Consider the following 144,179-nt stretch of genomic DNA (forward strand, 5'->3'; position numbering starts at 1 on the left):
GCTCTTTTTGGATATTTCCCCCAAACGGTGCTTACGTGGTGTCTCTTCTGTGAATGTGGAAATTCCCACTTGACGTCTGGCTTCCTCCGTAGGCCCAACCTGGACCCGTCAGCCACAGGGGGGTCTTCAAGAAAGTGTGGCTATTTTGTTCACCTTTAAAATAGATTACCAATGTTTATTGATATTTGATACTTCAACTGCTACATGGTTTGCAGCAACATAATTTCAGCGCTAAAATATCTGGCAAAGAGACTTTGATAGTAGATCTAAGTGACCTTGCTCAGTGTAGCTTCATGTAACTGGGGTTTGTCAGTCTCAAGTTAGAAGTTGTGTGTCCTCTGTTGCTTCGAAGGCTTCCCTCCTCTCCAATTTTCTGTAGGGAGCCTGCTTACTCAATAAAGCCCAAGGGGGAGGATCCCAGACTTACAGTGATGCTTGACAGCCCTCAAATCTTAATTTAGGGTTCTATCAGGGTGCAAAAATCCCCGTAAGTCACAGCATGTATTGCCCAAGTGGCCGAGGGGGTTCCTTTATTTTTAATTCCCACCTCAAAAACAAACAAGTAAAACTTCACTTGGAAAAACGCTGACTGTTGGAAGTACCTTAAGTTTGAAAACACTGCGATTTCATTGCAGGGGTCTGGCGGGCGATTCCTGGCCAGGGTTATAAAGTCAGACTGGAGCTTCCCCCAGAAACAACGTTTGCCTTGGGGGACACCAACGCTCAAGGTCTCCAACCATTCCACCGCAGCGAGGTCTCACCAACCCCCAGCCGCCCCCCCCTGGACCCAATTTGTGGCTGTCAGAAGCCACTTCTCCCTAATAGGTGGCAACTTGTGGGGGTCCCAGGGCCAAGCTCCGCTTCCTTAGACTGGATTTTATTTTATTTAGATCACAGTTTGCGTAATAAAAGCAAGACGATCCCATTACTCCCATTCTCCCTAAGCACTGCCCTGTAAGGTCTTTCAAACTGTGGTCTGAGCGCCCACAGCGGCCTTCGGAAGTCAAATTAGCACTGCTTTTCTAAGGCAAAGAAAAATGGAAAGAGACAAAAAAAAAAAAAAAAAAAAAAAAGGCAAAGGGAGAAGGAGAAAAGGTAAAAGGAGTAAGGTGGAGAAAAAAGCTGGGAGATTGGGGACAGAAGAGGACAAGAAAGAGGGAGAGAGGGGTGCCGGACAGCGAAGAGGTGAACGCTGCTGAGTCACCCTAACAGGTCACGGGGTACACAGGAGCCAGAGGGTGCAGCCCAGGAAAAACAGGGTGCAAATCCCCCCCACCTTCCAGGCCTCCTTCCCGCTCCGCGGTAGGAGCGCAGACTTGGAGCTCGGCGCCGCCCGCCCGCCTTTGTCACCGGCTCCGTGCGCGGCCGCGGGCTCCCGCGGTGGGCTTTGTTCTGGAGGAGCAGGGCAGGACCCCTTCGCACTGCCGCGTCCCCGCCCTCCCCGAGTTGGGGACGGTGGGGGTGGGGACAGGGCGTAAGGGAAGGGGACCAGAGGAGCATCAGCGGGCGCCTCCGAGCCTGGGATTTCTTTCCTTCGCTTCTTTTCGTAATTGAGCTGTTGTTCTCCCTTCGGAGGGGGGCCAGGGCTGCGCGGGAGGAGGGAGAGCGGGAAGGGGGGCGCGCGTTCTCAACCCGAAGCAAGGGCGAGGTGCAGCCCTCCTTGCCTGCGTCGGAAGATTTGTATTGTATGCATGTATGCATGGATGGATAGACGCATGCATGTATGCATGAGGAGAACCGTTTAATTTGGTCCCACGTTCTAGGTTTATAGCCGAGGTTTTGGCAGCTGCAGGGCACCACAGATCGGTGCCTGGTTATCTCCTAAGATCTGTTCTTGAGGTGCTTTGGGGCCGCGGGTGGGCGCTGTAGACGCGCCCTGGGTCCGGGGACTGCCCACGGAGAGCGCGCAGATCCCTGTGGCGGAGGCCTGTGGCTGGGGACAAAGAGGCAGACACTGGGAGCAAGCAGAGGGCAGGCGCGCACATGCACCCACGCGCGCACCCCATCTGAAGTCCCTCCCTGAGAGCTCCCCGAGCCTCGGAGCCCAGGGCTAAGTCTGGAAAGTTCGCTCCTTACAGAGCTCGCTCCTTTCTCTTACCATTACATTTAGCAAACGGCGTTTGAACGTGTGTCACCCTCTCCCCAGCCACCCCCAAAGGTGTGGGCAGATTGTAAGAGTTACTGCTCTGTTATTGTTTGTCAAACAGGCCCTTTCTCTTGGGAGAGGGGCGAGGGGCATGTGGCGGATCCCGGGCCAGGATTACATTAATCAAAGCATTATTTCCCCAGAGAAGTGGAGCACAAATGAGAGTAAATCCTAATAAAATTGGATCGCGGAGAAACGGTACGCTTTAAGTAATCTGTACTGCCTGATAAAAATCTCACATTTATAAGATGTGGGTCTTAAAAAAAAAAAAAAATCCGCACACCTCTGGCCTTTGCTTGGTTGCTGGGTCCTGATCGGGACGGGGGACAGTCACTACCCAAAGCTCAGATGAACTTCTGCAATGAGAAAGGGACGTGGACACCCCAGGGTTCAAGGTTTCACAAAGTCAGGTCTACTCCAAAGTCACTTTTGGCCCTGGGCGCCCCCGTTGCGGTATGTGTAGAGTCCCTGGGACGGATCAAGTCCCCCTCGGTGGCCAACTCTAACTCTGTTCCTCTGGGAGCGTGGCCCCCACTCTCCGCCTCCAGCGATGCTGTGGGGTGGGCAAGTCCCCGGAGGTGGGGGGAAGGCTTGCGCGACCCGCGAGCTGGGTAGGGGCGGGCGCAGCGCCGGCAGCAGATTCCCGGGTCTCCCGATTCCCCCAGCCCAGGACTCGCCGAATCCGCCCTCGGCCGGGGAAGGGGCAAGCGTTTGAGGGTGACTGCTGGGGATGCCGAGGGCTCAGCTCGCCGGCCTGACTTCTGGTACTTTCGGGTCGTCCCAACCAGGAAGCGAGGCTCGAACTCGATCCGCCTTCGTCCCCCGAGTGGTAGGAAACTTTGCGACGCTTTGCGCGGCTGTGCGCGGAGAGAAAAGAAAGGCTCCCCCTCCTACCCCCAGAGTAAGGATGAAGTCAAACCAAGCCAACCGGCCAGGTGGCAAACTCCCCCTGCCAGCTCGAGGCCTCCTCCAGCCTGCGAGACCGGAGAGCGGGCTGCGACGCCCCGCGGCCTCTCCTTGGTGATCAGCGTGCAAACCCTGACCCAGTCCGGCGGCGGGTGTGCCCGGGCCTCAGGACTCCGCCCGACCCTTATCGGCGAGGCGCGGGGGAAACCCGCTACAAGTCGGGGTCCGCCGGGTCCCTCCTCCGCGTCGGGAGACTGGCGGCTGGGCCCCCCGCGCCCCCCCAACCCCCCGGGCACCAACGCGCGGCGCCCCCTGCAGGCTAGCGCCGGGAGGAGCCAGCGCGCCGCTCGCGGGGGCGCCGGGGCCGCGTGGGTTCCCCCGCGCTACCCACGGCCACGCCCACCCGCGCGCGCACACCCACACGCGGCGCCAACGCCTCCTTCGAACGCCGGCTCCGGCGGGGCGGGGCGGGAGGAGGTAGCGAGGGCACGCAGGGAGGCGCGGGGAGGGAGGGAGCCGGCGTCACCCCCTCCCCGTCCTGCTCCCGCCCCCTTCTCTGGTCCGTGCCGGGCAGCCCCCTCTCTCGCCCGCGGCCGCGCGCCTCGTTCCCGGCCCGGCGGGCTCTGGAGCCCCGAGAGCCGGGCGGTGAGCTCGCGGGGGCTGTGCCGCCTCACCTCCGGCGAGCGCGCCTCGGAGGGGCTGCCTCCTCTGCAGTGTGGCGAGCGGAGCGGCTGGGATCGGTGTGCGTGTGCGAGGGTGTGCGTGTGTGAGGGTGTGCGTGTGAGTTGCGGTGCGCGCGCAGGGCAGGGCAGGAGGCGGTACGGGATGCTCCGGTGCAAGCGTAACCTTTTCAGCCTTGAGATCTAAATCTGCAAGCCTGGAGCTCATCCGTCCCCACCCCCCATCCCCCCACTTCTCTACACGTGCGTCTCCTACTTTTGCCTTCGTCCCCGTCTGATTCCCAAAGAGATCCCTCTTGTGGTCTGGGGATATTCATGGACACCCTGACTCACGTGAGCGAGGGTAAGGCTGAAAGGGACAATGTTCGCTGAGTAATGCCACCGGGAGCATTTCCTTCATCCAGCCTGCTCTTTAAACTGGATTTCACCCACCGGGAACCCACGGTTCAGCGGCTTGTGTATCTGCTTCCTCTCTGTCTTGGCCTTAAAAATTGCTTGGAGGTTGTTTTTATTTTTGGACGCTTAGGTAGGAGGTAGCAATCCATTGAAAATCACTTTCTGGCTGTCTGTTTAGCTGAATAGCTGTGCTCCTGTTGTGTGCCACTGTCCTCAGCCCCTTTCCAGTTTACTGGCTCCTTTCCAGTGATGGGCAATTTTGGGGGGAAGTGAAGACACCCACACCTTTTCAGTTCTGAAATAATGACTCCAGTCTGTGATTTCCATAATTTCATACAAAACAGGGCTGGCTGTCACTTATCTCTCATTTGAGAAGAGAAAAGCAGACTAGCAGAAGAAAACTTGGGCCAGATGTAGAACCTTCTTCCTAAAACATTAACCGGTCCCATCCAGATTGTTCAACTCTCAAAGGGAAGGCAGGGCAGAGAGAATTCAGAAAAAGGCTGAATATTCACGCCATTACTGAGAATATGAACCCAAATGCCAAACTGTATTTTTAGTGACGTGAGAGTCAGAGGACCCTAAAAAGAAACTTTATAAATACTTTCAGTTGTCCTCTTTTTGTCCTCATCTTTGCATCTGAGGCTTTTCAGTAATTTGGAGCTACCAGAGGTACATATTTTTTTTTATTTCTTGGATTTATTAATATTAGATGTTTTTACTATTAGCCACAATTCTTTATAAGACCTCCTGTCCTGGAGAAAGGCTGTAAGTGAAATTTACACACGTTCACCCAAGAGACTGAACCAGCTAGTATCTTGATATAATTTCAGTTACTCCTTTTCATAGGATAATTTATAGGCAGCTAAATTTTAATAAAGAATGCTAATGGTGAGATGTTAATGTTCAACGCGATGAGTTTTTGTTTTTGGAAGACCGAATTTAGCTTTTCTTTGAATTATTTATCAAGCTGCTTGCCCATAGGCTTTCCTAAGAGGAGAGGAAGGTGCAGGGGAGGGTATCACTAATTTACTTAAAGCTTATGTTGACATACGATTATACAACTAGCCTTTTGGAAAACAGTAAATAACTAAACCATGTCTATAAACACCCACCTTTGGGACTGTGAAAAAAAAAAAAAGGAAAACCTAATTACTTCCATAGAAAACAGCACTCAGTTAACAGTTAACTAAAATATTGTTTGGCAATCCTTAGAAGCTCCTCCTCCTCCTTCAGTATAGTACCCTTTGGTAATATACACATATTTATACATGATGTAAATATACATATGCACATGGGTAGATGTTTATGTACATAACATAACAACATATATACATACCCCAACTGAATACATTTGCATATAACATGTCCATGTGTAATATAGCAAACTTCTACGATTAACAATACATTCTACAACAGATAGTCTTAAAATAGCTGGGAGAGTGAGTAAAGCATATTCCTATTGAAAAAAAGTTCAAAATTTATTTTGAAATCTGAATTGTGCTAACTGTAGATGACACCACAGAAATCAGTAAATAATACATGCGTAGTATTAATATTTTAAGCACACACCCGGTTTAAAAGTACTATGAACTTCAATAACTTGTTTTACATAAAATAAAAAGGGCATCATACTTTAGAATGCACATGTAAAATATAAATATTCTCTCTAATTCGGGTATTTTTCCCCCCGCAAATTAAATACTGTTATTTTAGAACAGAAATTAAATTCAATATGCAATGAAAAAGAGCATTAATGTTATTTTCCATTCTACCGTAAAGAAAACACTTTTAAATAATTTTAATTTTATGGGCCTTTATACCATTAAAAGACTTTCAGTTGTCTACTGACAATTCAGAGTATAAACAGGAAATTTGAAGCATAAATTTATACTTGAAATGATTTGTATAACATGTTACCTATTTGCCTCTTGTTAGATAGTATTCTGAATCTTGGCATTTTCAAAGGCTTTTTTTTTTTTTTTTTTTGGTTAAGATAAGAATTACAGTTAGAATGAGTACACTGGCAAGAATCCAAATACACTTTTTTGCCGAGCAAACGTAAAGAAATGTCATACCCAGATGTTATACTTTAAAAGCTGTTTGTCCCAGTCGATAAAGGAATCAAAATGATAAAGTTTTAAAACTTTCTTGAAGACTATGGTAGGAAGAACTTTCTCACATAATGAGAGTTGCTTCTACTGACATTATAAAATATTATTTTGGCTTCTCTGTATAAATGCATATTTTTTTTACTGAAAAACATAAAAATATTTATGGTGGTATTTCCACATGTAATTTATCACTTATTGATTTCAGAGAGACTATTTCAAAGACTGGTAACTCATTGGTGGTCTCTAAATATTAGTGGTGAACCTGTGAAAACAAAAATCAGTTTAGCAAACTGCTTTTTCAGGTTTGTTTCTTAATCTCTTGAAAAGTTTGACGTTAAAATGATGGAAATACCAAATACCACAAGTGAAAATTTTAAAAGAGGAATATTGCTCGGAAAGAGGTAAAAACATTTTACTCTCGATGGGGTTTTGAAATCGACTGCAAAAATAAATTAGCCTTTTATTTTAGAAAGTTTTCTATGGGATGGCGTGGTGAGATATAAGTAGGCACAGGCTACGTAATGATTTTAAAATGCACAACGTTCATTCAGAAATTTGGACCAAGAGTCATTCACTACCAAAATGTAAAAGAATCTTTTCTGTCGATGTAATTAATGAAGTGGGTGAAGGACTATTTTAGTAGGCTCAAGTTACACATATAGGAAGATTTGTAAGAATAAATACTTTGGCATTCTGTGGCCTAACAGCAGACAGAACTGTAATATAGCAAATGAAACTCCCCAGAATACAGGCATCCAAGATTCAATTTTTCAAACCATTTTTCATAGTGAATTACCTTTTCAATACCCTCACATTTAAACACCGACTTCATAGCCTAACCATTTTCTCTCTGCCTCCCTCCTTTCCTTCTCTCTTTCTCCTTTATCAAGTCTGTAAGCAAGCAGTTGGGTGAGGCTAATTTCGTGAAGGTTCAGAGAGGGATTTCAGGTAGCCAGCCCCAGTGTTTAGCCACTACCAATGACACACATCGAGGGGAGATGTATCTGTGCTCTCTCAAAACATTTATTTTCTTTCCTCACCCAACTACCAGCGTCTTTTAAAGAGAGAACCAGGCGAGGTCTACTGAAGGCAAAATAAATCAGAGAATTGAATTAATTATCTGGAGAATTCAGGCTGCTCTCCCTTCTGCCTAGCTATTAAGGAAAAAAAAAAAAAAGAAGGAGAGAAGACATAGCGAAATTTCAACAGTCTACAGTCTAGATTGGCTCTCTGTAGTGACTAAATTTGTAAGATCGCAACTAATTCTATGAGATACTGCTTGTGCCTTCAGTCTACCAATGTAATGAGAGAGAGCACACACACACCTGAATGGGCACCCCTCTGGTTGAGGTATTTACCAGATTTAAATAAAAAGTGTTGAGGGGCCTGACTTGCCAGGTTTGGCTGAGTACATTGATTGGATAATTGTTCACCTTTCTACTGAGCCCCATGAGAGGAGACACACACACATATTATAAAATATTTTAAATTAACATTAAATAGTCCAACTGGGATCGCTCAAGTTATTTACATCTAGCAATGGATTAAAATGTTAGCACTATACATTTAATGAACTAGAATCTTAGTCTCCTTGTCTGCTCTGACTTGGAAACATTTGCTGAACACATTTTCGAGGGTCTTTTGGGGAGGGCGATTTTCTCAGTGTAATTTGAAAGGGGATCTCCTTTTACTTTCTTCCTTTACTTTCTTGGAGGGTGGAGGGGAACAAAAATCGAGAAAATACGAGAGGGCAGTGTCATGTATTGTAGGTGGTAATCAGGCCCACAGTCTATTTTAAAGTAGTCTTTGGTACAGTGGGCTGAGATAGAGCTTGATTTGGGTTTAATCTAAAGAACATTAATAAACATTAATTACTGGTAATTTAAAAAAATATTATTTTAAAAATAGCAAATAAGGATCTCTATGAATAAGCTTTGCTTTCTCAAAAATTTCTGGAAAATTATGTCACTACATTTTGCATTCGTGTAATTAAACACGCTGAAGTATTGTTCTCACACATAAAGCATGAAGACTCCAAGAACAAATAAAAATGTAGACTGGATAAAAGGAAAATATTGCTGATTTCATATTTGCATTACCTCGGGGAGGGAGTGGCCAGGTGAAAATTAGGAGCCAGTAATGCTTTGTATTTATTTATAAAGTTGTATTACCCTGAAACGATATCCTTTGTCTTAATCTTAGGAAAGTGAGATCATCTTCTGAAATTTTTAATGATTCCTATTTCTAAATGCCCCTAAAGGTAGGGGCTCGCTCAATAGCTTTCGTGTTCACTTGCACAGAAATTAAACCTATAGAAAGATTCAGTGAGTAAATGAATGACGTTTCATAGCTGGGCCGTTGGACCTCAGATTGTACTTTAGTTGTTTATAGCCCTGAGTCGTCCGACCCTATTTTGTTCCCTTGAGCCTCCAAGAACTTATATCATGTGAAATTATTGCAGAATCACTAATTATTCCTCACCTCAGACCCTTTTGCAAAAAGTGATGCTATCCACCAAAGATTTATGGCCAAGCAGAATAATGAACTTATTCTTAGGGAGCTCTCCTGTCATGAGAATTTACAAGATTTTTTGGGACCAGCACCTCTAGGGCCATTTCCTTGGCTGCTTTCCTCTCCCATTTTGGAGCTGGGGCCCAGTTCTCCATGTTGGCCGTGGATCACGGTGGAGGTTGTTGTGAGGTAGCCATGTAATTTCTTTATCTTTCACCTGCAAATTACACACATTATTTTGCAGCTCAGAATAAGCATTCCCAATGAGTTGCATTCAGTAAATGTCTTTCACAGCATTAGTACAGAACTGAGGTACAAAAGAATATTAATCTAATACATTCCAAAATTCAAATACTTGTGATTAATAAGCATTATTATCTATAAATAAGGCCCTAATGATACTTTGGCAGTGTTGTAAACACAAGAATCAGAGGCAATTATTGTCATTATTGTTCAGCAAGTACTTCCCATGAATACCAAATGGGTTTTGCTGTCCAGCTACTTGGCAAGAAAGGTTCCTATAAAGAAACAGATGTTGGCCAATCAGGACTGGCTACTATTAACGGCCCTTAGCCCCAAATGCAGAGTCCTTAAATAAGGAGAAAAAAAAAAAACAAACCAAAAAACAAAAACCCAAAAAACCTCAAGACATCCAAACAGTTTTGTCATGATTTTTTCTAAATGCCCTTTTATAATGAATATAAACGCATCTCGAAAATAATGCTGTTTTTCCAATACCGACTCTGGTGAATGGGGTGCATTAGCAACCATTGTGTTAGCCGGAAGTAAAGGTCTCATTTGTGCGGCTCTAGACCCCGCGTGATGAGGTGCCCTTGAAGTAAAATCAGTGGCCAACAAAAAATGAATTGCAGCGGCACGAACAAGCCATCAAAGCGCACAGGCATAGCCATGTTTCTCTTTTTTCCCTTCCTCAGGTTACACAGAGCTCGTTCCCTCACTCTTCTGTGTTAAATGGGACCAGCGCACCAGGCCTAGCTCCAGCACTCTGCTCTGTGTGTGTGTGTGTGTGTGTGTGTGTGTGTGTTGGGTGGGGGTGGGGGGGAGCTGCAGCAGTACAAGTGAAAGCAAATTTCTCACGCTCACAGAAAACTCCACACAGGCCCCTTGCCATACATTCATTCTGCACTCTGGGTCCTAGAAGCCCATGCTAGGACCAGCTTTAGCTGTGCCAACAAGCTGATTTCAGCTTGCCGTCTTACTAAATCCAATGACACTGGGTAACAGCTAAATTGGTTTTTGGGGAGAAGGGAAAAAAAAGTGCCACATACACTTTCCGAAGGGGTAGGTGCATTAAGGATTGAATACAGATTTATTGTCTATTTTTAAGTGTTCCTGTGCCATGCCCTGTGCTTTAAAGATGCCATAGGTCTGTACAGCAGGGGTTGAGAAAGCACTGAACTGGTTTCCCACGGTACTGGAGAAACTTTGAGGAGAGTGGAGTGGCTGTGGGGCGGGTGATGTTGTGAAGAAGCAACATGTTTGGCCGCCATTGCTGTTGGCCGCCATTGCTGTGAGCATGTTGTTTATTGAGACTGTATAGTGGGATGGGGCGCTAACCGGCTGGAGGTGAGTGAGATTGTTTTGTATGGACTCTCCTCTCCCCCAACCTCCCAACAGACACTTCTTTATCATATCATCACTTCCTGTTTGGTGGGATTTTCCCCTCTTGGCCTCAGGAAACTGAAGGGATTCCTCTGTCCTTACAATAAACTGGCTGGGGGAACCAGGGAGAGTGTCAACCTATGAGATTTTCCTCTGCCTCCTACTGAGAATGCTCTTGCCAACCTTAGCCTCCTGGACTTTTGTTGTGGGAGCAAAGTCGCCACGCTCAGGGATGCAATGAGCTATACTCCAAAGCTGACAGGAGGGGCTGGGCACCGTGTCCTCTCTCTTCTATCTTCAGCTCCTCTAAAGGGGCTGGAGGGCGAATGGTCCACAAGAATTCAGCAGCCTGTGCTCAATCTCCGAGTAAAGGGAGATGAGAAAAGATGAGCTCCTCCAAGCAAATTTGTTCTCATTTCCAAGCATAATGACTCAAAAGAGATTTTTTTTTTAATTTTTTTTTCAACGTTTATTTATTTTTGGGACAGAGAGAGACAGAGCATGAATGGGGGAGGGGCAGAGAGAGAGGGAGACACAGAATCGGAAACAGGCTCCAGGCTCTGAGCCATCAGCCCAGAGCCCGACGCGGGGCTCGAACCCACGGACCGCGAGATCGTGACCTAGCTGAAGTCGGACGCTTAACCGACTGCGCCACCCAGACGCCCCTCAAAAGAGATTTTCCACAGCAACAACAACAGTGACAGCAATAATAATAACGAGCACATTTTACTAAGGACTTAACGCTCACCGAAGGTGCATTGTTCCATTTAAGGCTCTAAAGGCCCTTTGAAATACTGCTTGTATTCGGGGTTTGACAGATGAGCTCGCAGAGGCACCTAGGGGCTGAATCACCTGCCCAAAGTCAAGTGCTGGTGGTACCTGGTTTTGGTCCTATCTCTCAGAGACAATGTGTTTTTAACAGCAGTGCTTTACTGCTTTCCAAATTCTGGGGAGACCCTGCTGCTTTCTCCCCTTCTCGGAGTTCCCCAGATGTCCCCGCTGGCAAAGCAGTCCTGTGACATTTGTGAATGCAGCCCCTCCTCCCCCCCCCCCCCCCCCCCCCCCACAGCAGGCTCATGTTAAAACAAGGCTGGTGAAGCCTCCAGGGCCTCCTTCCACAGCACTGCGACCGGTCTCCCAGCCCTGCGTGGTATGGGCCCAGAATACGGCTCAGGATATTAACCTGGAATGATTATCACAATTTGGTTTGGATGGTCCATTTACACTGCAGTACAGCAAGTCGTAAGGATCTCAGAAAGTGCATGTGTGTGCATCTGTAAATTCCTGAGCTAGATAACACATAGAGCAACGTGTCAGTTTCTCTGTGTGTGAGCACCCCGGGGAAGAAAAGAACCCATTGATGGGAAGCCCTGTACCCAAACACGATGTTGACTAAGACTTTGGAGATTACCCCTGCTTCCAGGCTGATGGAAGAGCCCATGGGGCTGTTTGGGCTGGTCTTTTTCTCATTGTGCACAGCTCACGAACACCTTCGCAGGGACCGAGTGGATGCCTCGAAGCCACAGGCAGAGCTTCTGTGTTAAGCCTGCTCACTACCCTTGGCATCGTTTGGGAGACAGTGGAGCTGTTTCAGGGAGCCCCGGATAAATCAGTGAGACTGGACTCCGTGGCCCCCCAAGGGAGAGCTGTGAATCTGGGCACTGCTCCTCATTACGCTGACTAGGGATCAGAGTGTGCAAATGCCTGTTCCTGGCTGGAGGGAAACGAATGCTTTCATTCGGGGTCTAAGAGGAAATACAGTTAGCTGCGGAACTTTGAGAAACACCGGTGCTCTACTCACAGTAACAGTGACATAAAGGTTGAAAAAAACCCCTCAATAATAATTGCATTCTAAATGAAATCTTCATTTCTGCCACTGGCCCCTCAAAGGGTAAAATGCTATTTGTAAAGGTCAAAGTGAAAAGGTTACTTGGCTTCTGGAAAATGACTTTCACCAATTAATTAATTAGCTATTAATTAGTTAATATTCTACCTCATTCCAAGAAGGAATTTGATGCGATTCATAAAAACACGTGACAGGAGGGAACTAAAGTTGGAAGAATGAGCCAGGGGAAAGTCAGCATAAACTAATGTATACCCTCAAATGCTGTGCTCTGCTTAGAGATGCTAGAAAAGTCACATAAAATGACACGAGATAGGGTTTACTTTTTCCATAGCGCAAAAAAAAAAAAAAAACCCGAAAAATGAAAAAAAGTTTTACAATAAGCTATCAATCTATGTTAACTTTTATTTGAAGAGACACTGCTTTCAAGATGAACTATCAATTACATATGACCAGAATATATTTCCTAAACAACTTTGATATATTTCACCTCAAAGAAAACGTTCCGAAAGGAATTTACTACGATAGCTTTTGTATTCAAAACAAAAAAAGCACATCTTGAGTCCATTCAAAATTTATATTGAAGAAATAGCACTGTGGTACTCTTTGGCAATTTTTAACGTTGGCAATTGGCATTTTACTTCTATATTTACTTCCCAGAAGATAATTTGACAGTTTCCAAAATATAGATCATATCAGCTTCTTTCCAGTGAGTCTCAGGAAATCAATAAATGATAATATGTTTTACAGTTTTTTCTGTTTTTTTTTTTTGTTGTTGTTGTTGCTGTTTGTTTAGATAGTCAAGAGGCAGACAGTATAAAGAGCTCAATGAAGTTCCTTAGATTTAGGGGTATATAAATTCATGCACTAAGCCACAACTGGTTTAGAGATTTGGTTGCCTCATGTAACTCTTCTGCTTTCTGATTTTTCATCTGTTAAACTAGGGTGAGGGATTTAGTTGGTCTTTGGCTGCCTTCTCGTCATAAAATTCTGTTGTTTTGAATTTTTTGTCATCTAGAGAATCCATTAATGTAAGCATGATTTTTTAAATATCGAGTTATATTTCAATTGCTATAGAACTTGCATGTCAAGAAGAATACAGGACATTCTATTATGCGGTGTAAATCAATAAAATGAAAATGTATCCATTGACAACGTTTGTATTTTCACCTGTTACAGAGCTGTGCCGTCTTTGAATACAATACACTTTTATGCCCCATTAAAGCATGCTTGACATAGCTTTCAACTACTTGCAAATGCTGAGAAGTTGAAAAACATAACATTTACAAAAGATACATCTGGTGCATATTTATATGACTTGGAATAAGGAATCATTTAAATACTGCTGAGCTATCTCCATATTAGGAGAAAAGATATTCCGTCCATATGTGAAATCAGTAGTAAAATACATATAGGTTTAAATTTCTCTTACGCATTTTTTTTTTTTTTTTTACTTGACGCATGCTAAAAATAGGGAAATACTGATTAGGGCTTAATTCATCTATTTGAATTGTTGGAACTGCATTTCCCTTGAATATTGTAGACCACATCATTAAATCTAGTTTACATTCTAGAGGAGATAAGTATTGAAAGGGGTTAAAAGTAGCACTTTTTACTTAGAAAAGTTGCTTCCTCTGGCACCAGAGTTCCTAATCTGGGGATCATGGACAAGTTCAACATCCAAAGATCAACTTCAAAGGCTCTCTGAAACTCCCCAGTTTATACACAAACATTTGTGTGTGTGTATATGCACGTGACTTTTTTTTTTCCTGGTAAAAGCCTAACTTACCACAGTATCTCAAAGAGCTTTATGACTGTGGTGTAGTGGAAAGACTTTAAATGATAAAAAATACTTGGGGTTACTGCCTACTACTGGTTTAACCTACCTTCTGTAGCCACTTGTCTGCTACAGGTCTTATCTGTGAAATAAAAGGGTCGTGCTGGATCATCTCAGATGCCCTTTTCAGCAACCACATTCCGTAGTTCCAGGTGGGAAACTCACCTCCGTTCACCTAAATACTCAGGCCACCAGTGCCGTCAGCATTTGCCGTATCCTGTGCATTTATTTTTAGGTTGTTACTGTGCAGTTTCTGAGTGGAGTAAAGGTGAGTTATGCTGAATAGCGTGCAGGGCTGCATGCATATTGAGTTGGGAAAAAAGAACACCTAAATTGTACAGCTTTTCTAGAGTGCCATGTGGTACAGCATATGAAATATAACTTGTACCCTGCAGCTCACACACACTTTAATTAATGTTATGGGCTGTGCTTTAAACGGAGAGAAGTGAGAAAATCAAGGTTAAGGACGCTCTGTTCTTTACTATGTAGAAGGGAAAAAGAGACAGCTATGTAAATTAAGGATTTCGTATCTCCTTGTCAATTTCTTATCTGTTGTCAGTTTGAATGATTTCTAAATCAGAAGAATGCTGAAGATCTGTTTTCCCATCAGTTTTGAGCCTAAGGAATTTGGAGCTGGAGTACTGAGCCAGGAAACAGTCCTGTTTTGAATTCAGAGGCTCTACTGCTGAGCACAGATGCCAGGCTGATGATACATTCCAAAAGGTTCGGCTTGATATTTCAACCCCAGAGGTCAGAGAGAATTCGTGGAGTGGGCCGGTGAAGAGTAGCAAATGTGGCTGGGAATCTGCTGTTGGCGCCCTTGGGAGAAGAGCGCCTCAGCAGGCTCTCTACATTTTCACATATTTGACTCAGTGGACCTCCAACATCTAGAAGGCTTTCTAAAATTTTCACTTCACAGTTAGTTTTTCTGGTGTTTGACAGACCAAACCTCCAAAGCGGATCTGATCTGTTACGCAGAATTTCTTAATTTGAGAGGTATTCACTGGACAGATTGTCCCACATTATTATTATTACTACTTTTTTTTGAGCCCATAAGATCAATCATGTCAGTGTGGCAGCTGGGTGTAGGGGCTAACTCCACGCAAGCTACAAACCAGATTCCAACCTCAGGCAAGCGCTTGCTCCCACCTTTCCTTCTCTCTTTCCCCAGATATTTTTCTCTGTCGTAGATCTATTAAAACTCTTCCACTAGAGTAAGAAGTGGTAACTTTTTCTGAGTTCAAAGCCCCACGGAGACTATTTTTCCGTGAGGATGGCTTTGAAAGGGTCCAGTAGAGCTGAGATGGATGCTGTCGTGAAGTTCATAGGAAGTCTGACTTGGCTCATATACGATACATGATGATGTGTCCTGATGACACTAGGAAACCTGAGATTTATTTATTGTTAATTCATATTTCTAATGGGTGACAGAACTTTTCACGACCAACTGGAATGACAAAAAAGGGCACAATTAAGGATTGAAATATCACAGACCAAATTTTGGTGGGGAAGGAAACGAAAATATGCTTTTTTCCCAAAAGACCATAACTCTAATGCCCCGAAACTTGTCAAAACCAGAAATACATCCTGCACCGAATGTTTCCTTAAGCAGTTAAGTCATTGATCTACCTCTTACGGTTATTTATTTACCTTTGTGGAAAGATGCGTTGATTCCATCTGAGCACTAGGCCACCCCAGGAGGTGGGAAGGAGGTCAGAGTAAATTTGGCTAATGATGTGGCATTTTCATCTTTGGGATGAAGGGAAATAAAAGACCGATGCTTACTATCGATGCCATTTTGTCTCTACTGGAAGAGATCTGAGTGACCGAAGCTGTCCTGTGAGAACTCTGTGTTCTGTCCGCTCTGCTTTTCCTGAGTCCTCCCCTGCCCCACCCACCCCTAGCCCCGTGCAGCAATTCTGCACTTTGACCCGTGAGCTTTCTACCTAGGAATGTTCTCCCGGGAACCTCTTTGAGCATATTGGTAAAGCTACCACAATAAGATTGAATGCCATGCCATTGGTAACATTAGCTGTTTTAGGTTTAACTGTAGCCCATTCAGTCAACAATGTATGTGTTTATTCCCCTGCATATACACGGGGTAAATGGTATTTTACTTCGTAAAGGACCTCGGAAGATGAAATAAAGTGTGTCAGAAGTACCTAAGGAAAAAAGATGCCTTACAGGTCGAAAGTACTGTTACCTTCACCGTGATTCAGTGTTGCTGTGCAGCGGGAGGTCATAAGACATCCCATGAAATGGAAAGTGACAGAGAAACAAACAAAAAAAGAGAAGTCTGGCACTCTTTTGCCACGGACTCTTTCAAGTCCCTTCCCTGAGGTCCCAGTATTCCTGCTGTAATTAACATACATTATTTTGATTTGGAAACACGATTGGTTTATCATGATAATTTCTTTTTCAGTTGGATAGCATTTTCAGGGGGATGGAATTTCATCTTGGAGAGCTTATGGTTTGCAGAGGTGAGAATTGAAATCCTTCAACTCAGATTTCTTAGACTGGTGTCTACCTAGAGAATATTTTCTTTTTTTTTTTTTTTTTTAAATTTTTTTTTTTCAACGTTTATTTATTTTTGGGACAGAGAGAGACAGAGCATGAACGGGGGAGGGGCAGAGAGAGAGGGAGACACAGAATCGGAAACAGGCTCCAGGCTCTGAGCCATCAGCCCAGAGCCCGACGCGGGGCTCGAACTCCCGGACCGCGAGATCGTGACCTGGCTGAAGTCGGACGCTTAACCGACTGCGCCACCCAGGCGCCCCGAGAATATTTTCTTATGTCTTTTGAATTTTTATATTCATGTAATTATTTATTTATGTGAATCACAGGACAGTGTTTTTCTTCTCCCCTCCTCCTTGGTTTTATTAAGAAATAATTGACATGCATCCTTCTCTAAGTTTAAGGCATATAGCATGATGGTTTGATTTACGTATATTATAAAATGATTACCACATAGGTTCAGCTAACATCCGTCTTATCATATAGATACAGTAAAAAGAAAAGAAAGAAGAGAGAAAAGGAAAAAAAATATGTTTTTTCCTCCGTGCAATGAGAACTCTTAGGATCTACTCCCTTAACAACCTTTTTTTTTTTTTAAGTTTATTTATTTTTGAGAGAGCATGAGAGTGTGAGCAGGGGAGAGGCAGAGAGAGTGAGAGAGAGAGAGAGAGAGAGAGATTCTAAAGTAGGCTCTGCACTGTCAGCGGAGAGCCCGATGAGGGGGTTCAGTCTCACGAACTCTGAGATCATGACCTGAGCTGATACCGAGTGGAATGCTTAATCGACTGAGCCACCCAGGCACCCCAACAACTTTTTTTATACATCATACAGTTATCATGTTGTGCATTGGACCCCCGGTGAAAGTTTGTGCCCTTTAACCATCTTCCTGCAATTCTCCCTTCCCGTGGTCCCCACCTCCAGTAACCACAAGTCCGATCTCTTTTTCTATGAGGGCTTTTTTTTCTTTTCCTTTTAGATTTCACACTTAATTGAGACCTTACAGTATTTGTCTTTCTCTGACCTACTTCACTTAGCATAATGCCCCCAGGGTCCATCCTTGTTGTCACAAGTGGTAGGATTTCCTCGATTTTTATGGCTGAATAATATTCCATTGCTATATATATCCCAGGACTTCTTTATCCATTCATCCCTCAATGGACCTAGGTTGTGTCCGTGTCTTGACTATTGTAAATAATGCTGCTGTGAACATGGCGGTGCAGGTATCTTTTAGAGTTAGTGTTTTTGTTTACTTTGGATATATTCTGGGAAGTGAAATTGCTGGATCATAGGGTAGTTCTGTGTTTAACTTTTTGAGGATGCTCCATACTGTCTTCCGTAGTGGCTGCACCAATTTATAATCACACCAGCAGTGCACAGGGGTTTCCTTTTTTCCACATCAATGCTAGCATTTGTCATCTTGTGTCTTTTAGGTGATGGCCATTCTGTGAGTATGAGGTGGTATCTCATTGTGGTTTTAATTTGCATTTCTGTCATGACTAGTGATATTGAACATTTTTAATGTACTTGTTGGGCTTTTATGTATCTTCTTGGGAGAAGATCTGAAAATAGTCCTTTGCCCGTTTTAATAATTGTTTTTGTTTTTGTTTTTCTTTTTTTGCTATTGAGTTGTATGAGTTCTTTACATATTGTGGATATTAATCTTTTATCAGATATATGGTTTATCAATATTTTTTCCCATTCCATAATTTGTCTTTTTGCTTTGTTATAGTTTCTTTTGCTGTGCAGAGGCTTTTTAGTTTGATGTAGTCCCACTTGTTTATTTTTGATTTTTTGCCTGTGCTTTTGGTGTTTTATCCCCTAAATCATTACCAAGACCCACGTCAAGGAGCTTTATTCCTATGTTTTCTCTTAGGAATTTCAGGACTTAAATTTATGTTTTTAACCCATTTTGAGTAAATTTTTGTGGGTGGTGTAAAATATGGGTCCAGTTTCATTAAACATTCACTTCACTGGCCCCATTTCTTGAAGAGACTGTCTTTTTTTGTTCCCATTGAGCATTCTTGGCTTGCTTGTCAAATTTTAGTTGACTGTATATGCTTGGGCTTATTTCTGGGCTCTCGATTCTCTTCTATTGGTCTATTTGGTTTTATGCCAGTATCATACTGTTTTGATGACTATAGCTCTATAGTATAGCTTGAAATTAGGAAGTGTTATGCCTCCTGCTTTGTTTTTCTTTCTCAGAATTTTATTTGCTATCTGGGATCATTCATGGTTCCATATAGATTTTAGGAGTATTTTTTCTACTTCTGTAAAAATGCCATTAGTATCTTGATAGAGATTGCATTGAATTCATAGATGGCTTTTGATATTACTGACATTTTAACAATATTAATTCTTCCAATCCATGAATATAAGATATGCTTTTTATTTGGGGCGCCTGAGTGGCTCAGTCGGTTAAGCGTCCGACTTTGGCTCAGGTCATGATCTCACAGCTCGTGAGTTTGAGCCCCGTGTCGGGCTTTGTGCTGACAGCTCAGAGCCTGAAGCCTGCTTCGGATTCTGTGTCTCCCTCTCTCTTCCCCTCCACTGCTAGCACTCTGTCTCTTTGCATTGTCTCAAAAATAAATGAACATTAAAAAAATTAAAAAAAAAGATACGCTTTTTATTTATTTGTGTCTTTGATTTCTTTCCTCAATGTCTTTAGAGTTTTCAGAGTAGAAATATTTCACCTTGTCCGTTAAATTTACTCTGAAGTATTTTGTTGTTTTCAATGTTAATGTAAATGGGATTGGTTTCTTTATTTCTCTTTGAGAAAATTCATTGCTAGTGTATAGAAACACTACAGATTTTTGTATGTTAATTTTATACCCGGCAACTTTACTGAATTCATTGATTCACCCTAACAGTTTTTTGCCTGACTCTAGGATTTTCTCTCTATAAAATTATGTCATCTGTAAATACAGGCAAGTTTACTTCTTCCTTTACGATTACGATATACCTTTTATTTCTTTTTCTTGCATAAGTGCTCTAGGCACTTGAATAGGAGTGGAGGGAGTGGGCATTCTTGTGTTGTTTCTTATCTTAGAGGAACAGCTTTCAATGTCTCACCATTGAGTATGATATTAGCTGTGGGCTTGCCATATATGGCCTTTGGTACTTGAGAGATGTTTCTTTCATACTGAATTTGTTAAGAGGGTTTTTTTTTTTTATCATGAATGGATGTTGAATTTCGTCAACTGTTTTTTTTTTTTGCACCTATTCAGATGAGGATATGATTCTTTTCTTTCATTTTATTAATGCGATGGGTTGCATTAATTGATTTGTGGATGTTGAGCTATCCTTGCACCCAAGGGATAAATTCTACTTGATCATAGTGAATGTGCTGGTGAATTCTGTTTCCTAGTATTTTACCGAGAATTTTGCATTTATATGCATCAGGAATATTGACCACTAATTTTCTTTTGTAGTAGTGTCCTTTTCTGGTTTTGGAATTAGGATCATACTGGCCTATAAAATGACTTTGGGAGTGTTCCTTCCTTTTTGATTTTTTTTGGGAAAAGACTGAGAAATATTGGTGTTAATTCTTCTTTAAATGTTTGGTGAAATTCACCAGTGAAGCTCCGACCTGGTCCTGGTCCTGGGATATTTTTGATTACTGATTCAATCTCATTACTAGTAATGGGTCTATTCAGATTTCCTATTTCTTTTGATTCAATCTTGGTAAGCTATGTGTTTCTAAGACCTTTTCCATTTCTTCTATGTTGTCAAGTTTGTTGGCATATAATTGTTCATAGCAAGCTTTTATGATCCTTTGAATTTCTGTGGTATCAGTTGTGTTGTCTCCTTTTTCATTTATGATTTTGTTGATTTGGGTCTTTTCTCTCTCGTTCTTTTTTGGTTAATTTAGCTAAGGACTTGCCAATTTTGCTTATCTTTTCAAAGAACAAAGTCTTAGTTTGGTTAATCTTTTCTATTATTTTCCCATTCTCTATGTTATTTATTTCTGCTATAATCTTTATTATTTCCTGTCTTCTGCTAGCTTTGGTTTCACTTTGTTTTTCTTTTTCTAGTTCCTTAAGGCATAGAGTTAGGTTACGTATTTGGGGTTTTTCTTGTTTCTCACTGTAGGCGTTTATTGCTATGAATTTCCCTCTTAGAATTGCTTTTGCTGCATCCCTGTTCTGATATGTTGCGATTCCATTTTCATTTGCCTCAAGCAGCTTTTTTATTTCCCCTTTAATTCTTTTTTTGATCCATGGGCCTATCAAGGGGTGTTGTTTAATGTCCATCTGTTCATGTATTTTCTAGTTCATCTCTTGTTCTTGGTTTCTAGTTTCACGCCATTGTGGTCAGAGGAGATACTTCGTATGATTTCAGTCTTCACACATTTACCAAGACTTGTTTTGTGGCCTAACACATGGTCTATTCTAGAAAATGTTTCACGTGAGGTTGAGAAAAATGGGTATTGTGCTGTTGTTGTTGGATAGAATATTCTGTACGTTTGTTAGGTCCATCTGGTCTATAGCATTGTTCAAATCCTCTGTTTCCTTATTGATTCTCTGTCTAGATGTTCTATCTATTGTTGAGAATGGGGTATGAAAGTCCCCAACTATTATTGTATTACTGTTTATCTTTACCTTTATTTCTGTTCATTTTTGCTCCCATGTTGGGTGCATAAAATCTACATGTTTTTTCATATCATATAGCAATAATGGATTATTGTAGTTACAGTAACTTTTACTACATTCTTTTTTCTTTTTTAACTTTTAAACTGCAGTTGGAAGTGAATGTGTAAGTGAATAATGACCATTATTACCATATTGCAGAATCTATAACTATATATATATATATATGTATATATATATATATATATATATATATCCCATTACCATGATATTTACAATACCGTTTTACGATTTTATGTTGTTAATTAGTGTTCTTTTACTTCCACCCAAAGAACTCCCTTTAGTATTTATTTTAAGGGAGGTTTGGCGGTGATGAATCCCTTCAGCTTTTGTTTGTTTGGAAAAGGCTTATTCTCTCTTTTGCTTTGACGGCTTTGCCTGGCATAGAATTCTTGGTTGGCAATTACTTTATTTCAGTATGTTGGATATGTCATCCCATTCTGTCCTGGTCCAAAAAATTTCTGGTGAGAAACTACTGGGGGTTTCCTTGTATGTAACCTCTCTCTCTCTCTCTTCTTTATTGTTCTTAAAACTCATTGTTCATCTTTGATTTTGACAATTTACTTATAATGTGTCTTGGTGTAATCCTATTTAGGTTCAACCTACTTGGGATTCTTTGGGCCTCATGGATCTGGATGTCCATTTCTTTGCCGAGGTTTAGGCAGTTTTTAACCATTATTGGCTACATTATTCATTCTTTCCCTTTCTCTTTCACTAATCCTTCTGGAATTCCCATAATGGGAATATTGTTTGTTTGTTTGTTTGTTTGTTTGTTTGTTTCATTGTGTTCCATAGTTCATGTAGGCTTTCTTCATTCTTTTTTTATTCTTTTATCTTTTTTCTCTCTCATGGATGCTACCCAATGTTCTATCCTCCAGATCACTGATTCTTTCTTCTGCAAAGGCAGATCTACTTTTGAAACTCTATTAAATTCTTTAGTTCAGTTATTATTTCTTTCAACTCTAGGATTTCTTTCTCTCTCTCACTCCCTTTTTATAGTTGCCTTTTCCTTAACTACTTATTTTGTTCATGCTTTGTGTTCCTAACTTATTTTAACTATATGTCTGTGGTTTATTGTGGTCCACTAAACTTCTTTAAGAGGATTATTCTGAATTCTTTGTCTGGTGGTTCGTAGATCTCCATTTCTTTAGGGTCCGTTCTTGGAACTTTATTAGTTTTCTTTGGTGGGATTATTTATGTGATTCCTCATAGTCCTTGATTCCTTATGTTGGTATTTTCACATTTGAGTAATTGTGCTCTTCTTTCGGAGTTTACAGGTTTTGGCACAGAAGGTTCTTCACCAATCAGCTCAGGTTGGCTTTTTGGGTGTGTGTGCTTGTAATGTCCTTGGGAAGGTGGGGCATGCTAATTATGGTCTGTTTTTGGGTGAGGCAACTGTTGAGGCTGATTCATAGCCCTGCACTGGCAGGGAAGCAGGACCAGACCCAGAGCCTGTCGAATTCATTGATTGGGCATCCAAAGCAGGTTAGAGTGTTCTCTGGATTCCCTGGGAAGATGAGGCCACCAGTTTTGCTCTGCTGAGAGGGGAGGCCAAGACTGTGCTTTCTGTTCAAGTGATACTTTTGGTAGCGGGGTTGCACGGGCTCTGAGGCTTCCGGTTGGTTCTGGTTAGGCTCCTTGGTTGGAGGCTGTATTCAGTGATGAGTGGGGCCACAAATTGGATTCTCTTCCCCAGGGCAGCAGGAGCAGCACCCTAACGCCTTTAAAGCTCATTATTGTTTCAACTCAAGCCAGCCTGCACCCCAAGTTTCCTGACCGAACAGGGTCACTGCAAACAGTTGGCTTTGCCAGGGCCATTTTACTAAGTAAATATGAAATAGGCATCTGAGTGAAAAAAAAAAAAAAGCAGCACACTGATAGATGTCCTGTTCTCCCAGTGAAAGCACAGAAACCAGAAATCTAAATGATTCTTTCATAGACGTTATGTAGAAAATATGACCATGACATTGCAGAAATGACCCAGGACAGTTTTGTAAACTATATTTTTATGCTCTAGGCTGGAAAGCATTATCATTTTAAGTATAGAAGCGTTTTCTTTTTTACTATTTGTTTTAAGAATACTATACAGTGTCTTAACTTTCCCCTCACTCTTATATTGTCAACCAGGAAGATTTTTCTGATGGAAAAGATTGCTAAAAGAGATCAGGAAATGTGCTTTTTCGAGGTATAATTCTCCATAAGAAAAGGCATAGACTACTAAATTATCCAAATAAAGTAGCATGGGCTATTAAATTATCCCTTCAATGTTAGGAATTTATGAGTGAACACTCACTATGCAATACTGAATGTTTATATTGTAGATCCAGAATTGTTTAAAAAGCCATTTTGCAAATAATCTGCTGTGAGGAAGCAGTGTAAATTCATTAAAATTGAGGAAAGCACATCATGTGTCTATATCCTTAAATGGCTGGCCTGTTTAGACTGAAATGAGTGATAATTTCGCTATAAATTCCAGTTAAGTTGGTGAACCAGTTAACTCAGTAAACAAATTAAGTGGGCTAAATTAAAAAAAAATAGATTGGATGATTAAAATAGATAGATCAAAATTAGAGAATACCATAAAGGAATATTCTCATTTCCCCCAAAATGAGAAATTTCTTGTGCTACCACTCCCAAAGAAATGAAGCAAGAGATTACGTATTTTTAAATTATTGGAGATGAATGTGTAACTTTTTGGGTATGTAAAGTAGGAAAATAAGTGGAGAAAAGTACTTGAATAAAAATCTGGAGGTTTACAATAACAAAAAAATATACTTTTTAATGTTTATTTTTGAAGGAGAGAGACAGAGCGTGAGCAGGGGAGGGGCAGAGAGAGAGGGAGACACAGAATCTGAAGCAGGCTCCAGGCTCTGAGCTGTCAGCCCAGAGCCCGACGCAGGCCTTGAACCCACGAGCTATGAGATCATGACTGGAGCTGAAGTTGGACGCCCAACCGACTGAGCCACCCAGGCACCACCCCTTCGTATATTTTTTTTTAATTAAGATGCTTTTGTTTACTTTTTAAAAATCTGCCTATGTTTTGAGTATTACAAGATTTTCCTTTCTCTTATTTTTGTTATGCCTTCTCAAATAGCTAATGGATTTATCAGCATTCTTTTTGTTTTTAATGTTTTTTAAAGTTTATTTATTTTGAGAAAGAGAGAGAGAGAGCACAAGAAGGGGTGGGTCAGAGAGAAGTAGAGACAGAATCCCAAGCAGGCTCTGCACCATCAGTGCGGAGCCCAATGCGGGGCTCGAACCCACAAACTGTGTGATCATGACCTGAGTGGAGATCAAGAGTTGGACACTTGGGGCGCCTGGGTGGCTCAGCTGGTTGAGCGTCCGACTCTGGCTCAGGTCATGATCTCACAGTCTGTGAGTTTCATCCCCGCGACTGGCTCTGTGCTGACAGCTCAGAGCCTGGAGCCTGCTTCTGATTCTGTGTCTCCTTCTCTCTCTGCCCTTCCCCTGCTCACACTCTGTCTATCTCTCTAAACAAATAAACATTAAAAAAAAAAAGAGTTGGACACTTCACCGACTATGCCACCCACTCACCCCAGATTAATCGGCATTCTTAACCTGGATCGGATGATTTGGCCCCCTGGTGATTTTTCTAGTGCCTCTGATACCTTTTTCAGCTTGTTTTCTAAGGAGACAGTATGTATTCACTTTTTGCAGAAATAAATTTGGAGCCTTTCAAACTCCTGAGTTTTAGTATTTTTCATTTTGTTTCTTGGATTTTCTTCTCTTTTGCTTCCCCCACCCCTCTTAAAGTTTAAAATTAGTCTCCCAGGGGCACCTGGGTGGCTCAGTTGCTTGTGTCCAGGTTCCGTTCAGGTCATGATTTCATAGGTTTGTGAGTTCAAGCCCCGCATCAGGCTCTGCACTGACGTCTCAGAGCCTGGAGCCTGCTTCGGGTTCTGTGTCTCCCTCGCTCTCTGACCCTCCCCCGCTTACCCTCTGACTCTCTCTCAAAAATAAATCAACATTAAAAAAATAAAAAAAAAATAAAATTAGTCTCCTGTTCTCACATTTGTTTTTGTTTTTGTTTTGCTTCCCGCTGTGGGTCACTTCTCTCCCAGTGATATTGCTGGGATTTCTTCTCTGTCCCACCATCGAGTTTCAATTTTCTTTTATGCATCTATTGACACTTCTTTAGCTATAGTATCCTTATCTTTCCCTTTTTTGTTTTCTTTTATAGAGATAGCCATGCTGTCTCCTTTCTATGGGGATTTGCCAAGCTAGTGGAAATTTCAAACCAATATATGTTGATGGACAACTAATTTTTCATGCAGTTTTCATTGAATTTCTAATCGACCTTCCTCCCTAATTTCCTTTTTTAAATGTTTATTTATTTATGTTTGGGAGACAGAGACAGAGAGAGAGAGAGAGAGAGGAGAGGGCATGCACAAGCTGGGGAAGGTGGAGGGGCAGAGAGAGAGGGAGACAGGGAGAGAATCCCAAGCAGGCTCAGCGCCCTGCGCAGAGCCCCATACGAGGCTCAAACTCACGAACCGTGAGATCAGGACCTGAGTGGAAATCAAGAGTCAGATGCTTAACTGACTGAGCCACCTAGGCGCCCCTCTAATTTCTTGTCCACAGTCGCTCAGCCTTGCCCTCTGTCTTCGTAATGGGCGCAAACCCTGTCTTTTTTACTTGTATGTTTGGACCCTCCTATGTCTGGCCGGCTTTGGTTGCATCTAAGAAACTTTAGGCTGAGAATTCTGCCTAGCCAACTTAACATGGGTATTTTATTTTATTTTAGTTTTTAGATCACTCTTTTGTTTTAAGTTTTTGTTTTAATTCCAAGTTAACATAGAATGTTATATTAGTTTCAGGTGTACAATAAGCAGGCGTTTTATGCATTCTTCTCATCAGCTATCCAGGTGGCACTTCCACACCCATCCTTTCGGGAAGAGACTTGTCTTGAAGGAAAAAGACCCCTTAGATGGGAGGCGGCACCGTGTGCATGTTGAGTCAACCGACAGACAGACAGGGTTCTGACAGGCGCTCTCTGCTTACACTGTGTGTGTTCCCCTGCGTCAGCCGCTGAGTTCTGTGCACCCTTCTGCATTCTTGGAGACAATAACACCCAACTCGCAGGGTTTCGGTGTGCATTTTGTACGTGGAGCATTTCCAGCAGGTTTCAATTCCCTCTGTACTTACCTGTGGTCGAGACGTCAGAAAACTTACAACAGTTAAGACACAGCAGACACGGTGGACGTGAAGCTGGGGGTGGTAGAAATAATGCCCTCACCATGGCACTTTGAACATTTCAGAGCAGTCGTGTTGTCCATTTCACTTAATCTTTACAATGACCCTGAGGTCCGGTGATGACCCCTGGCCCCTCAGCAGGGAAGTGGAGCGTCTCTTTAGGGCACTGCCGCCGTGTGATTAATTTGGGAAGGAAGAAATGCCCCCGAAAAAGCCACGTGGATATCAGGAAGGTAATGGCCAGTAAGAGATCATCCTGGGGGTGGAAAATTGGAGCCATTCAGCCTTGTAGAAAAGAGGAGTTTTATGTTTCATTCCCAAGTTCAGAGAAAAGAAAACCTTTCCTTTTCTTTTCCTCTTTGTTGTTGCTGGCAAGACTCTGTAAGACTGCAACTCACATATAAGACACGCTGGGCCAACTTTTCAAAGAGCCTCTATACTTTGCATGTGTGAGATTTTTCATGCATAGCTACAGCTCTGGGTGGTGGTAGAACTTGTGGGGTGGAGGGGAGGGTGGGCACAGATGGGTTTTTCACATTTGCCACCTCACTTTGAATGTGTAAATGTACTAATTTTGTGAGATTTGGTTTTCTTAAAAGTAAGCGCTCTTGAAGCAGGCTTCTATCTGGAGCAGTGTAGTCTTTAAATGAACAGTTCCGAAAATGATCAGGAATCCGCGCCTGTCTGCCCGGACAGCGGTAAGAAGGTGGTGCGTTGTTTGAAACAGAACTCAGTCGGTCGGATGAGAGCTCCAAATTATGTTGCAATTTGTGTGGACGAGACTGGTGACTTTCGGTTGCTTACAGGGCATGTCATGCCTTTTTTCCTAGCACTTTCTGTCTCAATTGGATCTTCACTAGGGAACGATTGAATGTCTCCGAGTTAGTGATTCAATAACAGAAAACCTGGAGGGTTTGGTTGATTCTCAGAAAGACCTACATTCCTTCTTTCTGATGTGACCACCAGTAACTTTAACCTCTCCAGGTTTGGCTATTTGCCATCGATGTTGGTTAGGATAGCGAAGGTTACCTGATAGTAGAAAATACCCATCAAAACCTCAGTGGCTTAAAACTACAAGCGTGTATTTCTTCTTTTTTTTTCTTTTTTAAGTTTTTTTTTAAAGTTTATTTATTTATTTTGAGAGAGGGTGAGCATGGGCAGTGTAGGGGTGTAGACAGAGAGGGAGAGACAGAATCCCAAGTGGGCTCCCTGTGCTGTCAGTATGGAGCCTGATGAGGGGCTCAATCTCATGAACTGCAGTTCAGTTCTCATGAACTCACAGTTTCAGGTGTACAATATAGTGATCCGACACTTCTATACATTACTTGGTGCTCATCGCAAGTACTCTTTTTAAAAAATTTATTTATATACTTTTTTAATTGAGAGAGAGAGAGAATATCTTAAGCAGGCTCCACACTCAATGTGGAGCCCGAGGCGGGGCTTGATCCCATGACTCTGGGATCATGACCTGAGCTGAGGTCAAGAGTCAGAAGCTCAGCTTGTCTGGGCCACCCAGGTAGCCCATACACCCCTTAACCCCCATTACCTACTTCACCCATCCCCCCACCTGCCTGGAAGTTTACTTCTTGATCCCATTGAGTGTCCAGCATGGGTCAAGGAGAGGTGTCCACCAGCTGTAGACAAATAAGGTCTCAGAATGATGGCAGCTCCTCTCTGCACCTGTTTCTGCACTCCACCGCAGCAGGAGGAAGGGGACATGGGGAAGATCGCCCTAGCTGGAGCTTCAGCCCGAGGTGACACCTGCCATTTCTCACGTGTTATGGGTCAAAAAAGTCACATGACCATACCAAACTTCAAAGCCCTGGAAGGGACGTCCAACCCTACTCTGAGCCTAGGAAGAGGAGAGAACTTAACAAACTGCCTATGACCACCTCATCATCCACTGAGCGTAATCACACAGGGAAGGAATTCGTCTGTGTTTCTGGTAATTAGCACTGCCAGGGCTAATTTCTCCGCCCCAGACATTTCTGAGCATTGGTAAAAAAGTGTCGTCGCGTATGTTCCACAACAGTCCCCAGGAAGCGAATGTTCTGCATCCTTGGGAGCTTATAGCGCAGCAGCTTCAAGGACTATTGATACCTTGAAACGCTTTCAGTGACAATGATTATGATGAAAATAATAGTGAAGAATGGAAACGTACCCACAGAGAGAACTGCACCCCTTAAGCTGTGCTTTAGCTCTCCTTCTTCCCATTGAAAGTGCCTCACAAGGGGCGCCTGGGTGGCGCAGTGGGTTAGGCGTCCGACTTCAGCCAGGTCACGATCTCGCGGTCCATGAGTTCGAGCCCCGTGTCAGGCTCTGGGCTGATGGCTCGGAGCCTGGAGCCTGTTTCCGATTCTGTGTCTTCCTCTCTCTCTGCCCCTCCCCTGTTCATGCTCTGTCTCTCTCTGTCCCAAATATAAATAAACGTTGAAAAAAAAATTTTAAAAAGAAAGTGCCTCGCAAGTCGTAATCAAAAGACAACATCTTCATGATCAACTTAATCAACATTTGATGGGGAGGGAAGATAAGGCTCCGAGAAGACAGAGGAGACTTTTCAGAATTAGGTAAGATTTTGAGCAATTGAGGTTTTTTTTTTTTTTTTTTTCTATACATCTCACAATCTAGGGATTAAAAAAAGGTCACGTAAGAGAATTAGAGACTCAGAACTGCCTTGGGGGCCGGGTTTGGACTAAACTTATCTTTCCTCCCCTTCAGTTGGTCTTTTTTTTGGTTTGTTTCCCTTTCAATTTTCCTCCTGGGGTACTTTGTCTCCTCCTTTAAACTTAAAAGAGAACCGGCGCTAAAAAATTCCATACTCCCTGACTTTCAGGTTCCAGAAAGGGGTGGTGTCTTATTGTAGCATTGACTTGAACTCTTTTATCACATACACCACTTAGGTATAGCCCTTTGAAGAATGCAGATGTGGCCACGATTTCCAAAGTTGGGGCTACGTTTTTCCTGTCAAAGTCTGCTTAGACACCAGCACCGGGAAACCGGAAGCACCAGTCCGAAGTGAGGTGGGACAATTGCCCAGTGAATCAGGGGGATCTGGCAGAATCAATCGGCAGGTCTCACTTCTCGAATTCACCTGTCTGCTCTGATCTGAATGTGATGCTCCAGGCCCGTGCGGATGGTGTCCAGAGTGGACTTTTTTTTGGAGGTGATTCCCATTGACCCCTGGACTGTGGAGATCAAGGTTCCGTCTTCCCCCTTGCAGGAAAGGATGGCATCTTGGACCCTTGCCTGTGGCCTGGGTAGTGTTACAACCTTCTGTGAGGCCTCTGGGCATTTGTGTCTGTAAATGCTCTTGCTGGCTGAACTAATGATGGAGAGTAGAGATTCTGGCCCAAAGCTAACACCCTAGAGCTTTACTCCTCCCTCACTCACCCACCCCCCAATATTAACAAAACAAGGACGTTATCACATTACCAATCCTGGGTGCAATTGAATGTTTGCCAAGAATTCCACGCTTCCCCCTCCCATAATACGTTTTATTTTTCTTTTGGGGATTTGTTTTCTGAGTCAGTTTACTTCTTCGAGGTCCAATAATCACCAAATGGAATTCTCTCCATCTTTCATCCTTCATCATTAGGGGGAAAAATACGGTATCATTTTCTGGTGAGGAATAAATATCTCAAAATGAAAGACAATATTTAGTGACCAAAAAAAAAAAAATCCCTCAAGAGCACTATTTTTTCTGATGAATCGGAGCTGGAAGTGATTAAGGGCTCGGAGCATTAAAACAATGAGCACTCACGTCCATTCCTTCATTTTCGTAAGAAAATCAAACCTCCTCTTTTAAGGAAGTGGGGAGTTGCTTAACAAATCTTCCAAGTGAGCCATAGATAAGTGCATTGGCGTGGTTTGAGGAAATGCATAGAGGAAATTAAAAATATTTATTTTATTGAACTAATATTCCCAGCTGGAGATTAAAGTAGCAAATGGAGCCCACAACTGTAAGGTGGATGCTATTCGGCCATTTAGTTTCTATTTACTTAGTTCCTAGCTGTCAACTTGAACTCGAGTGGAAGTTTTCAACTGTAAACATCTTAAGTGCTTATAGGAGTGTTCCTTGTATATAAAATGGGGTCATCTCCGATTATATTTTCGGATAAAAATATGTGGAGTTTGATTTTCTTTGAGCTGGTGAATTTTTTTTTTTTTAATACACACAGAATTTGAAATGCCTGGGACTCTAAGGTTGACTAAAATTTTGCTGTGGCGTAGAGAATTACGATTTCATGATCGTGCTAGTCGGGAAAGTTTCTGATGCCATTTTATAATGGCTTTCAAAGGAAAACATTTTTGAAGGCGTTATTTAGGAATCGGGGCTCGCTACGTTCATTTCGGGCTGCTCCCTCTTAGCTATTGGATCTGAGCGTATGCTATTCAAGCTTCGTTGTGGTCGTTTCAGTCATCAGTGTCTTCTTCACGGATGGACAGCCGTAGTACTTTTTACTTTGGATTTATAAGGGAAGGGGTCTCTGGAATGCAGACATATCACACTGAGATAGTCATGTTTGCTCAGGAGGCAAGATAGTAGCCGCAATAGGTAAGCTCCCATCAGTAGTTACTGTGTTCCAGGCAATAGACTAAAGAATTTTATGTCCCTTATTTCTTGTGGAGACAGTTACCGTTTGGTAGTAACCATAATTATCGTCATTTTACAGGTGAGGAAATTGACCTCTCAGAGCGGGATACCTAACTTTCCCACCAGCCCCTAGCTGGCATGAGGCAGAGCTGGGGTTCTCCTGGTACGTGCCGGCTTGCTTTCTCCACCAGACGTTGTGGGGCTTGTCTTACAATGACAGAGACCTGGGTGTTTCAAGATGGTCCTAAAGCTCCTGGGGCAAGAGGTGATAAATGCAAAAGCGGGGCTGCGTTTTTCCCATCCCCTTCCAGTTCATAGAAATTCTCCTGCAAAACAACCATGCATTTGCAAGCAGGCTTTTCCATGGAAAAGCTAGCGTGGGCACACATTCAATTCAATTCCCACTGTGCTTTCTCACAGAGGTTCTTCCACAAGATTACAAAGACTGGGAACCTAGCCTATTATTATTAATAATTTTTAAAAGTTATTCTGGCTTCTTTCAGGGCCATATCAGTTTCAAAGATCGCTGTCAGGGTGGGAGCAGCTGAAGTTGAAATGGCCTGAATGCTAAATGTAGCCTGAGAGCGGAAACTTTGTTCTTCAGAGTTGAAAAGTCGGTGGAATATTCATAGAAATGTAATATGAGCACAGGATACCGAGTCAGTGTCAAAACTTTGTTCCAAACCGTATTTGCTATTTGTAAAACTGCGTCCTCAGGGAGGAGGCTGGGGGATGAGAGGGCAAAATGGGGTGGATTACAGCATGCCTTGAGAGAGGGCTGTGGGTTGGGGGCTCTCTTCCCCACAGAGGGAGGGTCTTTTCTCCACAGGAATTAGAGTTCTAGGGGGGCAAAGGTAGTGGGGTCCAGCCTTTCCAGGAGGACCGTCTCTGCCTCGGATATATGGAAACCTTTCCTTCATGTTTCCACCTAACATTTGGGCCTGAGTTTGAAAAAGGAACAATGGGGGCGCCTGGGTGGCGCAGTCGGTTGAGCGTCCGACTTCAGCCAGGTCACGATCTCGAGGTCCGGGAGTTCGAGCCCCGCGTGGGGCTCTGGGCTGATGGCTCGGAGCCTGGAGCCTGTTTCCGATTCTGTGTCTCCCTCTCTCTCTCTGCCCCTCCCCCGTTCATGCTCTGTCTCTCTCTGTCCCAAAAATAAATAAACGTTGAAAAAAAAAAAGAAAAGAAAAAGGAACAATGGAGAGATCTATGTGGAAATCGTTGTGTGCGTTTTTTTGCAAGTGCAGAAGTGACTCCATTTGCTTTTTCCTTGAAGTTCTCCTGATCAAGATATTGATAAAAAAAAAAAAATCATGGCGGTGTAGATCCCAATGAGTATCATCTTCTGACGTTGGGATTGTATCTTAAAACTAACCAAAGGAATCATTTACTGATGACCCAAATTTCCTTTCACGAATTAACAAATTCTCTCTCATTTTTCCCCCCGTGGAACTCTACTCATCTGTAGTTAATCTAAGAATTAACATTTAGCAAATTAATGCCTTCAATGAGGTATGTGCCTAGTGGCTCGGTTGATTAGAACCCTGTGCTAATGAGATCACGAGTTTAGTCCTCAGGAGGGCTGGTTCCCTTCACCATGGTCCCCCTCTGAACCCCAGCCAGGTCTCTAAATGAACACTGCTTACAAGTGGCCTTCTGGGGAAGAATCAACACAGATTTTTCATCATTTGTGGGAAAAACAACAACTCAAAGCAGATGCCTTGAGTATGACAGTGATCCCATGGGGTAACAAAATGGCACCCTAGAGGCTGCAAAGACTTTTTGCAGACTATGGAAGGCTTTCGGGCTGGGAAACAGGTTTGGTATGTGTAGGTGGCTCCAATCCTACTAAGTTAAAGGGGGAGTGTCATCTAGGAAGAGTAGGAAGCTGGATGCCAGGGGGCGTCTGTGAGGACAGAGTGAGAGGAGCAGACTTCGAGGGACACTTGAGGGGAATTTTGTTGAGTTTTCACTAATCCTTTCTTTAAAAGACGGATCATTCTGGGCCTCCCCATTAAGGTCTGTAGTCATGCAACCCATGGGACCATTTCTTCCACAGCCAGGCCACTCTAGCCTTTTGTCTCAGGCTGGCAGGAGACACAGTGGCTAAGAGCTTGAAGAGCAGGGGTGGCTCTCACTCTCTTGCTTTCTCTCCATTTTCCACTCCCAGAAACCACTGTTTCAGATCCAGGTCCATTTCCAAGGCTAAATCTCTCCCAAGCCTGACTGGGTGCATTGATATCCTCCGAGGCCATTTCTTGGGTTTAGGGAAGAATAATGCATAATGAGCTCCAGCTGTGCCTGGTGGCATTCTCCCCCCCCCCCCCCCCCCCCCCCCCCCCCGTTGAAACCAGCAGGCTTTACTAGCTTTCTCCCATCTTCCAAGAATATGCTTCTCTAGGCAAGGGACCACCTCCTTTTTTTTTTTTAATTAAAAAAATTTTTTAACCACTGCACCCTTATCACTTAGCAGATTGCTTTGTATTTAGAAGTTCAATAAGTATTTGTTGAATATTCAGTTATGCAATGGGTTCCACTTGAACAGGGGCAGTTTCTTAAATGTTATCCTTTTATTTTTCTCTTTACAAAATTATACGTGCTGATGGGAAAGAAATTAGAAAACAGAGAATAAATATCAGTAGCCTTTCTTGACATTTTGGGGTGCATGATATTTACATCTGTATGCGTATCTGTCATCTATAAGGGACTCAGACAATACGTATTATTGTGTAATCTTGTTTTTACTCCTATAAAAATCTTTGCATGATATTATATATTGATATCATACACTCTTCCGCTTGTTATCTTTAATTTTTTTTGGAGCACTTTATTGCATGACTGGACTTCAGCTTAATCAGTCACATATTAAAATCTCCTTGTCGCTTAAACTTTCTACACAGTTTTGTTTATTTCCTTGGGACGAATTCCTACAGGAGGAATTGCATGGTTCCGTGGTTTTCTAATTCACTATGTGGTGGCAAGTTATGGGTCAGAGAGGTAGCACCGATATGAACTCCCGCCTGCAACAATCTAGCGAACAGCCACTTTGCTCCCTTGAACTTGAACGGTATTATCTCTCTTTTATGTATTTTGCTGATTCACAGGCAAAAGATATCCATGTTCGTATAAAGTATAAAGGCATCTCCTTTATTAGTAGTGGAACCGAGTATTTTTTCGTGTGGCCATTTTAATGCCTGCTTTGCAAGTTGACTGTTGACATCTTTGAAGAGCTATGTGTTTTGGGGGCCAGTAGACTTACTGCTCTCTGTTTCACAGGGTTATTGTAAGAATTAGTTGAAGCAATCTATTCGAATAAGCTTAAAACCTACAAAGCGATACAGAGATATGTTGATCAGGTTGGTGACCCGGAAGGGTGAGGGTCAGAGGGAATGGTACCTGCCGACAAATGGGCTGAGTAAATGGGTACCAATGAAGACCTGCGTGAGCTCTGCCAGAGGAGAGGGCAGGGAGGGACACCTGTGAAGAAAGGGAAAGAAGACCTGGCCTGAAGATCTGTTACCCTGAGAAGGTCACTGGGAATAGACAAGGTCGGATAAAAGACAGGGACCGGCAGCTCCGCATAGGAGCCAATTGGAAACAAAAGGGAGCAAGATGGGCCCGGGAGCTATAGGAGACGATAGAGATCGTGCCCCGGGGGTGCTCCGCGGTCTCCCTGGGGGCTGGGGTGCAGGCATCTCCTCAGATGTCCCTAAACCAGCCACGGAAGAGAGAAAACATCAGCAGTGCCACTTTTCTGAAGGCTCATCTCCAGTCCAGCGTGACCAGGCCAGGTGTGTTTAGAACACAAAGGGCAGCCGGTGCCACTGCCCACAGGTGTCATCTTCTGGCGGGTGTACACCTGTGCTTTCCTGTAAGTCCCTGGAGTAACCACATCTGGGAAAGGGAACAACAGACAGAAATAAGTGGTAATTAGTTAAAGGTAAAATACTGCACTAAAATTGCCCAGCATGTATATTTCCCCAGTTATGTAAAATAATATATATAAATATATGTCCTATGGGGCGCCTGGGTGGCTCAGTCGGTTGGGCGACCGACGTCTGCTCAGGTCATGATCTCACCGTTTGTGAGTTCCAGCCCCGCGTCGGACTCTGTGCTGACAGCTCGGAGCCTGGAGCCTGCTTCGGATTCTGTGTCCTGCTCTCTCTCTGCCCCTCCCTCGCTCGTGCTCTGTCTCTCTCTCTCTCTCTCAAGAATAAATAAAACACTAAACAATAAATTAATTAAAATAAATATGTCATATATATAATTATAAATATGGTAATATGTTACATACCTGGTATATATAACTATATATAGTGTGTATGTGTATAGAGTAATATGCAATACATATACTATACATATAGTATGCATATTACTATATATATGATATATATATATTTTACCGCATATATAAAATACATAGTTATAGGCATATACATGCATGCCCACGGTCATCTCCAGAGAGTGGTAATGAGGGGAGACAGGGAGGATGAATTATTTTTGCTTTTATTCACGTTTTTAGGTGTTGCTTCACTTGTTCCAACAAATACGTATTAATTCTCTAATCTGTAAATGATCGAGTAAAGAAAAAAAAATTGTTGAGACTAAAAAGACGTCTGCTGTGCGTGCGGCCTGGCCCTGTCACTGCAGCATGGGTGGGGATTTGTTAGGCAGCGGAGCGGGCTGTCACCGGAGTCCCTGCTAACTCGGACAGAGGAACCCCTGGAAGTCCCTGACCGTCACACCTGGGCCCCGCAGAGTGCTGGGCTCATTGGCACGTCACACTTAGATGACAGGGGTAGCCGTGCCTTCTTGGCAGGCAGGACTCTAGCCAACAGGTAAGACCTTTCCAGGCTGGGAGTAAACATAGGCCGCCCTTCCAGATCAGGTGAGCATCGCCACCTGGCAGGGAGGAGGCACGGATTCGTTGCAGGAGAAAGAACTTGAGCTTGGGGCAGGAGGAAAAATGAGAACTTGAGTTCAAGGGCTGCCACTGCCGCCATGAAATGAAGTATCTGACTGGGACTTTTTGTTTTTACATCAGGGAATGCTGCTTTAAGGCAATCCTGTTTCCTATGTCTTTCATGTTCCACTGTCCTGTGATCCGGGGACAGAGTAGGGGAACAAGATTGAGCTGATCTTTGACTTTCTGGAGCTACACTGGAGTTGGGGAGATGGACGGATGGTACACCACGGACCGAGCAGAGAGAAAGATGGCTCCGAAGGAAACCGAAAAGGGTGGGAAGATCAGGACTGGCCTGTTTTGGATCCGGAGATAATGGGACGTCTTCCTGAGGAGAGGATGCTTTAAACCGAGTCAGGAATGAAGAGAAGGGGCCCGCAGGTGAGTAGTAGCTGGCAGAAGGGGGATCCAGGAGGTGGGACTCGAGCTCAGCCTGTTGGCTGTGTGTCTGGAGAGCAGCAAGTGTGGGGAGCTGGTCAGGATGAGGTTTGAGAGGCCAGTAGGTATCAGGTCGCGCCTGGTCCTGTATGTGGGCCATATCTGGATGTTTGATTTTTTCAATGTTTATTTATTTTTGGGACAGAGAGAGACAGAGCATGAACGGGGGAGGGGCAGAGAGAGAGGGAGACACAGAATCCGAAACAGGCTCCAGGCTCTGAGCCATCAGCCCAGAGCCTGACGCGGGGCTCGAACTCCCGGACCGCGAGATCGTGACCTGGCTGAAGTCAGACGCTCAACCGACTGCGCCACCCAGGCGCCCCTGGATGTTTGATTTTATCCTCAGTACAAAGGCAAGGTCAAGCGTGCTTAGAAATCTGACATAATAATGCAACATTAAGTTTTGACTCGGCATGTGTAAAGATTTGCTGAGTGACTGCAAAATAAATAAACGGATTGATGCTCCAGGGTCAGAAAATGTCTTTTATTTTATTTTATTTTATTTTATTTTATTTTATTTTATTTTATTTTATTTTATTTTATTTTATTTTATTTTATTTTTTATTTTATCTATTCTATTCTATTCTATTTTATATTCTATTTTTTTCTATTTTATTTTATTTTTAAGCTATGGTTTTGACTTCTGTTACATGAAAAATCACTCCCATTTAGATTTATTTCCTCCAGATGAGGAAACCATCCCAGCGAAGTGACAAAAGACGGGGCCATATCCCTGTGAAACCAGCAGGCACCCGGGAGCTAGCAGGAGGGAGAGAACAAACACGGGCTTTGAGGTCAGGTAGATCTGGTTTCCAGACCAGCTCTGCACTTACCTATGTGGGGCTTTGGAACAGACACCCTGTAGGTTCTCTGTGAGGCCATTTTCCGTCTTTAAAATGGACGTAATACCATTTACCTCCTAATATATCCGTGTGGACTCAAAGGGGAGAATTTAAACATCTGGCACACAAAAGACACTCAAGAAATACTGGTTTCTATGTTCCTTCATCCCCCCACATTTGACCAAGCCTTCCCCAAATAGAACATCCTGTAGAGTCTTACCCATTTTTTGTTGTCGTTGATGGGACATCCGAAAGGATGTGAGGGTTTTTTTTTTTTTTTTTCTTGTTTGTTTGTTTGGTTTGTGGTAAGCTGACTTTGCACTTTAAAAGGGAAAAGAAGGAAATCTGTAGTACCTCCAACAATGAGCCTTTTTAAAGCCTGCATTGGACTCCAATTTCAAAGAATATTCTTATTAACATACTTTCTTATAAATGGAGCGCTGCTCATCAAATATTTATAAGTAGTAGCCCGAGAAGCCAGCACAGTGCTTGGCAAGCCTGGGGACATTTCCCACGTGCGCTGTGGGATGGCGTAGGCAGGGGAGATCCTTTAATTTTGTGACATGGTTTGGGGGCTCCAGCGTGAGCTAGTCTTGGCAAGGTTTCTCCCTGCTCTTGGCCTGTTCTGGAGCCTTTCAGGACTCCCACGTAGACCGTCCTTGCAGGCAACTCCCTTTGAAGTCCCCGGGAGCTCTTTGAATGGAAAACATACACAACGGGGTGTTGATGCAAGGAAGCATCAGACCTGATATACGTGGAGAATAAAGGTGCTTCTCACCCCAAATATTAGCTCTTTAGCCCAGAAACTACGGTTTGATCATTAAATAAAAAGGCCACCCCCTCCCCCCCAAAACCCACAATCTACCACCAAAGCACCACCATCCACTCACTCAGGAAACGATAAACCTGCTAATTACCAGAGAGTTTTAATTAAGCAACAGATATAGACAGTGCAGGGCTCTGTTTTTACTTTAGGCATATCAATAAAATAAAATTCCCAATTCCAGGGAAACTTGCTAAATGAAAAAAAAAAAATAAACATTACTGTCTTTTGAGCTATCACTCATCGAGTGCGATAATTTAGAAAAATATCTCTATTAGAGATAGAGATATTTTTTGGTTGCAAATGCAGTCGCCGGTACAGCACCAAGCTGCAATTCGCAGACAGGTTAAGTAAATTAAATCACTCACTGTCTTTTTTTTTCCAATGGCTTTAAAAGTTAAAGGTAATTTGCAAAGAAAATGCTCCGTTTGAATTGGTTTGTAATATCTGTTAATGATCTTTAAAAAAATCCACTTATTCACAATCCTGTCCCTGAGGGAATTCCAACGTGCTATCAGAAAAATTTCTTAAGTCTGAAATGTCATTAGCTAGTGATTTCTTTGAAGTAAAAAGCCCTGAAAAAATAAATTATATAAGGTATACAAGTGCGCAGGACAATCACTTTGATGAATAATATCTGTGTTTTTCGTACCTAAAAATGCAACAATTGAAATCCAAGCTGCTAAATTATAGAGCTGTCTCCTGAATTACCTCGGTGTAGGTGTGCCTGTTCTGTTTATTTCACACGTATATTGAGTTCTTCCATATATTTATAGATTGTTGATGTGAAAACAGTAGTGTTGGGCCAATTTTGATTACGTTCATTGTGTTTACCTTTTGGAAACGCAAGGTGTTGCCGAAATACAGCTCTACAGGTGTTGCCATCCAGAATTAAAACAATAGGCTGTTTCCATGCAGTATCGTGGATCCCAGGGCCAGGCGCCCCGAACAGGGGTGCGAATACCTTCGCAGGCCCGCGAATTGTCCAATAGTCGATAACAGAGCTGTGAAATACTACACCAAAGGGGAAATTTTCTTCCTGACCCCAGCTGGCTATCGGTTTTTGCCTGGAAGCAGGGGAGTCTTTGTAATACAATATTAGGCAGTGTAACTGCGGATGCTGGTGTGGCTGCTATAAATAGCTAATCTTTGTGTTTTTTTCTTTTCTTTTTTTTTTGAAGGAGGAGTCGGATTTTCTTAAAACCATTGGCTGCAGGTTAATTACACATTTCATAAGAACACATTTCCTTGTAGCCAGCCTAAATTTGTTACCTTTTAATCCCGCTTTATATAAGGCTAGAATTGTATGAGCCTCCAGGAGCACCTTCATTAAGTCTTTATTTTCTACGTTGGACCTTTAACTTTTTTTTTTTCTTCTTCTTCTTACACATCACTTACCTCTTAGCTAAACTGCGAAGGGACCCAGTTTTATTCATTTTCCCTCAAGGAGAAGGCATTCTCTCCTTCCTAGTCCAGCTAGGTGTGATTCTTATTTTCTGCTCTGTAACTGACATCTGGAGAATACACTGACCATAGGTGAGAACAAGCCACTGATTGATTTTAATAAAGAAGTTCGATAATATTTAGTGCTTCCATTTACTTCACCGAAGGAATGGAAATCAATATTTGAAATGTTTTGGGGAAGTTTTCTTGGGGTGCCATGTATGGAAGATTACACAGAGCAGGAACATGGGACCCAATATGCTATCCTGGAGGGAACACATCCCGTAATCACCTTGCAGGACAAGAAAGAGAATATACAGCCACCGTGTCCGATGGCCCCTAGGATGGGACTCCCCTTTCCTCCTTAAAGATAACCGCTCTTCTGATGTCTGACACCACAGATCTGTGTTTTGTTTTTGTTTTTCAACTTCAGGTGTATTTATGGGCTGTATCTGTGTTGCTGGGTGCAATCCTATTTTCTTTGTTTCATTTCCTTCGATTGTATCAATACCCATTTCAGCCTTGATGATCATTTTGGTGGTTTTCCGTTTTTGGCTCCCTCAGAGAGTGCTACTGTAAGCTTCTTCATGCACGTCTTTGATGGGTGTGCGTGTGTTTTCTTTGGGTAGGTAGACTAAGGGGGAAGTTACTAAGTAGTAGGGCATGACTGTGCTCAGCTTTAATGATGTCCGTTTGCCAAAGAGGTTGTATCAGTTTCCACTCCCACCAGCAGTGGGCGAGAGATCCGCTGCTCTAATCCTTATTAACATTTGGTATTCTTCCTCTTTTTGATTTTGGTCATTCTGGTGGTATGTACTTGAATCTCATTATGGTTTTAATTTGATTTCCCAGATTATTAATAAGTTGAGTATCTTTTCATGTACACTGGCCATTTGGATATTTTGTGAATGGGCTTTTCAAGGGTCTTGGTGATTTTTTCCATTGCAATGTTCATCTTTTCTTTTTTTTTTTCAGTGTTTATTTTTGAGAGAGAGACACAGAGTGTGAGTTGTGGTGGGGGGGGGTGCAGGGAGAGAGGGAAACACAGAATCTGAAGCAGGCTCCGACTCCAAGCTGTCAGCACAGAGCCAGAGACGCTGGGCTAGAACTCATGAACCAAAAGATAATAACCTGAGCCAAAGTCAGACACTTAACTGACTGAGCCACCCAGGTGTCCTGTGTTTTTCATCTTTTCTTACTGTTTTGTAGGAGATACTTATATATTCTGGATGTGATCCTTTTTTATTCATATATATTGCAAATATCTTATACCACCCTGAGTTTGATTTTTCACTCTTTTTATGGTATCTTTGGATGGATAATTTTAATGTAGTTTAATTTTTGCAATATTTTCCTTTATAGTTAGTGCTTTCTATGTCTTATTTAAGAGAGCTTTGTTTTTTATTTTATTTTATTTTATTTTATTTTATTTATTTATTAAAAAAAATTTTTTTTTTCAACGTTTATTTATTTTTGGGACAGAGAGAGACAGAGCATGAACGGGGGAGGGGCAGAGAGAGAGGAAGACACAGAATCGGAAACAGGCTCCAGGCTCTGAGCCATCAGCCCAGAGCCTGACGTGGGGCTTGAACTCACGGACCGCAAGATCGTGACCTGGCTGAAGTCGGACGCTTAACCGACTGCGCCACCCAGGCGCCCCAAGAGAGCTTTGTTTATCTGAAGGCCATGAAAATATCCTTTTATACTGTCTTCTGGAAGCTTTATTGTTTTACCTTCCACGTTTAGATTTATAATCCACATGGCATTGATTTTTGCCTATGGTGTGAGGTTGGGATCAAATTTGTTTTTTCCTCCATGATATCTACTTACTCTGTACCATTAATGAAAAAGACTTCGTTGCCCAGTGCTCTGAAGCGATCTGTTTGTCATAAATTAAGTGCTCACTTATTTATAGAATGATCATATGATTTCCTCCTCCCCCCTTTATTCTTTTAGAATGTGAATTATTTAATAAATTTTTGAATGTTAATCCCATTTTGCATTTCTGGACTAAACCCAATGTACTTATGATATATTATTTATTTGAAGTATTTCAGCGTGTTTTGATAATTTTTCCAACAATGAGTATGCCTGAAATTTACCTGTAATTTTCCTTTACCATAATACCCTTGTCAGGTGCATTATTGAGGTTTAGCTGGTTCATAAAACGAGTTGGAGAGGCGTCCTCTGTATATTCTTTAAAAAAAATTAAAACATAAATAAGTCTAATCTAATATAGTTATTTAAAATATATGTAGTTTGTCTTAAGTATATCATTAGGTTCTCCAGAGAAACAGAGCCTGTGTGTGTGTGTGTGTGTGTGTGTGTGTGTGTGTGCGTGTGTTTATTATAGGAATTGACAGCACAGTTACAGAGGCCAAGAAGTCCCACAATCTACTGTCTGCAAGCTGGAGAACCAGGAAAGCTGATCATGTAACTCAGCCCAAGTCTGAAGGCCTGAGAATCACAGGGATGTGTGTGGAGGGCAATTGTGTAAGTTCTCATTGATTCTGAAGGCTTAGGAACCAGAAGCTCTGATGCCCAAGGGCAGGAGAAGGTGGATGTCCCAGCTGAGGCAAGGAGAAAATTCACCCTGCCTTTCTGTTCTATTCAGGCCCTCAGTGGATTGGATGATGCCTACTGGTGAGGGTGACCTTCTTTACTCATCTACTGGTTGAAACGCTAGTCTCTTCCAGAAACATCCTCACAGACACATCCAGAAGTAATGTTTTACCAGGTATCTGGGCATCTCTTAGCCATGTCAAGTTGATGCATAAAAATAACCAGCACAGTAAGTATTCACCACAATGTTCTTTCATTTCAGGCTTCTGTAGATGTTAACTTAGACTTGCGGCAGGAGACTGGTTTTGTGTGAGTTTGCCTGGGGAAGAAAATGGAGGTTCCACTATCTTCTGGGAGTTTTCCGTGGGCACTGACAGCCTGCTCGTGTGCCCAGGGCCGAGATCTGTTATTCCATCTCAATCCTGGAACCCACGATCACAGCTCATCCTGGGTTTAAAGGAGGGCCTATGAGATGAGAAGCTTTTTGGACATATGACCAACATTCAGATAAAACACCTGCTCCCACCGAGAACCTTCAAAGCCAATTTCATCTGCTTTTGGCCCCTTCAGGTACTGTTCCATGGAGGTTTTTTTTTTTTTTTTTAAATTTTAATCTCCTTCAAAACTGTACACCTCATACCTGACCCCATCTCTCCATTCCTACTTGCTATTGTCCAAGTTCAAGGCCTTATCACCTCTTGCTTGGACTATGGCACTTGTGGGGCACCTAGTGTCCATTTCATCCCCTTTCCAGCCGTCCAAGTGCTCACTCTAAAATGGGCAGCTGGCCTGTAAGTCCATGTTGAAAACTGCTCCGTGGCTCTCCATTGCTCTATGAGGGGAAGTCCAGGCTCATGAACATGGCACATGACTTCTCCAATGACCTGGCTCTTGCTTGCCTCTCCAGCAGCTCTCTTCTCCTCTTCAGTCTTTGCCTCACACTCCGGCAGTTCTGTCTGCTGCAGTTCCCAGTGTTCCCCCAGGGTTCTTTGTGTCCCAGCTTTTGTGTATGCTGATCTTGCCCCAGGGGATGGACTGTCCGTGTCTCTTGCCCGGGCAGTCCATTCTTTAACAATCAGCCCAGGCCAGAGACCCTTGATCCCACCCAGCTGGAGCTGCATGGTCTCCTTTTCATCCATGCCTCTGTCTCTGATTAGACTCTGAACTTCCTGAAGGCTGGGTCCAGATTTTAGTTATTCCTACATCTATAACTCACTATGTGTTGGATCATAGCAGGTGTTCAATAAACACATATAGACTTAAACAGAAGGAACAGCACTTACTAGTTGACTGGTTTGAGTTTCATTCCGTCTTTTTTTTGGAAGCCCCAGATGGAATGAAATGGTCCAAATGCCATGACTAGAAGGGAGGCAGGAAGGCAAAGGTTGTGGAAAATCTGCAGATATCAATCTCTTCCTGAATGACTGATTGCGGTTCATCTGATTAAGACTCTTATGATGGAACTCGCTTTTTCTAGAATGGATTAGTAACCAGGATTTCCTATAAAGATAGATTTTTGCAGAGAAACAAATTTGAACACTTTCCTCCAAGAATTTAAATGAAAAAAAAATAATCCTCCTTGAAAGGCAAATTGACCAATGTCCTTCCCCTTTTCTCTTATTAATAAAAGAGTTTACACAGAAACTCTATAAGAAATTGTGTAAGAGATTCACAAGGATCATTAAAGTCTCTACTAGACGTTCACTTTCACTTTGCAAAATTGGCTATACCCTCAAAATGGTATCACGTAAAAATGGACTTTCTGGGGCTCTTATATATGAATGGGTTTTAGTTGCACAGTGGGGCCATTCATTTTATTTGGCCCATTTATTGCAAGTACATTCTAAATTTGGCCTTAATTATTTTTCCTTTCACAAAAATATTTTGTGGGATCTTTTTGAACCCTGACTACTTCCTTCTTGCCCCTTAAAACAGAATCCAGGAGTGTTATTTTTGTTCTCTTCTAATTAAAATAATTGCTTGGTTCCTTTTAACTAGATTCATGCAGTTATTAGCCTAATACATGGATGGGTGCCATGGGGTGCTTGAGAAACAAAATGAAAAGTGATCATGTAGCTTCACATGAAAAAGATTCTGTGGTGCCAAGGAGTATTATTCCTTTCAGCCGGCATCTTATAAGGGCCTTTAGTAAACCTTGTCCCCCACCCCCCAGACCCTTACTAAAAGACTATTAAGTGAAAGAATGCTTCTATTTTCTCTATTAGGTAGACAGTGAACTCGGTACAATTTGAAGAGGGGCACTTGATATGCCGGGTATGGCACAAAGACTGGGGGTCTGGTTTTAATCTCTGCCCCTGCTTTGTCTTACAGAGTAGCTGCAATTGAAGGATAAATGCTCCATGCCAGTTGGTGTTTGTTCAGAGGACACTGGAAGAAGAGGGACAAAGGTGGCCTGGATGTATGTGTTCAGCAAGGGTTGGCAGGACCCCGTTTCTAAAAGGAGGTTTTAAAATAACGTTTTTGACATCGAGATGGTTCTGGAAGTTGATGTCGTCCAACGGTTTGGCAAACGAAGGAAAGAGGCCTGCGGGCTAAAGCTGACGTGTTGCCTGTCTTTTGTAAATAAAGATTTATTGAAACACAGGCACGCCCATTTGTTGACGGATTGCCTGCTGCTGCTTTTGCACTAGAACACGGAGTAGTAGCGACAGTGACCACATGGCCTACAGAACTGAAAGGATTGACTGTGGTTCTTTACAGAAAAAGGGTGCTGGCTCTTGATGTAGTCTATCCAATTCGCTGAGTATCTTCTAAATAGCTACTCCCTGCTGACAAATGTATTCATAGGCATTCGGATAGCAGCTCTCATCTGATGAAATGCTGAGGCCCTTTGGGAATGTGCTGATGTAACGGGTGTTCGGTACTGGGCGTATGGACAGCAGGAAGTGACGCAGATTTGGGGCCGGAAGTCATGGTTGAGAAAAGACTCTGTCATTATTGTCTCAGTGGCAAGTCACTGATCACAGCTGGGATCTTCCTTTGTCTGCTACATGGAGGAGAAGGTGCTGAAACTTCTGGCTTGGAGTTCACTTTTATTAACTACTTCAAGACCTTATGGAGGTCAACATTATGGAGGTCTGCCTCCAGGCCAAAAGTTGGGCACCCTTTGCCACTAATGGGTCATTGAGTGGGTCAAGTGAGAGAATGTGAGTCTCTAAACCGTAAGATGCTGTATTTGTGACATATGAAAACATCAGGGTGAGTGTTATTTCTGTTTGGCTTGTGAAGACGCAAGACAGATAGCCTACCCCAGGTCAAGTGCTAAGCCATTAGAGGAGCTGGAAGCTAGGTTTCCTGATTTAAGTCACCATTCTTTACAGCATACCATATGCTGTTTTAAAAATTTTACTTTATTTGAGAGACAGAGAAAGTGCAAGTCGGGGAGGGGCGGAGAGAGAGGGAGAGAGAGAGAGAACCCCAGGCAGGTTCCTCAAATCAGTGCGGAGCCCAACTCAGAGCTTGAACCCACGAACCGTGAGATCATGACCTGAGCCGAAGTTGGACGCTTAACTGACTGAGCCTCCCAGACGCCCCCACCATATGCTTCTTTACAGCATGTTTCTTTCCATGGCTTCAGAAAGGCTCAGTTCTTTTGTTCATTCATTCATTCATTCATTCACTCACTCACTACTGAATATTATTTAAAAGCCTGCTATGAATGGAAAAGGAGCTGAATTTTTCAGGGAGAGTGAGGACTATGTAAAGAAAAGTTGGAAGACTCTTAGAATGATTTTGTTCTTAAATCGTTGTGATGAGACTCCTCCAGAAGGATACAGATTCTTCTCTCGATTTCCTCTGTCCTGCCCAACGGGCTGGCCCTTAGTTGTGATATGGAGAACAAAAAGAGTAGATGGGTTGGAAAAGGGAGAGCAATCCTGTCATTCAACAGCCTGACATGTTCTTTTATGGTGTGTGTGCGTGTGTGCGTGTGTGTGTACTATTTATGTGTGTGTATATACCATGAAAGCAAAGAGAGAGATGCTGAAATGTTGATAGCAGATTGTACCAGCAACTAACGGTTGCAGACCATCTAGGTTTGGAAGATTTGCAAGTTAAGATTTTGTATATAAAGTCCAAGGGCCTCCAGATCAGAGGAATTTTCAAATACGAATTGTCCAATTAAGTGACATAAATTAAACATGCCAGATGTGGACTTATTTTACCACACTGTTTAAATACAGCCTTCATTCAGATTGTATTCATTCAATGATGTGTCCTGTAATTTTTGAAATGATGATTATCAAATGTGCCCAGAGGAAGCAGCTTCCACCAAAATACTAAGTTTGCCTTGTCATGGTCAGAGAAGTGAAATTCTTGAAAGTTTCTGTTTTTGATACTTGCTATTTTAACAGGGAAATTTGCCAATATTTTCTTAATATCCAGTGTTGTGGGCTACTTGTAGTTTGTTTTTTTTTCCAGGTTGATCCGTGAGCCTAAGTCTATGGTTCTCTGAAGCAAAGGTGCCAGTGAAGTTGCTTCATAAAAAAACAAAACAAAACAAACCTTCCAGAATCTTCCATTGGAGAATTGTCACCTGCAAAGACCTCTGAGAGGTACAGTAGAAAATTCTGCCTTATTCTCCTCCCCCTCCCATCCCATAAGTCAGTCACAGCCCTGACAACTGAATTTGGGGGGGGGTGGTATTTGCTTCTGTAATTCATTAACGAAACCATGTTACTTCTCAGATGGTCCCAGGACCCAGGCTGCTGCTATTTTAAGAAACGTAATTTGGTTCAGCACACACAAAAAACATATTCATAGCAGGTCTTAGTAGTGATACAGGTAACACTTTTCAGATAACTGTGAGAAATTTGTAAGCATTAACTAATTTATTTAACTTCCCTGTAATTGAGTGAATTTTCTTCCATTTGCGGCGGGAAAGCCGTTCCGTTTCTAATTCTAATCTTTTAGCAGGTGTTCTCCTGAATAATTGTCATTAGGGTGGAAATGTTTTGTAGAGGGGAAATAAATCTTTCAACACAGTGTAAAATCCCACCAGAATAGATGACCTCCATTTCCTCAGTGTATAGCCTATTTTTAAGTGATTAAACAATGCTCTGGAAAAAAGTCACATTTCCTTGAAAACCATAGGAACCGTTCTCATATTACTATAGCCGCTGTCACTACCACTAATGTGTGCCATGTTCCTGATGGTTTACACGTATTACTTTGAGTTCCCCAGGAAGGAGAACTTGAGGAAGAATTTCATGTGCTGTCTCTTTAGTGGAGAGGTCAGTCCCAGAATGGGACGGGTTTGGGAGAATGGTGGTGAGGCTGAGACGAAAGGGGCAAATACAAGGGTGTGTTATTGATGTGGTCCCAACTTGGTGTGTGGCGTAACTGATTGCTCAGTCCTTGGGAAGGAGGTAGGCTAAATATTGGCCTCCAGAGAAATGTCTTGTATCCTAATTCCTAGAACCTGTGAATGTTACCGACTGTGCCAAAGGCTTTGCAGATGTGACTAAGGGTCCTGAGGTGGAGCGATCACCTTGGGTTATCTGGGGAGGTCCTAAATCCGATTGTAAATGTCTTTATAAGATGGCGGCACAGGCCGAGGTAGATCTGACACATGGAGGAGAGGGCAGTGTGATCAGGGAGGCAGGAGTTAGAGTGATGGGGTCACAAACGATCGCATGTGGGCGGTCACTGGAAGCTGGAATCCATGAGGAAGGGACCCTCCGGTAGGGCCTCTGGAAGTGGCACAGCCTCTACTGGCCCCTCGGCAGTACTGACCGCAGACTTCTGCAATAATCCACGTCTGTTGTTCTGAGCCATCACATTTGTGGCAATTTGTTATAGCAGCCACGGGGACCCAATACAGGCACTGTCCTCCCAGAGCATAAACCATGAGGTCTCAGGATGGACTCATAGAAGGAAGATGGCAAAAGAATTTGTTGGCTAGTGCCAACCACCGATTGGTGAACGGTTTTCCTCGTGGGACATTAACACCCCCTTATTTCCTCGTCTTACCTCTGGGCTGAGCATGGCTGGGAGCGGAGTTTCGCTGGAGTTGTCTCATGCTTCACGGGTGATAGGGAAGCTCCGGGAAGGGAGGGCAGAGGCCAGCCAAGGGGACAGAAGAAGAGGCTCCATTGGGTTGCACATGACGAAGTCTGTGGAGTGGAGGCAGGGGGAAGCAAATAGCTGACAGTCCAGAGCAGTGTGGCCAAGTCGCCACCTGAAAGGTGGCACACAAGGGGATTTGAAGCAGTGTTCTCCTTGGCCCTCCTCACAGGCGCACGAGGCACGGGTGGTATGATCTCGTCAGCATGCACTCACTCTCCGGTCGTGAATAGCATTAGCTTCTGGAGCTCACTGTCACTCAGGGCTGCACGTGTCACCTTCAGATGCGGTCACGGAAGTCCTTTCCGTCAGTTGGGTCAAAAGCCGCCTTCGCGGACTACTCCACGAGTGGCTCTAGGTTTACTTCTTGATGCACATTAAAATAAGGCTCATTCTTGGCACGTGATGGCTCTCTGCAAATATTTGAAGACAGTTTTTATCCTTTTCCCCCCTACCACGCAGGGCTCCTCCCACTTCTTCAACTCGGGCCTAGGGGAGGAGCTTTCTCTTTGTGGCTGGTGGCCACGCCCACCCCTCCTCGGGCCAGGTTTCAGTTTGTGCCCCCGTAGGGAAGCTCACAGAATGCCCCAGAACTTCAGGTATGGTCTTCTCGGGCATATGGGGTTCTTCCCTCCTTGGTTCTTTACGTCGTTTAATGTAGCCAGAGATTCTTGTTATTTCATTTTTTGCCAAGCACGACGTTTGTTTTTGGTTGTACTGAGCATAGTGTTGATCACAGCGCTTCTGACACTTGTTTGTGTACGGATGACCCTGGAAGTGTAGGTTAGTACCAAAGGTGCCCCAAGGGCTCCAAAGAATGAATCACTTTGCAAGTGGTGTTACTGTATGATCAGATCGTGGAGATCAGAGTGCCACCCCACGTCAAGGCACATAAACAGGCACAGTTTTGTGCAGCATTGAGGTCAGTTGGGGATCCCTACAGGTCAGCACCAACTGGCCACGTGAGCTTGAAGGGCTCTCTCAGCCAACCTGCCCTGTTACCGGCCTCCCTCCTCAGAACAAGGAGCCAACCAACCAAATCCAGTTCTGGAGACGGAGGAAATCTACCCTGATAGAGCAGGCAGCATTCTACTCGTGGTCCAATCCAAGACCCCAGCACCTTCTTGCAGGAAGATTACCATGGACTAAGAAAGCCAGTGGACAGGTGTTCCACATCCATTATCTGCCATGTTCACAGTAACCCTGCAAGGTAGATATTGCAGTCTTCCGGTTACAGATAGAGAAATTAAGGCTCAGTTCAAAGGAAATTTCCCAAGGTTTGAGCATAGCAGACCTAGGGTTGAGATTCAGGTGGGTCAGTCTTTCTGCTACACCGTGTGGTGGCTAAAGTGATTTTGAAGCTGTAGGAGAGGGAAGGGTGGGGGGTCTTTGGATCTCTGTAGGTGCACTGAGCCTTGAGCTGACCCTTCCAGGCCTCCCCAAAGGAGCTGGGTAGAACACGGTTGGCATTAAATGGCTAGTCTTTGTAAGTTCTCCCTCAGTGACTGGGTCTTCTAGTGTCATACACGTTAGGAAACATCTCCGCCACATTCTGGCCCAACCTCCACCGTTCACAAATTCGGGACTTTCTTTGGCCCAACACCCATTCGCTAAGTGCCTTCTGGGTCTTTTGTACCAAGCCAAGATAGGGACGGAAGAACAGGGGCCCTTGGTTTAGGTCATGCAGGCTGAGAGTGCAGGAGTTTGGATGAAGGTCTCAACGGTCTAGGTCATTGATCCCAATCCTGCAGAGAAGCCAGTAACATTAGAACTTCCTCTGGGCGTCTACCCAGACCGAGGTGTTCTTGAACCCATGAGGTTGGATAATATTGTGTGAAGCATTATCCAACCTTTTACCTCTATCTAGTTTTTTCTTTTCACTTTTACCTCATTCAAGCAACTAGGCCAGTGCCTATTTTTTTTTTCAGGGAGGGAAGTGACAGTGAAAAATACGTCTTCCCTGGTGGTGGCAGATTCTTTAGGTTGACACTCTCAATCCCCTCCCTACAGGCTATTTCCTGTAACAGAGGCTAGAAAACCAACAGCTCACCTTCCCACCCCCCTTCAGATTGGAGTAGGTGGATGCCTCCAGTGCTGGCGGGAAACGTAGGCCATGGTCCATCGTAGCCACTTCCTTCCCAGCCAGCTTTGTCCTGCTCACATGATATGGGATGCCCAGGGGACAGCTGCCGTTGTTAAACAGCACTAAACAGGCTGGAAGCTAGGAAGAGCCTGGTTCTTTGACTGCGTCTTTGTTTCGCCCTGTGCCCGATTTTTTAAAAAAGTTTTATTTTATTTATTTTTGAGAGTGGGGGGCAGGGAGAGAGGGAAAGAGCGAGAATCCCAAGCAGGTTCCGTGCTGTCAGCGCAGAGCCCAACACGGGGCTTGAACCCACGAACCGTGAGATCATGACCTGAGCCGAAACCAAGAGTCGGACGCTTAACTGACTGAGCCACCCAGGTGCCCCTGTGCCCGACTTTTTTGTGTCTCACATTAAATTTCTATTTGGTCAAGCCTCTGTTGTTGGGTTTCTGTGATATCCTTCCAGACGCAAGCCTTACTGTTTTGCTACATTCTTGGGGGAACAGAAAGCCTTTAGGGCCCAGCTAAAGAGTGGAGATTACAAAGTCTGTGGGTACATTTCACAGTCTTGATGGTGGGGGAAACGGCAGGGAGAAGGAGATCTATCCTTGGTCTCTTGACATCTGGTAGGAGCTGTAATTGTGGAGCACGAGGCTGTCCAGAAGCTTGGGCAGAAGGCTTGTGAGGACCAAGGAGGGGGGGGGGGAGGACTGAGTGACATATCAAAGGTTGCCTGAATAGACACATGACATCAAACACTGATGGCCTCTCCCTTACCATGTCTTAGAACTAAAGAATCCCCAGAACTTGGCCATGGCTTAGGCACAAGGGAGGCCCCAATTCTGATATATTTCTCTCTCTATGTATAAAATATTTATTTTGAGAGACAGAGAGAGGGAGCATGAGTGAACCCAGGGGAGGGGCTGAGGGAGAGGTAGAGAGAGAATCCCAAGCAGGCTCCATGCTGAGCATGGGCTCAATTTCATGACCGTGAGATCATGACCTGAGTTGAAATCAAGAGTCGGATGCTTAACCGACTGAGCCACTCAGGCGCCCCCAGAACTTACGTATTTTTAATGCCTGAGCTGAGGACTGAGATTAGCACCGGCTCTGTATTAGAATGGGCAGAACACGTAGAAACCCTCTTCGCAAGGTCGAAATGGATGAGTCACACTGGATGAACCCAGGGGTCTGCCTGCCTCCACTCCTGCGTGGGGGGGGGGCGACACTTTACCCCTGAGCGGTGGCACGGGGCTGCTGGGGTTCCGAGTGTTTTGGGGGTCTCGAGCTGACCTCTGTGACGGGCTCCTTGTTCTCTCTTGCGATCCCTGAGGTGCTCCTCAGTGTCAGGACTTGTTTCCGTTCAGTGGGTAAATTCAGGACGGAGGTTCAGGGAGGGTGGGCCGAGAGAGGATGTTTGTCTCTCTGTCCTCACAGAAACGTTGCTCAAGACTGCTGAGGTGAAAGGGGGGGGAGAATTCAGCAAATTGGTTTTGATTTTGGAGATGATTATAATTAAGCCAAATCGTTTCCTGCCCTCTTTCAAGGCTACCACTTTTCCAACTTTCCGTTCAGTTCGGTTCAGCCGCAGCACTGGGGTTATTTGGTCCTCTCAGAGTTGGCTGTCTGGCTGTGGGCGCTTTTCCAGCCCCTGGTAACCGTGTGACCTGGGGCAAGTCACTTTCGTGTGTCGCCGTGTCATCTGTAAAACGGAGTGGACGACTGGACCCCCTCACAGGGTTGGGTGAGGGGTAAAGCCCTGGGAACGGGACTGACACGCAGCACACAGAGCATGCCGTGGGCTACTCATCGGGCTCAGGCTCCCTGACCTGCAGCCCCATCATTCCCTAGGCGACAGGCGGCACTGGCATCACTATGAAAAAGCTACATCATCCGGTGCAAGTCTAATGCTTGCCTTCCGACAAGAGCGGCGAGCTACAAGTTCACGTTTATAGCTTTGCCTAGGTGTCTACTGAGTAGCATTGCTTTTTGCGTTTTGTTGGAGAGGAGGTCATTGGCTTCAATTCGCTCCCTTGTGCTTCCTGGAAAGGTGGTGGCTTGATCACCGAAGGGACCCTTCTGCTCCACCCCCGTAGGGGCTTCCGAAGATTGCCCGGTTCTATCGCGGGGTTGAACTTCCCATCAGGAAGTCAAGTATGGTCGGAATAAATCTTTTAAAATGAAATCCCTGCTTGCATCATTTATGGTTACATCTTCTTTCCTTTGCTCGATCCTAATGGTTGCTCGAGTTTGGATGACGATCCCTGATTCCTCATCGCAGGAGCAACCCTCCCCGCCCCCACCGGGGGAGAGGGTTCTCCATGAAAGTTGGTTTCACTCTGTTGCTCAGAAGGGCTGTATTCCAATGAGCTCCTTCCCTTCATTCGTTATGCTGAAATCATATTTCTAGAGGACAGAGATGAATGCCGTGTACTTATCTGATGAAAATGCCTGTTGTTCTAAATCTATTCTCACAGACTTTTCCCCTCTGATAGACATTCAGCGACACAACACATTAAAAATTATATCTGTATCAGTGGTTTCCTCTGTTGTCGTGACTGTGGCCTGTGCGCATGTGCTTGGACCGAAGCGAGCGGCGCTAACCCAGGGGTCCCCTGTTCCGAGCGGAATGTATCAGACAATTCTGAAACAGTTGCCGCTTTGCAAAAAGCAAGATTGGGTTATATTTTTTATTGATTGGCTAGAAAAATCGCACAGTTGTGTAAACACCAAATGCGAAAATTACATTACAATGAAAAAGTACAAGGAAACACTATTTACCAAAGGCTTTTTACCCAAGTGGCAGTAATGGAGTGACCCATTGTTACGGGCAATTCGGCAGGTCTCTCTTCGAGGCCATTTTCCAAATGTTTTTGCTGTTCAGCAGGGCCTGGGGATCAGGACTGAGTATAGTTTAGTCCTTGCCCACCGGCGTCATCAAAACCTCCGTTCATCTTTGAGTTCTGTGCCCCCCACTTTACCAAAAGAATAACGCCTCCCCCAGAATTACGCAAAAATCGTCGGCAAAGTTAATTGAAATCCGGATCTCTTAATGTTTTTCTCTTTCTTAAGTGATGGCTTGCCTTCTGAAAAGTGAGGTTTAAGTCAAAAGACGGCTTTAATTGAAGATGAGTGAATTGGTAGGAGAGAGAAAGTGGAGGTAGAAAATTTTCCAAGAGACTGAAAGATAGTGTTTGCCTTTAGGATTTCCTTTCCTTTCAAGTTTTACACTGGGGCTTAAGGAATGTTACCAGATGCGAAGAATGACCACGGCCGCTGCTCCGTTGTCTCCTTCAAGGGCTGGAAATGCTTTGAAGGAGACCGGCCTCTTCCCTTTCCTCCCACGGGGCCAGAGAGAGCATGAGGGGCAAAAGAGAGCAGTGGAGGACTTCCTACCACCAGAAGGAGGTCAGCTTCTTTATTCTAAAGATTCTCCACCTTTCTGATGAGTGAGGTATTCATATCCTAGGGATTCAGGCCTGTGATTTGGCTTAATGCCAGCAATACGTGTTATATTTAAAGCAGCTGATAATCTGCAAAGTAAACTCCTTCGCTGGATTCGCATGCCCATTTGGGGAGGCAAACGCAACTGGTATTTTATTTATTTATTTATTTAAAAAAAATTTTTTTTTCAACGTTTATTTATTTTTGGGACAGAGAGAGACAGAGCATGAACGGGGGAGGGGCAGAGAGAGAGGGAGACACAGAATCGGAAACAGGCTCCAGGCTCTGAGCCATCAGCCCAGAGCCCCACGCGGGGCTCGAACTCACGGACCGCGAGATCGTGACCTGGTTGAAGTCGGACGCTTAACCGACTGCGCCACCCAGGCGCCCCCGCAACTGGTATTTTAATCTCTACTTTGTGGGGGAAGACACTGAGACTCCAGTGGATTGGAACTTGTCCAAGATGACCCAGCCAGCGAGGGGGAATCAGGTCTTTCGGCTTTAAGGGGAAGAGGTAGGGGGTCAAGGCCCAGGCACTTACCTTGATGGAGCTCCCGATGCCGGGGTAGACAAGGCTCATCGTCAGCCACTAGGGACCCACACGGTGTCCCTATAGTGCCCTCGCTTAGTGCCAGTCCTGCCACTGGGCTTTGCAATTCAGAATGCTGTTCTGACTCTCTTTGGTATCTTCCAAAATATTCAGACAAAGAACTCCAAAAGGCATCTGGTCAAGCTTTGCGAGGGGAGAAAACTTATCCTCCGATTCCCGAAGCCCTGAAGTCAGGGATTTGATTATGCTTATCATGATCTCAGCTTCCACCACTCCAAATGTGATTAGTTTTGTAATTAGTTAATGTCATTACCTGTCATCAAATCCAGACAATGTTGGTCTCTCAAACCTCCCGTGGCACACAAACCCACAACCTGACATCTTTTCACTATTTAACACTGAGTTGCTTGAAGAATCCTGGCAACTGTCCCCTCTTTCCTAGACCACAGGTCTGAGAGTTAGGGGAAAGATGTATTTCTTGTGTTTCTTTAAGGCGATTTAAAATTCTTCGGTCCGCTTCCCAAAACTTTTCTTCACTCCAAGCAAAGCATAAATATAATCTTTTCAGCAAATCTTATACCCCACCGTATTTTCCTTCTTATGTATGTTGGCTATATTTTGCTTTGGGTGGAATGGCCAAAATGAGACCCAGTTTACCGTAGGGAAACACCCTGTTAAGAACTATTTTTACCTTATAGAAAATGCTGCTTGTCTTATTACTTACTTGCTACTAAATACTGGGCAAATGGTTTTCTTCTTTGCTTCGGTTCTCTGATATTCTCCAACTGATATTCTCTGCATGCCTGTTGGGTGCAGGTACTTGGAATACAGCGGAGAACAGACTGGTGAACTCCCTGTCCTCTGGGAGCTAATGTTCCAGTGGAGAAAGGCAGAGAATAGGAACTGAGTGTTTAAAAGTACAGGACACAGTACGTGGGCTGGACATGTTCCGTTTGTCCCTCCAGACCCCCCTCTTTCCCCTTTTCCACCCTGCTCTGTGGAGAATCCTGGGAAAGTAGGTCCCTAGGGGTGACATCAATGGCTTCTTTGCCAATAGGGTCGGGCTGGATCAGGAGCTGGAAACTGAGGCACAGGAGAGTGAGGTCAGGGTGCTGCTGACGGGTTAGTCCCTCCCGCCGGCCCTAGGGGGACACAATTGCTTTTCTGTGTGGCGGGAGTCACCCCCTCCCCAGTGCTGCTTCAAGCCTAGGGGTGATATCTGGTCGCCACAGTTTTGGTTTTCTTAACCCCAGTGACGCCTCTGTAAACAGACCCTTTGCTGGCCTCTCCTGAGTCACCCATTTGAATGAGCCCTCTGTTTCTCACCGGGACCCTGACTGGCACAGTAGGTTAAAAGGCAATGCCATGGAACAATGCCATTTCTTCCAGGCATTTCCCCCCCCGCCACCCCCCCGGGTCGTCGGCTACATCGCTTGCTGTCCTGTGCACACTTTTGGACTAAATGTCATCCGACTTCAGGCTGCGGTGCTCCCCTAGGACTCAGTTGCTCGTCGATGGAGGCCACGTGATTCGTCCTCATTATACTTCGCAAAACAAGGGCACCTCCTCTACATGCTCTGAAGACGGCGATTGTGTGCTGCGACCCTTGGCCAGCCCTCAGCACCTCGTGAAGTGTGAGGGGGCCACACAGACTTGCTCATTCCTAGACGGGTTCAGCAAGCCCCCGCTAACCAACAGGAAAGTGCGGGTGCCTGAGATGTGGGCTTCGAGACCCTTCCTGGCCTTGCTTCCTGTCCCCACAGCCCTACCCCCTGCTCTGTGCCTGTGGGGGCAACTCGTGCATTTCTAGCTCACCATGTACTTTTATTCCTCTGTGATAAAGACCCGATTCAGGAGTCCTCTTAGAAGACTTTGCTGGTTTCATCATTTTACGGAAAGGGAGGTGATAGATAGGTTAGACAGATAGATGATAGATAGATAGATAGATATTTGAAAGTTGTAATTTAATTAAATTTCCTAATTATGAAAAAGTTTCATGATGACCATAGAGAACATAAAATACAAGTTAGAAAAAATCATCTTCCTATCACGTGTAGGTACCACAGACATTTTGGATATATTCAAGAGGCTTCAACTCTAGCTTTGAGGGGAACACACTTATCCATTGCCAGGCCATCCCTGTTGACCGACGCCTTCTTGTTTTCTAAAAACTTTTATAGATTCTTGGACTCTTTCGCCTGCCCGGTTCACGCTGGCCTGAACTGCCCACTTAAGCCAAACTAAGTATTTTCCTTGTCTGCATTGAAGCTTATTGCTTAGGTTTGGGGAGCGGATCCAGGCTCTGTGCTTGGTAGTTCATGGCATCCCCTTCTTCTTCAAAACAGGGTCCAAGGTTTCAGATGGCCTGGAGCGCTCCCCATGCTTGTGGGTGGTTTATATACTTATCACCTTCCTTCTGGAAACCCCTGAAGGATGCTGTCCGGTCAAGGAGCTTTTTTGCTCCTCTGTAACCTCCCCCCGGCTAGAGACTTCAGCGTGTGTTAAGGCCACATTAGGGCTTCCTGTGCAAAACGCCCTTGAAACCTGAAGTTCCCCATTTCCCTTGATAAAAGTGAGGTGGAAAGACGAAACGCGTAACAGCTTTGTCACCTGATGGCACTTATTAGTTATCTTTCCTCAGAAGCAGTACTGACGGACTTCACGCGGATTTAAAAGTTATACTCTGGGGGAATTTGTCAACTCAAGCCACTGACTGAATGCCATTCATATGTTCCGTTTTTGTCTTGTTTTGTTTTGTTTTTAGTCTGAAATAGGATAGTGCGCTCAAGAATCATTCAATATAAGTTTTAGTTTAAAATTCCCAGTTTCCAGCAGCCTATTCAATACACACACACACACACACACACGCACGCAGCAGTCTGGCTAAAAAATATCCTCAGGAAACCAGCCTGGAAGAACAGAGGGTGAAACATGAATGAGCTATTTAGCTTTTCTTGGAAAATGGCAGAATTCTCAGAGGGACCAAAGCCCAAGCATTCCCCAGATTTTTGTCAGGCACATGTACCAGTCCACAAAATGCTGGAACCCTAAACACAGAATCTGGATTCATTTCAATTTCAGTAATTCAGGTGTTTGTGGCATAGAATAAACACCACCCAGAAGGCAGCAATCCTGAGTTACCAGAAGTTCCAGCGTGCAATATAATTTTAGGCAACATTTTCAGCTGTTTCTACAGAGGGGATAGTTAAGTTAGTCATTCAGTTCGCAGAAGCAGAATGTTTTACTATTTGAAAAAGACATCCCGAATCAACCAGCGTTTGGGACTAGTATGGCTGAATTAATTTATTTTTCTAAGGTCATGTAGATCGAGCTTCAATCTGCTGGTGTCTTTACTTGGGCAAGTCGGTGGAGTGTCCGTTGAGTGGATGGGACAAAGTCCTGTTGTGTTAGACGTTGTGAGCTGGGACTTGACGTGATATCTGCTGCTTCTGGGGGAGCTTGCAATCCAGCCGGCGAGACCAGACAATTCTTATGAAACAATCAGTGGGGAGCGCAAGGCATTAAATAAAAAGTGTGAACAAGTATGGGACAGGAATCGAGAGGAGAGAGGGAGACAGAGTGGACTAGACTGTCGCCGCAAGGCTGGAGGCCACGGGGGATAGGCTGGAGGGGTTTGTATAGGTTGAGGGGGAGAGATGGTTTATCGGGCTGGGATTTAGCAAGAGAAAAGCCACTGCTTGCAAGAAAAATAAATTGAACATCCACATGCCAGGTATTTCTTAAAAAGAACTAAGATCTAGGGGCGCCTGGGTGGCTCAGTCGGTTAAGTGTCCGACTTCAGCTCAGGTCACGATCTCACGGTCCGTGAGTTCGAGCCCCGCGTCGGGCTCTGGGCTGACGGCCCAGAGCCTGGAGCCTGCTTCCGGTTCTGTGTCTCCCTCTCTCTCTGCCCCTCCCCCGTTCATGCTCTGTCTCTCTCTGTCTCAAAAATAAATAAACGTTAAAAAAAAAAAGAACTAAGATCTTTACGTTCACGAGCTAATTCTAATAATAACCGCAAGACAAGGTATTTTAGCCCCGATTTTGGGCATGAGCAGGATGACTTTTAAAGATACTAAAAAATTTGCTCAAGATCACCTTGAAGGAAGCTGCTAACCTAGGATTGTCTTGGGTACAGCAAAGAGGTCTGCCTGTTTATTTCCCTGGCTTCAGATTAGAGCAGGAGGCACTCTGGTCAATTGCGTTTTGCACGTCCTGGCACAACGAGTGAAGACACGGATGGGAAAACTTAGGGGTGAAAACAAAACACATCTGGATGTTTGCTGAGCTTCGGAGCCCAAGAAGAAGGGGGAGGATCGCGCATGCTGGAGGTAGCTGCAGTGATGGCCACCCTGGACATCATGCGACACCCCCACCCCCAACAGCTCCCATGTAGCGGGGGAGCTGGGGGTGGGGAGGAGGGAGGTCTTCTTCCTCCACTCAAAGACAGAGTCTGCACATAGGTTCTGCTGCCCTGGGACAGGCCTCAGAAAGTTTTCTACTCGGAAAGGAGTTGAAAAACATGTGGCAGATGGCAAATTTTCCCTAAATCTGTCCTCCTTTTCTCCCTGGACGTGAAGTCATTCAGCTAGAGACCCTACTTCCCACCCTCCCTTTCTGGACGTCAGACGAAGTTGTTGCCTATGAAATGTGAACAGAAGTGATGTGTGCAACTTCTGTTTTCAGCTCCTAATTGGAACTCATTCTTCCTAGGCTTCCTTTCTTCCTCCCTTCCGGTGGGCTGGAACCCGGATGCGCTGGCCGCCCCATTAAACCAAGCACAGTGCCCTGCAGGATGGGGGGCAACAAGAGGGAAGGATCTGGATCTCTCCATCACTGTGTGAAACAGAACATTCTGCCAGCCTGCACTGTCCAACTCGAGAGCGTGAAAGAGAAAGCAATTCGATCCTGGGAGCCACTGTGTTTTGTTGTCTGTTTCACAGAAGAGCTGAGGTTTTTACCCTGAATAATGCAGAACATTTCTGGGCTGGGAAGCAGAGAATTGATTTCAGGTCATTATCTTGTCTTCCCTCATTTTTTTCCTTCTTTCCTTCATTCCAAAAATATTACCGAGCACCAACTCTGTACCAGCCATGCTAAAGTAACAAAAGAGTCATGCTCCTATCCTGCCGGCGCCTCCCTTCTAGCAGGGAAGAGAGACACAGCAGGTAGACAGACATAAAATTGAAGCACCTGCCGACTGGAGTATGTGTTGCGAAGAACATAAACGTCCAGATGCATGGGTGAGAGAAAGCCACTGTAGCCAGCATCGTCAGAGGAAGCCTCCACGAGGAGGTGATGTTTCAGCCGAGCCCTAAAGGAAGACAAGAAATAGGTGTGCAGAAAGTGGGGACACGCGGACGAGAGCGTGTGCCGAGGCCCCACACGAGGAAGAACTTATTGAGCACAGGGAACTGGAGACAGGAATGAAGAGTGGAGACAGACACATTCCAATTGGCAATATGGCTGGGGGCTGGTATACCAGTGGCTTTTGAAGGGTTTCAACAAGGGTGTGTTGCGGGAGACAGAGAGAGAGTGCACTCACTCCGTTATTAAGATCGCTTTTACTGGGGCGCCTGGGTGGTGCAGTCGGTTAAGCGTCCGACTTCAGCCAGGTCACGATCTCGCGGTCCGTGAGTTCGAGCCCCGTGTCCGGCTCTGGGCTGATGGCTCGGAGCCTGGAGCCTGTTTCCGATTCTGTGTCTCCCTCTCTCTCTGCCCCTCGCCCGTTCATGCTCTGTCTCTCTCTGTCCCAAAATAAATAAAAAACGTTGAAAAAAAATTTAAAAAAAAATCGCTTTTACTACTTTATAGACAAAGTACTGTGGAAAGGTAAGAATTTCTGCAGCTGGCATAACCTCTAGTGGTCCTAGCAGTGAAGGATGAGATGGGACATAAAAGTCGCAGGGGCTGGGCGCCTGGGTGGCTCAGTCGGTTGGGCGGCCGACTTTGGCTCAGGTCACGATCTCGAGGTCCGTGAGTTCGAGCCCTGCGTCGGGCTCTGGGCTGATGGCTCAGAGCCTGGAGCCTGCTTCCGATTCTGTGTCTCCCTCCTTCTCTGACCCTCCCCCGTTCATGCTCTGTCTCTCTCTGTCTCAAAAATAAATAAAACGTTAAAAAAAAATTTAAAAGTCGCAGGGGCACCTGGGAGGATCAGTCAGTTAAATGTCCAACTTTTGGTTTTGGCTCAGGTCACGATCTCCTAGTTCGCGGGTTCGAGCCCTGCATAGGGCTCTGTGCTGACAGTGTAAAGCCTGCTTGGGATTCTCTCTTTCCCCCTCTCTCTGCCCCTCCCCTACTCTCACCCTCTCTCTCTCTCTCAAAATAAATAAACTTAAAAAAAAATGTTACATTCACGTAGATGAAAAATGCAGCATAGGCGATATTTTAAAAATCACAGAATTTCTCTATCCATATAATATTTGAATTCAGTTAAAATAAATACAGGGGCACCTGGCTGGCTCAGCTGGTAGAGCATGTGCGTCTTGATTTCGGGGTCATGAGTTGTAGCCCCACGTTAGGTGTGGAGCCTGTTTAAAAAACAAAGTAAGTGCAAGCCAGTAGTTTTAAACATGAAGTTGGAAGAGAGTTTTGTAAGCAACGTGTTGTCAACTTCACACAGGCTGCGAAATGCTGGTTCAGACTTTAGAGGTGTCGGCATCTTGTGGACATGTGTAGTTTAGGGGTGTGGCTGAGGTTGTTGAAAAAGGGGTCTCCCCAGAGACACTGTGCACTGCCATTTCTGGGGCTTGTAGGGGTTGTTGCCGTGGTGGGGCTTCTGGAAGCTTCTCAGGGCCCTGGCCTTTGGCATTTCTACTCCTGGTTTGGAGACAGTGAAGAAGGAAATGGGCACATTTTCATTTATAAAACTTCTCAGACTATTAAAGCTACCTGTTTTTTTCTCAAGCAAGTGAAGGCTGTATTTAAGAACCATCATTTCCTTCAAGTATTAATTTTTCTGAGTGAGATTTTGCCTCTTAAAGAGCAATATCCTGACTCCTTTTGAAATAGCTATTCACAGGCAAGTTCTTTCAGGAAGGAAATGATACAGTTCCCAGACTTGCAGATGTCAATGCAGTTATTATTGGGGTGTTCTTTCTAAGGTTTTGTGTTTCCCCAGCCTTGCTGAGATGTAACTGACATCTAACGTTGTGTAAATTCAGGTGTCCGGGGCCTGGATTAGACACACTTACATATTGCACATTTCTAATTTTTTAACCGTTGTCTTCAGAAATAGGACATTGTTGTTTATTTATTTATTTTTGGACAGATGAGTGATATCAGGGTCTGAGGTAGACCAAATTAAGGATATTGTGAGATGCTAATTTGTTGGTGATTTTTTTTTTTTTTTTTTTTTGCATATCTAAGAAATCTAACAAGAAAAGAAGTCCAAGTTTCAGCTTCTGCACATCAGGAAATGGTTAGTGTGGCCCAGTCTCGCCTTACAGACCTGCTGGGGAGGAAAACCTTCCTTTCTCTTCCCTTCCCCCCATCTCTTTCCATCTCTTACCCCAAAGGATTCTCCGAGGGAACCGGGGTACGCTTGACTGCCCCTGGAGAATGGCTGCCCTCTGTACAGCTGCTCCCGGGAATCAGCCTTGGAACAGGGCTCTCCTGGGGGCAGGAGGAGGGAAGCGGGGTCAAACATAGCTGGATTTCCTATGGCCAGGCTTCCTTGCATGCTCTTTCTTCCTTTGCTCCAAAAAAAAAAAAAAAAAGCCCCTGGAAGAGGCCTGGGGAGTCAGATCAAATGTACTGGCCCAGAGCCAAAGCTTGACTTGTCCCAGCCTGAGTCTCCGACCAGGGACTCCACGTTCTCAAGTCTTCATTTCTGTCCCGTTGAAACTGATAGGGAAGGTTAATGAGATTAACATGGCCAAACACTGTAGGCTTCTGAGAAGGAGCCAGATACGTGCCGGCCGCTGTGGAAAACACTGGCGGGGCCATTCTTCTTGGGGACATTTTACTGGACTCTCCTCTAGTAAAACTTGATTGTTTTTATCAGACAATTCAAAAGTAGCGTGTATTCAGGGCTAGTCACACCAGTGGCTACTCAGTAAATGCCTGCTGGGTCCACGCATGAGTGAGTGCCTTATTTTATTGTATTTCGCTTCTGACCTTTTCACCAACTTGGCCCATCCCTGGCCACCTTTCCAAATATACAGTGATTAATATTTTCTAGGATAGGTCCTTTTATTACAGAAGAGCCGTTGGGTCTGTGATGAAATGTGCTAAAACGAAGAAAGAGTCAAGGACAAACCCCAAACCCTGTATGGGGCAGAAAGAAGAACTCTCTCTGTGGTTGGAGATTTTCTGAATAAAATGTTCCCGAGAAAGGTGGCGAAGATGGAAATGTTTGTGTGTCTGTGTGTGCGTGTGTTTATGAGTATTTTTAAACACGAACTAGAAGCGAAAGGCGGAGAAGGAGGAACAAATTTTGGTAAATCTATAAAGTCCCCGCAATTTATGAGAGTTTAAAAGGCAATTTCTTTTTAAGGGGCAAATTCCTAATTTCCCACATAAAAGTATGGGAATTGAATGGTAAATCCTTCTGTGGCGACAAGACCCCTGAAAAGAGGTATGAAAAAGAGTTACTGTTCCTTTTCCATTCATGTGTCTTGAAAGCCCGTGGATGTGAAACTGCCCTGCCAACACACAGCCCGGGGTTTCAAAGCTGCCCGGATGACTTTTCAGAAATGATCTATTGTGACGCTTTGTTTTGTCCGGGTTGCCCTCGTTTTGTTCTGCTTGGGCTGTATCACTCTTCTGCCTCTGCCATGAATCCACTCTGTCTGCTCCTCCCCATTCAGAGGTACTTTCACCCCCTGCCCCGCAAGGGGAGTCCGGGGACAAGTGGCTGAAAGGCTCAGCATTGCTGCTGTGGAGAGAGGGACCGAGGCGGAGAGGCCAGGGGTGGGGGCGGGGAAGGAGCAGGTGGGTGGGGTGCTGGGTGCAGAGACTCACCTGGGCGGTTAGGGTGTCGGGGAAGAGAAAGGACAGGGAGCTGGGTGGGGGAGGGGGAGGGAGGGGAGGGCGCAACTCAACGTGCACGGCCTTTATCCTCTGCCTGCCGGGAGGCTGAGCACCTTGGAAAAAACCTTTCCTTACTTACACTTGAGCTGAAGGGCTGAGCTGCTTGGGTGCGGCACGGGCACCAGGAATGGGCCCCCCCCCCCCCCCCCCCCGCATAGCCTGCGAATGAAACCCCGCCCTTAATTTTCAGTTTTGAATCGGTGAACTTACCTGCAGTTACATACATGAGCTCCCTGGAGCTCGGGTGTGGTCGGACTGGAATAAAATGACAAACGATACAGTGGTTTGTAAAGCAGACCATTACATCTGAAATTTGTTGTTTGGGGAGTGACTCAGATGTGGTTGCCATCCTCTTGGAAATATCATTGGTTTTCAATTATATTCTAAGTAGGGAAGATGCTTCTTTTTTACTTCTCTGTCCTACACATCACTCGCTTTTTTAAGGAGATTTTTTTAAAGTTTATTTTTATTTATTTTGAGGGGGGTGGGCAGAGGGAGAGGGTGAGAGAGAATCCCAAGCAGTCCCTGCGCTTTCTGCTCTGAGTGACCGCTGCGAGATCACGACCTGAGCTGAGATCAAGAGTCTGATGCTTAATGGACTGAACCACCTAGGTGCCCCGCATCACTTACTTTTTTAAAAAAATTTTTCCCAAGGTTTATGTTGGAGAGACAGAGGGAGACAGAGCACAAGCAGGGAGGGCAGAGAGAGAGGGAGACACAGAATCCAAAGCTGGCTCCAGGGTCTGAGCGGTCAGCACAGAGCCGGATGTGGGGCTGGAACCCATGAACTGTGAGATCACGACCTGAGCCAAAGTCCGGGCGTTTCATTGACTGAGCCACCCAGCCCCCCCACCCGCATCACTTAAAGTGCAAGAGGGCTGCTCAAAAGTCCCAAAGGGTCCCGTGATAGGCTGGGTTATAAATTAGTAACAAACATCCGCGGAATACCACAGTAGCTTACCACATTAGTTTTGTTGATCTCTGTACACATCCAGCAGGGGGCAGCAGGGAGCTCTGGTCATCACGGCTGTTCAGGCATGTGGTGCAATAGAGGGTCAGTCTCTGCTTGTGCATCCATGATCTCCGTGGACAGAAGAAGGTACCTCTCAAGGCTCTCACACCGGCAATTAAACGTCTGACCCCGATGGTGCTTTCCCTGACAACTAAGTCCAATGGCTGCACCCTGTTGCTGGGGCCAGGAGGCTCCCTCGCTGGGGTGCAGGAGAAGGTGGAGAACCAGCCATCTGCCGGAACACGTTCTTAGGAATAAGCAGAGGGCTGCATAAAAAGAAAGAAAGAAAGAAAGAAAGAAAGAAAGAAAGAAAGAAAGAAAGAAAGAAAAACAAAGAAGGACAGCAAGCCATTTTCAAAACTTTAACCGAATGTCAAAAAACCGAATGGCACATGTTTTGACCGCAATATGATTAGCCCTAGCCTCTACTGTCCTTTGAGCTGTGTGACCTCAGGCAGATTACCTAATTTACCAGGCCTCCCTCCATTCCATCACTGATAAAGTGAATCGGTGGGTTTGATCACTGGTTCTCCAACCTGAGTGAGCTTTAGATCACCAGGGTCTTATTAAAGCGTTCGTGATGGGACCTCACCCCCCACCGTCTCTGATTCAGCCGGCCTGGGGGTAGGCTCAAGACTGCGGATTACTAATAAGTTGCCCGGCGATGTTGATGCTTCTGGTCCAAGGATCACATTCTGAGCTGGTCTCCAGGTGAACTCTAGAGTCTGATGCAGCTGAGAAATTTAATCTTTCCTATAGGGAATGGGGTAGAATTAGTCAAGGAGTTGCCTAAGAGCTGCAGTAAAGCTTTCATGTTGAAATTTGACCGGAAAAGGATTCGCCGGAGCGTCACCAACCCCTAACCTTTTGTGAGAGCACATTTGCATGTTGGGTTGACACATAGAGCTTAAAGACACATCTCAATTACAAGATGTGGTCCAGACAGCTGCCCTTGTGGGGACAGAGGCGGCCACTCAACTCTGAGCAATTACTTAAAATTAGACTTGTCAAATTTGTTTAGGGTGACCAGGCAAGTACATACATTGACCTAATGTCACTCTTCCTAGGGAGACGTTGTAATGATTTTGTATATCAGTCAAACTATTCAAATACTAACGCCGCCTTCATGCCGTAATCAACATTCTGGTCAGATGTCATCTTTAGAAGCCCTTGGGGATTTGCATCGCTTAATTATTCTTCAATACCCAAACCAAGCATTCTTTAATTGGTGTAAATTGAACGGTGTTCCAGTGCAAACAAGGAGAGGGCACACTGATCAATGATTCCGTGCATGTCTATTGGAAAGCCATTGCCATTAGATCAAATCACAAACCTCAACTCCATTTACTTCACTGGGAGCACTAGCTCATGGAACCAGCAAATACTATTTCTACTTACGTGGTCACGATTGACACGCACGGGGTCTGTTGTGAATCCGAAAGGTCTCACCTTTCAGGGAAAGGGTTAAAAAATCCATCCCAGAGGTACTTTCTGTTCCAATGTCAAAAACTGCCTTTTGCTGAGAATTCAACTAGAAACAAAGTGTTTCTATCCTCCTATCATTTGGTGTCTGTCTCTTTCTTTCTCTTTCTCTTTCTCCTTCTCCTTCTCTTTCTCTTTCTCTTTCTCTTTCTCTTTCTCTTTCTCTTTCTCTTCCTCTTCCTCTTCCTCTTCCTCTTTCTTTCTCTTTCTCTTTCTTTCTCTTTCTCCTCTTTCTCTTTCTCTTTCTCAATTGGACATGATATGAAATTTTTGTTAATTTGTCAAGCCATTCTCTCCCATGATGTACTTTTTGTTGTTGTTGCTTCTCCTGAGAGTGTGTGATTCACCCCATCCTACATCGGGCTGTGGCCGGGTAACCAGAAACAGGTGTTCCCTTCTACTTTTAATATGACTGAAAAAAACCTCGAGGAACTGTACATGAGAAGCCCAGGAAAAATCCTCATAAATGTGTCGGGGCCACTTTTCATTCTTGTCCCTTTGTATCAACAACTCTCTCGAATCATTCTTTGTTGCTGGGGTGGGAAGAAAAGGAAGCCACAGGACCGTCACACGCCCCTGGCTCAGATCTGCCAGTCTCCCGCTCCCTCAGCTCAGAAAACCGCGCTGATACTCGAAGTGTGGTGTCCACGTGAGTTCGTTTCTAGTCTATGTTTTTAGTCTAGTTTTTGACAAAATGTGCTGGTTCTTAGGCGGGCAGTCTTTCAGGTTGATTTAAGTTTGACTTTCAGAGCGGTCCAGGGTTGGATGCTTCCAATGGAGTAGGGGTGGGGTGGGGAGTAGAGACATGTCAGCTTCCTTGACCATCTTTGTTCAATTGCTTAGATATAAAGAGGGACTTCTGGTGGGTAAGCTTGTTGGGGTAGCGTGTCTCCATGTCGGGTGCTGTCATTTGCACGCATCCTGACAGAGAGTATATGGCTTCGTTTCTAGCCATCTAGCCAGAAGTTTTGAGGACCTCGGTGCAGGCGTTATGAGGGTGACTTAGAGTCCGGGGCTTCACCAATCGAGCCCTGCTGGAAGCATGCAGACAGGGTGACATCTGATGGCCATCTTCCTGTGCCTTGGTAGGTGTCACGGACCAGAACATCACCCTTAAAATAAAAGCGCATCTGTGCCGGGAAGCCAGAGGAGATCAGCGTTTCTTTATTTGGATCAGTGTTGAGAGCGAAAGAGCAGACTTGAAGATGGGCGGCGGAAGCGATCTACCCCCCAACTGTTTTGAGGGACCCCTCGGAATCTGCCGTGATGTGGCTCCCCACCCTCCCTGTGTCGTTTTTACCACCCTTCCTCCTACAGACACAGTTGCCTGGCTTTCTGCAGCCCTGAGACTGTCAAATACGACCTGAGAGCAAGGTTCCGGTCCTGGCGGCTCCTTTAGAAGACGTGTGACCTTTCTGGGTTTCGATTTCATCACTTGCAGAAAGAGGGGGTCTGACTAGGAGAACTCTAACATCCCTTGGGGATATAACAGCTGAAGAGCTATTTTCTCCGGTACCAACGCCCATGGAAGCCAAGGGAAGGGAGCCCATGCTGCCTTTCTTTGGAGTCCTTGGTCTGGGCTCTCATGCATGGACATGGCCATCAGGTGGCCTGGAATCACATTTACAATGGAGACTCTGGTTCAGTAATTCCGAGGTGGGGGCTGAGACATTTGCTTTTCTGACAGCTGTCGGATGAGGTAGCAACTTGGGACAGTGAGGCCTCGGGCAGTAGGCTAAGTGGAGCGCCGGGGTTGGTGTGGTTTCCTCAGCGCTGGGTGTCCACACAGCCCGAGTGCATTGTTGTTCGGTGTTTGAACAAATTCATGCCAGGATGGGGGGGGGGAGCATTGGAGAGCAGGGTAAGCCATGGTCTCATCGTCACCATCTCCCATATTACTTCATTTTTGTCTTCTTTTTTCTTTTTAAAGATTTTTTTTTTTTTAAGCAGTCTCTACATCCAGCGCGGGGGTCGAACTCACAACCCTGAGATCAAGAGTCGCACGCTCTACACTGAGCCAGCCAGGAAGCAGGAGGGAGGCAGAGACTTAGGGCAGGCGCGGGGTGGGAAGAAGCAGGTATCTCTGCTTCACGTCTGGCTCCTGATTCATCATTTGGAGACCATAGCTCTCAAGCACATACTCTTTCATGCTTTCTTTCCTCCCCCTGTTGGTTCCTCTTTCATGTCCATTTCAACCACAGCCAATTATTTAGAGGGAGTGCAGGGTTCTGCACAGCGTGACTGTGGCTCAAAACACCACCGTTTTGTGGAGGGAGCGCTGGGCTGGGAGGCAAAATATATGGGTGATATTCTGGCTGGCCCACTGACTAGGGCAGTGAATGACGATCCATCAAATGCTCTGAGCTCTGAAGTAGGAAGGACCCTTCCAGCCTAACTGTTACCAGGACATAATGTTTGTGAAGGTCATACTCCACATGTAGGTTAATGTGAGTTTGAGTTTTTACTCTGCTGTCCCAGGGATAGTCCTCTCTGGGGGCCAGAGATCCTGCCCCAGGCTTCTCTTGCCACCCTGGGCTCTCTTGGGTATGAACTTAGAGAAGCAAGTTCTCTCCCGCTTCCCTCTCTGTCTCCCTCCCTGCCTCCCTCCCTCTCTTTCTGCTTTTTTTTTTTTAAGTTTATTGATTTATTTTGAGAGAGAGAGAGGTCATGAGTGGGGGAGGGACAGAGAGAAAGAAGAAAGAGAATCCTAAGTGGACTCTGCGCTGTCAGTGCAGAGCCTGATGTGGGGCTCGAACTCATGGACCGTGAGATCATGACCTGAGCCAAAGTCGGATGCTTAACTGACTGAGCCACCCAGGCGCCCTGGAAATGTTTGCTTTTTGCATGTAATCTATTCTGAGCACACACATTCCCCGAACTTTACTGATAAGAATCAACTTGGGCTCTTGAGAAGCTCCACCATTTCCAGGCAGTTTCCCTGAGTCAGCGGGTCCCGGAGGGGGCAGGGGGCAGTGAGAATCAATCCTCCCGTCCTGTTCTCCTTTTCTCTGTCTTTTCAAAGACTTCCAATTGGTTCTTATTTTCAGAGAGGTTTAGGAAAGAGTGTTTGGTGCAAGGTTCCTGGTGTGGCTGCATTTTGGGTCACCTGGGAAAAGTCCCGATGTCTGGGTGACACTCCAGATCAGAAAGGCTGGGGATAGGACCCTGCATCAGTAATGTTTAATATCCCCCCAGGGCATTCCCAGGTGAAATCTGGGTTCAGAAGCTCTGGCTCCATTTCTGACGGACTCACATAGCCCAAGGAAGAAGTCGGGGGAGCCCATCACCTCGTTTGTAGGCCAGTGATTCCCTAACGTGACCACACATTAGAACCGTGCAGGCACCTTTTGAAACTCCTGATGCCTAGGTCACACTTTATACCAATCAAGTCAGAATGTCTGGGGGTGGGAGCCCGGCATCAGGATGTTTTAAAGATCCCGGGTGATCCCCCTGTGCAGCAGAGCCCAGATTCTATGTGGATGCAAGTTTCGGTGATCAACCATGTGGCCCGGGCCTTTAGCTTTGCTGCTACTGAGGATAGGCTGCCTTTCCCCCGTGGTCTTGAAGCACCCCCAAATCTGCTGGGGAGTTCTGTCCCATCTTCACAGGGACTTCCTAGCAGCGGACCCCGTTAGCACCAAGCAGGAGGAGCCTCTGCCTAAGCGTGTAGCATTTCTTCCTCTCCTGTAGACAACCACCTGCTGACCTAGGAGAGGGACTTTTCTTAGTATACAGTGTGCTGCTGAATTAGGGTGAAATTCACATGACATGGTAAGTTTTCATGGGCACAGCCACTTTAGTTGATGTACCTACTATCTATGCCTGCTTTGGCATTCTAACGCCGTGAGTCGTCATGACAGGACCAAAAGCCTGCAAGGACTAAAACACTCACGATATTTTGGGGAATCTTTGTCATAACCCCGTGTATGGAAATTCTGAAGTTTCAACATAGTTTATTATTATTTTTTTCATGACGTAACTTATAAGCTCAGCTAGATGAACGCATAGGATGGAAAAGCTATGAAAATTTGGAAACAGAAGAGTAGTGAGGGGACACTTGCCCTTCCCCTAGTGAGGGAGATAGTACATATGTCATGGAGCTGTATTAACTAAAGGATGTGGTGCTGGTGCAGATATAAGCAGGTCAATGGAAAAGACCAGAAGTTGAGATCGAGGTGGCGTTTCAGGCCGCTCAGGAGGAGAGAGATTCGTCCGTAGAAGGCGTTAGACACATTTCATTGAGACTGGCCGTGTAGAAATCAGGAAGCTGGGGGGCGCCTGGTGGCTCAGTCGGTTGAGCGTCCGACTTCGGCTCAGGTCATGATCTCACCGCTTGTGAGTTCGAGACCCGCGTCGGGTTCTGTGCTGACAGCTCAGAGCCTGGAGCCTGCTTCGAATTCTGTGTCTCCCTCTCTCTCAGCCTCGCCCCCACTCGTACTCAGTGTCTCTCTCTCTCTCTCTCTCTCAAAAATAAACATTAAAAAAAGAAATCATGAAGCTGGATCTCCTTCTACTCCTTTGAAATACATTCCAGAGGAATAAAATATTTAAATGTATAGAAAAAATATAAAAGTATCAGAAAAAAAACACATTGGTGACTACCTTAGTAAGTGTGTAGTAGAAAACTTCTTCTAAGCTTAACAGAAAAGAGGCAATAGAAAGCAAAAAACTGATTAACTTGGCTAAAATGTAAAATTTTTATACTAGAAAAGTAATGCAAGAAAAGCTTTAAAGATAGACCGGAATTAACCTCAGAAAAAAGTACTTTTTGTTATAGACAAATGGTTAATATCTCTAAGCATAAAAAAATGGATGAGAAGCTGAAAAGGACAAAATAAATAAGGGGGAAATATACAAACTAGTAATAATGTAGTGAATGCAAATGGCCAGTGAGCATGATACTGTTCACCTTTGCAAATGATTAATGTCAATGCAACGTTAGTTTAAATAAGATATCTTTTTTGTTGTTGTTTCTTTCGTTGACGAAGATGAAAAAAAATCAAGATTCCACCGTGATGGTAAGGGTGTGGGGGAAAAAGGCTTTGCAGTACGTTCTTGGGTTCAGTATTTTTGGAGGGAAGCTGATGGTACAGATCACATTTATAGATGCAAATACCTTTTGTAAATACTGTCATCAACCTGACATCTTGGGCATTTGGTTTATAGAAAACCAACGTAACGATGTTCCTTGTGGACCCCATGAGTAAAAATTAGCGCCGTAAACAACAGAAATAGAAAAAAAAAAGATGGTCCCCGCTGCAGTGAAGAGCTAGAAACCGTCTCAGTTCTCATCAGCAGGTTTTAATTTTATTTATTTTATTAAAAAATTTTTAAAGATTTTTTGTATTAATTCCACTCAGTTAACATATCGTGTAATATTAGCTTCAGGTGCACAATATAGTGATTCAACACTTCCATACATCAAGTAGGTTTTTTTAGCCCATTTTATGGAAGTTGACACGTAAAATCTGTGCATATTTAATGTATACAACTTGGTGAGTTTGAGGATAAATGTAGACCCATGAGACCATCCCTGACAGGATCATAGCCACAGCCACCACCTCCCAAAGTTTCTTTCTGCATTATTACCACTATTCTTTTATTTTTTTGTGGTAAGATCACTTAGCACGATATCTACCCTCTTGGCAAGTTTTCAGTGTATAATAGCCAAATTCTGGAAAGAGCCTACATGTCCATCAACTGATGAATGGATAAGGAAATTGTGGTTTATATATACAATGGAATACTACTTGGCAATGAGAAAGAATGAAATCCCGCTGTTTGCAGCAACGTGGATGGAACTGGAGGGTATTATGCTAAGTGAAACGAGTCAGGCAGAGAAAGACAGATACCATACGTTTTCACTCATGTGGATCTTGAGGAGCTTAACAGAAGACCATGGGGGAAGGGAAGGGGTAAAAAAAAAGTTACGAACAGAGAGGGAGGGAGGCAAACCATAAGAGACTCTTAAATACAGAGAGCAAACTGAGGGTTGATGGGGGGTGGGAGGGAGGGGAGGGTAGGGTGATGGGCATTGAGGAGGGCACCTGTTGGGATGAGCACTGGGTGTTGTATGGAAACCAATTTGACACCAAATTATGTATAAAAAAAAGAATTGTTAGCTATAGGTCCTGTGTTATACAGTAGATCTCCAGAATTTATGTATCTTGCGGAACTGAAACTTTGCACGCTTAACCGTCACCTCCTCATTCCCCGCCCCCCCCGCACTCCTCCCCCAGTAGGACTTGATAAAATAAGTTGTGATGTATCCATATGATGGTTTTCCAAGGAGCCATTGCAAGAGAGGTAGAGTTTTCAACATTGATATAGATTCTAAGTGCTTTTTTTTTTTTATTTAAAAAAAATTTTTTTTTCAACGTTTATTTATTTTTTGGGGGACAGAGAGAGACAGAGCATGAATGGGGGAGGGGCAGAGAGAGAGGGAGACACAAAATAGGAAACAGGCTCCAGGCTCTGAGCCATCAGCCCAGAGCCCGACGCGGGGCTCAAACTCACGGACCGCGAGATCGTGACCTGGCTGAAGTCGGACGCTTAACCGACTGCGCCACCCAGGCGCCCCAGTGCTTTGTTTTTTTTAAAGCAAGCTTGTAATTATGTTTGTTTTCCTCTTTTATTAACAAACCCATCTTCTAGCTCCATGAAGGTGCACGATAATTCACCTCACTGCCCGCCTTGTACAAATGATGGCTGTTCCGTGCCTTTACAAGTTGTGCTTATTCACTTTTACCGGAGATATTACATCTGACATCGAAGACCTGAAACATATAACTCCATGTTTTCGAACCATGGACTTAAGTTTGTGTGTGTGTGTTCACACCTGTGTGTGCACAGACACGTATGTTTGTACGCCGGTACATGGGTGCATGCGTGTCTTTGTGCCTATGAGTGTCCAGTCCTTGGATAGCCTGTCGCCTAGCTGAGGATGCCAGCTACCCTACAGCCACACCCCAGCTACCTGGAGAAGTTCTGTTCCTTTTGAAGACAGATTTCGGGCAGTAATAAACCAAGTAAAACCATCAGCTGTCTCTCTGAGGATCGAACCTTTCTACCTGTAGGACTCTTTTATCTGCTGAGTGGAGCAGCATGGGATGCGCAAGCCAAGGGAAAGCACAGATGAGTCTGATAAAATTTGCCACTTGGCATGAAGATCCGTAATCGGCACTCAGTCCTTTGAAAATTCTTGCCTTCCTTTTTGAGTTCTTCTGGGGTCTTGGCCACCTCTTCCGGTCCTTTGGAATTCCACCTGGTGACTATGGCCCTGCCTGCCCACCTCACTCTCCATTGTGTCTCCCTGCTCCTTCCATCCAGTTGGTCTGGTGTAAAAGGCAACGGTATTTCCAGCTGCGTGGGGTTCTCCGTCCTACTTACAGACACGGGAGAGGTTGATTGAGAGCAGTGACCGCCAATCTTTCCAGTTGCTCATCCTCATCACTAAAATATTTTGAGCATAAACGTCTTTCAACGTTTATTTATTTTGGGGACAGAGAGAGACAGAGCATGAACGGGGGAGGGGCAGAGAGAGAGGGAGACCCAGAATCGGAAGCAGGCTCCAGGCTCTGAGCTATCAGCCCAGAGCCCGACGCGGGGCTCGAACTCCCGGACCGCGAGATCATGACCTGGCTGAAGTCGGACGCTTAACCGACTGCGCCACCCAGGCGCCCCTGAGCACAAACTTCTAGTACATGCCTATTGGTTGATTGTGCACCTCTACTATTGTCCTCATAGATTGTATACACTACAAAATATACATAAGAGTGAAAATTCAAAATGATGCCATTAATAAAGTATAGACGTTCTGATATTTTCTTGCCATGTAGACCCGAGGGGGAAATGGCTTTGCAAGTCTAACTTTAGGGGCCTCAAGGGCACTGCAAACTCTTGGCCTCTCATCCAGGGCGAGGCTTCCTTCCCTAGTGATCTGCCTGGTCTAAGCTGCCCACTGGGCTGCTGCAGAGCACAGGACACAAGGTGCTGTTGCAAGGGACTTGAACGATTTTGTCTCTCGGAGTTTCTTTCATGCTCTGCCCCCGCCCCCCCCCCCCCCCCCCGCCCTTGCAGGTTTTCCCCTGTTCTTTAAGCCACACTGTATTCTGTTTCGTGTGCTCGGTTTCTCGGTTAACTCATACTTGGCCAACCCACTCCTAAGCCAAGCAGGCAATTCCAGCCCTGCCCTCCTCCGCCTCGTGGGCAGAGCCCCTATTTGGAAGTACGCTGCTTCCTCAGCCTTCGCGAACTGGGACTTGTTTACCTCCATCTGTACCAACGCTGGCTTGACGTCGCCATGGGTGGATGGTCTTACAGAACTGGTCCAAGGTCTTGAGGAGTTTGAAAAGCAAGGATGCGGAGACGTACAACATGGGCTGGACCTGTGTGACAGGACGGAGCCAACTGATGGGTGCCTCTGAGATGCAAGTCCCATGGGAGCAGAGAGTTTTCCTGAAAGTCCTCTATCCTTAGCAGCTAGAGCAGTGCCCGGCACAGAGGAAAGCCTCGTCGAGTGAATAAATGATACACATTTTATCTTGGAGTGGTACCAATCAGGAAAGTTTTTCCATTGGTTGCTTCAATTTGGGGTCTGAAAAAACAGCTCAATTCGCACGCAGGTTGGTCTTCTTCCAGACTTGGAAAAGGGATGCGGGGAAGCCAAGTTCAGCTTTTGGGTGTAATCGAGTAGGCAACTAGACTATTGGGTAAGAAAGGCTTTAATGTCATTTCCAGCAGTTTCTGTATCCAGCTGTGCTAGTCCCCATTGAGACTCCTTGCTTCCTCTGAGACTTGATTTCATCATTATGCTTTTTTCCCTTGTATCTCTGGACACATTTTTTTTCCCTGCTGACTTGTGCCCCTCTGCCTCAAAAATCTCTTAGCTCCCCCCTTATTCTGCCCCCCACCCCCTGTCACAGATGAACTTTTGCTCTGGGCTTCCCTTCTATTGCACCCCCCTCCTCCTTCTAAAGGAATTAAAACTTAAGTAAGGTTTTTAAAGTTTATTTTTATTTATTTTGAGAGAGATAGAGAGCAAACGGGGGAGGGGCAGAGAGAAAATGGGGGACAGAATCCTAAGCAGGCTCCACGTTGTCAGCGCAGAGCCCGATATGGGGTTCAAACTCACCACTGCGAGATCATGACCTGAGCAGAAATCAAGAGTTGGACACTTACCTAACTGAGCTACCCAGGCACCGCAAGTACTTTTTATTGTGGTGGAAAACGTAACGTGAAATTTACCATCTTAACGATTTTTAATCCTATATCTCGGTAGCTTTAAGTATATTTACATCGTTGTGAAACAGATTTCCAGAACTTGCAAATCTGAAACTCTATACCCATGAAATGATAACTCCACTTTTCCCCTTACCCAATCCTTGGTAACTGCCATTTTAATTTCTGGGTCCATGAATTTGATTATTTTAGGTACCTCTTGTAAGTGGAATCATACAGTATCTGTACTTTTGTGACTGGCTTATTTCTCTTAGAGTCGTGTCCTCAGGTTTATCTCTGTTGTAGCCTGTGAGAGGATTTTCTCCTTTTTTAAGGTTGAATAATAATACTTCATTGTATGTACAAATGATATTTCCTTTATCCATCCATCGTTCAATAGACATTTGGGTTTCTTCCACCTCTTGGCTATTGTGAATAATGGTGCTGTGAACACGGGTGTGCATGTATTTCTTTGAGACCCTGTTTACAGCCTTTCGAATTTATACCTAGAAGTGGGATTGATTGTTAGATCATATGGTAGTTCTATTTTTAATTTTTCGAGGAACTTCCATGTTGTTTTCTTCTATCATGTCTGGACCATTTTACAGTCCCACCAAGAGCACAAGAGTGTTCTTTGCTAACATTTGTTATTTTCTCTTTTTTTGATAGTAGCCTGCCTGATGGGTGTGAGGTGATATCTCATCGTATTTTTAATTTTTTGTGGCACCTCCATACTGTTCTCCACAGTGATCGCTCTGTTCTACAATCCCACTAAGAGCGCACAAGGGTTCCAACTTCTCCACATCCTCACCAATCCTTGCTATTTTCTGTATTTGTTTTTCTTTTGATTTTGTTGTTTTGTCTTGATAGTAGCCATCCTAAGGGGTATGAGGTGAGATATCCCATTGTGGTTTTGGTTCACATTACTCTGATGATTTGTGATGTGGAGCACCTTTTCATATGCTTATAGGCCATTTGCTTGTCTTCTTTGGAGAAATGCTTATTCAAGTCATTTGTTCACTTTTTATTTGGGTTATTTATTTTTTTTAATTTTTAAAACAATTGAAAAGAGTTTTTATTTAACATCCAGTTAGTTAACTTACAGTGCAATATTAATTTCAGATGTACAGTAGAGTTGTAGGAGTTCTTTACGTATTTCGCCTATTAACCCCTTATCAGATATATGACTAATGAATATTTTTTTCTGTTCTGTAGATTTCCTTTTCACTCTGTCGATTGTTTCCTTTAATGTGCAGAAGTTTTAAAGTTTGATGTCGTCCCAATGTTTAATGTAGTCCCAGTTGTCTATTTGTGTTTTTGTTACGTGTGTTTTTAGAGCCATGCCAAGAAATCATTGCCAAATTCCACGTCGTAAAGTTTATCCTCTATGTTTTCTTCTGGTAGGTTTATGGTTTGAGGTCTTAAATTGAGGTCTGCGATCCGTCTTGAGCTAATTTTTGTATATGCTGTAAAACAAGGGTCTGACTTCGTAATTTTGCATATGGATATTTAGTTTTCTCATCACAATTTATTGAAGAAACTCTTTTCTGCACTGAGTGATCTTGGCACCCTTGTCAAAAATCATTTGACCGTATACACAGAGTTTATCTCTGGGCTTTTTATTCCATTCCATTTGTCTATATGTCTGTCTTTATGCCAGTATCATACTATTACTGTAGCTTTGTAATAGTTTGTAATAGCTTTTGTAATAGTTATGAAATTAGGGAGTCTCAACCCACCAGCTCTGTTCTTTTTCAAAATGGTTTTGGCTATTTGAGATCCATTAAGTTTCCATCTGGATTTTAGGATTTCAAAACATTTTTTATATAATGCCTTTGGGATTAGGTAGGAATTGGGTTGAACTGGTAGGTTGTTTTGGATAGTATTGACCTCTTACCAATGTTATCCTCCAATTCATGAACATGGGATGTTTTTCCATTTTTTTGTGTGTCCTTAATTTCTTTCAGGAATGTTTTGTAGTTTTCAGTGTATGAGTCTTTCACCTCCTTGGTTGGTCTAATTTCTAAGTATTTTACTCTTTCTGATGCTATTATAAAGGGGGTTGTCTTCTTAATTTCCTTTTTGGTTCTTCATTGTTAGTGTATAGAAACACAACTGATTTTTGTGTGTTGATTTTGTATCCCACCACTTTGCTGAATTTGTTCATCAGCTCTAACAGTCTGTGTGTGTGTGTGTGTGTGTGTGTGTGTGTGTGTGTGTGTATGCAGTCTTTAAGGTTTTCTACATATGAGATCATATCATCTGTGAACAGAGATAATTTTACTGTTCCCTTTCTAATTTATATGCTTTTAATTTTTTTTCTTGTCTGATTGCTCTGGCCGGCACTTCCAGTACTATGTGAATAGAAGTGGTAAGATGGGGTATCCTTCTCTTGTTCTTGATTTTAGATGAAATGCTTTCAGTCTTTAACCATTGAGAGATGTGAGCTTTTCACAGACAGTCTTGACTGTGTTGAGGCAGTTTCCTTCTTTCCTACTTTATTTAATTTTTTGATCGTGAAAGGATGTTGATTTTTTTTTTCAAATGCTTTCTCTGCATCAATTGATGATATCATGTAATTTTTGTCCTTTATTTTGTTAATGTGGTGTATTTATGCCCTTCTTAACGTAGTTCTGGATCCCGTTAAATATCTCTTCTCAATCTCCAGCTCTCTGACAATACTCCAAATCTTCAGTAACACTGTGGGTAAAGCTTTTTGTCAATGTTATATGTTGTGATATAGTAATTTTAAAGACATATTTGATTCCTCTAGCACTCACTATCCTGCGTTTTGTTTAAGAGAGCGTGACTCTGTTCGGAAATGATCACCCAGCCCTCTATTTACAAAATTTCTCTCTGATTTTTCTTTGGATTCTTCACTACCTTTAATCTCTTCTCAGTTCCCTAAGTAACCTCCTATGCATCCCCTCAAAATATCATTCTGAAATCTTTCCCTTTTTCGTGAAACTGCTCAGTACGGTGACTCATCACTGAGATAATATTAAAACAGTAGTAACTGGAACTTGACATTCCCCTGGATGCCAACACTACCTTCTCATTTTGGGTATTTTCTGAGTCTGTGCCACTTAAATGCAGGTGTTAAGCACATCTCTGGTGACTGGTGCAAAAGAAAACCAACAAACAATAAAACAAAAGGATAATAAATGGACCTAGCAGATATTTGGTAAGATAGGAATTTTATTTTTAAAATCAGACTATACTTTCAAACTTAAGGTCACTTTATCCATGCTTTATTTACAGATGTAATCTGTTCCATTCAGAAAGACATGCCTAAAGAATTAGGTCATGCATGGAGGAAGAAGAGCATGGGACATAATATAAGAACATGAATCAGGAGAACTGTCTTGTCCTCACTGGTATTTGTGATCCCCAAGCTCTGTGTGTGTGTGTGTGTGTGTGTGTGTGTGTGTGTGTGTTGGGGGGGGGCGTGTGCGTATGTGCTTTTTGTTTGTTTGTGTGCTTTGAGAGGCTGGAAGTAGGTAGAGATGAGGGGGAAACAGAAGGGGAGTAGCACAAGCTCATTCCCAAAATGCTGTCTTATAATTATTTTCTAAATACTGTTATAATCACACTTACCTGCTAGCAGATCAGTGATACTGATGAAAATGGCATATCTAAACGGGACAGGTTACATCAAGTTTTCTATCGGAGGCCCATGAAAGCCAGCTAAAAATTTTTTCCTAACTTCAGCTAGGACATTTTTTTTTTTTAAATTTTGTTTTTCAACGTTTATTTATTTTTGGGACAGAGAGAAACAGAGCATGAACGGGGGAGGGGCAGAGAGAGAGGGAGACACAGAATCGGAAACAGGTTCCAGGCTCCGAGCCATCAGCCCAGAGCCTGACGCGGGGCTCGAACTCACGGACCGCGAGATCGTGACCTGGCTGAAGTCGGACGCTTAACCGACTGCGCCACCCAGGCGCCCCATCTAGGACATTTTTTAATCAGGTAATTGGCAGTTGGGTCTTAATTCACCTTTCTGAGAGTTTTGTTTTTTGTTTTTAAAGATCAAAAGCCTTTCCTCTCTCATTGGTGTCAAAGAAATAGGTGCCTGCCTAACCCTGTTATTTTATGGGTAAAATAGTTCAGTCTTTATACCACTATTATAAAATTCTGGTGTCAATAATTCAGTTATAGGGCCTACAGAGAATTTCCTATGAGAAACCCATCCAGACATCCCAGTCAGCTTGCAGTAGATGATTTATCATTGCCTACAGCACTAGAAACTCTTCATCCCTTGAAACCTGGGCTGGAAAACTGAAACAGGCAGGGAACCCCAAATTCCTGTCTTTCCTGAAATTGCCAAGCAAGTGGGAATCGCCTGAGTTCTCCGAGGTGTTAGGTTGAACTCGTTCTAATCTCCTGTGTGAACTCGGGTTTTCTGCCCCTCCGATGGGGTTGCCGCAAGCATGATGCTCTTTGTCGTGGGGTGATTGTACTCATTGGATGCAGCTGAGCTACAGGAGTGTTGAATTTACCTTCAAAACCTTGGCTTTGTGGCTTCCCCAAACCCCAAACAAGAATTCTTCGGGAAGAGCTCCTTCAAGAATTTTTGCTTGGCTGGTCCAACTCCCAGGGGGGCTGGTCTGTGGTGGGATAATCTCTTGTAAGGGTGTTAGGTTCTGTCTTATCTCCTGTTACATCCAAGCTCTTTGCTGGGAACAGATTTTGTGTGGGTACAGCCACGGTGATCACCTCCAAGAAACGGATGGGGTTTAACAGTGGTAGGGAAAAGGACAAAGTAAAGTCCTAATTTTGTCCTACTACAAGTGCCAGTATCTGAAGAATTATCATAAGTAATATGGATTTAAAAGATTATTTTGACCACAAATAACGCAAGTGTGTTGGGTCCCCTTGTTACTGACAACCACTGGGCTGTGTTGCTCAGACAGAGAAAGGGGAGAGTCTTGGCCCACAGAAAGGACCCCCCAAGAGCTCGTCAGGCTCTTGCCCAATTTTTGTTCACTCAGCACCGTCCTTTCAGGATTTCTGTTGACTTAGGGAAGTGGGGGTAATTAGCTCCCTGCTGCTTCAGGAACTCTCCGTCCACGTGTTCTCTGACCGTCGCAATTTGGAACAGAGTCTAAGCCTGAGAAAAAAGGCTTGATCAATCATTGGTCAATTAACCCAATTCAGGAACCGGTTAAGTGGCCTGGCAGGGTGGCAAGTGACGTCCAGGCGTCTCCCACAGTGGGTGCGACCTTCTCTCTCCTCTCCCTTTCCCTGACAGCTGGGCTTCCAGAATGCAGATGTGGGGCCACCTTTTTGACACACAGTGGTAATTTTGGCTAGAAGGAGAACATCTGGGGAGCTTCCTGTAGCAATCTCGGGAGGCTGAACGAGATAATCAGGCTTAGCAAATTGGGTTGACTAGACAATGAAATATTTATTGTGATTCCTCCTTTTTTTTTTTTTTTGAAGTTCAAAAATCCTTGTCATCCCTGGGCTGAAGTCTGTATACATGACAGGAATTCACAATTAGATTAGAAGTGGCCTGCTACCACTTACTGATGACCTCAACCTACGCAGGCAGAAGGCAAGTGATTGTGGCTGCATACGGGCTCCGTTTAATGGGTTTTCCCCTAATAAAACAGAAAAGTCCATGAAACAAAAAAACGCAGTTCAGAAAGCCAGCCTGTGTGATAGTCTTTCACTAGTTTTTGGTGCATGAAATATTTTCTTACACGGGTAAAAAGAGAGGCAAACAACTTTAACGTTGTTATAAGATAGACTTTTTACATGAATAAGGTTTAGTCTTGAAGATATTTATTTTGGGGGCACCTGGGTGGCTCCGTCGGTTGAGCGTCTGACTTCAGCTCAGGTCATGATCTCACTGTCCATGGGTTTGAGCCCCGCATCGGGCTCTGTGCTGACAGCTCAGAGCCTGGAGCCTGCTTTGGATTCTGTGTCTCCCTCTCTCTGTGCCCTTCCCCTGCTCATGCTTTCTCTCTCTCTCTCTCTCTCTCTCAGAAATAAATATAACATTTTTTTTAAAAAAAGATACTCATTTTTAAGTTTACCTTGAATGTGTACCAAAAGCATTGTGGGATTACTAGGTGATTCAGACCAAAGTGCTGATTTCCCTTTAAACATTTAGATAACGGAAGAAAAACGTAGCTACATCTGCCTTGTGTGGTTAGTGACCAACTACTCTTTTTGAGTTAGTTGATTAGGTCTTGGCTGTATCCTTGAGCCACGTCGCATAACAGTGGAGAAGCCTTTCAGATTTGTCATCAAAGAGGGCTCAGCTTTCTGCCCAGGGTGGACGACTCACACTAATTAGTAATTTGGCACCTAAAAGTTTCGATCCATCAGCAATCAACACTGATTGCAGAGAAAGCTGAAGGTTCCTCATCTGGGCGTAAGATGACATCTGCTTGGGGCCTCCCTTCCTGTCTCGCCCCAGTCCCTGCCACTTCCCAGGGGATCCCGCGTTCCCGGGAAATCTCGGCGTTCCCCAAGCTGTCCAGATCGCTTCTTCCTCCGTGACTCGTTGACACCTGCCGTGTACTCCTAACTTTGCCCTTTGGGCAACCTCTTGCCTATCTTCTCTTGGAAAGCCCGTTTCCATCCTTTCTTCCTCCTCGATACATTTCCGAGCAATCCACCTTCCTACCATATTGTACGCGGAGAAAGGCATCTCTCCTTTGGGGTCCCGTGTCCTCCTCCTCGTGGTTCCAAAATATCACTTTTTCTTCTTACAACACCCCCCAGATATTTATTTAGTGAGGGCCTCCCCTGCGGTAGGCATTCAGATAGATTACACGCAAGACACGTAAAAAATGATGGTCTGTACCACAGGTTTTTATTTCTATTAAATTGTATGGCATATGATCTTGAGCAAACATTTATAGTCAATATTTGATAAAAAGTCCGATTCAACCAGGTAAATAAAGCATTAGAAAAAATAATTTCATTCCTTTGCTAAACTAAATCCATTAAGACCCTAACACAAGTAGAACTGAGGACAAAGACTCCTGAAAACAAAACAAAACAGTGAGACCCATTGCACATTTGCATTTTCAAATTAATTGCTGCCCTAATTATTTGTCAGTAGAAGCATAAATTAAGCAAATATAACTTACAGTAAGCTTTTGGACACCCACAGGATTCTCCCCTCAAGAGTAAATTGTCATAAGGGCTCCCTGTGACGGTTTATTTTTGCTGTCTTTCCACGATGGAGAAAAGAGAGACGATTGGAAATGGGGCCGTGTGGAAATGAAACCGGGACTCCAGGTGAAGAGACAGACACAGGTAGGTCATTTTAATTTGCCCCTGTAAGGTGTGAGAAGGTAACAAGGGAGAAAGACTGTTGGGGCCAAAGATACGCTTTGGAAACCTTACTGAAGCTGCTCCTCCGTCCACATTAAGTGCAACTCCCTGACCCCAACATGAAACCAAAAGGTGAAAAATGCAGTTAAGCGTGGCGTTGTCATTCATCGTGCCTTGCATAAATAGGATTGATTGGCTTGAGTATCTGCTCCATCTGCTTTCCCTTACACCATGTCAGTGGAGCTATAGGCATCTAGCACAGCTGGAATATTTTTTCTCTCACACAATCAGGCATACATTGTTGGTGATCTCTCTGAAAAGCTTATGAAACAACACAATGATGTTGAATAACAAACAGCTCCAAATCTCGGCGACTTACGTCAACCGCCATTTTTGCCCACGCTTCCAGGGCTGTGGGTCATCTGTGGCTTGGCTGGACTAGGCTGGGTTCGGGTAGGCAGCTCCCCTCCGCTGTGCTCTGCAGGTGCACGGGCCAGTCGTGACGATTGTTCCATGCTTCAGGTCCAATCCAGTTCTGTCTCACCGGACTCTCCTTCTGTAAGGGTCATCCGGAAATTATCCGGCCCCTGATCTTTTCAGGGTAGAAGGGGAAGCTCTCAGGGGAGTGAGCGTAAACATGCAGTGCCTTGCCACCTAGACTCCAAACTGGCTTATGGTCGTGTCTGCCCACCTTTCATTGGCCAAAGGAAGTCCCACTGTCAAGCTCCACGTCGGTGCGATAAAGTAAATTCTTCCCATGGAGGTCAGTGTGTGCGTGTGTGTGCATGTGTGTGTGTGGGGGGGGGCAGGGAAATGAACATATGCCGAACAATAGTTTAATCTACTATATCTCTCCGTATTTAAGGGAAGACCTTCATTGTCTGATTTGGGCCTTCACACATGAATTATTTAAAGTTTGCCTTTCCCCGCCCCCCCCCCCCCCACCATGAGTTTGTTAATTAAAAATATGTTAGATTAGCCAGAGAGACCTCTCAGAAAGATAACTATATGGAAGATTCAGAAAGAGATGTGAATGAACCTCCAGCAACAGTGGCCGGATGTGACCCAAGTGAGTCTTGCCCTGTTGCTTGAAGAAGGGGGTCCGTTGGATATCGGTGTGCAGGTCTCATTTGGCTTCGAGACCATGCACTGAGCTGCCTGGTAGAGACCAGACAGGCAGAGATTCTGCCTCAGCAGATGTGTGCGTGACTTCACTGCTCTGATTACAGCATCACCTCTCCCCTGTCACCAACTGGCAACCCACAGCAAAGGATGTTTTTCTGATCATTTTGCACTCATTAAATGCAGCTGTCACAACAGTGGATGCGAGGATGCATGCAAAACTTTTCTGCCACGTCAAAATAAAGCTGAAAAGCTTCTTTAAAAAAGCGCTGAAACCTTTGAAGCCTATTCTCAAGGAATATTGGAAATATTGCCTTTTGTCGGTGACAAATGAAAGGGTTCTGTCGCAACACAAATTAAATCTTGGGCCAGGCTAAAGAAGCACCAGCCATCAAAATTTTGCAGCAGAAAGCATTTGGCCAACCACTGGGGTTCCGTTGTACTACTCCTGGGTCCGAATGCCCTGGAGGGCATTCCCATTGGAGTGGCTGATCCCTGCTGATGGTTTTAACGGGGCACGGTAGTTCCCTGATTCTTGAAGAGATGCTAGCAGAATGAAATAATTGGGTGGCTACTACATACCCTATTAGAGAAGACAAGTGGATTCTGGGCCTGTAATGCAAACCTGCTGATTAGACTCTCAGAATGGAGGCGAGGGCCTTCCTTGACTTTGGCTCACTCGTCGGAAGCCATTTCGCCAACACACGGACCCGCAAAATGACTCTACACTCAGTAATGTGCTTCTCGACGTAGCATCTCCTAAACTTTCCTGGTGTTTACTAAGCTCCCTCCTCTATTTTGATCATTGCAGCGACCGCCCTGTCCCTGCCATGGCACTGTCTGCTCACAGATCTCCACTAGACCAGATTTTGAGAGTAAGGACTGGATTTATCATCATATGTGTGGCCCTAATGGTGTAATGCAGGGTTGCCCCCCCCCGATTGTGAAAGGCAGGAGAGAGGAAAGAAGAGAGGAAGGCAGTCAGTGGCATCAGACAGATTCAAGGACTGGGGAGGCACATCTTGCAGCCAGATGTTGTTGGTGCCCATCAGGCCACAGAGATACAGATGTTTTCGCCTCGTCTCCTCCCCCCACTAGGTGTACCTCACAGGTCCCTGGGCCCGTGGGCAGTAATTATTGATTAAATAATCAGAGACAGCACTTATCCCTGGGATGAGCGTATCAGTCACGGTCCAGTCAGGAGAATCTGCCTCGCTCGATAAGTTTTCCTTTGGACAGAGCCTAGAGGGGGCAAGAGAATGTGTCCCAACCTCACAGCCATAACGCAGGGAAAGAAGAGCGGGGGCTTGGTGACAGGCACGGCGAGGGCCAAGTGGCTGGGCCGTCGGGGGGGGGGGGTCCAGATCACTCTTCCATCACAAGATGTGACTCACTTCGGTGACCCGGAGCCTGCCGCACCGGCTGTGGGGTCTGATGACTACAGGCGCCTCCCTCGCCATCTTGTGATAGGGGATGATGCCACGGGAGACTTCAAGGACCGGAACCCAAGGCACTGAGATGCCGTCTTCTGCATGATGCCACATCAGTGAGCAAATCCAAAGACCAGAGAGAAGTGCCGGGCGTAAAGGAACTGTGGGTGAGAACCTAGAATTCTCTGGTGGATTGGTTGCTGTCCCGGTACGGACCCGAGATCTGAAATAAGAGGTAGAGGCAGAGGATGAGCAAGGGCCGAGCCCGGAGTGTGCATTGCTGGCTTGGATGAGCCCGCGAGGGAACAGGAGCCCGTGGGCCACACCACGCCCTGCCTCCTCCGGGAGAGTGGAGAACTCACTTCCTGGTTGCTTTGCCTCTGCACAAGTATATTTCGACCAGGTTTTCTTCCTAATTTGAATGTTTTGGATCCAGTGGATAAACAGTGATCAAGAAATCCGGAATCTCTGGTTGCGTGTCTGCGGTGTGCAAGCGACCGCTGGCTACAGAGCTAACTCTTTCCCTTCCTTCTGTGACTCACCTTGAACGTCCCCTCCGCAGAAGCCGTCCTCAAACACCCAGTTCGACGTTGCACTTCTCCATCATTTCCTACCTTAGGCCCTGGCTGTTTCCCCTGCCCAACGCGGATTAGAATTTATAATTAGTCCGCGTACCTGTTTAGCTGTTTGTCAGCCTCCTGGAGGAGGGCAAGGCCAGCATCTAGATCCTGACGCCCCGTCGCTGGCACGTCTTGGAAATGACAGATGAGCATGACTAAGTGCATGCGCAGAACGTGTAGTATGAAACTAAATACGATCCACTCCTTTTTCTCAAAGGCTTCGCGATATTGGGAGGAGACACAGACCCAGAGAAGTAACAAAACGAGGCCTTGCGAGACCGTCCGTTTTTAGAGAGACACGGCAATGAACTCTGATAGAAAGCGCTGCCGGTGATCTTGGCAGTGGTGTAAGGGCTTCGGCTGAGGAGCAGGAGCGGAGCAGAGTGGGTTTGTGGTAGGAACGCGACCGGCATCCCCTGGCTCCTGACCAATGCGCTTTGCGCTCACGGTGGATTTTGACCTCCGGTCAGCGTGTGTGCGCGCGTGTGCGTGTCTGTGGCCTCAGCCTGAATCATCAGGTAGTTTTGGTGTCATGGAGGGTCCAGCCTGTCCAAGGGGACTTGCCCTAGATACCTTCTGGTTTGTCTCATTGTACTTCCATCGCTGTCTCCCCTGTCCCTCCTCTGGGGTGGTCCAGGTGTCTCCGTCATCCTCAGGGGGTGCCCGTAACTTACACACGTTCCGTGGGCGGCAGACAATATTTAATCATATTATCCAGGCATCTCTTAACAGTGCTTCTCTGCACCTCTCATTTTAATGAGAAAGTGCTCACCATTCGGTATCAATAGAGACAGTTTTGAGTATTTCCTGAGAACTCTTGGGGATAATTCAGAGGCCTCTGGGGTGTGGCGGAACCAAGGCTGGATCTCAGAGGGTTAACAATGCCCCCCTGGAAGGCGACCCCAGACACCGGCAGCTTATGTGGAGGGACCGGCCCAACCCCAGCCCTGAGAATTAGGGAGGGCAACCACCTAGGGTCGGGGGAGTGGAGGGGGGGGACCACCCGGAACTCGGGGAGGCTTTAGAATTTATATTTTCATTAATGAATGCTTCAGAAAGTGTACTGTCCCTAATTCCCTTCCTTGAAAGATGGAAACTTTAATGTGCAGTTAATTAAATGTTGTGTTGATTTGCAAGCCCTGAGCTCTCAGAGGCCTCCGGGAGGTGGAGGCAAGTTTAGAAATCAAACAACGGGAGGACTGGCTGTCCCCGATCTGACCACAGAGCGAGTGGCACTGTTTGCTCCAGACGCCCGGGAGGCGTGCGAGGCGCCCCTGTGGCCAGGACCTGCGTTCTGGGCCCCGTGGTTCCCGCACGGTCTGTTTACCGTGGAGAGGAGCAGACCAGGGCCGTGTTGCCTTCAGGGGCATTATTATTTTTTTTTTTCTTTCCTTTTTTTTTTTTTTTTCTTTCCTGGTGTTCCAGCACTTCTTTGTGCTGAGAGGAGCTGTGTCATACTGGAATTCTTTTCACAACAAACTAAAGAACCCAGCTGTGGCGCTGGATACATCCCTGGAAGCCGCAGGGTTCTGCATGCAGTCGTTGATGGGGAGAGCGGTTCCGCTGCTAAGGTGGGCTCCGTGTACATTACAGTGCCAGCCGGCCCGTGTGGGAGGGGGACATCCGAGTGGAACTTGGCCCTCGGAGGAAACCCAGGGCCTGATGGGTATCCAGGTACGGAGGATCAGAGGCTGAGCAGGGAAGGGCCGCAGGGCTCACCGTCCCTCACTGCCACTGATAGGCGGGGAGATGTGATCAAGAAATTCACTAGCCTGGTTTCGCAAGAGGAAGTCTGGTCTGCTCCAAACAGCGAGCACCTGTTAACAGTGACAACCTTATCATCCATTTGGCCCTGGCTAAAGGCACGACTTATGCAATTACCAAATGACATCTTGCAGGGTTATCTGCCACCGGAGCCCGCTTTCCTAGACACCACGCCTGGCAAGAACAAAGCGCCGATACCTGATTAAGATACACTTGCGTCTCACTCTGGCATCCGCAGTCCTGACTTGTAACTCTTCTGTGCGGTCATCTTGTTGAGGATGCCCCGGAAAGCTGGCTAAGTTTCCAGGATTGACTCTGGAAAGGGTTGGCGGTGCTACTATATTCTTATTACGAATAAAAATTTTAAACCCGAGCTGATAAACCTATTTTTTTTCACACTGAATTCATCAGGAATACATTAACATTTTCTAAAAGGTAAAGGCAGAAAAAAAAAAATGAAAGAATTAAAAGGAGAACAACATTAGGATGTATTTGGCCATTAGGATCCCCGTTTCCATCAGCTCCTGTTTACGAGCCAGAACTTCACCCCGTATAACTAACACTTGGGGAATTAGCCTATGGAATAATTATCACTCCTGATGAACAGAGTAAGAACTTGTTCCCGTGTGTGTGCAGAGCCATTCATCCTAAGGAGGAAATCTGGAGTGAAAGCTCACAGCATATTTTACATAGGTCCTGTAAAAGGATCCAGGCAAAACAGGCTTTGCAACATTAGTTATGATCATATATGGAAAAAGCAGTTACTTTCTGTGGTGACATATGGCTGAGTTGGTACGATGCCCAGGAATCTCAGTGTCCCCCCCCCGCCCCGCCGCCCCAAGAAGGGTGAGCCCCGGCCTCATCCTCGGCCCCGTTGTCATCGGGACCAACAGCACAGGCAGCCTGCGGAGACGTCGCCGGTGAAGAAAAACCACATCCAGGTGCACCACGACCAAAGCTGCTGTTGGGCTCTGGCGGTTGGCAGGTGCCACCGTCCCCGTCTGTGAAAATGATTTTTCCTAAATCAGGGAAATTGTGAATGGAGCCCAGGCCCATCTGCTTAAAATTCAGGCAGGGGGACCTCCCACAGTAAACAACGATGGCCAAGAACAATGGTAAGAAACACACCGACGCTTTTATTGTAATGGCGACTCTATCCTTCAGCGATGGGAACGTAGACTCTTTCTGCTGTTATTCTATAAGCAGCGTGGTTCCTTCCAAAATGTCTAACATGGCCCGCAAAGAAATTGAGTTCTGTTATAGGAGAGACGGAGAAATATGACCCCCTGAGAGCGTGGCGTTCATTCACCTGCTCCCTCACCGATGTGCCCATTACTTGATTTCAGTTAAGCCTCTGTGAGTGCCGACTCTTGATCTGCAGGGTGTCCACTCCCGTGAGAAGGGCAGCAACTCACAAGAAAGCTACCGACTAATTCAGTCTTCAGTTATGAGGATACTTGAAGCGGGTGGGAAACCCCTTCCCCTTGGCCCTGGGGGTGGGTCTGGGAGGGACTAAGCCTTCTGTGTGACCCCGATTGCTGAAGGCAGGTGGGGAGGGCAGGGCCGCTGGGGTCGGCCCATTGGGCTGAGAGTCCTGCTCGGCTGCTTCCTAGCCACCTACGCCCGATGGATATCCCCAAACCTTGGCTTCCTCACTCACAAGACAGAGAAGCAAAGCCTCCTGCCTCCGAGACGTGATGAGGCTTCAGTGGGGAGTTGTATGGAGAGAGCTTTGCAGGACCCTGGCGGTAGGGAGTGCTCAATGGTGGTGGCACTGTGTAGCTGGGGGTGTGGGAGCCGGGCTTGGAGAGGGGTGGGGGTCCCTCTGGGTGACTTCGGGGAAGATGCTCTTAGCAGCGTGTTTCGTGAGGAACACTTTGGAGACATTTTGGTGCGTGGGTTAGGAAAGGGAAGGGTGGAGGGTGTTGAGCTGTGCCCCAAAGATCAGTATGGAGAGTGGAGAGGCTTTGTGAGGGCCCCTCCTGGTGGAGTGGGGGGAGGAAAAGACCCGACTGGGGACATACTTGGAAAGTAAAATAGGAGAGACAGAGGAATGAGACAGAGAGGGAGAGATGGGAGGAGGCGGTAGGGGGTGGGGGGAATGAGAGAGACAGAGACAGAGACATATACATAGAGATATGCAGAGATATACAGAGAGATATAGAGAGATAGAGAAACAGAGGGGGAGACAGAGAAAGAAGGAGAGATATACAGAGATATCCAGAGAGATATCCAGAGAGATATACAGAGATATCCAGAGAGATATAGAGAGATAGAGAAACAGAGGGGGAGACAGAGAAAGAAGGAGAGATATACAGAGATATCCAGAGAGATATAGAGAGATAGAGAAACAGAGGGGGAGACAGAGAGAGAGAGAAAGGAGAGGAAAGGAGATGGGAAAATGGGGGGTGGTAAGGGAGGGGGGCCAAGAAAGAGACAGGTACAGGGACAGAGACAGAGTCCGAGAGATAGAGAAACACAGGGAGAGAGGTGGGGAAAGCGAGACAGAGAAAGAAATGGAGAGAGAGAGAGAGAGAGACAGCAAGGGGGACATGGGGGGATTTTGGTGATGGAGTTGGGGTTCACGACACCGACTGAGGTTAAGAATACGGCAGGGAGGGGGTGCCTGGCTGGCTCAGTCGGTAGAGCAGGCCACTGTTGATCTCTTGGGGTTATGAGTTTGAGTCCATGTTGGGCGTACAGATTCCTTAAAAAATAACGAAAACTTAGGGGCGCCTGGGTGGCTCAGTCGGTTAAGTGTCTGACGTCGGCTCAGGTGGTGATCTCTTGGTTCATGAGTTAGAGCCCCGCTGTGGCTCCTCTGCTCTTTCTCTGCCCTCCCCCACTCACGCTGTCTCTCTCTCTCTCTCAAAAATAAATAAAAACATCTAAAAAATAATAAATACATAAAAATTAAAAAAAAAAGAACAAGAGTACAGCAGGGAGGAACTGAGTAGAAAGGGTGTGGGGAGGAGAGCCACCCTTTCATCCAGAGCAGAAACTGCCCCCTGACGGTGCCCGAGTGGGTGGAAGGCACTCGGCTTACCCCCAGTCCAGAAAGTCACTGCCGGGGGGGGGGGGGGTGCCCGTGTGCCTGTTCACGTATTTCCAGTTTGTTCCCGAGCTGTGTGCCCAGATCGGGGCGAGGCTCCGGAGGGTGAGAGCACGCTGCCATCCGTGGAGCCGAGGAGGAACGCTGTGTGGTTTGGGGCTGCACTGAGTCAGGGGACCAGAGCTGAGAAGCAGGTGCTTCTCCAGGCATTCAGACTGCAGGTCTGTTTGGGCACAGCCGCATCCTCAGGCTCCATGTGCCCCCTTCCACCCACCCCCCCACCCCCCCAACGCACCTGCTTCGGGGCTTGCAGGCGTCACCACGTTCACACATTCACACATTCATCAGCACCCCAAGGAGCGCCTCCTCCTGCCGGGCAGGACCCCACGGTGATCCAGGCAGACGGGGTCCCCGTCCTCTCTGCGCTTCCGGCCGGGAGAGGAGTTTGGTGCTCCAATCCTTTTCGCCACCCGTGGCCCGCCGGGTTGGATCTCTGGCTAGAGAAATTCCAGGCAGGTTGTGATTGGAAAACAAGGGGCTCATCCTCCCGCTTTGAAACCACAGCTGCTCTGCCTTCTGCTAGCGCTTCCCTTGGGCCTTGGCTTCAAAGGCCCCACAGAGCTGTTTTTAGGGGAGCAGCTCCGGGTTCTCCCACAAAAAACATGTTCCTGGGGAAATGCGAAGAGGGTGGCCTCAAAGAAGAAATGAGGATATTGCCTTTTCTTCTGCAGACTGGTGCAGACTCTTTAGCAGTCTAAACCAACGATTTCCTTTTTTTTTTTTTTAAGTTTATTTATTTATTTAGAGTGAGTATGCGCGTGTGTGTGGCAGTGGCGGGGGGGGGGGGTGCAGGGAGGGGCAGAGAGGGAGAGAGAGAAAGAGAATCCCAAGCAGGTTCAGTGCTGTCAGCTCAGAGCCCTACACCGGGCTTTGACTCACGAACCTTGAGATCGTGACCTGAGCCGAAATCAAGGGTCAGATGCTCAACTGACTGAGCCACCCAGGCGCCCCTAAACCGACGATTTCCGTAACGACTGGTGTGGCCTTAGCCGATGTTCTCCAGTGCTTTTGTCAAAAACGCTCACGGAGCACTTTGTGCGGGGGCAGGGACCGGGCTGTCGGTCAAGTGCACCACATCTCATCTAAGCCCCACCGCCAAGGCCTGTGAGGGCGGGAGGACAGGTGGACCCTTGAATAACACGGGTTTGACCTGGTACGTGGGCTTTTTTCTAAATTTTTTTTTTCAACATTTATTTATTTTTGGGACAGAAAGAGACAGAGCATGAACGGGGGAGGGGCAGAGAGAGAGGGAGACACAGAATCGGAAACAGGCTCCAGGCTCTGAGCCATCAGCCCAGAGCCCGACGCGGGGCTCGAACTCACGGACCGCGAGATCGTGACCTGGCTGAAGTCGGACGTTTAACCGACTGCGCCACCCAGGCGCCCCGACGTGGGCTTTTTTCAAATACATGGATTGGAAATATTCTGGAGACCCGCAACAATTTGAAAAAACTCACAGACAAACCGTGTAGCCTAGAAATACCAAATAAAGAAAGCAGGAAAGAGAGAAAAAGGTGTTATTATTGTAAGAACGCAGCATGTAATACACAAAATCTGTGCCAATCGACTCGTTATATGATCAGTAAGGCTTCCTGGCAACAGTAGGCCAGCAGTAGTTAAGGTTTGGGGGAGTCAGAGTTTACACATGGATTTTCCACTGCTTGGGGATCGGTGGCCCTCACCCCGGCACGGTTCAAGGCTCAGCTGTGTTTGAGAGTCTCTGTGGTCTAGGCAGGGGCCACTGGAGTTCCGAGAGGTTAAATAACTGGTTCCCGGTCACACGGCTAGTCACGGCCGGAGATGACTTTTGAACTGTGATCTTTGGAGTCTGAGAACAGAACTCATTGTATTATAGCCTATTGCCTCTTCCATATTTCTTGATTTGCAATGATTTCGTTTTCCGCTCTCGTTGGGCGCTTCAGCAGACTTCGGGGTGGGAGGGGGGAAGTTCAAGGAAGAGGTCCTGGGGGGGAGGGAGAGGCTAGTGCTAACTTCACGGGCTATTTGTTAATCAAATGAGCCCTCTTCTCACCTTCAAGTAGCATTCTCCACGCGCCCTGCACCTGGATTATCGTTCCTCTAAAAAACAGGGATGAGTGGCACGCAGTCCTCAAGCTTCAGCAAGACAACCCTTGATCTAGTAATTTCGGGCACGAAAACTTGCGTTCGGGTTGTTGAGCCCTAGTGAACGCACACGCGCTCATTCCGGGGTGAGCAGGCCCTCCAGCTGTGGCCGACCCTGGCAGCTGTAGACAGAGGCTCACCCCAGCGCTGTGACACCCGAGGCCGCGCGCCTGCAGCCAGTGCCCCAGGAAAGAGTCACAGACACACACACAGACTTCTCTCCTTCCCACACACATCCTCGCGGAAGGGTCCAGCGATTTCGTTCCCTTTTCGCTGTTTGAGAAGTAGTGGAGGAGGGGATCCCGGCTAGAAAAAACGTTGTTGGTTTTCCTTCCCTGTGCTGCGAAGGCTTCTTGGGATGCTCTTACATCCTCACCCAAAGGACAGGTCCGCTGTGTCTCCTCCACTTCCCTAGCAACCAGAAGTCGTGGGTCTCTGTCTTGTGTCCCTGCTCTGGGGTTGGGCTTTAGTGCTTGTTTCTCTCGAACTTGTTTGTCCCTCAATGGTGACTGAGTGAGAGGTCATTCTTCTCTCAAGTCCTCCTGTCTCTGCTCCTTCTTTACCAGTTCCCGGTGCACAAAAATGTTCAGATTCTGCATTTCGCGCTCCTTTGAACCAAGTTTCCCCTCCTCTGGCCTGCCATCCCCTCCCCCAGCGAAGCAGCCCACACGTCCTTCAGGAATGGGGCAATGGTAAAGGAGCGTGTGAAGCTTGGGCATATTTGTACACACTGAGAAGTACTCGATAGGTGTGTATTTATATATGTAATTCACAAATAGATGGAGACTGTCCATGGTCCCTCCCCGCCTCCGAATTGTATTTCGTGCAAAAAGAACTTACTGGTGAAGAAAGTCACTTCAAGGGGCCATCGGTTCCTGCAGAAGTTGGTGGGTTGCACGTGGATTCCAGAAACCAACACTTGCCTATGTCCACGGGTTAGGAGGTTTTGGGAGGGCTGCTCCCTCCACCCAAAGTTTGGAGGTGTGTCCCGTGCCTCTTGCCAATGGGAGAAGGTTCTTTGTCATCTCAGGGTCCTGACTTCATGTGGTTGCAAGGCACCAGTGGGGAGGTGGGGACCCTGGTGGTCACCAGGAGCAACCCGGACAGGCTTCTTCCTTGGTTCCATCCCCAAGAGGGCAGAAGCAGGTTTCTTCACCCCCCTTCATCAGTACCTCTTCTAGATACAATCTTCGCTCTAAGATTATATCCTGAAAAGTACTGTTGGAGAACAAACCCCTGCCACTTTCTAGCATTTCTGACAACCTTAGGTTAATTATACGGGCCTGATATTGTCAAGTCAAATTCAAAGGCAAGTCAAAGATGATGAGAGACAGCCAGATACTGTTTTCACTGTGTGCGTGGCTTTCTTCTTGAAGAAATGCTACTGAGGCATTCAACCCGGGGGGTGGGGCAAGTGCAGCTCATTGATGTGAGTAGGGTGAACGACACTCCAGGGTCCTTGGCTTCCTGCATGACCGACCCTGAGTCTATGGCTGATTGGGGGTCACTGCTCAAATGGACGCCGTGGCCTTTCCTTAATAAGAGCATGGGCTGAGGGAATTGCCATGACTCATGGTCACTCACAATGGGCTTGTGTGGTGCTTTGGCCTCTGCATTGCTTATTTGTATGAGGTAGCACATTTCCTGTATGTGGGAAAAACTGTAATTTAGACTCAAAGACCTGGACGCTTTAATATTAGCACCTCTGCAGGTTATCATCCCCTCAGGGGCAGGGATCAGACCTTCAGTCTACATGCCCCATTGCGGCATCTTGCAAGGGCCAACACTCGTAGGAGACTCCACCCTTGGCCCCATTTTCATCCCTGCTTTTGCCCTCACCTGAAGCCTAGGATGGATGTCTTAACAATCCTCATTGTCAGGGATCCTTTCTTCCTATTGAGCTTAAATGCTTCTCACTCAAGTCCAAGCCACGAGCTTCTTGCTCCCTACTAGATGGGGGGTGAGGGACAGCTGGTTACAATCTTCTGTGTGTAAATCCACAGTTCTTGGAGAAATGAACACACACACACACACACACACACACATACCCCCCAAAGCTCAGATTTCTACCTTTAGGATTATTTTTCCCCCCTCTGGAAAATATTTCCCAGATGAGATATAAATTAAGTTTCAATTTCTCAAAAATAGGATTGCCTAGCTGATGTCATTTCTTTACATATATTTTACAGGCAAAGAGTGGATCCTTAAGTTGTGGAGTTTTAGAAGTCTTGCCAATAAACTTTTTCTTTCTTGAGTTTATTTATTTTGAGAGAGAGAGAGAGAAAGAGAGAGAGAGAGAGAATGCGTGTGCATGAGCAGGGGAGGGTCAGAGAGAGGCGAGAGAGAATCCCAAGCAGGCTCTGTGCTGTCAGCCCTGAGCTCGATGTGGGGATTGATCTCCAGAACCCTGAGATCGTGACCTGAACCCAAATCAAGAGTTGGGTGCTTTGGGGCGCCTGGGTGGCGCAGTCGGTTAAGCGTCCGACTTCAGCCAGGTCACGATCTCGCGGTCCGGGAGTTCGAGCCCCACGTCGGGCTCTGGGCTGATGGCTCAGAGCCTGGAGCCTGTTTCCGATTCTGTGTCTCCCTCTCTCTCTGCCCCTCCCCCGTTCATGCTCTGTCTCTCTCTGTCCCCAAAATAAATAAACGTTGAAAAAAAAATTTAAGAGTTGGGTGCTTAACCGACTGAGCCACCCAGGCACCCCGCCAATAAACTTTTTGAAAATACGGACGAGAAGTCTTCTATGGAAAACCATGTCGTAAATAATAAACTCTTGAAAAGAAAGTGTCCATGAACTTAAGGGTGTGTGTAATATTGTCTCCCTGAATCTTAAGGCATCAGGAAGTAGGTTTTTAAATTTGGAAAAATGTATGCACCATAGCAGCTTGTGCTGCATCAGAGGATAAGCCTCAGTGCTTGGCTCTGCTCTATTTTTATTTCCATTATGGGTTGAGGAACCAGGACTGTGTAGGTAAAGAGTTGGCTTCCCCTTGGACCATGCCGGAAGCAATGGGTGTGGGATGGGCGGGGGTGAAGAGAGGTGCCGGGAAGGCAGTGGGAGTCTCGGGAAGGAAACAAGACCTTGCCTTCCCTCTTTTCCACTCCTGACACTGTCCTTTACGATCACAGCCCCCCCCAGCAAAATGCACAAGCGAGAGGAAACCCTGAAGACCCACGGTGGGTGCGGAATTCTTGTGGGGGAGGGGATCGCTCCTGCTTTTGCCGCAAAGGACAGGAGGTAAGAATGATAAAGAGAAGGAGAGCAGGAAGGTGAAGTGCAAGTGGAGAGAAGGGGGAGGAGCAGAGGGGAAGGGAAGGTGCCTGGGGAAGTGCAGGGAGAGGCGGGCACACAGCTGTCAGTTTCTGGGAAGAGAAGCGGAAAGTAACAGTGACATCTCAAGGTGCAGCCGCCTCGGGGCTGCTAAGAACTTGCTCATTGGATTCAGCCCCTGAACCAGCTGTCGACTCGGGCCCCCACCCCCATGCTGACACCTCGCTCTCCTCCTGGCCACTGGGGGCGGTGTTGGGGTCACCCAGGGAAGCTCCACTTCCCTGTGTCCTTAACAGCTTCTGGAGCTGTTCTCTTTCCATTCCCACCTGGACCGGACTAGCTCAGGACCTCGCTGGCCTCGCCTCCACCTGGCTGCATTCCATGTCTGGCCCCTTTCCCTGAGACCCAGCAGCCCCTCCGGGGCACAGCCGTGCTCCAAACATTCATGCTTCTGGCCTGCGCCCCCCTCGTCAGCTGTCTCTCCCACCACCTGACCTTGAACCCGGCGTTCCTGCCACCCAGAAGTAGTGGCGGGTCCCCCAGGCCAACCAAGAAACGACCAGCACTACAGGAGCTCATGGGAGCGCCAGGCAGGCACTAGCCTTTCTCCCTTCGAGGTGGGCACTGGGATTGTATCCGTTTTCCAGGGGAGAAAACTGAAGCTTAGAGAGGTTCACAGAGTCAGGGTCCTCTTGCCTTTTTGGAACAATATAGTAGATGAGAGAGAGAGAGAGAGAGAGAGAACTGGCACACATTTAGTACCTACTGTGTACCAGGGGCCATGCTAGGCGTGGATACGTGTTCCCGATCGAAGATGCTGTGACTCGAGCGCCCAGCTGTCGCATTTTTCTAGAACAGAGACTTTTGATCTGTGTTTAGTTAGAGGAGAGACAGCCTGTCTTCCGCAGACTTTGTTGGTTTGTTTTTCATCTGGCGTGATAAGGTAAAGGAGTTTCTCTGTCTGCCTCCTTCCTCATTGTCAATCTTTTTTGTTCCTTTGCTTGCAGCTGTTGTCTGTCTTTGAGTCACGCGAACCACTTGCAGGAAGAGCTCTAGAGAATTTGGGAAGTGGGGGGGGGGGCGGCGGGGTGGCTGGGAAGGAGAGACAAAAGGTGCGTTGTTTTCCGAGAAGCCGGAAGACGTAAGGAAAAGAAAGCTGTTCTCAAGTATGTCGCCTGCAGCCTTGTGAGGTAACATTTCTTTAGATGGCTTCTCTTCCCCTCCCTCGTGCCCAGCTGGCTCTTCATCATTTTTTAAACATCTCTTTGGGGCGCGGGACATGAAAGTGAACGGCAGGTCAAAGTCAGGAGTTCGGGGTTCTGGGGTGGTTTGGTCTGCTAGCCTCTCTTCCTCTGTGGCTGTGCCCTTAGTGGGGGCAGGTGAGGCTGGTTCACAATTCTGGTCACATCACCCTCTCCTGGATGACAGCATCGCACCTTCATCCGTCCATTTACATTTCAAACCACCTCCCGCCTGCTCTTGATTAATTATTTAGTGACGCTGGTCACTTGTGAGCATTTCTGAGCTCCCATTTCACGTACAAGGTCCATTCCTTTTTTATCCAAATCTTCTTTCCCTGAATCCTTGTGTAGTTTTCGAAATGAATTGCTACATATTCCTTTTGAGCCCCCGGCACCCATGTATTGGCACCTCTTCTTTGTGGTGGTATACCTGGATATTCGGCGAAGGGGGCGGATTCGCCTGTGGGGCTCCCCCTCTCTGCCTACCCCTGACCTTGATCAATTCCCCTTTGTGGGAGCTCCAGGTTTTAATAAGTCAATACAGGGATTTGGAGTGCGCCGTCTCAAGGTCTCCACTATTTTTAAATGGTGATGGAATCTATGAGAAGTAATAGAGGGACATGGGCTTTAGAACCCAAGGGAATTTGGGGTGTCTCCCCTGGCTCTGGCACTTACCTGCTTATTTGTATGGGACACCTGGTAAGTTAGGTCATCTGTCTGGCTCTCACTTTCTTTTTTTTTTTTTTTTCAACGTTTATTTATTTTTGGGACAGAGAGAGACAGAGCATGAACGGGGGCGGGGCAGAGAGAGGGAGACACAGAATCGGAAACAGGCTCCAGGCTCCGAGCCATCAGCCCAGAGCCTGACGCGGGGCTCGAACTCCCGGACCGCGAGATCGTGACCTGGCTGAAGTCGGACGCTTAACCGACTGCGCCACCCAGGCGCCCCCCCGCTCTCACTTTCTTTACCTCTACAATGGGTGTGGAGAGATACAGAAGTGGCAGGGGGGTTAAGAGGAATGCACGGAGGGACACTGAGAATGCACCTTGAGTGTGGACCGTGAGGGAGATGGTGCCCTAAGGGTTTAATCTTGACCTTCTCAAACAGGGCGAATAAAATGGTTGGCACGGAATCAACCTTCAAGAACAGTTAGGCAGTTTACTGTGGGGTTGCCTTTACCCCAGGCAAAATTCTTACCCATACCAACATCCGGTAGTGGGAGAACTGCACTGCAAAACAACCTGTTCTTGGAGTTGGAAACCTGGGGTCTGTTCTCCGGACTTTTGAATTCCGGTTCTAACACTTGTTAGTTGTGTGATGTTGGAAAAATGATTTAATCTTCCCCAACCTCACCTTCATCAACTGCAGAATGGTCTCAAATTCAACCTACCTTAGAGGGGACACTGTGAAAAAATGCAACGCTAAAGATGTAAACACTCAGCACACAGCAAGCATCCAACTGATGATTTTGCTGTCTTTCGTTTTTTTTTAAGTTTATTTACTTATTTGAGAGAGAGAGAGAGAGACAGAGCATGTGTGCACAGGCAAGTTGGAGGTGGAGCAAGAGAGAGTGGGAGACAGCGAATCCCAAGCAGGCTCTGTGCTGCCAGCATGGAACCCGACCTGGGGCTTGAACTGACGAACTGTGAGATCATGACCTGAGACAGCATCAAGAGTCAGGTGCTTAACCGACGGAGCCACCCCTGATTTTGCTTTCTTAACCCTGATAAATTAATGTCGGTTCATAAACGAGCTCTGATCATCTCTCAAGGAAAAGAAGGAAAGTTCCGATTTTTCTATTTTGTCACCAAAAGGATCACTAGACTTTACACAAAACAGAGCACATCCTTCACCACATAATAAAACTGAATCTACTTTTTTTTTTTTTTTTGGCAAGAAAAAAAAAAGCATAAATACAACTGACATCAATTCTCGGTGCATATTGTGTCTCGTCTCCCTGTTTTACAGTTTTCGGAAACCAAAAGTCCATCTGTCTCTGAGACCTTTCTAGTTTCCAGAAAAGAAAACACTGTCTAGATATAGTAGTGCTGTATCATTTGGCTGACTCGCAGCGCCCTTGCACGCTTCCCTTCTGCCCGCGAGCGCGGGACGCCAGGATGCGGATTTCAGGCTGCCGCTGCCCTTGCGGGTTAACCCCTATCACAGGTCACTCTGCTGTGTTAATTTCATCACAGCCTAACCCCCGGCGCTTCAGTGGGGAAATCACAACAGAGAACGCGCAGCTCGATGCACATTGCTCATTTCCGCCCGTGTGAAAAGAAGGGCGAAGATGCCCTGGACGCCCACGCCCTTCCAGCCGCAGGGTTCATACAGCCCCCCGATCAATCTGAGAGCGACCGATCTAGTACGCCCGTTCGTTAGCCGCGCGCACACTGGACTGCTTGATGGAGAGGCTTGTGCTTGAGAACATTAAAATCTTGACTTCCCCTTTTCTAGTTAGGCTCCTCTGACACCCCCTTGACTCATCAGTTCTAAACTCCACACTTCGTGTTTCAGTTCAAATGTCCCCTTCCTCCAAAAGAGACGAGAGAGAGAGAGAGAGAGAGAGAGAGTGAGCGCCGGGTCCTGTTAGCACTCGGACTGCAGTAAAGAACAGCAACGACAACAAAATTGCATCCATTTCCCATCTTCAATGAAAAAGTGACAAATCGTGGAAGACAGACCTCACTTGGTTCTCAAGTAATGTCCCGGCTCCCACAGGGGGTTGGTGCATCAAGCCTCTGTCTCTGTCTTGCACAGGGTTGAGTGGCTGCCTGCTGGGGGGAGGCTCCAAGCTCCTGGGGGGAGGTCAGCAGGGACCTAGGTGGGAGGAAGGCAGAGTGGAGGGTGCAGCCTGGGGAAGCCTTTCTCCAGCCCCTTTCCTCCCTGTATTCATAGCAGTACCCAAAGCCCACCCTCCTGGATGGTCCCCTCAATCCCCGCCCTGGGCGGGTCTCAGAGGTAGCTGGAATCTCCCTGCTCCATGGCGGGTCTTGGGGTGCATAGGGGCGGTTGGCAACTCTCAGGGCCTTGTTTCCTCGATTCAAGATACCAAGAACGGGGTTGCCCATGCCTACGTAGCAAAATTTGTTACGAGGATTAGGTGGAATAATACCCAATGATGTTAATACAAGAGCAAAACAGCACAAATACTCAGGGGTTTAAAAAAAAAAAACCCTGCCAACTGAATAACGGGTGGGTTGGGACCCCAGGGCCAAACTCTGCGTGCCTGGCGGTGGTAGTCAAGGAGGCAGGGTGGCGGCTTGACCTGGTCATGTGACTTCCCATCAGTCATGGAGGACAGTGGTGTGTGGGATGTCCAGGGTGCCTGGTGCACCTGGCTGGAGCTGCTTCCTGCCGCTTCGGTTCTCCCCTTCGGGCGTCAGTTGGCATCACCATTCACCGGGCCAGCAGCTGGTGTCTCCAGGACGTGGCGTCTGGGGCGGAGAAGTCGCCGGAATGTGCGGGCTGGGTGCTGCCTACCTACATTCCGCGACCACTCAATAGGAATACGGCTGTACGCTGGGGGAGTCCTAGAGGATGCCGAATTCATGATTGGGATGACACTTCTGTATGGAGGGAGGCCAGAAGCCCTTTCGGAACAATAATCGTTTTCGTATAGCCTCCCATGGCTCCCATGCTTCCTCGGGCCAGCTCTAGGCAAAATTGCAAAGCTTTGTCATGGTTCCCATCGTTGTTGTTGTTGTTGTTGTTGTTGTTGTGTTAATGAAGTCTGTGAAAATTGTGACAACATCCAGGCACGATGGACAATGGTCAGACTGACACTCCAGCTTCGCTTTGAAGAGCATTTAGATGGGTGTGAGATGATAACACTGGTAAAATAAGATTAAAGGCATCATCAGTGCTAACATCCCTGACCATTGAAGAGCAATAGAATGAATGGCCAAGGTGGGTTACGTGGAAATGTCATCAGTGGCCGCACAGGTAGCGAAAGTCACCACCATTGAGGATGAAGTTGGACTGCGCACAAAATGCGATCCGGTGTGACTGTAGCTTCGGCAGGATAGAGTTTACTTTTCTTTTGCACGAAGTCTGCACGTAGATGGTCAAGGGTTCTGCTAGCCTTGCCCTCCTCTGCTTTGTGTCTCTCCTCTGGAGCGACGATCGCTTCGCTTGTCTAACACGCTACCCTTCAGCGATGCCTAATTGCCGCCTCTTGCTGCTTCTTTCTTGGGCTTGCATGGGCTTCCGTTCCCAAGGGCATCTTTTGGTCCAAGATAACTGCTCCAGAGCTGCTCCATCACACCTGCTTTCCTGCCAGCAAGAAAGAGGGATGGGGAAGGTGTGGCAAGGGACAGACGCCTGCTGTTACCTATGGAAGTTTCCCAGAAGCTCCGACATAACACCTTCGCCTACATCCCCCTGCCCAGCCATAGTCTCATGGCCACACCTATCTCCGTCCCATTGCAAAGACCAGGTGCTATGGAAGAAGTGGAGAACATAATGGGGGCTGGGGGGCACTCATGGTCTCTGCCAATCAAGTAATTTCAGGGCTTCCGGAAGGTGACTTTTGCCTTCCCTTCCACTTAGCTGATGCCTCAAGTTTCTCAACAGCATTGAGTCTTTCATTAAACAAAGTGGACTTTCTTATGCTGTGACCTCTATGTCATTTGTAGGGTTCCCAGCGCTAGTTCCTTCCAGCCGCCCCCCCCCCCGCCCCGTCCCCCAGCAACCCCCCAGCCCAGCTGAGCTGGTGTCATGATAATACCGTGTTTTTCTGCTGTGTCCGTATTCATAGAGGGCAGTAGCTATTACAGCAGCCAACATTTACTGAGGCTTACACCACTCCAGCTCTTACACTCACAGAGAATCTTTTGCTCATTTAACTACCAGCTAGATAAAGGCTCTTAATGGAAGTGTGGACTTAGAGCCAGGATACCCACTACGGGCACAATTGTACCACTTAGCCCTGGTGCTAACCGTGATGCCGCATGGCTTCTCCTTTATCCCGTCTGATCTCCAGGTAGACCCCGGCACTGTGTCGATTCTAGCAGAAGAGGCGCATTTTTCTGGGTCCTGGCTCTGAGTGTGCGTGTGCGAGGAGTGGAGGTGAGGTGGGGGAAGCCACGCGAAATACCCAAATGAATGTAAGGCCGTTTGGAAAGTTCCCTAAGAGGTGAAAGCAGGTGTACTTTTGCTGTAGGTATTCAGGAGACGTAACGCTAAGGCCCTAGCAGGGACGCTATAAAATGAGTTAATTGCTTTACTCCCCTGCATTTCCTTCCCTATGGAGTAGCTGGAGGCCCTCACCAGCACACATTCCAGCACAGTTAAGGTCATGTCCCTGTGTGAGCCAGCTGTCAGCGGGGCTCCTGCCCTTGGGGATCTGGTCAGACTTGACTGGAATCCTTATTCCAAGTGTTTTTTTCATCAAAGGTCACTCTTACACGGACTGTTCTTGAGTTTGGTAGATTTTTCAGGGACTAGAAGGATTTCTAGAGACAGATTATTCTCTCTCCCCACCCCCCCCTTTTTTTAAAATTTGAATGCAGGGGCGCCTGGGTGGCGCAGTCGGTTAAGCGTCCCACTTCAGCCAGGTCACGATCTCGCGGTCCGTGAGTTCGAGCCCCGCATCAGGCTCTGGGCTGATGGCTCGGAGCCTGGAGCCTGTTTCCGATTCTGTGTCTCCCTCTCTCTCTGCCCCTCCCCCGTTCATGCTCTGTCTCTCTCTGTCCCAAAAATAAATGAAAAAAAAAATTTAAATTTGAATGTTAGTTGGTTAATATACAGTGCAGTATTGGTTTCCGCAGTAGAATTCAGTGATTCATCCCTTACATACAACACCCAGTCCTCCTCTCTAGATTTCTAGACAGATGTTATTCTGGGTTGGGATCTTCTCTGGCATCTCCTCCTGCCTTCTCTCTCCCGCCTCCGGAACAACTTCGGTTTTATTTGTGGGACACATGATTCCCTGGCCTTTGGCAGTTGATATCCAAGCGCTGACTCAAGTATGTTCCTCACCAAGAGCTGATTCCTTATGCTACGAGAGATTCTGGAGAATTCAAGGCTCCTTCTCTTGTTGCTCTTGGTGTTTTGGTGGCTAGATTGATACAGCAGGAATTAGTCCGTATCTTCAGGTAGGAAGTAGGTGACCCAGTGCTCCTGGATGGTGGTGATGAAACAGCCTTGGCCCTTCGTGGAGGCTTGGAAGGCAGGGCCTCAGATCATGGGGAGTTCATTGTCCCCAAAGCAGTGGGACTGGCTGCAGTCTTCAGAGGTGGCGGCCACTGACAATTTTGAGGATGGTTGTCATGAAAACATCTGCTCCTTAGTGGATGGGTTCGGCCACTGGTGGAAGCGACCAGAGATGCCTGGCGCTTTCCACATCTAGTCTCCCTTCCACCCTGCGCACAACGGGAAGGCTCGGCTGCCCTGAAAGTGGCTGGAGACCGTAGGACTACAGCTGCCCAACGGGCTCGTTCTGAGTGAAGCCACGTGTCAGTTTTGGTCTGAGCCAGTTAAGAGTTTTCCATACTCTCTCTTCCCCGGGAGCCATGTGTTGAAATGATAGCCTGGCCAGATGGGAGGAGCCTGGATCCCCGAGACAGTAGGTGGATGAGGGCCCTCCTGACCATCCTTGGACCTGGCATGCACCAGATACAAACTTCTCTCGGGTGATGAGTCTTGAGAGAAACACCAACAGAGAGAAAAGCTCCTGCTCTTTTGGCCTTTGTTATCATAGCATGGCATGGTACGTCCCCAGTACAGGTCATATGGACTTTCTATGGACTGCACTCCGCCCTACCACTGAGATATTCCTGGACGTCTAATAGATTCCAAAGTTTTGATGATCGGGGATGTTTCAGGATTAGAAGAAACGAAGGATTTTCTGCATTCCTTATTATTTCTGTTTTTTTTTTTTTTTCCCTTCCCTTAAGTGGCCATCATCTCAAAGAGACCGGGTGAGAAGGTGGCAGGTGCTGAATGGAAACACCAACAGACAGAATTGGAGAGGAGCACTTGGTAGGACGCTTCCTAAAAACCCTGCTTTGCCTCATCGGTATGCTGTTCCGGAACAGTTCTGCCTGACGCGGTGCTCCCGCAGGTTAGTACAAAGGAGGACGTGATGCCGAATCCATCTGTTGCCATCCCCCCTTTCACAGCAGCTGAGAATCCAGGCTCCGTCTCCATTAGTAATCACCCAGCATCACGATTAAACCCCTATCGCACCAGATGAGAAAACCCCAGGAGGGTGCTCCGTGTCCGTTCCATTCAAGTCCGAAACCCGTTGTGCATATGGGCCTAGTGGCACCAGCGGCTCGAGGGGGAGACACCCCCGAAGATGATTAAGGTAGCAGAGAATTTGCACAGTCAACTCCTGGAGTGCCGGATATGGTGCCCGATACGGCACAAAGCGAGTGTTCATTCACTCGGTGGTGACTCTCAGTGGAGAATGACTGTGTTAATTAGTAGCAGAGATTGTTGAAAAACGCATTCTGCTGTGCAGAAATAGCATGTGACTCCTTGTCCATATTATCTTCTCCAGCACAGAGAAAGGACTCGCACAGCTCAACCTACGTACGGTGTGCGTGACTCCCTGTGATAAGCCAAGTTTAACTCTCTGCCCTCTATTCTCTGATGCTATTCCTGGGGACAGGGACACTCCAGCCACACAGTCACAGCTGGCAATATCAGCAATCCTTCCGTCTAGTATGGAAACCAAACTGTTGGCGTAAGGGCTTGCGAGCAATTCTGCTCATGTGTACTAGCTGTGCAGCTTCTAGAAAACCCCTTTTGGTAGAAGGAGGTGCTGAACTAATGCAGGGCTGCAAGAGGACGTACTGCGCTATGAAGGAAACCTGCTTCTAACTCCCAGACAGAGCCAGAGGTGAGGTTCTGGCTCACTAAACACTTCCTTTCCAATCTGACTTTCGGGGTTTCACCTTAGAAGGTGGAAAAAGGTCTCTTGAGTCTAATAGCTCTCAGAGAGAGAAAGATTTGTCTTGACCCCCTCAATGAGGAGCTTTGGACACTGTCCAATGTGTTCGGCGACCTTGTCTCTGATGGTGAATTCTCGAGAGCTCCTACTCTCTAGGTGGGCGGGATGCCAGCGTTCACTTGTCTTGTCGAGAAAGGAGGGGCTGAGCAGGTGAAACCTTTCTGATTTTTTCTTTCCAGGATGCTCTCCAGGAACATTCCGGTTAGCCTACCTCAGAAGAGTAACAGCCTGTGCGTGAACCCGTTACCCTCAAGACTTTGCTCTTCTTTCCACAATACCTTTTGGTGGCCAGTCGACTTCTTCGACTTCCTGTTAGCTTTTCCAATGGTTGGTTCGGAAACTCAAGTGATTCTAGCCTTGGCTATGTGGTCTCAGGATTCGCACAACTAGTTTTCCTCGTTATGAATATTGAGAAGAGTTTGTTGGCATGTTGTATGATGAGGAAGGAGCCCTGGGATGGGAGTCCAAAGGTGTTGTAAACTGGGGCGGGGTACTTCGTCTCTCTGAACCTCAGTCTTGTCAACTGGGTGGGTTAAAGTGCTTCTTACTACCAAATCCGAGAAGTCCTAAGAACTGTGCTCCAGAGGAGAAAACACACATTGGCAAATGTGGATTTATTCACTCTTCCGCCATGCGTTTGTCGACTGGTTTGAGAGAGTTCTGAATTCACCTAGTAATAACATTAGCTTAATTTCATATGGAAGGACACAGGTTCCACAGCTTAACCATAAAACTTGTACTCTGGTTGACTTCCATCCTTTCCCTAACAAAGTAGATGAATTAATCCAGACAATTACTGTCAGGTGAAGGGGCAAGGTTGGAGATTCTCTGAGAAATCTGATGGTTGTACAGATGATAGGGTTAATTTGCAAGACCTCGTATGGAACACTTTCATTATTTCGGTTGCTATTAGAGTTAGATAGTGCTGGCTGGGTAGAAATCTGTTAATGTTATAAAGTTTGGGTCAATTTACCAATGGAAAGGACAGCACCATTCTAGGTTTTTTTCCCCCCTCTCTTTCTAGAAACCATAGCATTTAGAGAAATTATATGATGATATTGGACAAATATAGCCAAACCCAATCAGCCCAAAAGTAGTGGAAAAGCAAACCATTAAAACCCTCTCCCAAACAGAAGCCTATTGGGAAGCAACGTATAAATAGAGGAAAGCTTATGAAATGAAATAGACAGGATATAAAATTTCCATATCCTCAATCCCGCAACAAGGACTTTTCCTACATATATTGCCATTACCCTGATAAGATTGGGAGTTGACCAGTGGCTCTATGAATTTAAAGCAAATGGTGACAATCAGGTCCTCAGGGTATACCCTCATCTTCTTCATTCACTGCATAGCCATTATTTTAGAGTTTTCATTTATATTTTTATGTTTATGGTCCTTGGAGGAGGCTGAATACTACATTTTGACAGTGGAATCTGAAAGAGCTACAATTCTAGATTCTGTAAATACTTCTTGATCATAGAAACGCCTTAGTTTTCGGGGCGCCTGGGTGGCTCAGTCTGTTAACTGCCCGACTTCAGCTCAGGTCATGATCTCACGGTTTGTGGGTTCAAGCCCCACATCGGGCTCTGTGATGACAGCTCAGAGCCTGGACCCTGCTTTGGATTCTGTGTCTCCCTCTTGCTCTACTCCTCCTCCACTCATGCTCTGTCTCTCTCTCTCTCTCAAAAATAAATAAACATTAAAAAAATTAAAAAAAGAAATGCCTTAGTTTTAACTTTGAGAGCTGTCTCATTGGTCAAGCTCTTTGGATGGGATATACATTAGGTCAATCCCCCCAATTCATGTTCTTGAGGTATACTTTTCAGAGGTTCAAACTGTGGGTGGTTTAGTTCATATCCTTTTACCCCAAAATGAAAATTCTGGGATTCTCATTAGCCTTCTCCCAAAGCAAACCTTTAAAGCTTCCCCAACACGTGTAAAAACCAAACTTTATGAGGATCCGAGACCAGCCAGGAAATTTTAACAAAGACTAAATTTTAGAACAGCAGATCTTTAGTTGTGCAAAGGACATTGCTAAACTTCTGGGTTGGAAGGTATCCTGATCTACCTAATTCTATTTATGAAACTGCATATGTGCTTTGAAACTCCATTTAGATCCAACTCTCAGCTAGAGATGGAAACCATATGTGTGTCTAAGGCCCATATGTTAGGGCTTGGAGAGTCTTAGATTTTGTTTTGATTTCCAACTCCGCATCATTTTCAGATTTGGAGGCATCTGGGTATGTCCTTGACCCTCTGTGTCATGTGGCAATATTTTTGTTTTCCCTTCTTCTTCTTCTTCTTCTTCTTCTTCTTCTTCTTCTTCTTCTTCTCCTTCTTCTTTGATGATTTCCATTTCCATATGCTTGGATAGGTGTTGTGGCCTTTCATTCTCAAAAGATCATTCTAAGGAAAACACAGAATTGAAGCAAATACCTGGCAAAATCAAGTTCACAGTCTTGTATTGGGTGAAAAAGTATTTTGTTTATTGTCTACTGGAATTCATTAGGGCTTCTTTCTTCCTTGATTCCTTGTTTCTTTTGTGTAGTGTGGACTTCTATTTCTGCTGCACACGTACCCAAGGATTATGGACATAGCCCAGCTTAAAGATGGCTGGCTGACCCCCCAAATCTTTCCCCCATTCTTTTGAGGTAATAAGCTAGTTGTAGCTGGCCATGTGGCCTCTCAGCTAGGGACTATCTTTGAAGCCTCAGTTGTAGGTGCGTGTTGATGAAATGTGAGAAGTAAGGATAGGAGACATTTCAAGGCCTATATCCTAATACATAGCCTTCCCCTTGGTTGGTACTAAAATACAGAATATTCTAAAACCAGCTTTGAATGCAGATGATAGCAACATCCTGGGCAATGATGGAGAAGCAGAATGGAAAGAACCAAAGTCTTCTTTAAATTTTTTTTTTTTCAACGTTTATTTATTTTTGGGACAGAGAGAGACAGAGCATGAACGGGGGAGGGGCAGAGAGAGAGGGAGACACAGAATCGGAAACAGGCTCCAGGCTCCGAGCCATCAGCCCAGAGCCTGACGCGGGGCTCGAACTCACGGACTGCGAGATCGTGACCTGGCTGAAGTCGGACGCCCAACCGACTGTGCCACCCAGGCGCCCCATCCAAAGTCTTCTAATGTCTGCAAGGATAAGAGTCACCTGCTGACCCATCCTACTGCTGGATTAGGAGATAAAAAGCTTCTTTGTCCAGGGGCCTGGGTGGCTCAGTCGATTAAGCATCCGACTCTTGGTTTTGGCTCAGGTCATGATCTTGTAGCTTCGTGAGTTCAAGCCCCACATCGGGCTCTGTGCTGGCAGCGTGGAGCTTGATTGGGATTTTCTCTCTCTCCCTCTCTCTCTCTGCCCTGTCCCCCTCCCTCTGCTACTTGCGCTGTCTCTGTCTCTTTTACAATAAATAAATTCTTTAAAAATAAAAAAATTAAATCTTCTTTGTCCTTAAAATTAGCTTTTACCCTAAAATTATGTGTAGACCTTGGGGTTCATGCATCATAATTAAAGGAAAAGAATTCCTTTTCTACATAGAACCAAGAGAGATTCTTAGGTTGTGGGGACATGAATTCAACAGGAAATCGATTTTCTGGACAAAAAATGAATAGATACGTTTGGGAAAAAGTAGCCAGTCTGGTTATTTACCCTGACAGTATTTAGAGTTAGAAGAATTCTTTTTTTTTTTTTTTAAATTTTTTTTTCAACGTTTATTTATTTTTGGGACAGAGAGAGACAGAGCATGAACGGGGGAGGGGCAGAGAGAGAGGGAGACAGAATCAGAAACAGGCTCCAGGCTCTGAGCCATCAGCCCAGAGCCTGACACGGGGCTCGAACTCCCGGACCGCGAGATCGTGACCTGGCTGAAGTTGGACGCTTAACCGACTGCGCCACTCAGGCGCCCCAAGAATTCTTTATTCAACATAGGAACTCATTTTTCTTCTTCACCTTTTTAATGTTTGTTTATTTTTGAGAGAGAGACAGAGTGCAAGCAGGGAAGGGGCAGCGAGAGAGGGAGACCCAGAATCTGAAGCTCCAGGCTCTGAGCTGTCAGCACAGAGCCCCACGCGGGGCTTAAACCCACGAACTGTGAGATCATGACCTGAGCTAAAGTCAAACACTTAACCGACTGAGCCACCCAAGTGCCCCTACTCATGCAATTTTAAAAAATCGAGTTAATGACGGGGTAAATGTTGCTTCACAGCATCTTTTTAGTGACCTTGTGCAGACGTGAGTGCGAAGTGCCCAAGATTTTCCTTAGGGAAGAGAGTCGGGTAGCTTTCTCTCCATAGTTCACCTCCCCAGGGGCAAGGCTTTGGTGGGCAGCTCCTGGGCTTCGCCAGGTGAAATCCGGCAGGACCTCCATCTATGAGTTTACCTGACTTAACCTCAACTCCCTAAACGACCCAGCTTGTTCACTTTTAGGTTTGGTAGGTAACTCTTATGGTATCTGACCCATGGCAAGTGTTCAATAAACGATGTTCTGAGGTCGAGGGCAACTCGTCACAGCCTCCCACTGCTGCTGGCTGTTACCTGAATGGGGTGTGGAGACAAGGAATGAGATCCATGTTTCTATGCGAGTGAACACAGAGGGGCTAGACTTGCAGCTTTTCTTCCTTCTGATTTATTTAAGATTTCAAGATGCACCAAGCCTTTTTTAGAGATCTCAAAAAAAATTAAGATTTTTTTTTAATTAAAAAAATATTTCTAACGTTTTTTATTGAGAGACAGAGAGACCCAGAGCGTGAGCAGGGGAGGGGTAGAGAGAGGGGGAGACACAGAATCCGAAGCAGGCTCCAGGTTCTGAGCTGTCAGCACAGAGCCCGACGTGGGGCTCGAAACCACAAACTGTGAGATCTTGACCTGAGCCGGAGTCGGTTGCCTAACCAACTGAGCCACCCAGGCGCACCCCCCCCCCCCCAAATTAAGATGTTTTTAAACATAAAAAGCATTTATCGTAGAGTTTCAGGATTTGTATTTGACTCGATGCATCGTATTTGGTTGACAGAGGGTAATCTGAGGCAATGTTTGAATACACGTACACATCGTTCAGTGGGACTTTCAGTAGGGCTTGTGTGATGTTTACAATGATATTGAGTATTAAAAAAACCAAAAGCGGGGCGCCTGGGTAGCGCAGTCGGTTAAACGTCCGACTTTAGCCAGGTCACGATCTCGCGGTCCGTGAGTTCGAGCCCCGCGTCGGGCTCTGGGCTGATGGCTCAGAGCCTGGAGCCTGTTTCCGATTCTGTGTCTCCCTCTCTCTCTGCCCCTCCCCCGTTCATGCTCTGTCTCTCTCTGTCCCAAAAATAAATAAACGTTGAAAAAAAACAAAAACAAAAACCAAAAGCATTGTCTGGGTGTTTTGTAGACAGATGCCATGTTCCTTTTTTTTTTTTTTTTTTGCATTGTATGGTTTAATCAGATGGTGCAGAGGAGGGCTTTATGCAACACGTGGTAAATAGTAACAAACAACAGTGTGAGCTCTGATGTAAAGACAGTGAGGGCCGTGATGCAATTTCTATTCAGTCTTCCACGTACTTTGATTCTGAAGACGAATCATCATGACCGGGCTTATGTCTGTCGTAAAGCTGCGTTAGGAGTGGCTTTCCGTGACAGCCTCCAGCCCGTCTGAGAATCCGGCAATCACACGTTTGGCCTGGAATGATGTCAGGTGTGCTTGCTTGTAGCAAATCTGTTGCTTGAGAAGATTTGGTTATGGCTGCAATGAGCATCCTCAGAACAAAGTGAGCTCAGTGATTGATTTTGGCCGTGAAATGATCAAGGTAGGAAAGTTCATGATTGATTTACTACAGTGATCGGTCCATTAAAGAGTTGAACAATATGAATGAACAGCAGGGCCCGGGTTGTTGGTCGTATGTAGATACTCCTACCTCTGTGGCTGATTGTTCTCGTGAATTTATACGTGAAATCGTTGTGTTTGTATACGGAAAATAAAGTAGATGGTCGAAGCAGTGTTTCGGAGAGTCCAAATTGCCACTTTTTACCAGGCACCTGAGTAATATATATTAAATATTTAGAATATTAAATAACGACTGAGTGCCACAAGGTCTGAGTACAGAAAGAAACACATATGGATTTATAAACCTATAAGGTCACACTGTACAATCAGTGACTGATTTATTCATTGATAAGACTAAGGCAAACGTTGTAGGTCTACCGTCTGTGGAGCAGTTGGGTTCTTTGGCCCTGTACCCAACACCTGATCAGACATCTTGCACATGTTGTCACTGGGCTGCAAGGAAGAACAGGCATGCGAGAGAGGTGTAGACTGGTGGGTTACTGTTATCATTCCAGGTGAGGCAACTCTATATAGCCCTTCTGAGGAAGAGGCACAAACTTCCAGTTACAAAATAAATAAGTCACGGAGATGGGAAGTAGAGCGTAAGAAATACAGACAAGATCTGTTGTGTTTCTCAAATTCCACCTATAAGTGAAATCGGATACGTGCCTTTCTCTGGCTGACTCATCTTGCTTAGCATCATACCACCTAGACCCATCCACGTTGTTGCAAATGGCAAGGTTTCATTCTTTTTCATTGCTGAGTAGTATTCCAGTGTGTGTGTGTGTGTGTGTGTGTGTGTGTGTGCGCGCGTGTGCGTACTACATCTTTTTTATCCATTCATCAGTAGATGGACATTTGGGCTCTTTGCATAATTTGGCTAAACATAGGGGAAGGGAAAGAAAAATAAGTTAAAAACAGAGAGGGAGGCAAAGCATAGGAGACTGTTAAATACAGAGAACAAACTGAGGTTTGGGAGGATGGACAGTGTGATGAGCACTGGGTGTCACATGTAGGAGATGAATCACTGTTCTCCTGAAGCCAAGATGCCACTGTATGGTAACGAGCTCAAAGAAAAAGGAAATACAGGCAATGGTATTGTAATAATGTTGTCTGGTGACAGATGGTGACTACACTTACGGTGAGCCCTGAGTAATGTCTAGAATGGTCGAGTCCCTGTGTTGTGCACCTGAAACTAATATATTGCTGTATGTTAGTTACACTTCAATAAAAAAAAGAATACCACGGACCTTTTGAAGGTGACAGCTCTCTGTTTTCCTCCTATATCTCCGGCTGCCCTTCTGGGGCTCTTGGTCTCTTAAGTGGGGGTTTCTTCACAGCATCTTATGGATCATCGCAATGTTTTCACTTGACTCCTGTCCTGGGAAATCTCGTCCATCCCTATGGTTTCACTTGACTCCTGTCCTGGGAAATCTCACCCATCCCTGTGGTTTCCGTTTCATTTTTACTCCATACCTGCTCCCTCCGGTGCAGAGCTTTCTACTGAACTTCAGATCCATTTTCAGGTTCAATTATTAACATGCCCGTTTGACCGTCTCACGGCCCTTCAAATTCAAAATGGCTGCATTTGACTTTATCACTTCATCTTCGCATCTTCCTTCTAACCTTCTGTCTCCCCTGGCTCTCCCTCTCTATCTAGTTGCCCAAGATTCCCCTTCCCTCAACTCCTCTCCACAATCAACACATCACCCCATCACATGGCAGTCAAATCTCCATGTTCCCGGGCATCCCTTTATTCCAGGTCGCCGTCGTTTCCCACCCGGCTTTTCCTTCAAATTTCCCATTTCCTCCCGCTGCCGGATCCTCGCAATCCCCCTGCTCATACTTTTCCTTCGTAGCATTTACCTCGGTTTGCGATCGTATACTCGAGTGACGATGCATGATGCTCGTCTCTGTCTGTAAATGCGAGCTCCACGAGCGCAGGGTCTGGACCCGTTTTGGTTCTCATTGTCTGGTTACTTAGCGCATGGTAGGAGCTTAGTTCACATTTGGTATTTGTTGAATGAATAATTGAATCAGTCTAGCTTCTTGCTATAGCCTGATCACACTCTCCGTCTTTGGCCTTGCTCTTATATCCACGTATCATCTTGCACAACATTTTAAAGCACCTCTAAGCATGCCACGTCCCTGCATGTCATCCTTCAATGAATGATGAAGTCTGACCCTCGCCACACACCTTAGGAGTTCATAATTCATCCCCACCAATGTTTCCCATCTCATTTCTTTGATTTTTGCTGGTTGTCTCCCTCCTGTCTCCCGTCCTTATCTTCCTCTGCTCCCAAACCCTCCTAACCTTGCTAACTCCTCCTCATCCTCCGGGTCTCGACTTAGATGTCACCTGTCAAGAATCTTTTGGGGACCCTCCAAGATGCCTCATGAACCTGCTTTGTGCGTCTGCGCTAATTGGCATACGTCACAGCACCTTGAATTACAATACTGATCTGTTATGTGTCTTTCTCCCCAGTGTACCCTTGAGGGTAGAGTCCAGCACCTGGGAAAAAGTCGATGATCAACACATGTTACTACGTGAATGATAGATGGATGTGCAGCTTAGAGCACCAGGATGCATGATTTCATGGCCCAGGGCTGTCTTGGAATGATGGTGAGTTAGGACCAGTGTAGACACATGGCCACCTGGGGTCACTGAGCCCTGCAAACGCTCTTCTCCATCTAACTGGATTCTCCTGATCCTGCCGGGACCCCCACTTCAATAATTAATAAGAGAGAGGGTAAGGAGTGAGAGAACATAATAGGCGTACAACGAGGAAGGAGGAGGGAGGGTGGAGAATGGATAAAAAATATACAGCAACCACACAAAGACAGTGATAAGGAGCTAGCGGTGTTATCGCTCGTTATAGCCCGAGTGATTTGTGATCTAAATTGTTCCGTAGTGACAACATTACGTGTGATGGGAGTTCTCTGACTTTGTTTTATTGGGGTGTGGTCGCTCTATGGAAACGGCACAAGTCTTTGGTACTTTGGGGAATACGGATCTTAATTCCAATTATTGTTCTAATTATTAATTCTAATTCTGGCCAATCACAGCACTGCCTGTTGTCTCTGTCCTTTTTTTTTTTTTTTTTCCCTCATACAGCTTAATTAGAGTTGGGTTTTCAGTGATACTTGCCCTTTTGGTACCTAGGGTAATTTTTAGAACAGCTTGAGCTCGGTTAATATTTAAAATTTAAAGTAATACGCCGCAGAACTCCTGTTTTCACTTATTGGTGACTTTTAAAAAATTCCGCCACTTAACTGAAATTTCCATGCTTAGTCACAGCCCAAACAGTTTTTAGGAAATCAACAGTTAGTGCATTTCAGATACTTTTCAGTTAAGTTGAAGACATATTTGTGCTTTGTGAATAACATTTCAGAATTTTTCTAATTATTAGTGAATCAAAACACCTAAATCGAAAAGCCCAGAACTATGTAGACATAAAGGTGAGAGAATTTAAAAACAAACACTTAAGAAGAAGCAAATATTGTTAACTTACCACTCGGTCATTGCTGATTTTCTGTCTACTGAAGATTACCTTTATCTCCAGTTAAGGCTTTGTCTGTCTTTAATTGTGAGGTATGCAGTGAAACCAATAAAAGTAATTTGTATCATTATATTCGCTTCGGTTAAATTCAGCAGTCATTTCTTTTTAAATATATATGTGCATTTCCTAAAATAAAGATTATATATATTTAAGGTGTACGACGTGATGATTTGATATACATATACCCTAGTGAAATGAATACTGGAATTAAGCTAATTAACATATTATCTTCTTACACAGTGATCATTGTGTGTGTGTATGTGTGTGTGTGTGAGGTCACCTGAAATCTACTCTTGTAGCAAATTTCCAGAATTCAATAAAGCATTAGTACCAATAGCCACCACACTGTCCATTAGATCTCTAGACGTGTTCATCCTACATAACTGCAGATTTGCACTTTTTGGCCAATGTCTCCCCATTTCCCCCACCTTCTTGCCCCGGATAGCCACTGTTCTACTCTCTGTCTCTACGTATTCGACTTTTTTAGATTCCACCAATAAATGAGATCATGTGTTTTTTTTCCTTTCTGTTTCTGGTGTATTTCAATTAGCATTATGGTTTCCAGGTTCACCCATGTTGTTGCAAATGGCAGGATCTCCTTCTTTTTTAAGGCTGACTAATATCCCTTTATATATATATATACATATATATATGTATATATGTATATGTACATATATACATATATATACATATACACGTATATACGTATATATATATATACATATACATGTGTATATGTATATACATATATACGTATATACGTATATATAGACACATATATACGTATGTATACACGTATATATAGACACATATATACGTATGTATACATACGTATATATAGACACATATATACGTATGTATACATACGTATATATATATACATATATATGTGTGTATATATATACACATATACGTATGTATATATATACATATATACATATGTATATATGTATATACATATATATGTATATACGTATATATATGTATATGTATACACACACACACACACACACACACACCCCAAAATTTCTTTATTCATTCATCTGATCTTACAAACCATTCCCAGACCACACAAACTAAAGAACAAGGTGACAAGCACTGTAAGATAAGCCCTGCCAAGCATTGCTATAGAGAAAAAGCCATATGGAAACTTGGCCTTGAAGTAGGAGTTCATGAATTAGAGTCCTGGATGTATAAAGCCATGAAACCACTTCTCAGTCTGTCTGGAAGGTCTGTCAGTTGGGTTTGGTGGAAATAAATGTGTGTGTGTGTGTGTGTGTGTGTGTGTGTGTGTGTGTGTATGTGTGTGGGAAGGGGACTGGGGCAGGACTGGGGGTCATGGATGACAGAAGGCCTCATACTGAACAAGGAGAGAATAGTCCTGGGGCTAGATTTGCAGGGCAGGCTAACCTTTGGGGGCTGGTCAGGGAAAGTGTCGGGAGTGAAATCAATCAGAAACACAATATTAGGAGGAGGACACGTTGGTCTCCTGGAACCAAGGATGAAGTTTCCGATCAGCGCAGGTTTGCTGCTGCATTTCTCTCTTTTCTGAGATGGGAATGACGCTTTTTTTTTCTTCTATAAGAATTGTCGCGATCGCACTGTGTTGAGCCCCGCATCGAGCTCCGCACTGAATGTGGAGCCTGCTTGGGATTCTCTCCCTCTCTTCCTCTGCCCCTCTGTGTGGCTCACATTCGGTCTATCGATCTCAAAATAAATAAGCATTAGAAAAAGAGAAATTTTCTCGTAAGAAAGTTTCAAAAGGAATTCAGAGAAAAAACAAAGCTAATTTATTCTCGGATCCTAAAACCTAGTTTAGACCAACCAATAGCCATAGCGGGAGCCTGGAGCGCCCCACAAAGGCCCACTTACTCCAAACACTTGCCCTCCCCCCTTCTTCAAATGGTGCTTTGTCCAGGCGGTGCCCAACTCTTGACTTTCTACCATAATTCTAACGGCTTTATCATTATCAAACAGAAGGTGATACATTTTCAGAGATAAGAGAGGCGGCTTCTTTAGAGAGGAAAAAAAAAAAAAAAGAGAGAAGCATTGAGGCAATGGTTTGGATGCTTTAAGAGAACAAAAGTCTAATTTTTCTCAATGACCTGAAGGTTTTTCGATGATTGGAAAACTTTAGATTGGAATTATTCAGAATACTGATCCAGGACCTCAGAGCCTCTGGGTAAGGGCTTCCAGAAATGAGGTCTGCTCTTCCAAATGGTCTGGTCTCACATGACTAACTAATCGTAGCAGTGAAGGGCACAGATTTGGGGTCAGGCTGCCTGGGCTCACATTCGTGTTCAGCTCCACTCACTGGCTGTGTAACGTTGGTCCGACTGCTGGGCTTCTCCGTGGCACAGTTTCTTCATCTGCAAAATGGGTGTAAGAATAGACTGTCCTAGCCTGAATGTTCCTAGAGGCTGAGTGTGAACAAAGGGGTATCTCTGAGGTGTTTATGTGAGAACGGGACCCCAGACAGCAAGGGGGAGGACAGGGGAAGTATCACAGGGACAGAGGAAGGCCAGTCCAAGGATGTGCGTGTCGGGACAGCCGCCGCGGTGGGTGGCAGATTGCCCCAATGCCGGGGACTTCATCTGTCTAGCAAAGACACCACGTGTGGCATGTCAACTGTGGTTGGCTAAGCTTACAGCAGTCCCTGGGCACTTGCTAAGCTCATCTGTTTTTTTGCAGGACCCAGAAATGTGGGTTGAGTGAAGGTATGGTAGAAACCACTACCCTGCCACCTTTAGTCTAGGATGGTGGGACTGATTTTTCAGGTCCCCCCTTGGGTGCAGTATTGCTTATGGTCTCCTGTCTTGTGCATATGTGTGTGTGTGTGTGTGTGTGTGTGTGTGTGTGGTGGAGGGTAGTTTCTGGAGTGTCCACCTGCTTTTTTTTTTTTTTTTTTTTTTTTTTTTTTTTACCACAGTGGCCCTTATTCCACAGTAAGTAACCAAGGTCTGTCAGTTGCTAGGGTTTTCTATCCCAGTGACATTTTAGCAATCTCGGGAAATGACCAAATGACCACAGGGTCCGGCATTCTCCCAGCGGGAGACGTACTTGGGAATGGACTTGGGTCAGATCATCACGGTACAAAGACACCCTAGATGAGATCTTTGCAGATCTTCTGGGAAGAGGAAGGCTACTTTCCTCTGGCAAGGAGGACATTGCTTCTGCCAGCGCAGAAGCCTGCGGTTCAAGACTCCCAGGCTCAGTGGCCCCAAACCAACCCCCCTTCCCTGACTTAGCTCCAGGAGACCTGCCCTGGCTGTGGGCTCTGTCTCCTCTGTGTTCCTGCACCCCTTAACTTGACCGTGAGTATGGTTCTCAGCAGTCTGCTCGGAGCTTTTTCTCCTGACCTGCTGCCATAAAACGTCTCTTGCTTTGAAGGCTATCTTGAGGTAAGAGCTGCCAAATCCAAGTCTACTATTTTCCTCTTATTTGGGACTTTCTCATATTCATTTTTTTTTAATCAACAGACTTAATTTTTTAAGGCAATTTTATGTTTATGGACAAATGGAGCGGAAACTTGGAAACTGCGGAGAGTTCCCATGAACCCCCTCTACCCACCATCCCGCTCACACCCCCCCCCCGACAGGAGTTCCTCAGTTAGTAATATTTGCATCAGTGTGGCACAATTGTTACACTTGATGAGCCGATCAACACTGTATCAAAATATCCATCCATCAATAATACCAGTAAAACTATTTAACTACAGTCCTTAGTTTCCATTAGGCTTCACCCTTTGTGTTGTACCTTCTATGGGTTTTGACAAACGCATAATGGCCTGTGTTGTTTCTTTTTTCTCAAGATTTCCAAAGCAATGAACAAAACCCCCGCCACCATACTTACAGTCGCCATTGCCCTGCCACGCGCCATGTAAGTGCCAGGCTATTGCTAACCTGTGCTGCACCTTCCACCTGTCCCTTCTCCCAGGCAGTTGCAGGTGAGAGTCCCAGGGACCATAATCGGATCACCCCACTCACCCCGGCGATGACTTATTGCCATCTGATGGCCATCTGATGGCCATCTGATGGCCAGTGATCCAGCTCCGATGCGTTATTCTGAGTGACTGCTTACTAGAACCGCCTTGTTCCCAAGCATCCCACCCTGGATGGTCCCAAAGCAGAGGCCAAAGACAAGCCTACTGTGTGAGAGAACAGGAGTGGGGAGCTGGGAAAGAAAGACCTGGAAGGGTGGAGAACTTGTATCAAGGGGGTTTACTGGGGAGGCCATGGTGCATGCCTGACTGCTCAGTCCTGGGGACCTTCCTTGCGAGACGCGCCTCAGAGCTGTATGCCTTTGACCCCAGAGTGGTCAGCAGCCATGCACTTCATGGATTGTGGGAGTGCTGAGCAGGGCTCTGTGGGCCCACCCGCACCATCAGAGGAGCCCGGGAGGGGAAGTAAGAGGTGGAGAGAGCAGAAGACCTGTCACGGTGCACCTGAGCTTGCAGCCCACATGGGACCGATCAGTGGAGCCGTGCCGGGCTGGGACTGCGGTGAGGACAGGAGGGCCTGAGGTACTCATGCTCCCAGGGTGGGGGGGTGTGCAGTCAAAACGAAGGCATGAAGTACCCAGAACACTGCTGGTGGATGGTGAGCTCTAAAGATGGGGCGCCTGGGTGGCTCAGTCGGTTAGGTGCCCAGCTCTGGATTTCGGCTCAGGTCATGATCTCACGGCTGGTAGAATGGAGCCCTTCTTTGGGCCCTGTGCTGACAACATGGAGGCTGCTTGGGATTCTTTTTCTCCCTCCCTCCTTCCCTCTCTCTCTCAAAATAAATAAATATTTTTAAAAATAAGACATATTGGCTGTGATGGTGACGACGGTGGCATCGATGATGATGATGATGGTGACACCATTCTCCTTATTACCATCACACGGAGAAAAAAAGAACCAAGCAGCAACCTACGCACTGAGTGTGCTTGTCTCTCTCCCCCCGGGAAGGTGCCATATACTATAGAACGGTCTTTGATGTTCCCTGATGTCAAGCCAGTTTTCGGCAGCCCTTTGGCCGAATTTGGTCTCCTGCAAAACTCAGATTTTTAAAATACGTGCCTCTGAATGGCTCGGGCCAGGAGCTGCACTGTCCTAACCAGCTACAGCTCCACTGTGCTCTCCAGTTCCCCCACTGCTTCCCGGGTAAGGGGTGACATCCCCCAGCTGGTCCCGACGTTGGTGGGCCCGGAGTCGTTGCTGGTTGGTGGAGAGGAGTTAAGAGCTTCCGTGGTCTGAGTGTGGCCACCGCTTTATTCTGAGTATGGCACGGTACACGGGGGACCGTCAGAACAATCCTCCTTCTGGAACTGAGTCTGGAGAGAGGGGAGAATAGAGGGCGGGCATAGACTACCTGCACCGGGGCCTGAGTCCCATAGGCGAGAGGCAGTTCCTACTCAGCGCTCTAGGTGGCGCCATTCACACCAGACTCCACGTGGTGGGTGTCCCTGGAGGTGTGTTCACGACCCTCCTGGTCACGTGGCCAGTGGCTCTGCTCCTTGGCTAGGTCACAAGGGAGATTGGAACTTCCCTGGCTACCTGGGGTCTTGCTCGCGGGACTCAGCGGTATGCTTCTGTTGCGTGCTTCTGTTTTTTTCAAGCGCTTGGCTGAACTCACCGACAGCATTTTGTTCCCTTCGGCTGTGTAAAATCTGGTCTGCTCTGCCACCGCACGCTTGCTTCCATCAGTTAAAGACCAGATTTGGAAAGCTATACTGTCACCAATAAGAAGAAAATTTTTCGAGTCTTTTTTTTTTTTTTTTTTTTTTTAGAGCGAGAGACAGAGTGGAGCAAGGGAGGGGGGGAGAGAGAGAAAATCTTTTTTTTTCTTTAATTAAGTTTATTTATTTATTTTGAGAGAGAGAGAGAGAGAGAGCACGAGGAGGGGAGGGAAAGACAGAGAGGGAGAGAGAGAATCCCAAGCAGGCTCTGGGCTGCACGTGGGGCTTGAACTCACGAACCGTGAGATCATGACCTGAGCCAAAACCGAGAGTTGGACGCTTAACCAACTGAGCCACCCAGATGCCCCTTCATTGAGTCTTTTTATCTTGGCTTCATGACATGTAAAAGGCAGCTTGCTGGTAAAAGAAATATTTTTAAGGATATTTACAAATACTCCAAACGTTTTCAAATATTTCAAATATTTTCTAATATTCCTATTATTAACTTATGCCAGTTAATAGGTTTTTTTTTTTTGTCAAGTTTACAGAGAAATAAAAAGACATCATGGATAAACACCACATTATGGCTAGGTTGGAAACAAATTTCAGGAATTGAAAGATCAAAGACAATTTACAGGGATTTAAGATGTATGTGCTCACAATATGTTCTTAAATACAAGACAGTTTGATTCTAGGTCATATTAAACCTAGATCCATTCAACAGAAATGCTTTTTGCAATAAGTGAATGTTATAACAGTTGCCAAGGTAATAAATACCTTCTACCTATTTCACCAAAATATTTTTTGTTGTTGTTGTCGCTAACAGAAAGAAAAATACATTTGTCAGCCGTAATGAGTTTTCAAGAGGTTCTAAAAACTCGGGTGTGCCTCGAATTAAGAAAGCCAGACATTTAAATAGTTGACCTTACAGAGCACATAAATTAGAGGGTAATTACTTAAATGTTCTTCAGTTTGTGAAAGGATTTACAACAGGGTTCCTCTAAATAGCCAACTCTCTAGTGAATTTAAATTGCTGGTGTGTGTATGTGTGTGTTAAAATTAATTCTTTTTTGTTGTTGTTGTTTAAATTTAAAGAAACACACCTGTCGCGTAAAACAGGGTGTGTCTGCATTAGGAAGAGCTGAAGCATTTTTCTCTACGTTAGGCACATTTTTAGATTGCATTATGACTTATACACAGCAAGCTTCCTTTTGGGAGGAAGGACTTTTCAGCAATAACCCACCAAGTCACTGAGGAGCTGACTACGCTCTAGCTCCTGGGAATCGGGTGGTGTTGCCTCCAGGTTCATCCTTGGAGAGAACTTCCACAGCATTCGAGCAGGCTTGGGACTGAGGGGAAGGTGAATGGTTTGTGGAGCCCAGGGCTGCCCTGGGCGGAACCTTTCTATCTGGGGGTGGGAATGGGGCGGAGGTGATCCCGGGAGGTGAAAAGCGGTAAAGAATAGGAGGAGAAATCATTGCCTCTTACTACCGTTTTAACATGTACCTAATTATACATCAACTGTTACTTCCCCGTGATTGCAGATCTTGGCCAAAATATCATCCTACCCCTCTTTCTTTACCCTGCCTCTTTTTGGTCATAAATAATGCACTTAATAGCATTATTAGGCAAGCTATTAGACGGACAAGTATTACAATCTTTAAAACCTAATACCTGGAATTGCAGATTTATTATTTTTTTAAAAAACATTTATTTATTTTTGAGAGATGAGAGAGACAAAGCATGAGGAGGGGGAGGGGCAGAGAGAGAGGGAGACACAGAATCCGAAGCAGGCTCCAGGCTCTGAGCCATCAGCCCAGAGCCCGACGCAAGGCTCGAACCCACGAACCGCGAGATCACGACCTGAGCTGAAGTCAGTTGCTCAACCGACAGAGCCACCCGGGCACCCCAGTTGCAGAAGATCTATTAATGACACCCCTCCACCCCCTTTTACTGTTAGAACTGTCCAAGTTTGGAGAAGTCCTATGGCCATCCTAGCCAGAAGCAAAAAATCCATCAATGTATCTTAGGTTTTTCTCATTTTGCAGTCTTTTTTTTTTTTTCTGGTGGGGACAAGAGCTCACTTTTCAAGGGTGAATGATGGGATGATTAAACATGCCAATATCTCTTCTGTGCAATAATATTTTCCCTCTTGATGCCTGTGAGGAGAGAGACAAAACTCCCTAGATTCACAGAATTTCTAGGCAAACATGATTCATTTTCAAAGTGGTGGTCTAGGGTCCGACCGGCACCTGCCTCAACAGTATTAATCACAGCGATGATAATTAATGAATTTCTTTGCTTCCTTAAGCGCCCAGGGGGATGCAGTGAGGGTGATTCTTACAGGGCAGAAGAGAGGTGTCTCTGAAGGCTGGTGTATGGCTGTTGTGCCCCTCCCTCCCCCCTCTCCCTCCCCCCCAATATCGCCAGCATGCCTCAAGGGGACAGGCCTAGAAACCAGTCAGCCTCCTTGTCAGAAGACATGCTTCCTGCAAGGTTTGTTCTCAGACAACCTGGGCAGTGAGCAGGGTCCCACCATGTGGGACCAGGTGCACCAATGTGGACCATTCTGGAAATCAGGGTGGATCTGCTTTCAGCTATCACCGCCTAGAGGGATTCCTCCTGCCCATGGCTTTGATGGCATGGGCAATTAAGCCTCTGTTGGAGAAGGAGTGGGGGAGAGGGGAAAAGAGCCGAGGATTTTGAGCCGGACCAATCCGGACTTTGGTTCCACCTGTAGCGCTTATTGGTTACTGACCGTGGCCAACCCGCTTAACGTCTCTGAGCCTCAGTTTCTTCGTCTCGTAATCGTGCCAGCTTGCAAGTGTCCTACCGAGGATTAATTAGGACAAGTGTTAGAACACAGGGACAGGTATAATAGCAGCCACCTGGCTGGTTGTTGTTGTTTTTTGTTTTTGTATTTGTTTTTGTTTTTTTTGCATAATGAACTTGGATGACAAACGTTTCAATGCTGTTTGCCCTCAACTCAGGGTTGCTGCCCCCTTCTACCTGGAACACCTTTCATCTTCTCTTTATCTCTCTACATCTTATCTCTCTCTCTCTTCTCTCCAATCCTTATTGATTTCTCAATCTCTCTCCCTATCTCTCCATCTCTGTCTTTGTTCATGTCTACCTTGAGCTCATCTAGCCTAGAATGTAATGATTCTATACACCACTTGAACCTGTGTCTTCCTCCTCTCCACTCTGCTAGAGTGTTTTTTTGAGCATAGGGATCCTGTTTTGGATGTGGTAGGGCTCAGGCTGTATGGCAAACAAGTACGGATTGGTTGTCTTTGAAAGAGGGAGCTCCGAATGTAGAGGAAATGCTTTTATTTCGCGTAGCACCCAAATTCATATGGGCAGTACGGGGAGGGTTGTGCCAGCGAGTTCCCTGATACATCCCGATGGTTGAGTGTTGATTTTTAAAAACCCCAAAATACACAGTCGATGACATTGCTCTTTCTCCATGTCATAAAAAATTTGGTTGTGAAGCAATGACTAAAGACTTCGGGCCCAGGAAGTTTTTAATACCTGAACATGGCAATCAGGCGAAGAAAGGCTTATTTATAGTGGTCCTCTATCCATCAAAAGCATCTGTGGATTTCAGTGTCTCTTGGCTCAGCTCCAGGCATGGCAGGAAATCGAGAATTGTGTGCCATGGAATACAGCAGCGGAGGTGTCAATCAACTGAAAGGAACTTTCTCGAGCCAAGGCACAACAACTGGGCCATGATGTGTTGCCGATTGCACCCACATTCGCTCTGTGCCAGCCAAGGAAGCCAACTTTTGAAGTTAGATAAGGTGGAAGTTGGGGGAGGGGCAGAAATAAAATCCAGAGTTATAAAAAGAAAGAGCAAAGATCAGGAAAATATTTAAAAATTCTCTGTGACCACATCCCCGGATCTAAAATATAGCAGAAGGAAATAATTTAAGACACTTGTCATACATTACAGTTGAACGGTGACCACCTTCTCATGTCACTGGCAGCATCCTCATGACACAGGAAAGGGGCAAGAAAAGGCGAGAGCCAGGAGAGAGCACCGGTGTAATGAGGACCAACTTGTGACATTAATCATCAACTGGAGCCCCTCCTACTCAATAGAAACTTCTGTAGGGCAGGCCTGTGTCTTTTATATCTTGGTCTTCTTAATGTTTGTGGTATACAGTGCCCATTCAGTAAACGGCGGTGAGATAAACGATGACCGAAACATGCGCTCTGACTTTATTCCTCTAATTTAAATGATAAAAAATGCATATACTGCTTCTCAGTGGGAAATCTGCCAAAATATACAAAGCACTTTAGAGTCGTCTCTACTGTTCCTTTTTCCTTCCCCTCGTCTCCAAGCACATGAAAACATAATAAGCATCTATGGGAAGTCAAGTACGGAGCTACTTTATGCCTGGGTTGTGTTTCCTTTGAGAAACACACATTCACTCTAAATTCTAGATTTTTCTTCTCTGTTGAAAGGTAGGGTATCATTCGGAGGTTTCTGGGGTGACTTTGGTTATGGGGATTGTTCTTGTACATTTATCAGACACCGTTGGTTAGAGATTGGGGCTAACTTCAATATTTCTGAATTGGAAAGAGACACCTTTATGCATATGCATTTTTGTGCTCTTGCCCATTCATTTGCTTCAGGTAATTCCCTAGAAGAGCATTCTGTGTTACAGAGCATACGTATTCAAGGGGTTTTGACATGTTACCCAAACGTGCCCCTACCACGCGAGCAGTTATTGACCAGTGCCAAGCAACCAAAGCATACCTAGCTAGTTTCAACGAAGAGGAAATTATTCTCAGTTATTGGGTGCTTGCGGTAATCGGAGGGCTGGAGGACCCGTTCTTAGGTTGAGCCTACAGGGAAACCGCTAGACCCCGGGATTTCGTTACCTGTGTTGTCGCGAAGAAAGCAGCCGGTGCTGCCGCAGGAAGTCGCAAGATCAGGAGGCTGCTGGAAGTAAGTCTTGACCGCCTCCACTCACATCTGTGCTGTTGAAAGGATGTCTCATCAGGTCAACTGACAATGGTCAACAGGTTTGACTATATCCCCTGTGCTGTTGAGGGTGCATTAGTAAGTGGAGAAGTGCAAAATGCCAGCCCAACTCCCTTTCCCTGCGCGCTGGACCCACGTGTTCCAGCGAGAAAGATACCGTGTCACATACCGGTTGCTGGTTCAGAGCATGTAGTGCAACTATAGGACAGAACCTTCACTTTGCAAGGTTGTTGTGGCACCAACTGAGGCTTCAGTAGGCTATTCTGCCATTCTTTAAGGGTGGCTGCTTCTGGGGGATATAAGGCATGTTAAACTTGGTGAATGCTTTGAGTGCCGGCCCATCGTCTCACTTTCTTTTCTGCAAGGTCAGTTCCTTAATCAGAAGCAGTGTGTCGGACACTCTGTGCATAGCACATTCAATAAGTCCTGGGGGTTGTTGGTAGAAGGAAGGTGAGAGGCAAAGGAAGCTTCCACTTCCGTATGTCTCCATGCAAGAGAAGACATTGAAGCCCCTGACATGTTGGAAGGGGACCAATCATGACTAATCTGCTACCTGGTGGCTGGCCAGATTTTGAGTTATAAGGCCAGCTAGACCAGTCTTGTTGAAGAGAAATCCAAGATGATCTCCATCTTTACCACCCTAACTACTTAACTCATGAGTCCATTGAGAAAGCATCGGGGGAGCTGGAGAATGTGGCTGATGGATGTCCAGAGGGTTCTGTCTTGTTCCTCTGATTACTGAGAACCTCTTTCATGAGGAGAGCTTTTCGTGAGCATTCACACCCCACTCTGAGTCCATCCTAACACGTGCGTTCATACACCTATTCTCCAAACCTCCTTGTCACTAATCCTTCACTCTTGGTTTTCCCAAAGTTTTCACCATATGGCCAAACCATTATGCATACACAACTCTAATGAATTAGTGTAGATCTGTACCTCTGCTTGTCTTTCTAGACAAAGTAAACAAAACAAAAACAAACCAACAAGATGCACTTGAAGTTCTGCCAAAAAAAGAGAGGGTTTTCTTTTCCTGTTGTCTTTCAGGGAGTACTGAGGTGATGTGTGAAAAGTCCACTCGTGACTGTTACCAGTATTATCACATAGGCCAGTCCGTTAAGCAGGCTCCATTTTTTCCTTCTTTTTAAGGCAACTGTCCACAGAGAACTCCCCATGAGGCTTGAACTTGACATGCTTGAGTGCTGGGTACATCTGAGTTTATGGCTTGGTCACTCAGATAACACCCACTTCTGGATGGTCAACTCAGGACACATGGTTACTCATTGTCCCATAGTCAGGTATTCGGTCTACCAGAATCCAGAAGTAACTCAATATCTGTTTACCAACAGGAGAATAATTATATTCTTGGGAACACAACCTTGCTCCAGAGTCTTAGGAGCTTGGATTATTATTGACTTCTTAGGCTCTGCACAGTATCCAGCCCTGCCTCAGCCGCTTTGAACACAACTTGATCTGTATCTTAAGGTCTAGATGTTTTCAGCTACCAGGGCCATCTGGAAAGCCTTCTCTTGTCCTGGGTCCCCTTAAAAGGTGGTGTCCTTTTGGTTCGTTTGGTAAATGGATCGAATCAACACCAATGAATGTAGTCTATATTGCCTCCAAAGTTTAAAGAGGCCACTTTATTACTTACAGAGTTCACGATGTGCCATATCTCTTGAACTTTGAAAAGTCTTTCCTAGTATGTCCCAGACAACTGTAACTGCTGAACTTTTGATGTAGGGCCAAGTCTTTGAATTTTTATCTCCTATTCTGGCACTCCTGTGTCTCACCAAGAAACCTAGGGTTTCCGTTATCAACATTCTGCCTTGTGCAATGTGAGAAGATCAACGCTTCTGTGGGATCGATTATGACAGAGTGAGATAAAAGGGTGAGATAAAGTTTGCTTTCTGGGCAAAAGCAAATTACTTCTAGTGAAGTATGGTTATTGGGAAAGAAAAAAATTCACCAGATTCATAGATTTATACTAGTTACCAGAATCTGTTGATTTGCTCCAATAATGAGATTATTTTAGGAACAGCAAGGGCATTTAATATCACAATCTGATAAAATTTTTGAAATTCAAAAATTTTCAAGACCCCCCCTTTTTTTTTTTGCATACACTAAGTGGTTGAGTTCAATGGGCTTGGGATTAGAATGAATCATCCTGAATCTTTTAGGTCTTTGATGGTGGTTCTCATCTCCATGATTCTACCTGTGATGTGTGGTATTGCTTTTGGTTTACTATTTTGTGTGAAGATAATGTTAGGGAAATACAGTTCCAAAAATTTCCACTTGGTTCCGCATGCCATGGCTCAGTTTCCAAGCATGTCTTTCCCAGCCACACACTTAGGAAGGAGGCGCCAACCAGATGGATGGATCCACAGATCTCAAACCTTATCTTTCTAACTCTTCACTTGACTGGTGGGCCACAGCGATGTTCTGGTTCCCCTTGAATTTGGATTTGCTCAGAGCCAGCATCTAACAATCCCTGGAAGAGGTGGGTATTTTCCTTTCATCTCTGATTCTCATTTTCCTCATCGGCGACATGGGGAGAAATACCGCAACTCCTAAAAGATTTGTCTTGAGGATTAATGAGAGGGGAAAAGCAAAACCCTCAGAAAAGTACCTGGCACAAGGTTCAGCACGAAAATACCAGTACCACCAGGATTCTTGATGATGAGAATGCTGCTGCTAATGCTGCTGATAATACGATGGTGATTCTACCTCTTTTGAAGCCATCCAGTAGACTTCTGGATCTTTCGCCACTTAGACGATGAGCACTTCTCATTACATTGGGTTTTTGGCATTTTACCATCTTTGTTGTTACTACTGTCAAGGGGCAAAGAAGATTCCACACTTGGGGAGACATACAACACTAAAAATTTGGCAAGCTGGGTCGTGTCCATTTTTTTTGGTTTGGAAGATTTGAGGTTCGATTTTTCCTGCACTATGAACCCATAAAGTAATGAGGCATGGCAATTCTGTCCAGAGCTTAGCACTCTGGCCAATGGTTTCTTCTAAGCCTGACTTCTACACTAGACCACAAGTTTCCTGAGGGCCAGGGACAAGTCCTGGTTCACTACAATAGCCCTACCGTGTGGCTGGCTCTCGTATGTGCTCAATAAGTATTTGTTGCTTGAACAAATAAATGCCTTTACCTATGTATGTCTTTAAAGCATCTTATTTTCTTCTTCCTTCCTACCTTTTCAAGCTTCCAACTACATCAGGCTTCTGGCTCTTCACTAAATACTCCAGGATATTTATTCCTCTATGCCTTTCACATGCTTTTTTTTTTTTTCTTATTGGTATTATGTCTTTCCACCTGTCTATCAACTGGAAACTGTCATGTAAATGTCCTGCAAGAAACCTTTCTGAAAGATTCATCAACAGTGTGAGCGACTCTCTGACTCAGGCTCTAATAACATTTTACATTTGCTCCTAGCATAATCTTTATTGTTTTGAACCCTATTGACCTGTGCACATATCTGCCTTCCCGCGTAGGCTCTGTCCAGCACAGATTCGGGCACACGGATGTGCAATCAATGTAGAATTAAAGCATGAGGCTCAGTTCTGACCTTCAATTGATGGAGAACAGGGGCAATACATTTTCCTGGTTCAGACGGCACCAAACATTGCCCATATCACTCTTTTGTGATCCCTTCTAGCTGCGAAGCAATCAGGACTCTTTCTGCACAATGAAAACTCTCAGAAAGTTGTTTCTCCCAGTTGGCAATGAGAAGAAAGGACAACACCTGGTTTCTAACCACCATATTGTCTTGTTGAAAAGCCGAGGTTTCGGGGCGCCTGGGTGGCGCAGTCGGTTAAGTGTCCGACTTCAGCCAGGTCACGATCTCGCGGTCCGTGAGTTCGACCCCCGCGTCGGGCTCTGGGCTGATGGCTCAGAGCCTGGAGCCTGTTTCCGATTCTGTGTCTCCCTCTCTCTCTGCCCCTCCCCCGTTCATGCTCTGTCTCTCTCTGTCCCAAAAATAAATAAACGTTGAAAAAAAAAAAAAAGAAAAAAAAAAGAGAAAAGAAAAGCCGAGGTTTCAAACAGAACATTTTTAGACATGGCTTAAATATCAAGGAAGTAGTTTCTATATTGGAAGAATGTGGACTAGCCATACAAAGGATGAAGTTCTTCAAAAGGAAAGGTGGATGGATGGAGGAACAAAAAAACCAGGGGCGGCACCGAAGAGTTTACCTGGTAACCCACGTTGTCACTTTCATTTGATGGCATTAGAAGATAAGCATCTTGATGCATGGCATAGAGTCTCCTTTCAAATAAAGTTATGAAAATGAGAATAGCATTTCATTTCCTGAACTACATCAATGCAGTTTATTTATATAGCTCATGAAATATATAATGTCAACTTTTTGACAAGGTTTAAGAGGGCAAGACAATCTAATGAGTGATCAGTCGGTTGAGCGCCAGACTTCGGCTCAGGTCATGATCCCCCGGTTCGTGGGTTCAAGCCCCGCGTCGGGCTCTGTGCTGATGGCTCCAAGCCGGGAGCCTGCTTCGGATTCTGTGTCTCCCTCTCTCTCTGCCCCTTCTCATCTCCCTCTCTCTCTTTCTCTCAAAAATAAATAAATGTTAAAAAAATTTAAATATGTCAATGGAAAAAAAATCTCAACTGCAAATAATAGGTTATTTTAGAGACATGGGAGAATGAATATAGCAGTGTTCCTCTGAAGAATATTGGAATTGTGAGCTTTGGGGTAAGTTACAAAGGAGACGATCCTTTGGGGCAGGTATTTGGAGGTATTTGGCATGGTTGATGGCAGTATTAAAGAGAAGAAGATGCTGAGAGGGTCTTAGGTTGGCAGAATAATCAAAGTAACAAAGACGGAAGGATAGGAGGGTTTAGAGAAGGTAGATGGAACATGTGAATGGGTTAGTATTCTCAACTTTTACTATTAAGATTGGACGAATAAGCCCACAAATACATACAGGTGTGGTCTATCGATACATAGTCTTATACAATGAGGACAGGAGGGGCGCCTGGGTGGCTCTGTTGGTTAACTATCCGACTCTTAGTTTTGGCTCAGGTCACGATCTTGTGGTTTCGTGAGTTCGAGCCCCATGTTGGGCTCTGAGTTACCAGTGTAGAGCTTGCTTGGGATTCTTTGTCTCCCTCTCTCTACCCTTCCCCCACTCGCACTGTCTCTGTCTCTCTCAAAATAAATAAATAAACTTAAAAAAGTGAGGTATGGAAAATAAGCCCCAAAATTCATGGCTATTATAACTATTCGGCCACAAGGTACCATGGTTTAAAGCTTACAACATGGAGCCTGGCTGAAAATTTCGAAGCCTGGCCCCCCTCCTTCCTTGGACAAGTTACTGGACCTCTCTTTCTCTCAGTTTTCTCACTGGTGCAATGAGACTGTGAAATCAGGGCTGTAACATGGATTGAATGAGTTAATATTTCTTTAAATTTTTTTAATGTGTATTCATTTGTGTGAGAGAGAGAGAGAGAGAGAGAAAGAGCACAAGTGGGGGAGGGGCAGAGAGAGAGGGAGACACAGAATCCGAAGCAGGCTCCAGGCTCTGAGCTGTCAGCACAGAGCCCAAATGGGGATTGAACTCACAGACCACGAGATCATGACCTGAGCCGAAGTCAGACGCGCAACAGACTGAGCCACCCAGGCACCCCAATGAGTTAATATTTCTAAAGCATTGAGCTTGTATAATTCTGTGATATTCTTCTTTATTTTTAAAGTTTATTCATTTCTTTGTCTATTTATTTATTTATTTATTTATTTAGAGAGAGAAAGAGAGTGAATGAGTGGGGGAGGGATAGAGAGAAAGGGAGACAGAGAATCCCAATCAGGCCCTTCTCTGTCAGCGTGGAGCCCGATGCTGGGCTCGAACTCACGAACTGTGAGATCATGACCTGAGTCGAGATCAAGAGGTGGGTGCTTAACTGACTGAGACACCCAGCTGCCCCAACTCTTTGCTATTCTTATCATGCAACATGTAGATAACACCTCACATTTTCCATTAATTTCGTGGTCTGTATCAGCATATAGTTATGATTACCTCAGTGCTTTTTATATATCCAAATGAATTGATACTCTTCCTGTTTTGGTTTTTCCGTAACATTTGGTCACTTGAGATTTAAGTTTCGTTCATGGCTACATGTTGAACATACGAATTTCACAACAAATTAACAGATGATTTTATTTATTTAATTTAAAAATGGTATCATAGCTGCCTTTATATTCAATAAGCTGTCATTCCACATGGGTTTAGTGAGTGCCAATTGTTGTCAGGCACTGTTCTAGAGAGACAAGGATCCCCGCTGTCCTAAAAGATTTCTGAGAACCAAGCAAAAATTTGGTGCCTCATACTTTTTGTAAGCAATTTATCAGACGTTGGGGTTGACACTGTAAAGGAAGACCCCGGGGAAAAAATGAAATATTTCAAAAAGATATGATGCAAAAATCAGAATTGCATTCTCCCAAATGACACGAAGATGTGTAATAAACAAAAATATGTTGTCGGTTGGGTCATAAAAGTTATCCAGATTTCTAGGTTGTTACCAGATGCTAAGGGTTAGGTTCTTTCACTGTGGAGACGAACTAACAGAAACAGAAGGGAATGAAAGCCAGTCAGACAAAAAATAATCCTGGAAGAATAATTAAACCCAACAATTGAAAAAGACAAAAAGCTGAGAATTTATTACAAATTACAAGGAAACACTTTAATGAAGTCTGATTTCTCAGCATAAAAATCAGAGATTACGATCACCAGAAATCAGGAGAGGAGAAAAAAAAGGAAACCGTATGTGAGTTTATAATCTTCTGAGAACTGTCCACAGTGAGTCTTATTGAGTCTTTATATTCAAGCCTAAGGAGAATTTTATTTTCCTCACTTAGGAGGAGAGGACAGAAGATTTGAAAGGGTGAGTAGCTTTCCCTGGATCACAAGGTTGGAATGCTCTGGAGTGAGGGTTTGAACTTGCCCTATTTGCTTCCAGAGCTGAAACATGTTTTTTTAACAAATGGCATTTGGTTTCCATGGGGCTGTCCAAAAATTAGACTTACTTCTTAAAATTATTCATTCTTAGAGGGGCGCCTGGGTGGCGCAGTCGGTTAAGCGTCCGACTTCAGCCAGGTCACGATCTCGCGGTCCGTGAGTTCGAGCCCCGCGTCAGGCTCTGGGCTGATGGCTCGGAGCCTGGAGCCTGTTTCCGATTCTGTGTCTCCCTCTCTCTCTGCCCCTCCCCCGTTCATGCTCTGTCTCTCTCTGTCCCCAAAATAAATAAAAAACGTTGAAAAAAAAATTAAAAAAAAATAAATAAAATTATTCATTCTCGGTTTATCATAGTTCCATCTTGTTAATGCAATGGTCTAGCTTAATGAGCGCTTTCCCGTTCTGCTCCTGGTACCGACCAGACGAGTAGTGAGCCCACACATGCTTCTTGCACCCATGCATACATCCTCCAAAGTCCCACCCAACACCATCACATTAGATTCTCATTTCAATTTTAGTGATATTAAGATAAATAAAACAGAATTCTTGTTCTCAAAGGGCTTACAGTATGGTCTAGTCACTAAGAGTCACAACGCTTGAACAAAAGTATTGTGAGAGAGCATATTATGTCAACTGATTATTATTAAGCTTCTTTAATTCAATTCCTTTAAGTTAAGTGCAAAGAATACTTACCAAGTGTTGACCATATGCAAAGAAACTGTAGTTTTAGAGACTACCATGCTCTGGAAAAGTAGGATGCATCCATATGACATGGCACCATGAGAGGGACATATGGACGCATGCAGACTTAGTATTTTGACGAAGACAGAACTGCCTTAGCCCAAAACACACTTAGCATAGCATTTTAGGAAAACTCACCTAAGGAATTTGTCTACGTAGTTTTTAGCAAGAACAAAATTTCCACCTGAGCTTACCAAAGGCGGATGTGCTCAGGTCGAGAGATCAAGGGAGCTATTTCCAATTAGGACAGAAGCACCATTTGTTTGACTCAACCCCAAATTTTTAGGACATTATAAGTCAAAGCCAAAGTTATGACCCATGTCAAAGTACCTATTGTTCGGCCACAGACTTAGAATATTGGTGTGTCCAATATATATCTAGCATATGCTTCTCTCTAACTATATGACTTGTCTACAGGCACTACACAATATTAAAATAGTATTTAGTTATGAATTGATATATCTTTATTTAATCAGGAGACCAAGTAATATCCAGAACTGTTAAATTAGATAATTGCATGCATAGAGTTAAGTATAGCTACTATGAGATTAGTGCTCTAGAATTATGCTCTTTTTTTTTTTTTCCTGGAAGGTAAGTCCTTTGCATCTACTGTTTAGTTTTTTATTTTAATTTAGTTTTTAATTGTATTAATCTGTATGTTAAGCATTTAAAATTATCTATAGACTTCCAAGTCACATGTTCCCATATGCTAATCAAAATAAAAGTTATAGGGTATGCTATATCTATGGAAAACAGATTTATAAATGTCCTCATATTTTAAGTAAAACAATGTCAAGTGAAAGAAAGCACAAAGTAGAAAGCAATATAAAATAAAAGAAAACAAAGTAGAAACTAAAGCACTTTCTACGGGTTCTGGAGACTTTATTAAAAGGAACTTTTGAAGCCCAGGCAACTCAGTTGTGTCTTCATTTCTGAGACCTTAAATTCTATAGAATTCAAATCTGACACAATTCATTCACATCAGGTTTGTTATCGACACCACCTTGTACCCCGGGACCGTCTGTCCGGTGAAGGGGCTTCCTTCATTAGTCACCAAGCACCCAGCAGGCCAAATCCAAATCTGTGCAGGAAAAGTAATTAGATATTTTAAGCAGTGATAAGAACATCACAAATAATCAATTTCTGTGGCATTACCAGCTACCTAGTCAAGGAAAAGTCTATAAACGCAAGAATTTATTACAGAATATCAGCCAGCCTATCAGGCATTGATTCTCCCGTGTGCACAGATTGCTGGGTTTAAAGGGAGATCCGTAAAGACGCTCACCTCTAATTTCCCCCCTCAAATAAAAAGAAGGCAAGGTGCCCATAAAGCCCTCAGTATAAGTAAATGAGTGTCTTTATGGTTGTAAAGATGTATTGTGAGACTTTTCACAAAAATAGGAAAGCAGCAAACTGCTCAGAGGTAATTAGATACAAACTGATGCCTGCCACTTCATAAAGGGGGCGAGCTCATTACAAGCACAATGCGCTGTGCTTAGAAACATATTTACTGTGTTTATTTCAAAGATGTTTATTTCACCTGAAAGAAAAGAATCACAAAGGCATTTCCATGTAATCAAAACAAAGATCATCTCTTACCGACCATATTTATTTCAATTTCTAAAGTTCACGGCAGAGCAGACAGTATCTTAATCCCCTTTAACCTCTGGGCTCTTTGCGTGTTTAAAACTAACATCGCTTAAGAAAAAAACACATATCCACCTGGGGATTCTCCCCTCTCCCTCCCCCCCCCCCGCCTCCCCTTCCCCCCCACTGGAGACGGAATGAAATACAACAATTTGACCCAATACTTTAACCACAGTTTCTCTGAGAAAGGAATTCAACACTTACATATTCCTTAAAAGATAAAACATGCAGTTAATCCTCAAAACGGAAATGAACCACAAAGATCCAAAAGAACTTCCCCAGAGCCATTTTGTACATGCTGCCTTCATAATGAAACATGGAATATTCATTACGGCAATTAAAATAACACCAATCAGAACCAAAATGTAAGTTGTGACTTAAAGTAGAAAATGGAGCTGGGTTAATAATATTCCTATTATTCAGGTTGACTTTGAGTTATTAAGATGGAGAATAAGGCAAGAAACGTCCATCCCATGCCCCACGTTAATTTTCTTTTAATTCTACCTGGAACGTGACTTCTGTGACATACAGAAGATACCTGAAATTAAAGTTTAAGTAGAAAAAGAAGGAAATTAAAAGAGTGAGGGGTAATTGTAAGTTTATAAGAAGTCGGTGGTGATGTATTTCTGTTTTGGGGGGGCATGGCTTATGGAGGGCAGAACCAGGCGGGAGGTGGGTGGTGTGGTCACTATTCTGTGCAAGGAGGGAGAGGCATGAGGACCGAGGTAGGCTCTCGGCAGAGAATCTGTCCCTGGTGGTCCCTGGAACACTGACCACCTGGTGTGTGGAGTTCTTTGTACAACTGGGAGGAGAATTCCACAGCAAAGCGCCACGGGACCTGTTTCTGACCTTTCATGGCCTTTCCTGTGATACAGCCTCCAAAGTATCAGGTGTCTGAATTCGAATCCGCTGCCTGGAGAGGGCAAATCAAGGAACACGTATTTACTCTAAAAGTAGAGCTTTCAAAAGATGTAGTGTGGATATATGCTAAGGTTTGGCCTCACACTAGAACCTTCTCTTTGCTGCAAAGATTTGTCAAATGGAATTGAATGCATACACATCAACACACACATGATTTCCAGAGCAGGTTAATTTCAGCGTGTCCTTCTGTCTTTTGGAGGAAATGCCAGCAATGTTGAAACGAGATGCTGACCAAAAGTTGTGAGCGCATTACTACTCCAGGCTTCTTCCCACAGATGATTTAAATTTAGAACCCACTGAATTAATATTTTATTTTGAGGCATGGGAAAAAGAAACTGCGTGTCTCGTCAGTAGTCGGGAAGCGATTGGATAATATCTCTCAAGTTTATCAATCACTGAATGAAAGGATGGATATAATTGCTCCAAGTTGAAATTCTTAAAGATACAAGTCGACAGACATATTTTTATAACAAAGAGCTACAACAAAGCTTTGGCGGAGTTTACGGCAATGTCAACCTATGCCACAAAGACCCTTTTCAAGACACCGTGAGCCTTGTTAAAATATCAAGCAACATTTTTGCATGTGATTCTTTGGTTTTCTTCAATATTTATATTTTCAAAATGTGAAAAATTGTAGAAGCCACTTTGACAGTATCATTGAGCAGTGAGAAAAATGGTTTTCTGTAAAGCACCAGCTCCACCTAAACCTGCTTTAGGTCGAAACTGGAGACTTGGCAATAAATTGGAATTCAAAGAGCCAGGCCACACTGCTGAAGGGACAGGCTTTACTGGGAAGGGCGCAGTCCCCACCTGGGATACCCAGTGCACGGCGAACACATCCAATGGAGACGCAGACAGGACCGCTGACATTAGACTCCAGGTCTGTCACCGAAAGCCACGTAAGTGGTAGGTGCTGTAATGACACACACACACATGCTTTCTGCCCCTCTCGCTGCACGTTCTCACAGTGAAAATGGCACACGTATAATACGACAACCTTGAGAGAGCACAAACCGCAGGGAAATGCTACCTTCTGTGCTGCAGAGGATTTCATGAGTTTTTACCAGCTGCCTGAATCTGTCCAGACATGTTCCAGTGCTCATCCCGTTAAGACTGGCAATTAAACAGAGTGTTATAGCTCCAAGACCCCAAATTTGATTCCTTCCTCTACTCCTCTTTGCAGAACCCAATTTGATGTTTTTCCCCCACTAAAAAAATGCATCCCCACGTGCCGCTGACACGTGTGTGTGTCTGACGCACCTAAACAAAAGTGAGAATTTGGTAATAAGAAAATACGGATTCCCTGCCACGAAAGGAAATGCATTTTGCACAAGTACAAATTCTCCATGGTTATCTTGAAACAACCGTGTGTTTAAAAACGTACCTATTTCGATATCGTCTTTGAACTCTGTCTCATCTCGTCTGCCACTTACATTGGCACAAAAGTTCCCAGTGGGTTTACCACTGAACGCGCAGAGAAATGGGACGTGAGCTTTCAAAGACTCAAAGGGGTAGTAATCTGGAAAGAGGATAAATACAAATAAGTAAATATGAAAGTCTTGCAAGTCTATGACATGCTACAAAGAGGAAATAAAAGAATCGTCTGCGAAGCGTTACCAAAATCTGAAAAGAACCTTCAAAAGGAGCGCACTGTGTGTTTATCCAAGACAACTCTGTGTTTACTGAAATGAAAAATGCATTTCGTCAAGGGACTGGTAGGATGTACAGATCGTCAGGGGAGCCGAAAATAGAGCAAGAATGACCAAAGTTAAGAGACCTAATGACTCGTGACATCTTCCCTTAAAAAGAAAACCCCAAATGGGAAAGGGCTAATAAATTTTAAGATCACTCGCTGATTGGCAACTCAGATTTTGCTTTATTAGTGCGGACAAGTAAATTTTATGTGATAGTTTGTTGTATTTAAAGACAGTGTAAAACTCTCATTGCAAACAGTTGTTTACAGTGCGTTTTTCAGCGCCGAGCTGTTTTAAAGCTCAATTGTGCATTTTGCAGATAAAGTGGGAAAACTAACTGAAGGCTGTATTGTAAGCAGTGGTTGCCGTGGAAACCCTAGTTTCAAGAGCTGGTTCTCCATTACCACTTAATTTAGGCTTCCTAATTGCATTCCACTAAATCGGTAGCGACAATATCTGCAGAGCAAAACTGCATGCCCAGTCTAGCGCAAACCTCTTTGAAACAGGCTTTTTGAAAGCCAGGAGCTATAAAAACTCAGCATGACGTGGAGCATATGAGAAACCTGTAGTTCAAATGTACTACTGCCTGCTTTCTCATCCTTGGTAACTTCAGTGCGTTCCACACCAATCTATTAGTTCAGTCTACCTTAAAGATCATAAAGCTCTGCCATGTGGAAACTCATCTGTCCAGCAACACATTGGTGCAAAATAGATTTAATTGTACTCCCAACCCGGTATCATGTCCATCTTATTTTACTACACACCAGCAGGTAGCCATGCACACAGTCCCACTTCCCTTGAACTGCCCTTGCTCCACAATACGAGCAGAACAATACTTTCTCAGCTTAAATTATTTGCCACTGTTGGTCTGAGCGGCGGGCTAGACCGCCCATATGTGACTTGAAGAGAGGCTTGTCAGAACCACTAGACATAAAAGCATTCCAATTATCGACCACACTGCTTTAATAGAGGACGCAACTAATATGATAGTGTAAGTGACAGTGCCAGTAAGGAGCTCTCCGTCACTGTCAGATTAACACTTGAGTTAAACTCTTGTAAATCAGTCACATTATGCTGCTGGTGGAGGAATAAACACAGCCCTATTATGCTTAGGATTCCGGAGGGCTCTCTCGGCAAAAAGGAGCGGCACTGGATGCTCTATTAATCTGAATTTTGTCATGTTTATTATTTCGCAATTACTAATGTGGGTAACGTTGGAAAGATTTAAGTTGCCTGCGCTTGGAGTCGGAAACGGAAGCACATGCGTTTGGTGGCAAAGGAGAGAGGGCCAGCCTGGCTCCCCGGCCGGGCGCGGGGGAGTGCGGTGGGCACTCTGGGCGGCGTCCAGCGGGAGAGGAAGCCAGCTCACCCCTGATTGACAAAGGGGTCCCACAATTCACGTTTTCTCTTTTAACAACAAACGCTTTCAAGCAAAATGCCTTGCTGTTTTGGAGTACATGACTTCATGCCAATCCGCGACGAGACTCATCATTTCCTTGCTCAGGTCCTGAGGATTTGGCATCTAGAGTAGAGGCGGAGAGACTCTTTTGCTCCGGAGAGACAAGTAAACAACTGCAGCGTTTTATCCTCTCCCTGGCGTCGGTGCGCGTTGCTAAAGCAGCCCAGAGGCTGCTGCCAAGCACTCCACTATTGTCTTCCACCTCCCAAGGTTTTGAATGCCCTTGCTCTCCCAACTGTGGGTCTTCTGCAGGAATGAATGAGGCATTTTCCAGGACAAGACTTTATGAATGAGACAGACTGTGTATTACAAGGCGAGAGGCTCCGTGAATTTCCTAGATTAAGAAAGCAAATGTTAAGGGAGCCCTGCGTTGCATCTCTGTGCAAAGTAGTATCGCGGAGGGGAAAGAAGGGAAAGCACATCGCCCGCGAGGCTTGGCCAGAGAGTCTCTCTGCTGAATCACGATATAAAGAGGCCAGGCGTGTAAGGGCCCTGACCCGGATAGATCCTGATCGAGGAACGGGGGCTGTTCCAAGGTGGGGGTGGGGGGAGGAGGGGGGGCTCCCGCTGGGGGACAATTTCAGCCCGCGGAAGATCAGGCCAATGCTGCAGGTATGCTGAGCTGCTGCGCACGGGGACCGCACGTTTCCTTTCCGTGAAATACGCTGCCTTAGGGTTCTGTGACCGAGAACGGGTTATTTTGGAGACCGGGTTACAGTTCTGGGCTAGTTATCCTCGTTCCCGACGACCTAATCAGAGTAGGTTTCCAAATTCCGCAGAGCTTTCTCAAGAAGGCCCAGATGGGGCGCCTGGGTGGCGCAGTCGGTTAAGCATCCGACTTCAGCCAGGTCACGATCTCGCGGTCCGGGAGTTCGAGCCCCGCGTCAGGCTCTGGGCTGATGGCTCAGAGCCTGGAGCCTGTTTCCGATTCTGTGTCTCCCTCTCTTTCTGCCCCTCCCCCGTTCATGCTCTGTCTCTCTCTGTCCCAAAAATAAATAAACGTTGGAAAAAAAAAAAAAGAAGGCCCAGATATCTACTTGGAGTTGCGAATGCACTTCTAACATTGATGATGTGCCTGGAGGCAAGCGTCTGGGTATCTGTCCACCTGCCTTCGCTTCTTCCTCACCTGAACAGAGAAGGGTAAACAAGCACGTTTTGTGTAATCACCTTGATGTTGCCATCCTTCGGTTAAACAAAGAAAACCCACCGCCCTCCGCGCCCCCACCCCCTTGCTCCTGTCACCGTGTTCTGGCCTGAGGGGCACTCAGAGGAGCCAGCAGGGTCCCGGATCGAGGAAAAGTAGAGGCAACTTTGTTCAAGCATCAGGTTCCTGCTAATTTCCTCCCGTGCTGCCCTTATGGAAACGTCTCTGATTTTATCTGTGTTCTCCCACTTTGCCCCTGCTTATCTCTGATCCACCTCACAAAACTAATAAAATAAAAGACTAATGTTTCCTTCTCATCCTTAACAATTAACGCCAACTCTAAAACTTCTTTGATCTCCTCTCCGTTATCCTAAAACTCAACCCCAAATCTTTTGGCTTCAAATTAAGCCTTGTTTCAGTCCGTAGCCCAGGTCTACCCCACGGAAAGAAAATTGCAGCAGCCACAGAGAATGATTACAGCTGACTTACAAATCACAGAGAGTTGCATAAATAGTTATGAGGGAAAATTGCAGGATAATGCTGCTGATAGAATCAATAGCATCCTTGATAGTAATATACCCAGGGGTTCTATATATTATCTATCCACCGAAATGTCAATATCATAAAACCTACCGAGGAATTTATATCAAGATCCGTTCTGTGTTAATTCCCAAGTGAATAATACATCAAATTGGATATCTCAAAGACCTTCTCTAATCGACTTGTTTAAGAAACTGGTTGAACTGGCCATCATGCTATTCCAACTAATGGATGTTAGTTTATGCAGCATTTTAACAGATTGCCTATGACAGTAAAGAACAAAATGAATCTTTTATATTCCATCAGTAATTAGGGCCCATGTAATTATATTTACCAGGAAATGTTTTATATTTGTATTTATTTCTCTTTGAAGCCCAGTGCTTAGCAAGGGATCCAGAAAATAAGGGGGTCCCTACAAAATGCATTTTGAGTAAGCGGATAGACATCGATCGGGCTTTCTTCATCTTTAGCTATCACTGATCATTTTCCCTTTTCTTGCCATCTAACGTGATTTAAATTAATCACCGTGAATTCTCAAATGTCAGATAGAAACCTATGGACATTTTAGTAAAAAAATTAAATACACATTTCAAATGGAAGGCTTTTGTGATCCTAGAGTGACCATAAATGACACCTCTATGGGTCTTATTGTCACGTCAGGTTTTTTTTTTTTTTCAACGTTTATTTATTTTTGAGACAGAAAGAGACATAGCATGAACGGGGGAGGGGCAGAGAGAGAGGGAGACACAGAATCGGAAACAGGCTCCAGGCTCTGAGCCATCAGCCCAGAGCCCGACGCGGGGCTCGAACTCACGGACCGCGAGATTGTGACCTGGCTGAAGTCGGACGCTTAACCGACTGCGCCACCCAGGCGCCCCACATCAGGTATTTTTGAAAGTGGCAAGAAGGCTCCCAGCTCACTAGGGGATTGCCGATTAAGTCTTATTCACACAAACAGAGCTTTCATAAATATATATTTTAAATTTTCTTCATGTTTATTTATTTTTGAGAGAGAGGGAGAGACAGAGCGTGAGCAGGGGAGGGACAGAGAGAGAGGGAGACACAGAATCCGAAGCAGGCGCCAGACTCTGGGCTGTCAGCCCAGAGCCCCGATGCGGAGCTCGAACTCAGGAACCGCGAGATCGTGACCTGAGCCTAAGTCGGATGCTCAGCCGACTGAGCCACCCATATATATTATATTAAAAATATATATTAAAAAGATATATATATATATATATCTTATATGTATATATATCTTTTTAAAAAAGGATTTTGGAGTTTCACATTATGGTCCTATACTGAATCAATATTCAGTGTAATAAAATTCCACAAAAATAATCATTTTTCTTCTTCCTTCCTCCCTCCCTCCCTTCCTTCCTTCCTTTCTTCCTCCTTTCTTCTTCCTCCCTCCCTCCCTCCCTCCCTCCCTCCCTCCCTTCCTCCCTTTCTTCCTCCTTCCTCCTTTCTCCTTCCTTCCTTCCTTCCTTCCTTCCTTCCACAAATCTTTGTGCTATGTTTGTTTAGAAGATGTTTGTTCTGATTCAAATGATAAAGCAGTTATTTCCTGTGTTTTAGGCACCAAAAAATGTTATCTAAAGCGGTCACCAGGTACCTATCTGCTCATGGCCTAGTGCTGGCGACTGAATCCAGTGAAGCAGCCAGAGTTTTATCTGGTGGATGTTAGGATCTTTAATAATCTGCCATTGTCCTTACACAAAGCCTAAATTATCAGTTCTATTGGAAACAAAAAGAAAACGAGAAATCTTGTTTCAGTGAGTTTGATTTAATATTTTAATTCTTAGGAGAAAAAAAATAGAATCTGGGAAGGCCTGGCTCTATCGTTCCCAGGATTCTGGACAAAATAAAATATAGAGCCTTTTGTACAAAAGTTAAGAACTGTGAAACGGCAGCCACAGAATGTTGAACCAAGCACGGCCCCTGCTAAGCCCGGCGTCCTGTCTGAATGTGCATGGCTGTTGCCTGAGGTTGGGCCCCAGTGGAATTCAAGTCCCGCTCCCCCTTCACTTTCTGTGTGCCCTTGACCAGGTTAACCTCATTGAGCTCAGGATTTCTGGTCTTTCCAGTGGGGTCTTTAAACACGCTTTCCCTCACACTTGCTGTGAGCCTACCATGGGAAAGGACGTTGCAAATTTTAAAGCATGGCATAAAACTATGTCTTATGTAATTATTTTGCTATGCTTGAATTGTGGGCTTGCAATCCGGGCTGGGAAGGGACAAGATTATGATGTAACCAAATGTTATTTTCATACTTCCTTCTCTGCCTTACGGTGAAATGACTTGCTAAAGCCACATTGGACTTTGGATCCCATGACTCCACCATCTGGTTTCCCTGTGACACGAAACCCAACAGCCACCTTCTGCCCACTGTCTCCGGTCCCCACTCTTACCAGTCATTGGGGCCTGAGAGTGAGTTAGGCACCAAGAACTTGTCATCCTGTGTGGGTTATCCTGGGCATAACATAATGAAGTCCCTGGGAACCATTTTTCTGAGGCCTCATGGCATAAACGTCGCACACTCCAGCTGAGTCCTCATTAAATCAGAAGAGCATGGTTCTTCCCTCGGATACAGGCGGGGAAATGCCCCCGTGAGAGGAATGTAGTATTTCCCTTGTTGGAAACTACAGCCACCGCTCCCATGTGAGATGGGTAGCAGTAGGTGGGAACCAGGTCACCTTGTCAAGTCCCCAGCCTGCTTCTGAAGGTCTCTGAAGAAGCCCCCTGACCAGAGGGCTCCCTGAGGATAGAAGTTTCCACTGCACCTAAGGCAAAGGGACGAGGCCTGGCCCTCCTTTGGCCGTACACTTCGGGCTGGATTGGCTTATGAAGTACAGACACAGGAGGCCCGGGGCTGAATCCCTTATCAATTGAATAGCTTAAGTGAGTCTAAGTAGCAGCTTCTCTGCCTTCTCCACAGAATCTTGCTGGCGTGCAGGCTTGTCCTGACGAGGCCCCTTACCATAGGACATCCTCAAAACGTCAGCGGTCATCTCAGAAACCAATGGGGGCAGAAGCTACCATACGCACATCCGAAAGAAAACACCGGCCAACGTATGCGATAAACAGAAAACGCCACTGACAATAAGGAGCTTCGGAAATTTGAGACGAATAATCTGGTGGCAAAATGGGCAAAAGATGGAAGCAGGCAGTTGACAGAAAAAAGGAAACTAGTATAATTTGCAGGTAAGACTGTGAGCAAATGGACCCTATCATATATTGCTGGTGAAGAAATAAAATTCCCCTCCTCTAGAGAGAGGAATTAGGCCACATTTAGGAAAATTACACATGATTTGCCCTTTGGTCCAGAAATCTCACTTCTAGGAAGCTATCCCATAGATGCGCGCCAAAAATACAGTAAGGAGTATGCATAAAATTGTTCATTGCAACAGTATTAGTCTTAGCAAAAGATTGCAAACAACCCAGGTGTCTCCGTTAATCTGGGACTGTGGGACTAAACAACAAAGCATCCAATTTACAAAGAAACCCTGTATGGTTCAAAACATAGGAATGAGAAAGATCTCCATACATGGAGAGAAAGCAGCAAAATACAGAACACAAACCACTTGCATAAAAGAAGCAATATAAATATATTTACCCATTTGCTAATGGTTATTTTCAAAAAGAGACTAGAGAGATACACCAAAAATAAATACAAATCGTTACCTGAAGGAGACCAGAGGGAAAGGAGATTTCTCTGAATCATGTCAACATTTTGCAAATTGAAAACAATACACAATTTAAACTTCCAGACCCACCGAAACGAATGAACCCACTCTGTCGCAGTTTGGTGACATTATCACACAGAGACAAGAATTATTTCAAGTAAGTTTAGAAGACATCATTTAGCCTGTGCATCCGTGGTGGATTATTTTAGAGGGTCAATAGAGCTGCAAAACAGTGTTCACCTCCATTCAGTAATTTCACTGTTAGTAGTAATATTGGTAATACTACTTTGTGCTTAGTTTACATATTTTGTATGATAACTAATTTGGAGCCAGTATTTTCAGAGTAAGAGAAAAGACATACGAGTGTAAAATCAAAGGAGATAAGCAAAACACTTGTAATGCGAACTGAATATTTCA

At 45.3% G+C, this 144,179-nt stretch overlaps 1 long non-coding RNA gene across 1 annotated transcript; it reads left to right on the forward strand.

The window, feature by feature from the left end:
* The first annotated feature begins 35,419 nt into the window (after positions 1-35,419).
* LOC109498119 lies at positions 35,420-106,523 on the forward strand. The gene is made up of 10 exons (XR_006595458.1): positions 35,420-36,368; positions 42,148-42,270; positions 42,358-42,665; positions 44,427-44,514; positions 46,536-46,669; positions 82,132-82,277; positions 95,598-95,706; positions 101,966-102,051; positions 103,881-104,047; positions 105,121-106,523. It is a non-coding gene; the product is annotated as an uncharacterized LOC109498119 (long non-coding RNA).
* Positions 106,524-144,179: the final 37,656 nt, after the last annotated feature.

The sequence above is a fragment of the Felis catus genome, chromosome A3 (assembly GCF_018350175.1).
Source record: "Felis catus isolate Fca126 chromosome A3, F.catus_Fca126_mat1.0, whole genome shotgun sequence".
NCBI lineage: Eukaryota > Metazoa > Chordata > Mammalia > Carnivora > Felidae > Felis > Felis catus.